General features: G+C 47.7%; 7 protein-coding genes and 1 pseudogene across 11 annotated transcripts; 4 read left to right on the forward strand and 4 right to left on the reverse strand.

Moving 5' to 3' along the window:
- Positions 1–3,649: 3,649 nt before the first annotated feature.
- On the reverse strand, positions 3,650–11,856 carry LOC149336239 (uncharacterized). The gene is made up of 3 exons (XM_089554674.1): positions 11,589–11,856; positions 8,609–8,815; positions 3,650–5,327 (listed from the first exon to the last, which is right to left on the reverse strand). Exons 2-3 carry the CDS (start codon positions 8,712–8,714, stop codon positions 4,855–4,857), a joined length of 579 nt encoding a protein of 192 aa, XP_089410800.1. The 5' UTR covers positions 8,715–8,815; positions 11,589–11,856; the 3' UTR covers positions 3,650–4,854.
- A 4,904-nt stretch (positions 11,857–16,760) lies between these two features.
- LOC149336240 (ubiquitin-conjugating enzyme E2 Z pseudogene) lies at positions 16,761–17,618 on the reverse strand (annotated as a pseudogene).
- A 6,724-nt stretch (positions 17,619–24,342) lies between these two features.
- Positions 24,343–46,309, reverse strand: LOC149336241 (eukaryotic translation initiation factor 4E type 3-like). The gene is made up of 6 exons (XM_089552776.1): positions 46,152–46,309; positions 44,447–44,522; positions 42,593–42,748; positions 40,728–40,794; positions 38,438–38,596; positions 24,343–28,906 (listed from the first exon to the last, which is right to left on the reverse strand). The coding sequence occupies exons 1-6, from the start codon at positions 46,274–46,276 to the stop codon at positions 28,854–28,856; spliced, it is 636 nt and encodes a 211-aa protein (XP_089408902.1). The 5' UTR covers positions 46,277–46,309; the 3' UTR covers positions 24,343–28,853.
- Positions 30,475–31,865, forward strand: LOC149336242 (uncharacterized). Its single transcript, XM_089552774.1, has one exon. It carries the CDS (start codon positions 30,614–30,616, stop codon positions 31,364–31,366), a length of 753 nt encoding a protein of 250 aa, XP_089408900.1. The 5' UTR covers positions 30,475–30,613; the 3' UTR covers positions 31,367–31,865.
- A 685-nt stretch (positions 46,310–46,994) lies between the features above and the next one.
- Nmnat (nicotinamide mononucleotide adenylyltransferase) lies at positions 46,995–69,457 on the forward strand. 3 transcript variants are annotated; one of them, XM_089552777.1, is made up of 9 exons: positions 46,995–47,314; positions 49,821–49,974; positions 51,376–51,524; positions 53,265–53,353; positions 54,329–54,430; positions 56,775–56,833; positions 58,662–58,763; positions 61,573–61,607; positions 66,774–69,457. In XM_089552777.1, the coding sequence occupies exons 1-9, from the start codon at positions 47,236–47,238 to the stop codon at positions 66,890–66,892; spliced, it is 888 nt and encodes a 295-aa protein (XP_089408903.1). In that variant the 5' UTR covers positions 46,995–47,235; the 3' UTR covers positions 66,893–69,457. The 3 variants fall into 3 exon arrangements, with proteins under 3 accessions (XP_089408903.1, XP_089408904.1, XP_089408905.1); XM_089552778.1 differs by lacking the exon at positions 61,573–61,607; XM_089552779.1 differs by lacking the exon at positions 66,774–69,457 and having other exon boundaries at positions 61,485–61,607.
- A 6,812-nt stretch (positions 69,458–76,269) lies between these two features.
- On the forward strand, positions 76,270–80,707 carry LOC149336244 (uncharacterized). The gene is made up of 3 exons (XM_089554101.1): positions 76,270–76,369; positions 76,882–77,014; positions 80,569–80,707. The coding sequence occupies exons 1-3, from the start codon at positions 76,270–76,272 to the stop codon at positions 80,705–80,707; spliced, it is 372 nt and encodes a 123-aa protein (XP_089410227.1).
- An 8,963-nt stretch (positions 80,708–89,670) lies between these two features.
- LOC149336245 (uncharacterized) lies at positions 89,671–102,787 on the reverse strand. Its single transcript, XM_089554676.1, has 4 exons — positions 102,697–102,787; positions 98,474–98,734; positions 96,587–96,692; positions 89,671–90,040 (listed from the first exon to the last, which is right to left on the reverse strand). The coding sequence occupies exons 3-4, from the start codon at positions 96,626–96,628 to the stop codon at positions 89,747–89,749; spliced, it is 336 nt and encodes a 111-aa protein (XP_089410802.1). The 5' UTR covers positions 96,629–96,692; positions 98,474–98,734; positions 102,697–102,787; the 3' UTR covers positions 89,671–89,746.
- An 839-nt stretch (positions 102,788–103,626) lies between these two features.
- Positions 103,627–113,417, forward strand: LOC149336246 (ninjurin-2-like). 3 transcript variants are annotated; one of them, XM_089554677.1, is made up of 4 exons: positions 103,665–103,798; positions 105,447–105,541; positions 110,109–110,327; positions 111,890–113,417. In XM_089554677.1, exons 2-4 carry the CDS (start codon positions 105,449–105,451, stop codon positions 112,121–112,123), a joined length of 546 nt encoding a protein of 181 aa, XP_089410803.1. In that variant the 5' UTR covers positions 103,665–103,798; positions 105,447–105,448; the 3' UTR covers positions 112,124–113,417. The 3 variants fall into 3 exon arrangements, with proteins under 3 accessions (XP_089410805.1, XP_089410803.1, XP_089410804.1); XM_089554678.1 differs by having other exon boundaries at positions 110,112–110,327; XM_089554679.1 differs by lacking the exon at positions 105,447–105,541 and having other exon boundaries at positions 103,627–103,798; positions 110,112–110,327.
- Positions 113,418–122,893: the final 9,476 nt, after the last annotated feature.

Below are 122,893 nucleotides of genomic sequence, written 5' to 3' on the forward strand. Positions count from 1 at the left end.
CCTATTCAAATCGTTCAATATGAACGACGGCGTGAAATCACCCATTCTGCGTGATTCGGGCCGCTTCTGGCGGAGTAACTCCATCCAGAATCCAAACTAAGTTTACTTCGGTTTTGGATTTTGTTTCTTTTTTCCGCTCCTCGCGAATCTTGTCAACGTCTAGCATGGCGTCCAAGGCGGCGCCCTCGTCTCCCTGATCAGCAATGGCGGTGTTCTCTCGATTGCGCAACATCAACGTTTGACTTCGTAAGTGTAACCGACAACTTTCAGGAAAACATGACACCCATTCGTCTGATATTTAGCTGTGACAGAGACGACTGCTCCACTGGCACGCGCTCTCACAAAAAAAGTTTAGACAGTCGATAGAGTGCCTATAGACTTCTGTCTATAAAGTCTATAGACTGTCTATAGACAAATCTTAGAGAATAGGCAATACAAATGCATTAGACAGTCTATAGACAATCTATAGATTTATTGCCAAACACTCTTAGTAGAGTTGTTTCTATAGACAGTCAATAGACAAAAAGCAATGTCTATAGAAAGTCAATAGACACAATAAGAAGTCTATAAACTTGTTTTCGTCGTTGCCGAGGAGATTAGCAGCTAGGGGTGTCTATCTGAAGGTACCGGGAATGCCCTGCACGATTCCGTTCCACCAGCAGTGTAGCGGATCGGGTTTTCTAGTCCCTCTAGGCGGGCGTAGCGTTCAAGCACTAAAGAGTTTGCATAAAGTTGCGAATGAAAGCGTTTTTTACCGGCCTCTATTTGGCGGAAGTGATAGTAAAATATGCTACAGTTATTTCTCTTTACTGTACCATCGAGTTGGAATTTCAAAACGGCGGGCTTCCATTGTTCACCTTGTAGGGACGCCTTCGTCCCCTGCGTTCGCTTTCCCTCAACACACTAGTTCCCTGTGGTTAGCTTCCCCGCAACGCACTCTTCTCGGGTTACTTTAACTAACAGGGGAGGGCGCTCGCGTCGCAGCGACATCACCGCCACGGATGGCGTTTTGCTGCGCGCACGCGGGGGATAGCCGGTTCTCTTCTCCCTGGGACCGGGACAGCGAGCGGACGTTTCGCTCGCGGCTCCGCTCTTCGTCGACGGGCGCCTCTTGGTCGGAACTTGCTCCCGCCAAGCCCGTCCCGTCCGGCCTCGGAGTTTTCCCTCTACCCTACCGTGGGCGAACATTCGCTCGTAACCGTGCTGGTGAGTCGGACATCCTCGATTCCTCAGTGTATTTTGTTGCTAGCTGGCGTTATTGTTGTTATAGCAATAAATGCCTTGTTTGTGTCAGCCAGTGTGTCGTTCCTTTGTTCCCGTAGAGCAAGGCCCGCCGTGGTCGGCGAGAGCTCGGTAGCGCTCGCGACCACGGGGTGGGGTCCGGGCGGTTTTGAACTATGTCAGCCGCGCTTAAACGGGGAGAGCGGATTTATGTCCCCGATTTTAAACCCAACAACCTGTAAAGAATGCACCACTGCGTTTCAATCCGTAGTGTGGCGAAGCTGCCATAAACTATGACTACACCGTGACGCTGGCAGCTTGGCAATCCGTCCTGCAGAAGAATGGCGGTAGCTGGTAAAGAAAGTGATTAAGGTGGAAAAAAAGATTAATAGTTATCAATGCCGCATTAATGTATTTAAGTATTCGTTTTTCCCTAACACAATCGTGGGCTGGAATAAGCTTCCGAATGATGTGGTTTGTGCACCTGATTTCGAAAGTGCTGTTGAAGCGATAGTCTGATGTATTTTTTTTTCCAGGTCTCGTGTGTTTACCAGCACTGTGCCATCACTCATACTAGTTGTAAACTCATTTAGTCTTCTTTTAATATGTTGTGTTATCCTTGCTGACATGTTTTCCAATATCTTCATTGCATGTGTTATTGTATATAGTAATAACCCCCCTACAATAATGCCTTATGGGAGCTGTAGGTACTTTGAATAAATAAATAAATAAATAAATAAATAGATAGCCTCTCAGCGTTTGAGTGGGTCCATGAAAGATCATGGAAGAGAGTGATTCGAGGAATTTTTTTTATTCTGTCTTTTGCTTCCGCCGCAGTGTTCAACCGCTTACTTGAGCGATGAAACGATCCCACGACTCCGATAAATGTTCTTTATGAAAAAACGAAGCGTGTCTTTCATCAGAGCCAGATGACATTGTGCACTGCTTGACGGAGCAGTGCATTGTTATGCACTGCGCCGCAAACGACAATTTTAGTGTCAGTGAGTAATGTCCGCGCTATTTCTTTCAATTTTTTTGGTGTGTGTTTGGAGGGGGGGGGGTTCTTTTTTCGTGGACTGCGGATCCTCATCGGACGCTTTTAAATGTTCGATGTAGTAGTGAAAATATGTGTTTCGTTCTCGAGTGTGAGCTATAAGCATCCACTTCCATTTTGATCGTATCTTTACGTACAGTGCGGACCACACGTAGTGTGGTCCGTACTGCACTTGGGCGCGAGCTTCTCTATGGGCGGCTAGGGCACCTCGCACAAACAGCCAGCCCACACACTCATAGATGCGTCCGCTGTGCGACGTGGCCGCGGGTGGCGCTGCGTCAGCCGCATAAACACTTGCTAAAGTGTTCCCTTTAATTGTGGTCCTCGCTGCAGACTAGCTTTTTACGTTTAACCCTGCTCACAACATCAGTGTAGACCAAGAAAGTTTCTATAATCTCTCACAATCGATTTTCTCCCTCCAACGAATGAAGCGCACCACTTCACATGTACATACAGGTAACGCCTTAACTGCGTCCTTACCGTGGGGAAACAAGCATTCTCAGGGTGGTACGCAGAAAATTGATGTTCATTTTCTCTCTCTTTTGTGCGTCTCGTCCCGAACTATGAGTCTCAGGATGCAACCCAATTATAGAGCCTGCAAAAGCCTCTTAACTCAATCATTCATGCCACATAGGTACGGGTGCTCCCGCATGACGTGAAAGCGTAGAGATGCCATTCTTGTTCTCATGCCCGTCGAGGTGCCAGACACACACATCTCTGGCAGCGTTGTCGTGTTCGCTCGCATCAAAAGCTTCCAGCCCACATTGCACGAGCAGGAATTTGGGTGTCTGCCTGGTGTCCTCTAAGTCACGATGTTGGCGGTAACACGGAACACTCCGACTCGCGCACTATCAGCGCATTCTAACAGGGTCGCGAGAAACCACCCTATATAGACAGCGCGCTCCCGTGTTCCCGCTAACCGTGATTGAGACTGAACACAGAAATGTTTTGCACAGAAAGGAGGAACGACGTCACGACATTTACCGGTCCATCACACCCGAATTCAACGAAGATACTCGCCCAGTGAAATTTTTAACCAAATAAGACGCTGTATAATACACATCGTGCCGCCAACCAGGCATCACCTGTCAGCAGGGTCACATGGCTGGTTTTGACAAATATAGCTCCACCCACCGTGACGTAAGCGAGCTTTTCTCGGGCACATTTAGTTTGACGAGCCTTGCTATCATGTTACATGACCTGCATCATTTTGGTCGTTTTCGAACTTCTTAGCCGAGTACCTTCAGAGCTCCAGGAGAGGTATATATGCACTTTTCCTTCGGTGCTATTTTAACTCCAGCCGTCCAGAATCGGCACAACGCTGCGATGGAGGCGGCGTAGCTTCCCCTGAGCCAATACGAAGAGCGAAAGGAATCAACCTCGAAAATATTTTAATACCTCGGCGCCACGGCGCGTTCTGACCATTCAAATGGTGATACGACACGTCACATGTGTTTTCACGAAGATATTTATGCACATGCTCAAAGGGACAGACTACGTTACGACAATCGGTGATGGCAGTGAGCAAGGCGTGAGCATGGCGGTTGCGTGCTTACTCATCGTCGAAGCCTTCATTTCGTTTGCTTAGATAGCTGGTTAAAACTGACGCAGTCTTAAAACGAATGCCGAGAGCACTCGGTCAATTGGGGCACATATTGTTGCGAAAAAGAGGCTTAGCTTTCGTAGAATGGAAAGTTGGGCGAGTTGGTATACGTTCATTTTGGGTGGTGTGGTTTCCTTCTTCTCTGTCTTCCGTCCCTTTCGCGCTGCTTTTTCTACCCAAAATGAGCTTAGCTTTCGTTTTGATTCACATATATAAAGCAAATTGCATCACGAGTGGTCACCAGAAATGATCCATGGCCATATGCTGAGCCAGCATAGATATCAGCAGCGACGCATGCGAGTTTGAGGCCGACTTGGACAGCTCTCCAAGATATAAAGCGCAGCATTCGTCAAATCTTGACTTTGATAGAGCGCTGGGAGCTTGCTGCTCGTCTCAACACTAAAAGGCTTCTTGCTGTCATTACGTGTAAACGCAAAACTTATCTTGGAGACGAATGGGCTCAAAAATAGATCGAAGAGAGCATGGGCGAAAGTTATCTTAATAAGTCGTCTTCGAAATCGCTGCTGTTTGCAAAATGAAAAAAAAAGAAAGTACCAACCTTGTGGAACATGCACTGACATATTAGCTTTGCCTCATCGTGCCCAAGGTGGTCGAAATTTCCGGAGCCCTCCACTACGGCGTCCCTCATAGCTTGAGCCGTTTTGGGACGTTAAACCCCCCTAACCCATAAACTCATGGCCGTTTCATTAAGGCAAGGCGTTCTAAATTCCTCGAAGGTGACAGGAGCGGTCATCTTTTTAGGTAAACTGCTAGCGCTTCCTTTGCATCTTTTGCTTTTCAAAGCAGAAACACCACTCCTTGCGCGACCTCTGCTCCTGAGTGCCAGGAGCTTTTTAGTCCGCTGAAAATTGTGTCCACGTTTCTTTACAACGTACGCAATCCGCAAGCATCCTGACGTACGCTGCATCAGTCGCCATTCCTTTCCAGAGCTTAGGAAGGCGATGAGAGTCCCGCCTCATGGCCAGCAGCAAACTTGGCAGCTGTCCTGAGGCCCTACGTAATCAGTCCACGCGCCGCCGATCTTCACTGCTATAGCAAGGCAGCCGTCATGGATGAGTTGTTTCTTCTCAATTTGCTTCCAGCTGATCTCCTGTGAGAGTATTCCCCGTTGCGGAACGTATTTCCGGGGCCTTTCTAAGCAAGCGGCTTCCTTCTCTGAACACACCCTCAGGGGCACTGTGATGTCTTTGGCTTCGTCCTCTGCGTGGACGATGCTCAGCGTGACCTGCTTGGCGAACGGCCACTGCACGCAGTCGTCCCCGTCTCCGGCGCACAGGGTGAACAGGAAGGAAACGCTGACGACTTTGGAGCGCTTCGCCTCGAACTTGCACTCCAGGTTGAACGTGTAGCCGTCCGCCGTGCAGGGATGCCTAAGCGGCTTCACGAGCATGGCCTCCCTGCCCTCGTACTTGCAGACCGTCGCCAACCCTGGACAATCAATCAATCAATCAATCAATCAAATCAATCAACCAAATCAATCATTCAAATCAACCAACCAAATCAATCATTCAAATCAATCATTCAAATCAATTATTCAGTCGATCATTCAGTCGATCATTCAAATCGATCATTCAAGTCGATCATTCAAACCAATCATTCAAATCAATCATTCAGTCGATCATTCAGTCGATCATTCAAATCAATCAGTCAGTCGATAAGTGCGTAACGTGGATAACGACCAACTCATAATAATAAAAACAGTTTTCTTATACACATCTGTCAGAAGGACACGGACGTGGGCACTTCTAAGGCATTAGCAGCTTGAAAGCAACGGAAAAGAAAGAACATGCGACGTAGTCGAAGATACTTATGTCACGTGGTAACGACGGCAGTCAGGAAGAGAGCGAGTGAAATCTTCCCAAAAGAAACTCTTTATTCGGCTGACTTGCGCCCAGAGAGAACTGGACAAATCAGCGGCGGCGACAGTGACAAGAGTGCTCGGCGGTCATCGACCAACGGAATCACCGCCGGTGTGGGCCGCTCTCACTTCAAGGCTGGGAGCATCTACGGCAATCTCTAACAACACACGAGCAGTTGCGCGTGGCTGGGGTCATTCGAGAAGAATCTAGTCTCGTCTCACATCCCAAAGTTGTTAAGCCACGTGCCGGCGGCTTTGGGCATAACATTTCCACCACCGCCACCAAACGTAAACAACAAGCATTACAAAGCTTCGCACCATTATCGTAGGGAAGAATCATCATCATCAGCCGAACTATGCCCACGGCAAGACAAAGGCCTCTCCCTCACATACATTCATTTATTAACCGTGATCCTGGCCCACTGTGGCCACCTTATCCCCGCAAATCTTCCAGCCTCAATCACTCGACTCTCTGCAACCCCCTGCCACGTCCCCCTTGTCTTAGAATCCACTCCATTAACATAACGGACTATCCTTTACCTTCTCTTCGCATTGCATGCCCTCCCCATCCCCATTTCTTCTTGATTTCAAATAGGATACCATTAACTCGCATTTGTTCCCTGACGAAATGCGGTCTTACACCTGTCATTTTACTCTGCATAGCTCGCCGCGCTGTTCAACTTAACTTAATTTCAAGCCTTTTTTTACCCTCCAAGTTTCCTTCCCATAAGTGAATACCGGAAAGGTTATTATGTATTCTTGTACTGATGTATTATTTCTTTTGGGGGGATACTGGTAAGGCGATATTTATGACCTAAGAGTGCGGGCCAAACGCACTGCGCCTTACTCTTATTTTCCTAGGTAATTCCAGAGGTGCAGGTGATTCTCTGTCATGGTACAATGTCCGGTAAATACCTACCCAAAGTAGGCAAATTCCCTGATAACTCCCAGTGCTTCACTGCCAATCACAAAATTTTGCGACCTTCCGAGACTATTGAACATACTTTATATTCGTTCCTGTTAAGTTTTAGACCTGCTGTCCTGCTTTACCTAAATCAATCATGCTTTGCAACTCGACCCCTGAGTCACTTAGCAAGTCAATGTCATCAGCGAATGGGACATTGCTATGGTATTCTCCATTAACCTTCATCCAAATTCTTCAAAATCCAGTTTTATGAATACCTCCTGTAAACACGCTTGTGAGTAGTACTGGGGATACCATGTGTCTGTCTGCCACACTTTCTGATTGGGATTTCATCGCTTTCCCTATGAAGTACCATGATGGCTACGCAGCCACTATAGATATTTTCCAGTGTCTTTTCATATGCTTCTTCTACACACTATATTTTAGTTCCGCAATGCCCACATGACTGCTGAGGCTTCAATTGAGTCAAAAAGCTGTCTCGTAATCTATTAAGGCTATATCCCTTTGCATCCTGAATTTTTTTGTGGGCAAGAACAAAAGTTTGTGGTGGTTTTTTCCGTTTTTTTTCCGGTTAAGAAGCTATTGAAAAGCGTGCAAAAAGAATTATGAGGACAGCAAGTACAATGGTTTTGGAGGGAGAACCACGCCCAGTACACTGGACACTGGGATTTCTGGCACTAGGAGTAGCACATTTTTATCCGTACTGGAGGAATTGTCGCTTTTCTTCGCTATGAAGCACAGACTCTGGCTTCAATTTTGTCGCTTCGTCGCCTGAGTCCAAATCGACATCAAGGTCTGCCTCGTCTCCAAACAAAAGTGCCTGGATTTCCTCATCAGTGGGCGTCTTTTCTGCCAATACAACAACCAAATGGTGCTCAGCATCATGTTACTTGCGCGACATATCCACATCAGGATGCTTCTACCACGGTGTTGGCGCCAAAAAATATTGAAAAACAAGCATGACCTCCTTGCACGGAGATTTGAACAATACGCGCTAATTGAATCCTAATTACATGTACAGTGGACATAAAAACTTGAACGCATTGCAAAAAAACTACTCTTAATTAGGGCAAACTTTTATCCAAATTGAGTTTAATTAACTCCCCGAATTTATCTATTTGAACTGCGTGCAGAGAAAACATTGAAAGAGATTACTTTCTTGAGCAGGTTGCGCTCGGCGGTCGTCTCGTGGAGGGCGCATTACTCTGTGCTGCCCTCATAAGGAGATGCGGCCGAAAGAGAAGTTATCATGATCGAGATATACCTATTTTCCGGAAGCCGTGAAAATGGTTTCGGTTTTGATTTTGGCTTTGATTGCTTTTTTTTTTTCATTGCTTTTTGGCTTATGTCCAGTGTACTGGTCGCTGGGTCGGGAAGGGATATATATAGGGGTTGGTAGTATTTTGCACATTTCTGTATCACATGATGCATGGTGTGAATATGGTCTACTGACGTGTAGCCTTTAACAAAAAAGTGGTAGGCGTTTAGTGGAGTTAAACCACGTAGACATGCGAAAGCATGCATTGATTCTTCAGTTGTATAGGACACTTAAGCTCCGTTTTAAAGGTATGACGCAATGGCTTTAACGTTTTAATGCGCATATATACAGAATTGGTAATTCTCTACATTACACTCACAGATACCTGGGAGCACTCATACCCTTACTGGCGCAGTGGTGTAGCGGTTCAGCGACGCGCCACTGTCCTCCTTTGGAAGGTGCTGCCATCGGTCCAAGAAAGCTAGACTTGAATACTTCACGGAAATATGCGCATCTCTCCGTGACTTTAAGTATTGAATACTTCACTGTGCGGCCAGCCAGCTACAGGGGCAGATGCATTCGGGACTGTAGAGGATCATCCAATAAAAGCGCTACTCATGCCCTCTTCTATCATCTGAAATTTCGACATCGTTTAAAAATGCACTCACCCTCTCTTGTGTTGCAGCAAATTGTGCGCCGCGTCCGGTCCATGGCGAGCTGCCGAGGACTTTGTTCACTGGGACTGGCATCCACTCTGCTAGCGTTGTGTCCCATTACGGCGTCAGGCTTGAGACTGTTGAGTACAGAGGCACTCGGCCCCTGACACGTGGTCCTGGTCTAATGCCCCGCTTGAACCGGTCGCAGCAGAACTTGAACTGCTTGCACGAAGCCAGACAAAAAAAAAGCAGTGCAGTTGTCTTTTTTTCCGTTCGATTGTAATTCCAAATTGTGCTTTCACTTCTCTCTAAGTCGCACCCCGTGTATTTTAAGTTATCCTTATTTTGATGTGACAGTGTGAGGATCATCATCGGGTAAAAAAATGTGTCGTTGGTCATAAAGCTGTCCGATTGGCTAGAGCAGGGGTTCTCAAACTTTTTTGCTTGGAGGAACCCCAAAAGCCTTCAATAAGTTCCAGGGAACCCTCCCCCCCCCCCCCCCCCCCCCCCCCCCCCCCCCCCCCCCCCCCGCCCTGATTTCACTTACCAGCAATGTTGTCGAGTGCATTTTTGCAAAGAGAGAGTTGCAAAAGTTAAATGTTTATTGCACAGATTAATACAAATACTAATGTGATGGATGGTACTGCTTCCCTTTTAAGAGCAAGTCAAAGCGTGGCTCAGTAGCACTCTGAGCCAGTCTCATATCAGCTGCCGGGTCAGGGCCGGTGAGGGTTATCGCGGAACACAAGAAGACAGCCCGCGGAACCCCTGTGTTCCGCGGAACCCAGTTTGAGAACCACTGGGCTAGAGGAAAGTGACGTCACCAGACCGGATAATTCCCGTTGGCTAGAGGGAAGTGATGTCAGCAGACCTGAAGTGACGTCACTTCCGGCAAGGGCATAAACAGGTTCTAATGCTATCGCATTGCCAACACAATGTAATTAGGTATCCCTGCGATTTTTTTTTCTTGACTACGTGGCAAGAGTAGCATTCGTTCTTTATGACCTCCCCCCCCCCCCTCCTAGTTGGACATTTAGTTTAAAATTTTTCTTGCTCAACATTTTTGGGCTTTCTCATTTCCTTGGTTCCCGTGCGGCGCAGTTATGAGATCCTGTGCCGGCTCTGTATGAATTTCCAGTTCGAATCACAATTGCGGTTACGCCACAGCGACCAAATATTCTCCACAAGAAAAGATCGTTACAGATTCCTCACTTGCTGTAACAGTCACCCGTGCACAGTATACAGGTAGTGGTCCAGCGCGTCGATTCCCATTACACTTCCAGCGCACTCGGTGCATTCTACCTAGCGTCAAAACGTGCTCCTCGAGTGTAGAAAAATTTCCGTCGAACTTACAGCCGTCGCTCTGAGGCACTTCGCGCGCCCGCCATCCTGCTACGGTACGCTACTGTCTTCACGTCCTCATTGGTGAAGCTGGCTGTATCATGGGACAAAGATGGCCCATACATTCAGCCTGAATCTAGCACAGTTAGCACCAAATGTGCGTGAATGCCGGGCAGCTGTTTGACAACCGACGCTATACGACATCGCCGAGTCCGCACACTCGACCCTTCGCCAGCGAGGTGGAGACATCTTACAGACAGCCAACAAACGAGGTGGTCTGACAAGTTTGATAAATGTCTTTGGAAGGCTGAAACAATTCGTATTGTGACGCCACGGCTGGAAACTGTTCAGTGTAGGTCAGGCCAGATATGAGTGGCCAGAGCAGCTGTATATGGAACAAACGTTAAAGCCACAAACGACAAACGTTGGAAGCGAGCATGCCCGCACTTGCCTGAAAAAAAAAAAAAGATTTCCGTGCAGCAAGATAAAACATTTCTGCTGAACGAAGCAGACGTCCGAAAAAAAAACAACAAAAAACTGCGCTGTACTGCCGGAACTGTAGGCACTTCAACTGATATGCAAATTCCTTTCCCAAGTATTCCACCTGCAAAAGGCTGCGTTCGCAAAGGGTAGCACAATTATCGATTGTCGGCCGAAAGCGCACGCGAAAGAGCATTTCCGAGCAGTGTTAAACAACGCGTAATCACAATTCGCTGGACTTTCTGCGTCAGTTTGTGACATCATTTACAGAGCGAAAGGACGAATTCAAAGGAACACCCTCGGGCAGTAGCCGCGGTGAAAGGACTCCAAAGTAAGCGAATACCACTTGGTCAGCTGGAAGGGCAATGACCACTGTTAGAGCAGCCACGAAGCCACTCTTATCAACTCCTTGCGGAACGGCAAAAACAACAACCGTAACGTCGTTATTCGACTGTTCCAAAAAAGGACCGGCTGGCTGGCTTACAACACTACGCCTTTTCACGAAACCATCGCGCAGAAATGGCCAAATTGCACGTGGCTTCTAAATGGTTCCTCGATCCCCTCCTATTCTCTGCATTTTGTCCAATCTAAAGTAACGCAGGGAACGAATAGCGAAGTATGGTCAATGACGTCGACAGGCAAAACAGAAGTGTAGTTCTAAAGATTAATGGTTCAGCTTAAGTTAAGGACAACGCAGCGTGCTATGGAAAGAAAAATGATAGTTGTAACGAAGCGGGCGGATTGGGTGAGGGAACAAACACGGTTAATGACGTCCTATAGCCGAAACCAAGAAGAAGGGCTTGGGCAGGCCATACAATGCGAAGGCAAGATAACTGCTGGTCCTTAAGGGCAACGGAGTGGATTCCAAGAGAAGGCAAACGTAGCAGGGGTCAGCAGAAAGTTAGGTGGGCGGATGAGATTAAGAAGTTTGTGGAGATAGGGTGGCCGCAACTGACAAGGGACAGGGTTAATTGAAGAAACATGGGAGAGGTCTTTGTCCCTCAGTGGACGCAGTCAGGCTGGTGATGATAATGATAATGGTCACGAACAGGAATACTTGTAGACGTGTCACCGATGTGCTTAGTGTGGAATAAGCGGGACCAGCCCCCCGCTATATGCGTAGAAAGCCGCCGCGGCAAGCGTTTGGCACTCAGCAGTATCGTATACTCACCTACGATGTCCGGAAGGAACGCAGCGAAAAGAATAATGCAGCCCTCGAGAGTGTCTTCAGAAGAACTCGAAATGCAGCTGCCGCGACAAAGACTGACGGTAGCATGCGTGGACAGTAGCGTAGCGTTTTGGATTTGCTCGTAAGTGACCTTAAGTCCGAGACTGAGTCAGCACTCCACACCTATACTGTATGCAGGAGCATTGGAAGCTAGTACACACGCATATGGGCGGAAAACAGCAGACTGGCAAGTGTTTATCTGAAACATGAGCATCAATCGTATGCCTGTAAAGATAGCTTTGCCGGTATTGTCTAGAGAGAGAGGGAGAAACGCGAGAGAAGGTGTAGAGGAAGGCAAGGGTCGATAACGGCAAGATAACTTCAGAAGGCAAGAGGAGCACACAACACCAATGAGCTTATCGAACACTCGATTGTGCGTGCGCGAGATTGTGCCGCACGTCTGGATGTACTGTCATGCAGCAGTGAATTACAGTCGGGCAAAGAGGGACGCTAACGTACTGAAGGATGAAATGTTTTTTTTTGTTGTTGTTGGATAAACTGGCGGCGGCAATATCGATATCTGTGCTCGATAGCCGTCGTGGTCAGAATGCGATCATTCACGGCGCAGCTCTGCCTGAGAATTGATAAGGCGCACAAAGCATTGACGTGCCGCGGTGGCTCAGGGGTCAGGGCACTCGGCTGCTACGCCGCCACCGTTGTCGCCGTTCAGCCCACCATCAGGTAAACAACTTCGCTCTAAAACGCTCGAAGGTTAATGGCTTAAAAATCGGGAAGTAGCCTGAGCATTGGATTCTTGGAGTCAAGCTGAGTATAGCCTGAAGGTCATTGTGATTTTTATTTTCAAGACTTGCTAATTCTTAGATATATTACTAGCTATTAACGTTAATAAATAAAAGAAAGGAAGTAGAGGAGTCATAAACTAAATACAGAGGTCGACGTTGGCCAGAGTTGGTCTCCCCACAGAAGAACTAATCAACCGTTCGTACAGTGCTGACTTGTTTTACCCATTTAAGAGTGTGCCATCTTCACGCTCCTCAGGCTTTGTCGAAAACGTATTGTCAGTGTTCTCAACCTCTCTAAGACGAGAGGAAGTGTCGCCTTTGCCCTTCCGAAGCTTGGGACTTTCAAGGGTACTAGACAGCCTCGCTGAGCTGATCAGGAAATCCCTTGGGCGGTATATTTTTGACGTAGGCTGCACCCAGTGACGGCACCAAGGGGAGGCGTGGGGTGGCTACTCTCAAACTTTGCCGGGCCGCAGAAAGATCTGTCGAGCACTTCGTTGAGACCCTGACGAGGAGGACGTTTCACGATACCGCAGCCAAAATCGGGCCCCCTCTTTATTATATGTAGCCCCCAATCAGTCTAGCATTTTGTTCATTTATTTCATGCAGATCAGCGCCACATATGGGTCATGCCTACACAATATTTAAACTCCAGTCCCTCTTCTTCTGCTCCCCTGCGCCACCTCACTACGGATGTCCTGGCGCCGTCCCTGGCTGCACCGTGAAAGGCGCACTTAAATTGCCTCTTGCTCTGCCGTGTCCAACACTCCTGGACACAAAAATTTGAATATTGGAAATCTGTAAAGTACTGGTATAGAAATTTTGAAGGCAATGGCCCATTCTTCCGATATGTAGCAAAGTCTCTTATAGAGTTTCCATCGCTCCCATCGAGCAGTTAAGACTGCCATAGAAAACCAATGGGAAAGGCTTTTGAAGGAAAAGGCACAGCGCAAAATAGGGCTAAAGAAGTTGACAGACAACGCGCCCGTGTCTGTCCACTTCTTTAGTCCTATTTTGCGCTGTGCCTTTTCTTGCGAGATGTACCGACTAGCCCAGACAAGTACCCTTTTGCAACACTTTTGAGGAGATTAAAAACCTTAATAGCCGCAGAATGCAAGCGAGCTGACGAGATATCTGCGTTTGTATTGATTGCTATAGTGAAATCTTACAATATATATAAAAAACTGAGCTCATAAACTCCTTTCCGTTCAAAAATGCTTTTGTCCATAATTGCTGGGTATGTTCTCTACAGGCTCCCAGCGCTGCACTGACGGTGCAGCGATTACCATTAATTATACCCCGCCAGATGATGTAAGCCGTGACCAGCTCCTTAATTGTTGACCACTGCCGTCACACGAAGGATTTGTAAGAGTCCCCCATGCCTGTGCCTCACAAGCGGACGCTGGCGACTCGATCAAGTGCACGTGATCAATAAAGTTGAAATAGAGGCTAGCTCGTATTCCATGTTTTTTTTACGAAGACACAACTCAACGAACAATATCAAAAGAGAGATGAGCGCTGTTCCTTCAAGTTGACATTCCTTGGGCCTGTCTTCGTGCAGAACTTAGCGCACCTAGTACAATGTTGCTCATTTGGCTGAGTGATACCAGGCTGTTGCCAGTCTGGGGCATGTCGGTGAGATAATTCGGCTCACTGTTTAATTTTCTTACGTCCACCGTGTGGGGACGCCTTCGTCCCCTGCGTTCGCTTTCCCTCAACGCACCCCACTGTTGTTAGCTGCCCCCCCGAAAAGCACTCCTCTCGGTTCGGTTACTGTAACTAACAAGGGAGGGCGCTCGCGTCGCAGCGACACCAGCGCCACGGATGGCGTTTTGCTGCGCGCTCGCGGGGAGCGACGGGGTCTCTTCTCCCTCGGCAACGGGAAGCGAACGGACGTTTCGCTCGCAGCTTCGCTCTTCGTCGACGGGCGCCTCGGTCGGAACTTACTCCCGCCGAGCCCGTCCCGCTCGAACTCGGAGTTCCCTTTGCCCTACCGTGGGCGGACGTTCGCTCGTAGCCGTGCTGGTGAGTCGGACATCCTAGATTCCTCAGTGTATTTTGTTGCTAGCTGGCGTTATTGTTGCTATAGCAATAAATGCCTTGTTTGTGTCAGCCAGTGTGTCGTTCCTTTGTTCCCGCAGAGCAAGGCCCGCCGTGGTCGGCGTGCGCTCAGTAGCGTACGCGACCACGGGGTGGGGTCAGCGCGGTTTTGAACTGAGTCAGCCGTGCTTAAACGGGGAATACGTGTTTATCTCCCCAGTTATAAACCCCATATCTGGCAGCCCAACGTGGGGCCTGCTCTTGGAACATTGGACGACTGTCAGTTCGGTTCGAGGAACGCTCTTTGTCCGGACTTGACAAGTGCTAGGCCTAGAGTGAATTTTGATCGCTAGGACCTGCGGCATGCTTTCTTGAGTGCGAGGTGTATTGCGCTGCAGCATGTTTGAACTTTTCGACATGCTCAGCATGTTTTTTTGTGTGAAGTTTTCTTCCTGGAGTTTCTTCAAGAACCACTTGGTCCGCATCGAGGGAGCGCGAGGCCTAGCGCCCGCGGAGTTGCCGAGCCCGAAGCGAGTGAGTACGGAAGCCGCGTGGGTGGTCCGAGTTTTCTGTATATATTTTCTCGCTGTCTCTTTTTCGACTCTGGGAGTCGCGGCTCTGGGAGCCGGGTGGCCTGGGGCCACGGGTGCAGTTACGAGCTCGCTGGTATTGCAGCTCGGCACCGGGCGTTCCGACACCGTCCGATACGGTGGGCGCCGTTCACTCAGCAGCTGCTTCGTGCAGTGAGCGGGGAGGACCACCCCACAACGCTGATGTCTCCTCGCGGCTGCGCGCACGAAACCCGTTTCGGGTCTTTCTTTTGTTGGGGGTCGTCGACCTTCACAGTGGTAATGAGGCCTAAGGCTATTCATAGCTGCCTGCACCTTGTCAAAAGTGACACGACCACCGGACCGTGGTATTAAGAGGGGGCGCACTTTGCTGGCCCACCCGTTTTTTTTTAACCTCGCATGAACCGAGCATTCTCGTTCAACTCAAGAAAGGGCTTTGTTCACTCGAACTTTGCATTGCACAGCCGCCCGACACGTTTTGCTAGCGAGTTGAGCATTTGAGCCACGAGGCCCTTGTGTACGCCGTTTCCCCTCCCGTGACCTACGTTAAAGGCATGCGGAGTGTGTTTCGGAAATTTTACAGATCTGGAGCCACTGCGGCTTGCTGTCCTGTGCACATCGTCTCGCCGCCGCCTGCTGCGACGGAGCGGCCTGTATCCTGTTCGCCGCATCCATCCGGGGCAGCCGTGGCGAGACCAGACAGCAGCCACCTCCGGCTGCTGCTGCCCTGGCGACTACTGCGGAATCTTGGCCTGCAGTGGTCAACCGGCCCTCCTCTTCGCGGGCCTGCGGGCACATAGCCCGCGGGCCATGCGAGTCGTCCCAGCGGAGACCTTCACGCCGCCTTCGGAATACCGCGGAAGACTGCGTGCACCCTGTCGGCGTGACCTCCGCTGCACGACCTGCCTCAAGTGCATGAAGACCAGGAGACTCCTCCATAGCATGTAACTTGCAGGCGCGTGGGTCTATTTAAGGTTGGGGGGATGTGGGGACGCCTTCGTCCCCTGCGTTCGCTTTCCCTCAACGCACCCCACTGTTGTTAGCTGCCCCCCCGAAAAGCACTCCTCTCGGTTCGGTTACTGTAACTAACAAGGGAGGGCGCTCGCGTCGCAGCGACACCAGCGCCACGGATGGCGTTTTGCTGCGCGCTCGCGGGGAGCGACGGGGTCTCTTCTCCCTCGGCAACGGGAAGCGAACGGACGTTTCGCTCGCAGCTTCGCTCTTCGTCGACGGGCGCCTCGGTCGGAACTTACTCCCGCCGAGCCCGTCCCGCTCGAACTCGGAGTTCCCTTTGCCCTACCGTGGGCGGACGTTCGCTCGTAGCCGTGCTGGTGAGTCGGACATCCTAGATTCCTCAGTGTATTTTGTTGCTAGCTGGCGTTATTGTTGCTATAGCAATAAATGCCTTGTTTGTGTCAGCCAGTGTGTCGTTCCTTTGTTCCCGCAGAGCAAGGCCCGCCGTGGTCGGCGTGCGCTCAGTAGCGTACGCGACCACGGGGTGGGGTCAGCGCGGTTTTGAACTGAGTCAGCCGTGCTTAAACGGGGAATACGTGTTTATCTCCCCAGTTATAAACCCCATAACCGATAGCGCACGAGTAACGGTGCGTGCCCACGGAAAATTACATCGTGAACAGTGGCCAAAACAAACATCCGGAATTTTCACTTTAACACCCATAAGACAAGGCGGCGTACTGTCTTCTTTTGGGAAATTTCATGAGTCCTTGCCGCCGTCTGTCGCCAAGCGCATCACAAGTCGCCGAGAGGCCAGCGTCGGCGAAAATAGTTGTTTAGTGCTGGATGGAGTCGTTGTCATGTGCTGCACTTTGTGCTGCCATTTCTGCAGCAGCTGCTTGGTTCTTTTTCTCCACCTCCTGCCTGAGGCTCTTCAGGCGCGTGATGAGCGCTGCGTACCGGAATATGCCGACCGGGCCATCACTGAAGTCGTCATGCATTCGTGTGCCGGTCATGTGAAGCCGCGACTTCACGATTCTTTCGTACTTGTCGTACGACTCGAGGAAAGAGTCCAGGATGAGCTTCCTGAAGGCAGGCGGGCACCCAGGGTCGTCCTTGAGGGCGGTTTCCACCTGGCCACACACAGTCACCCTCAGCGTTTCGTGGCGAACGAACTCGTCGTACCTGTAGGATTCACCTGGCAATATTTCCATCCCGAATTCGTTGAAGTACGGGTGCTCGCTCATCAGCGACTGCACGCTGACCAACACGCTGGCGAGGCTGTGGGCCGGACTCCAGCCAGGTCCGCGAGCAGTGCCGATGGTGCTCACGCATACCTTACCGTTGCGGTAGAGGTTGACGTTGAAACGGACGCGGCCTGCGCCTGTGGTCACGTGGCGTATGAGGGGCGGGCTGAGCGGATAGTCTGGAGGACAGCGGAGAAGGAACTGGAAGAATCCGCCTTCGTACGGCGTTCCGGCGGGGCCCACCATGAGTACGTGGATTGTAGTGACGTTGCCCTCTTCGGGCCAGATGAAAATCCCCGTCGGTGGGCTGGCGTGGAACTCGGCGATGTCCTTCTGAACCCTCAGCACGGACTGCGGGGACGGGGCCTGGTTGTCTTCCAGTGGGTCCCAGTTCTTTTTTAGTGGTTCCTGTACTTGCCCCATTTTGTCTGAACGGTGTGATCGACGGACGACAGTTCTGAAAAGCTCCGAATGCTAGTACCTCGCGCTGTCGTTGTTGACCTGAGTAAATATGGCAGACCTCTTTTCGTCAGCACGTGCTTCACTGCTCTTCTTTCTCGTCGCCTAAAAAAGCGAATGTGTAGTACTGTTGTCTACTAAACACCAAAGCCTAACGGCGCGTTAAGACAAGTAATCATATTGAACCGCAACTTTTTTTCCGCTGAGTACTTGACCGCACTGCCGGTGTACTCTTGAAAAAACACGTAAAAACACAAAGAAGAGGACTAATCTTACATATACAATCTGCAAGCAGACGAGTGAAACGCAAGACGACGATGAGGAGATATGTCGCACGAAGCCTTTTTCCTTGTTTACTCTTTTGCCGGCGGAGAGCAATTAAGCAGCTTGCTATGGGCGCTAAGTGTGTACATTAGCGTACTGAACTCGACTCATGGCCTCTCGCTGCAAGGACGGTTCTTACTGCATAAGAACATGCTGTCTTTATAACCTCTACAGTCTGGTACTTCTATCATTTGCGTCTTTCTTTGTCTCTTTTTTCGATTTCTTTATATTTTTGCTATCTCACCACTTTTATCATTATCTTTTTTCCTCTCCCCTCTCACCTTGTAGCTTTCCACCTCTTTCTCCTGTGGCGTCAATATAAATTTTGTTGACGGTTTGACTGTTCTATTTCTATATTTTACTTTTCACCTTTCCGTCGCTCTCTCTGCCCTCTTAATGTATGTTCTACAGCACTGCTTTCTGGTTACCTTAGTGTTTCTCTCTGCTAACGTCCTTTACCAGGTAATTATTTTTCCTGCTCGATCCGCTTCTGTGAAATTACCGCTCTGCCTTCAACTTTTACAGTTTTCAGCTGCTACCCCCCGGCCGTCTTGCGCCATCTTCTGGGCCAGCGCCGTACATTGCGAGGGGGGCATTCAGTGGGTGCCGCATAATGGTCCTACGACTGCACGCCAAGCACGGAGGAAATTTGGTACTCGCTTGACTGTGACATCTGTAATTAGCATACTCATAATGACTCATGTAGCTTCCTAACCTTACATAAGGCCTCCTTTCGCGGATGTTCGATGGAGGAAGCCAGTTTACTCTGAAAGCTCCCCTCAAGTAAGGAACGCAAGCCGCGTATCTGGGTTTGAGGGTTCCTTCACATCGGCCAATAGGACGCCGAGTAGGAAGTTACATTCCCGCGGCGACAAACAAGGCGGCGCCCTTCGAAGCTGGACCTCTCGATTCGGTCTGAATTCGTTGCTGTTACGGCATTTTTCAGAGCGTTCTCTGGCCATAAATAGGGCATCGGTCTTTCGCTTCGCCTTATCTTGCCTCTAAGGAAAGTATGAGTGATAAATTTGCCGTTTTTTTTTATTTAGATTGACAATTCTGTCGCTTTTAGGCTTAAGATGACCGTCGGTTTGTTGACAGAAATGGTTTCTGTCCTAACACCTAGATGGCGCCACAAGGCTGATCTGGGCGGAAAACTCTCACACCAGACGCAAAGCGAATAGCCCCATAATCGTCATGCTATTGCATCGCTGTTTGCATAAGATGAACTAAAAGTGGGAATTTGAGAAATGTCGTAACGTCACGTAAAATACGTGCATTTAGCGTGCGTAAGCATGCATACGCTTCTGGTACATAGACAGCGTCGATTTATGCTATTTTCTAACCCTATCTCTGCACGCCACGAGCGGCGACGTGGTGGCCGGGAGGTGTGAACGAGGCAACATTTCGGCGGTGGCGGATTTCGCTCGTTCTCTCCGCCTGTTTCACATGCAAGCGAATATGCTAGCGAATCCTGCCGCCGCGACGGAAAAACCTGTTCTGCGACGAGCGGCGAGGTTCAAGGGCGTCCGCAGAATTTTTTGCAGGGGGGGGCCCCGTTGGTGCCCCGGGGGGGGGGGGGGGGGGGGGTATGTTCGTAGCAGAAAGGCGCTATTTGCGGAGTAAATTTATTTATTTATATATAAATAAAAATTACACAAAATGCACACATGAAAGAAAAATTACAAACAGCAAATTAAAGCGCGGCTAGGAGAGGTACATTGGAGTTTATCAACGAAGAAACAACTAAAATTAATAAAAATGCAAAAAGATGCTATATCACTTCGTGGAGAAGAGTGCTCAGTCTTGCTGCATACGGGTTCTCGACTCACCCGGATTGATGACCAGCACACAGCACAATATGTTCACAAACACGCAACTACAGTCACTCAGTCAGTCTTCCTTGAACAGCAACTGTAGGCGCCTCGGATTTTTCTGGGCGAATTGGATAAATTCACTTCTGTGCTTCATTACACGCTCTCGGTGCACACTCATCATACACATTGATTGGAAAAACTGTTGAACGCGTACGTTGAAAACAAAAGATGACTATATATACAACGAAAACTTATTTACAAGATAAATGCACGCTCGCAGCTTCATACACCTCGCTCCATCTTGCTTGCGCATCCGCACAGTCGAGCAACCGCACACACACTGCTCTCCGCTCGTCGTTTTCTCGTCCGCTGTCTTGGTTGTTCTCAGCTTCGCTGACAACCGGCCACTAAAAACACCCAAGCACAAACACAGAGGCGCGCACACGTGCAAGGGCTTACTTGCCGCAGTATCCCCGAATGCGCACTTTGGGGGTGAAAGGAACGCCGCGCAACTTCCGAGGGGAAGGGACACTCGCCACTCCAGTCGGAAAATTTGTTTTTGTGTTTTTATGGGGTTCAGAGCCACAAAACGACTCAGGCTATGAGGGATGGAGTAGTACAGAGTTCCGGGTAATGTCGACCACCTGGGTCTCTTTACCATGCACTGACACGCACAGTACATGGGCGCTGTTGTGATTTGAGGCCCAGCCAGAGGTGACAGGCGAGCCAGGCAGGCGCCATCGGGCTGCGTTGACCAAAGGCGCTGGTTTTCGCAGAAGACGCAAAGAACGCTGGTGTGGGGGCGCCTCGGGAGACTGCGTCGCCGTGAACAAAAGCAGCTAATCCCCTTTGCCGGAGATTCTGAAAGCGGCGCTTCTACCGAACTGCGCTACCCGTGGATCGGAGGAGACAGCGAGCGGCGGCGGCGCCAACTCATCGCCCGCTTGCCCCTGAGCAGCCCGACAAAGCGGGGGTGGACACGGCTGATTTTACCTTCCCTCCTTAAGAATTCATCGGTGACCGGCGTAACGATAGGCGAAAACAAGATGCCCCGTGCACTGTCTGCCTCCGTGTCGCTATCTCTCTAGAGATCAAAGAAACAGACACCCATCTCAAGGCGGCTCGAAACACATGCTCGCCGGTGCCGCTGTATGTCTGGAACAGGTCGCCCTTCAGTAGAGCTAACGATGGCGTGGTTTGAAAACGGCGGAACGACGCACGCCCGGACGCGGCATTTCGCAGATGTGACCATGCGGGGCTGCTTTTACCCTTTTGACTGAGCGCACCACCGCCTCTGGTGTGCGGCCATCACTCACGGTTCGAGTGAGTGATTTTCCAGGGGGGTGCAGCCGCCCCCCCTTGCCCCCCCCTCCGGACGCCCATGGCGAGGTTCCAACAAGTTGGAAATTTTCGCTGCGACGCGCCGCTCGATCGCTCAGTCGCTTGCATGTGTGATCGCGAGCCGCACCGGTGCGGAATCTGGACGAAATTCTTCCTACGAGTGCACTTCCACTGGATTCACCGCGTCGCGGAGCGACCTAGCTGTCGGAGGATACCGGTACACTTCATCGAATGCATATTCACAAGCACGGTTAAAAAACTGCGTGTAGTCGCCCGCGTAGCGGTCAGTCCACGCTGCCATTTTTTCCCGCCTGCTCAACTGCGCCCACGCCGGGCTCGTGTCCATGCGTCGCGTCTTGCCGCCCGTGCGAGTGTGCGGAGTCACTTGTGGCTGTAGTTAGGTGAAGCGCTCCTCTAGGGCCAGAAGCGACAAAAGGACGCATGAAGGCAGCTAGTGGCTGCCTTAAGATGCACCAAGGACGATTTTGCTTAGAGCTCTTCAGTAACAAAGCTTTCAGATTGGCATGAGGGGGCCTCACTGCAGTAAAGGCTTCGTTACTGAGGTAAGGAAGCTTTCAGAGTTAAGGGGTTAGTATATATCTATAGATACGTTTTTAAAAACTGTGCATTCGCTAGACGCGCCTTTACTCAGCTTCAAACGTCGAAGTGTCGTGGCGGAGTGGCAGCGACCCCGTCTCGCACGCCGGCGGACCGGGTGTAGTGTCACGGCCGCTAGATACAAGCGGCCGTGGTAGTGTACTAGAATAGGCCGGGTTCGATTCCCAACTTTCTTTTCTTATGATTGACAGTTCGAACGGACACCTTTGCGGACAGCCTTAGTCTACAGCTTCCGTCCACGCCACTCATGAGCCGGGTTTTCGCCTTAAAAATGTCAGATATTCGCATCTTCTGCGGCGACGAGAAAAAAAAAACAGCAACAAACAGCATGCAGTTATCTCAGCGATTGCCCCGGTGGCACTCTCGTTTTTCGGCCGTGGAGATTCGGCGAAGGAGCGGGGTAGAGGGTGTTTTGCGGGAGGCTAGAAGACACTTTTTCAAATGCTTCAGTGATCACAAAAATTAGTTTGGCCAAAATTCCACTAAAATTTGAAGTTGTACGTGAAAAGTTGCGCACGTTTGCCGCGTCGGGACCAATCAGCGTGTACGCACTGGCGGTGCGCGGTTCTTTCGTGATCGGCAGCAATTTACAAGCGCCCGTCCACTCTCTGCTTGGCCGGGGGCAAGTTCGCGTGCTTCGCTGGCCTGTTCAAATTCAGTCAGCAATCAAATTCCACTAAGAAAGGGTGTCAGGCAGGGCAACAAAATCTTAACAGTCAATGCTATTCACAGCCTGTTTACAGGAGGTATTGAGAAGTCTGGATTGAGAACAGTTAGGGGTAGGAGTTCATGGAGAATACCGTACGCTCCGTTTCACACACAAGGTGCAATGTTTTCAAAGAAAGCGCTCTTGTTTGCGCTGCCTAAGTCCGCGATCAAAAAGCAGTACGTGCCTTGTGGTACGTCAGCTAAAAGTAATGAATTCTTTGCATGTATGTCTATTACATGATACATTTGCATGAACTTGATTAAATGAGCTGTTATTGCCGACGGAGCACTTTCACTTTCTTGTGCCTTAGACTACTCGGCCACAAAACAAGCGCGAAATAACACGCATCCTTTTATTTTGCTAAGAAGACTGCTTGCATACTTTTCACAGCGTTTCACCTGACGTGTGACATGAAGCATAGTAATGTGTGATTCGCTGATGACAATGGCTCGCTAAGTGATCAATGATAGACAGGCAGAGTAGAATGGTGGGTCCAAAAAGTCGGACTTTTGTGCGGGCTAGTTGGTGTATTGCTAAATCACATAAACCATAGCGCAAGAAACGTGGAGTGTACCCTCCTGTCAACGTTCTTTTGCGCTGTGGTTTATGCAATTTATCTAAAAATTAATATGTAGAAAACTAAGTAATGCTCGACAGTCTTGGAAGGGAACACCAGTTTACAAGTGGCAGCAAGGCACTGGAACTGGTTACGAAATACATATACTTAGGGCAGGTAGTGACCGCAGATCCGGAATGGTACCAATATCCTTCAGAGAAAAGTACATAACAGCTGTATCTTATCGGCACTCACCTATGAGGCAGAAACGTGGAGGCTAACGAAAAGGCAACTTAAATTAAGGACAACGCAGCGAGCTATGGAAATAAAAATGACAGGTGTAGCGTTAAGAGACAGAAATAGGGCAGAGTGGGTCAAGGAGCAAATGTGAGTTGACATCCTAGTCGAAATCAAGAGGAAGAAGTGGGCTTGGGCAGGGAATGCAATGTGAAAAGAAGGCAAGCTTAGCAGGGGGTGCAGAAAGTTAGGAGGGCAAATGAGATTACGAAGTTTGTGAGGATACAGTGGCTGCAGTTGGCACAGGTCAGGGTTATGGTTTATGGGGGTTTAACGTCCCAAAGCGACTCAGGCTACGAGAGACGACGTAGTGAAGGTCTCCGGAAATTTCGAACACCTGGGGCTCTTTAACGTGCATTGACATTGCACAGTACACGGGATTCTAGAATCTTGCCTCCATTGAAATTGAACCGCCTCGGCCGGGATCGAACCCGCGTCTTTCGGGTAAGCAGCCGAGCACCGTAACCACTGAGCCACTGCGGCGGCACAGATCAGGGTTATTTGGAATGATAGAGAGGCCTTTGTTCTGCAGTGGGCAGAGTCAGGATGATGATTACTCTCATGTGTTCGAATTTCCAGAAGCTTTCTCGCATTGAAATACACAACTTTAACACCACCAAGGCGTCAGTTCAAATAAGCTGGAAGTTCAGGTTTACAAGAGTCCCCTAAATCTGCATGTCCAAAGTGAAGAGATAGGGTATTGTTTTGTGCCTGTCCTCCAAGATTTTTCGTTTTTTTTTTACATCTGACAGGATGCTTCAAGTCTGTCTACTCAGGGATATGTTGTGAACCTTCAAGGTGCCTTCCTATCTGCCTTTGTTGTCAAAGGAGGCTACCGGTTTGGAAGCTACAACATGAATCACTTGCTATCTGGCTATGCTCTTATCTTCAGTGTGGCTCTTCCAGACCATAGCTATGGTTGATGCCAGTACAATGGCCTTAATCTGCGCCAGAGGGCACAATTTTTAATGAGGTCATGAAATATTTTAAATTTCATCTATTTCCTAAAATGAGCAACACACAGTACACTTACTTTAAAACATCTTTTATTTATTTTTTTTTCGAGTAAAACATTTCAAAGAACACTATGTGATGTATCACCACCGGTGCAAATGCACTTCAGGTAGCCTATTAAAGCCTGTACAGCAGGTCTTGAAATATGCATGCCTAATCTGGCACCTGCCACATCAAGAAAACTGTTACAGCAGCACTCAAAGAACACTTGCTCCTATATTTACAAACGCTGGCTCCAACCAAACACTTCAGGAAGCAATGAATCATTTCAATCTTTCAAACACTTTGTACTGTCTGTCTAGACACATAGTTCGTGAAACACCAGCCAACATGGCTGATGTGTGCTGAAAACTTGTGTGGCCACCCACCGCAAGCAGGCATTCAAGAGTGATTCACAACAAGCAAAGAGGAACGGCAGACCACCACTCATTACTGCAACTAGCAACACCACGGCTGTTGGCGTGAACACACCTGAAAAATAGATCAGTTAAGAAATCCCTACATTCCAACCTCCCACTGGGTCAGGTATTGACAGCGGGCTGTGTACTGCACCTAAATGTCCACCCCATAAGTGCACCAAGGCCAATGACCTTTACCCGCGACAGAGCTTTTCCCATAACTATTGGCGTAAAAAACCTTGCACATCCACGCACCACACAAATCAACTGCAAATGAGACTCCACTAGCCTTGTATGGCATATTAATACACTGCTTACTGCGCTAATTACAGTATACAGCCAAAAACAATTTGCGAGTTTGCAATAAATGCCCACAAATGTGCACCCAGCAACACATGCATGTACTACCAGAACTAGTGTCTCGCAAGAGCTTTCGAATAAAAATAAAGTAGTTTTTCAAGTTTTATTCAAGGCACTGCAATGACAATGGCAAGATAAGTTACACTCCGCATTTAACTTGCATAGTGCACTGCAAAACATTTGATACTCTACTATCAGAAAGTTCTTATCTCTAGGTCAACGGTTTTCACAAGAGAACAAAGACAGGAGAGTTGTCTCGACTCTACGCCTCCCAATTGGCTCAAATGTAAAGGATGAAACACTACAGAGCTGGGCATACCAGGCACTGCTACTGATAATGCTGTAGATGAAAGAACTGCCAGAAAAGAATGACTTCAATGCCAGAAAAGAACCCCTTGAAACCTAATAAAAGCAAGTTAATAAAACAAAACTAATTTAATGAGCCAGCTCCTTGTGGTTTATTGAACAAAGTCCTTGCCTTTTTTTTTACCAGAACATAACGTTTACAACTCATAGTTATGAAGAATAAAACAACACTGAAAACTGGCAGCAAAGTTCTTGCAAATATTACAGAATTCTGACTGCACTAGCAACTTTTCTAATACCCTGGGTAAATAACTGAGTCTTGAAACAAGAGTACACAAACAAGTCTTTCGGAAAATCTAGCTCTTATAAGACCGCACCTATGGCACTGAATCTTCGTGACCATTAATGGCTGTTACTACTTATATGAGTTTTAACTGCTAACCAATACTTAGCACTGCAGCAAACAAATGAATTATTGCTTTCAGTCAGAAATTACAAATGAAAATTTTGTACATGTACTGGAACATAGTATAACTGCCTATTATTGAGTCAGGGAGGCTAAAGTCATCAAAAATTAGTGACAGAAGCAAGGTATTTATGCATTCGCTCACCATGGATGAACCTTACTGAAGAGGGGTTGCCACATTTATCACGGCCTAAGAACTTGTTTTTTCCACTCATCTCCAGACCTTTCAGATTAAATAAGCCTGTAGCTACCCGCGTGGCCGGCAGCAGTGCAATGCCTAAGAGGGCCAAGTGCCGCTAGCACGCTCTGGAGAACGCTGGGACCTTGGCCTTGGCTGGATGCTGCTGCCGCCGCTCTGCCGCTATCTCTTCACCGGAAGCACTCTAATAAACGTGGCCGCGGTCGCCTACTGGGCGATCTCCACATCGTGTTGACCCGGCGAACTGCCCCTTCTTCCCAACCAACATTCCAGGATGGCGCGCTGGCAGGACCCAGGCTTCGACCTGCCACTGCCGGCGTTCTGGTCCCAAAGCGCTGGCGGGTGGTTCACTCAGTTCGAGGCTGTGCTGTACATGAACAGCATCACTATTTAGCCGTTCAAACACGCAGTCCTCTGCGATATCCTCCCGCCCACCCTTCTGCGCGACTCGCCTGCTTTGCCTTGGGCTGCCGGCCATACAATTAGCTGCACGCGGCCGTCTTGGCGAACTTTGGCACCTGCCATGTCCCGCTGCCGCTCTACAACGCAGTGGACCCGCTTTCGCCGCAGCCTGCCTCTGTCCCTGCACCGGCCTCGCTCACGCCCACGCAACATGCCTCAGCAGCTCCTCGCCGCCACTCCCGCCCAGCGTCTCCGGCCCGGCCGTCCGTCTCGGCAATACACCAGGTGGGCTCAGCATGAGTTTACCCGACATCATGCTCCCACTACTGTCCTCCTCGTGTCTTTGGCCCTGCCTCCTTGCACTTCACCGGCATTGTCGCCAGAGCATCCTGCAGCCAAGGAAGACTGCGGCAGCAGCCGTGTTGAGCCTTCTGGCATCACCATCTCGTCTCCCTCGTCACTACCGCCAACTGCTCCACAGGCCTCCACAGCAACGCCGAAGCCGTGGCCAGCTGATTCTCAAGAGCTCTCGGCCATGACCAAGCCTGCTAGCCACAACCCCAGCCCCTCCAAATATCTGCACTGCACTGAAAGTCCTATGAAGCAGGTTAAGACAGCCAAACCGGTGACAGCAGTCCCAAGCAGGGCTATTGTCACCCGCCCTACATTTCCTACAATGGACCCTGAACCGGAGCCAGCACCGGTCCTCAAGCCAATCCAGGCCACTGATTCGGCCCCTTCTTGCTCCGCACCGGTCTTAGAATCATCAAAGAAGCCTGACACCCCTGGCTCGGCAGCTGCCTGCCGCAACTACGACGGGCATCCACCACCCACAACCTGTTTTCCACAGCATATTCCGATTGCAGACACGCCGCAGCTTCATCAGCCACCGTCTAGAAAGATGCCTCGGCTCCCCCGGCCCGCGGACGTGCCCCCGGTTGTTGCAACGGTGCCGAGGCTGCCTCTGTTTGCCGCTACATTGCCGGCGTCCTCCTTCATGAACGGCTCGGCGCCAGTGGCCAGGGTGCCATGCATGTGGCCGCCCGTCACGTTCAAGCCAATCAGTCCCCGGGTGGCTGTGAGCGTGCACCTGTAGCCCATGCAGTCCACCGCAGCCATTTCCCCACCTCGCACCTCGCTGTGCTTTCCGTAGCTGCCCGCCTGAGTACCGGCCATATCGGACTGGAAACTGTTGCGCTACTCTTGGGACCCCTGACCCGCCTAGCTGTCTCTGCTGCGCTGAACCTCATGCACTACCCGTCAGCTGCCGCACAAGAACCACCGGCACTGGGCCCACTTCGCAGGCTGAACAACATCCGTCACCTGCCACTACGTGCCCCTCGACGGCCACCGAAAGTTCGGCCGCAACGCCACAGCCTCACCTTCGGACTCCGGACAAACTGCACGATTCTTCACATACCGGCTTCATGTGCCGACTAATCGTCTAGTGGGGGGGAGCCCTGTAGCTACCCGCGTGGCCGGCAGCGGCGCAATGCCGAAGAGGACAAAGTGTCGCTAGCACGCTCTGGAGAACGCTAGGACCTTGGCCTCGGCTGGACGCAGCCGCCGCCGCTCTGCCATTACCTCTTCACCGGCAGCACTCTAATAAACGTGGCCACAGTCGCCTCCTGCGCGACCTACACAAGCCCATGACAAGTTCATCCCTTGTGAAGTACAACAAAATTTTGCGGCTCAGCTCAGACCTGCTTCATGTGATAACCTGAAATCACAATCAATCGTCAGTGCGGACACCTCATGGAGCTCTGTCAGGGTGCTTTACCATTTGTGCTTAATAGGAACTGTGCTACAATACAAATCTTTCAACATGGCAGTACAAAGCAATACAATTTTAGCAATAAAAAGATTAAAAGCAAATAAAACATGAACACTGAATGCAATACTACTGCAAGAGGCACATAATGGCTGCTAACATGTATGATGCACTTAGAGTTTAAAAAGCATTCTTTCCTTTTTAAGTTTTAAGTTCAGCTAAAAGAACCTCAAGTGACTTTTGTGACAACACCTGAGGAACTTTCTCGAAACAAACAGGTTTTGGCTGCAGATTAAAAAAATGAAACATTAACACAGTCTATAAAAAATGCTGAAACTCCACTGTGCAACACAGCCTTATTGTTCAGCAGACGCAAGCAAAGTGGAGGCACAAGTCTAGGCAAAACATAGCGCTAGTAAACTGAGGTTCATTCTTGATCATTAAAAGCTAAAACCAAAGGGAAGCAAACATATATGTAGCAGGACTCATAACAGAGCTGAAAACACCAAAGCACCAAGGTCCAGCTGTGCGGTTCTGCTTGATGCTTTGCTGGGCAGCAAGCCAGCGCCGCCACTCGGCAGGGCATTACCATCTGACCCGTGCAGATCGCAGGGGCTGTGCTGACTAGCGGGACATCTTCTTATGGCCGCCCTCGTATGCAAGTCGGGACTGGTGAGCTGGAAAGGTAGGAAAGGGTGAGCAGAATCTCTTTTCTCTCTCTCTCTCTCACACACACACACACACACACACACACACACAAACACACACACACACACCGCAACACACACACACACACACACACACACACACACACACACACACACACACACACACACACACACACACACACACACACACACACACACACCGCAACACAACACAACACAACACAAAGGCTAGAAAGGTCACATATACAGCACAGCACAGGCTGTCAACTGAAGGCTTTATTAAAAGAGGAAGAAGTGTATATATCCTCTCAACTAAAATTGACACCTCTTGCTTGTAGGGATATCTATTGTGTGATGTCATCTTGTTACAAAGGTGTGGTTTTTTGGGTAGCCAGAAATAAGATGTGCAACTTGGGGCCCCAACAATGCAATACCTCAGCTGTAAAACCACCCCCATGGGCCTGTGGCCATAGAACCCCAAGAAAGAAAAAAATGGGAGTAGGGGAGAACATGGTGTGCAGAGGAGCTGTATTAAAAGTAATCAGAATTTGCTCTCAAGATTAATACACCTTTCTAAGTGCAAGCAACAGAGGTATAAAAAAATAGTCATACAGTGATAGTGACAAAATGAGGAAACAAATGCAAAGCCCTGTGCCGAGCAAGCTAGCAGCCCCACGGGGGTCTGGGCACCCCGTGGATTGCGTTTCTTTACGACGAATAACTCTGCACAACGAAAACTGAAGAACTACCAAGTGCAGCTCAAAGAAATTTTCCATACTTAACGAAATATGCGTGATCCACAAACGCACGAATTTGGTCCTGTTTTTTGAATTAGACCAGAATGTAATGAGCCTTTAATATACTTCAATTGCCATTTTTTTACATTTTTCAGAGCACCAGGTCTAAATAACTATCCACTGGAGCCGAAAACCACTCTCCAGTTACCGAGATTAACATTTAATTTAAACGCTACACAAGCAGCCTCCTTCTTGGTGCAGTAGTTTTTCCAAAACACTGCACAGAAGCAGGCAAGTCGAAAAAACGTTTTTTGCTCACTCCACTCGTGTCAATAATAACTGCTATTAACAACGCATATCACTGAAAATAAATACATTTTTCTTTCAAACGACTCAAAACTTTTTTTTTTGTTTGTTTTATCATAAGCGGGAGGGCTATGGCTGCGCCAGCGTGGGACCCCAGCCTTAACAAAAATAAGCTAAGTTTATCAATCACAGAAAACAAAAATTACGATTCGCAAATAAAAATAACAGCAAGCAGAGAAGTATAACATGAAAGTACCAACTTATACTTTTGCTTGAGAACTCACACGAGGGAAGAAAAACAAGAGATACTTCTCTCTGGCGCGATTGTACCCATTTTTGCATCAAGTTTTCAAGCAACAAACAAACCAACTCGACGAAAAAAAAAGTTTTGCGGCAGGAAATCTTGCGAAAGCCAGAAAAAAATAAATAGAAGATACCGCAACAGAAATTTTAGCCAAAAGTGGGAACCGAAACCGAAACAAGAGCTTCTCACGCTAGCAGCGCCACCTATCCCCGGCTGCTTTGCCAGCGGAAACGGAGACACTCGCGAAGGCAGGCCTGGGCAGACGAAGGCGAACGCGTTTTTTCTGCGTCAGTGCGTCGGGACGTCGGTGAATCTCAAATTCTGGGTTTATACTTTGTGTGAGCGCTCGGAAACTTTAACCCAAACACCATGGGCGACGCGGAGAGCGGCGAGCTCGGCGTGGCGACCCCGCAGAAGCCGTCGTCGAAGAAGCCCCGGCCGACGGCCCCCGTAGTGGTGCCCAAGAACGCGTACGACGTTCAGCGCCTCAAGCTCGAGCGGCTCATGGAGCACCCCGAGCGGCCTGTGCTCATACCGGAGCCCGCCAAGCCAAGGGCTCCGCACGAGGCACCCGAGTTCGTGCGCAACGTGATGGGCTCGAGCGCGGGCGCCGGCTCGGGCGAGTTTCACGTGTACCGGCACTTGCGACGCAAGGAGTACGCGCGACAGAAATACATCGACCAGAGCGCCCGCGAGGAGCAGCTCGACGTCGAGTTCCGCGACCGCGTCGAGCGCAACCGTCGCGAAGCCGAGGAGCGCACGGCGAAGAAGCGGGCCAAGCGGCTGCGCAGAAAGCAGAAGCTCAAAGAGCGCAAGACGACGGGCAAGACCGCGGCGTCGTCGCACTCCGAGCGAGACGACGAAACCTCGTCCGACGAAGACGAGGACGACCAAGCGGCTCAGGAAGCGTCGGCAGACGCCGAGGAGACTTCGGCGTTGACGGACGCTGCGCTGACGACAGCGGACGCCGAGGAAAAGACGGGTGACGAGAAGGTTCCCGAGCCCGACGACCCGAAACCTGACGCCGATAACGGCGAGTCCGCACCGACAGACCCCGCTGAGGACGCCGGCCCGAGAGCGGAACAAACAGCGGAGACGGCGGGGGAAAGCACAGAGGATTAGTGCCGCCAGGAAGAGGTTTGCGCGGCGCCGTAGTCACGTTCACGAGACGCCTTGGTTCACATGAAGTGGAACGGAGATGACGGAAATCACGCAATGCCCGAGAACAGCTTCGACGACCGGGTGGCGGTAGCACGCACGATCTGAGAGCGCCAACTTTCCGAGCAAGTTCGACTTCGCTCGTACTGGCCAGACACGTTTGGCCGTGCCTTGACTGTCCGTGCGCGATTGGGCACCGTTCACAACGGTCGCGAAGCGTGAGGAAGTGCGCGTCCCCAGCCGACACACTGCAGTGCTGTGGAAACCGTTTCTGACGACGACTTGGTTGCCTAGCGACGCTGACTGTTACTGCGTCCAAGGGTCATGGCGAGAAATTCGTACTTGGATTGACTTGTGGCGCGTCAGTGATGCGCGTTTTTAGTTTGTTCGCGTGTGCAAGAGACACGCACGGGCAAAACTCTTGTTATAAAGTGGCAGTGGGTTGCTGCACGCTCTTATGAAACAGTGCCTCGTGGTTCATCTGTTGTTGCGCTGCCAAGATGCTGGGCATGCGATGAACTCTGCTTTAAGTCTTGTCTCTTTCGGGCTATGCGTACTAAACTGGGCAGGTTAAATGGGTATAGACATGAAATTTCTAATGTTAACAAAGGATCCTGTTAGTTTCATCAACCTATCAGTATGCCTTCCAGCAAGTTTCTGCAGCAGGCATCAAGTGGGACATAATTTAACATCATTTTCAATACTGGCAGGCAAGCAGCTGTGACATTTTACCGCCATAGCGTTAAGACTCCTGTTCTGCAAAAAATCCAGTGTTGGCGTGGTGAGAAAAAAATTGCTGAGGCTCAGCTTGGCTAAGCCTGGGGAATGCGAAGCATATTAGTGGCTAGGCTTGGTAATACATGACTTTCCTTGGTTGAATACTTGGTCATTTTAATACAACCACTAGAAGCCTTTGTCGTGGGGGAAGACAACGGCATGGCTACAGCGGAACGCCGACTAACCCCGAGACGCGCGTTGGGTGAGCGCCTGGATTGCCACGGAAGCCGCGTCTGCCTGCCCGGTGGAGCGAGCGTTTCACCTACACCGAGTGTGAACGCGCGGGTGTGACGGCTAGGGGTCCCACGGCGACGGCGCGAGGTGGAGGCCGGCTCTCTCATCCGATGTCACGTGGTGTGACGTCACAGTGTCACGTGGGGGTCCCACGGCGACGGCGTGAGCGGTAGCTCTAGCAATATGCTTCGCATAAAAAAATCCCTGGGGAAGCAACCTATAAGGTGCAACACTTGGGTCACATGACCTTGAAGCATCATCAAAACCTGCCCAGTGAATTGCGAGCAAACTAACCTCCCTGGCAGGTGGCAGGTAAATATCAATGGTTGATCGCGAGAGGTTGCTCAGGAAGAGGGATCTGGGTCGTACAAGCCCTACCAGTGGCAGCATCTGCCGTCACAGGGCAGTGGCACATTGCTTAACTGCTGCACCACTGCGCCAGGGCTTACCCCGCCGCGGTGGCTCAGTGGTTAAGGCGCTCGGCTGCTGGCCCGAAAGACGCGGGTTCGATCCCGGCTGCGGCGGCTGAATTTCGATGGAGGCGAAATTCTAGAGGCCCCTGTTCTGTGCTATGTCAGTGCACGTTAAAGAACCCCCGGTGGTCGAAATTTCCGGAGCCCTCCACTACGGCGTCCCTCATAGCCTGAGTCGCTTTGGGACGTTAAACCCCAATAAAACAAAATCAAAACCACTGCGCCAGGAGTGGTATGAGAACCCCCATGGATTTATGAAAGTAAAGCAGAGAATGAGCAATTCCGCATATATGGATATTAACTCATTAACACTATCAAGTCGCACCCTTAAGGCGGAGCTTGAGCGTCCCCTCCAATTTTTCATTTTCACAGCAGCTGCACGCTGGCAGTGACTGAAACTGATGGCAAAAAATGGCTCGTAATGAATTATTCATGCCACACTCCAGCTTTCAGAGTTCAATTTCTAGATTACACACCTGCAGGGGTACTCGAAGGCAAATGCCTACCAGCAAAGCACATAAATGCGAAGGTACACTGCCTTTATAATTCTCAAACATATTACAGAACAGCAGTGATAAATGTAATTGTTCCAATAGGTCACCAGTGCTAACAGTATGGCTGCTTGCAATTCCAGTGAATGTCTCTGGAGACCAATCTGACTTCTGTAGGTATACTGCTGAAGTGCCAAAGATGCAAGCACTTGCTTATCACATCCTTCTGTGATTCAAAATTTGGCTTAGACTGGGAGTCATGACTTTCTTGTGCTTTAGCACTGCTAACTTAACACTTAAGCACCAGAGATCTTAGCAATGTAAAAAATAAGACACTGCCAATGGAGTGACGCAATGATGCCACAGATATGGTATACTGCCACTAGCTAAACTTTATATGCAGCCTACCAGTGAGGTTCCAGGCCGTTTGTGACCCACACATTGAAGAATGACGGAAAGAGGTGATTGTCTAGTGAAAGCATGCCACAAGATAACTGTTGGAGCACAAGCTTTCTCTGAAGCTTCAACTATGCCAAGGACTTGAAAAAAAATGTTCCCGAAGGTCGTGAACATAAATTTCATTGTGGTACACAACAATGTCTGCTTTGCGTTTGGACGTAATAGAGCTATCTTAGTCAAGGAAGTCGAGCATGCTAAAGGAGTTGGAATACAAAACTTTCGACGCCATGCTAAGCCTGTAGTATTGTTCCTGGGAATGCAAGCATTACTTTCATGTTACATCAACTACAGCTGACGCGTAACAGATATCATTAAAATAATGTTTGAAAAATTGAGCAGACCCAACATGCTGTACCTGCCGATACTGACAGCAACACGACATAGATTTACCGACTCAAAAATGTCATTTTGTACTTGACTCCCATAAGGCAAGGAACAACACCATCATCAAGCGAGCTATACTGCATGCAGTTCAATACTAGCAGTTACAAAACTCTGAATCGATATTCGAACAGAACCAGGGCCAGCTTCTATAGAGTAGCGATGCCAGCACTGCTACCTAAGCAATAAGCTGTTCACAGTTTTACAACAGTTCTGAACTGCTTGGCACAGTTTGCCCGAATGCATCCAGTAGCATGAATATCCGCTGACCTCCAAATTTAGATGGCCCTTATGATAGAATGACCAAAGAGCCCTGAATCATTGCAAGCGCTTTGTACGGTCTTCCATGTGCTTCGTCGAGCCTTTGTGCCTGTGTTTGCAAGTTCCCCAAAGCCTCCGAGATTTGAACTGGTCTGTAATGGCAATTTTCACAACCTGGAGGGAGCGCCTCGTTTGATCCACTATGGCAGAATTACGATGGACTGGTCACAGGGTCAGCCCAAGCAGAATGTCACTGGTTTTAAAACTTCACAATTATCTCCCGATAGTGGCAACCTCGTGCAAGCCAAATGGTCTCTCTTCTCAATGACTTAAGAGGAATAAGCGAGAGACAAGAAAAAAATTGCTTCGTGGCATTTGAAAATGGTTAGCATGAAAGTGGAACGGCAAGCATTCAATGAGCACTTTGTAAAGAATTTAAAATGCGACATTGATGATGAAGACTCTTGTACAACGAATGAACAATAAAGCCAGGAGGTCAGGTAAGCAAAACCCAGTGACTGTCAATCTGTCATGATGCATCGCAGGAAGCAAGCTAGGAAAGTTTCCCAGTCACTATCCCTTCGGCACTTGTACAGCTGTGCCCTTATGTGGTTTCGTACAATACATGGGCATCTAGAATTTCGATGGAGGCAAAATTCGAATCTTTAACGAGCACTGACATTGCACAGTACACAGGCTTCCGGAATTTTGTCTCCATTGGAATTCGACCGCCGCGGCCAGGATCGAACCCGCGTCTTTCGGGTCAGCAGCCGAGCACCATAACCACCGAGCCACCGTGGTGGCGTAAAAATGAAGTGCCCTGGCTTGTACCACTGAGTATAAGGGGCTGAAACCAAGATACCTATAATATGCATGAAAGGAAACTCTGTACAGCACTCCTGCATTGCAATCCACAATGCTTCTTTTATTGCAGGCAGAAAAAGAAAGTAGGCCAGCCTCGAAGTCTTCACTGATCTTAACCATACCGTCACCTTTGGTGCCTTCAGGTAATGCTATGCTATGTTCAGTCACTCAAAACCAGCCACCTATTTCCACATCACCAGTGCTCCTAGCATGACTTCAATTTTAAAACAGCCCTATCAATGAGTGGACCACACGTCACTACAGGTGGAAGAATAAGAATGGTGTGGAGAGCATATGGCAGGTTCTCTCAGATCATGAATGGCAGTTTACCAATATCTCTGAAGAGAAAAGTATACAACAGCTGTATCTTACCGGTACTCACCTATGGGGCAGAAACGTGGAGGCTAACAAAGAGGGTTCAGCTTAAGTTAAGGACAACGCAGCGAGCTATGGAAAGAAAAATGGTCGGTGTAACGTTAAGAGATCGGAAGGGGGCGGAGCGGGTGAGGGAACAGACGCGGGTTAATGACATCCTAGTCGAAACCAAGAGGAAGAAATGGGCTTAGGCAGGGCATGTAATGTGAAGGCAAGATTACCGCTGGTCCTTAAGGGTAATGGAGTGGATTCCAAGAGAAGGCAAGCATTGCAGGGGGCGGCAGAAAGTCGGGTGGGCGGATGATATTAAGAAGTTTGCTGGGATGCGGGGGCCGCAGCTGGCAGAGGACAGGGTTAATTGGAGAGACATGGGAGAGGCCTTCGCCCTGCAGTGGGTGTATGTAGTCAGGCTGATGATGATGATGATGACCACAGGTGGTAGCATTGGTAGTGCTGTCTCTAATGCCATTCACTCTTCCAATGCCATTCACGTCACTTGCTTATCAAGGAGATTGTTTTGGACAACGTTTATAGATACTTTTTTAGTTGCATAACTCCTCCTCTGAAAGTGGGCGCTGCTTGTACCCGGGCGGTGAGAGGGCGCTGCAGTCGAGGTTTGCACAGTCGCCGGCGCGCGCGCGGCTCCTCTCCTGCAGTTACTATTTAGCCCGTGCCCGGGTTTGTCGCTACCTTTTTTTGTCCTTTTGTGTTCCTGTGCGCTCTGCCAGCACGTGGTCCCCATCGTGCACTCAGAACAACAAACGCTGCTGGCCGTGAAGCAGCTTTCGAGCGCGACGATGCCAACTTGCTTCGTGCCCGGCTGTACCAGCGGGTACAAGAGCAACCCGGAGAAATGCCATCCAGACGGAAGCAAGAGGAAATATCAAACTCATTCCATCAAATCAAACCGTTGAGTCCTTGCGGGTGACATTGATATCAGTGCTGTCCATTATAGAGTTCCTACACAACAAGGGCGTCAGCTATATTCTCACAGCGAAGTTAAACAAAGACCTGCTTGAGGTAATTAGACTGGCACGTTGAAAAAGCCTAAAAATACTCATATATAATGTTTTTTTTTTTTAAATCCAGAGATTTTTGGCCTAGTGAGGTCATTTGGAGGTGATGAAGACCACCCTACAGTGACGAAGTTTAGCCAATTATTTAAGCTGCTTTCTCTTTACACACCTTTTGAAGTAGCTGTGAAAGGGAACTGTGAGACGGGAACTGATCGTGTCTTAGTTAACGCCTTGAAAAGCATCGGAGAAAAGCGTTGCGACGCCCTCATCCAGAAAAAGGCTAGAATTAGAACAGATCTGGCAGGAGCTGATGGCGATACCTTTCAGGGACCTCTCCAATGCCTCCAACGACCACAGATACAGGGTTCCATCACCAGAAGAAACAGCCCTGTTCTATTTGGCAGGCTATGTGGCTTTCAAAAAGAAAAATAAAGCGAAATATGAACTCTGCAAAGTGGACGTACTTGGCAGGCAGGATTCTCTGCCGCGTGAGGCTATGCTCATCATTGAGCGTGAGTTTGTCAGTGGCAGACTCGCGTACCCTTCCGAAAAGATGTATGCCTGTGTAAGCACGGTAGAGGGAACTATAAAACAGGCTACAAAGGGCGAGTTGTTCGGCGACCTGTTTTGGAACGTGCTGGATTCTCTTGTAAGAAAAGGCACGAATGGTGTTGGTTGTCTAGAGCATGCTGAGGTGTTCACAGCTCAATTCATTTACTTTGATTTAGTGAGGTGCTTGCACTTCTTTATGCGAGCAAAGTGCTTGGAAAATAGTAGCGCCATTAGAGCTCAAAGAGAGCGAAGGAAGGCGAAACTTGTCTCACAAATTAGTTGACAGCAAATTTGTCAACAACCATGTTTAGTGGGTTTGTGAATAAAATTTTTCGATTTAAATACCAAGGGCCTTGAGTTGTTCTTGCATTTCGCCTACACCGGTATCGAACTCGCGGCTTTCGGGAAAGCAGCCGCGGGCCGTAGCCACTGAGACAGCGGCGGGTTTTATTTGCACCAGTATTGCTGTAATAACACGTAAAAGTAATTTTGCGCGAAATGCGAGACACAACAGCCAGTCGCGAAAAACTGGTTCGGCGGATAATCCGAATCTATTGAAGTAGCAAGGTTAGGTTCATCTCACGAGAAGCAGAATCGAAGCATGCATTTCGTCATTACCCGTACAAAACGGCCGCTTGTGACACTGCTCAGAATAGCGCTCTTAGGTTCGCAAACGCGCTATGCACACATATGTTATGATATACATCCGGGCAAGAGCCGGAAACAAAAAATAGCTGTCGCGCAGCGATCATTCCAATGCGAGTGCTCGTGCGAAACGCTGCACGCTGCACGCTAGCAGACGACTCTTGCTCTCCTAGCTCAACCCGCGATTGCAGCGCCGCGGTGGCGGGGACGGCGACAGGCCGCCTGCTCCCTACGGGCGCTGCGAGGAGTTACGGAACTAAAAAAGTATCTATAAACGCTGGTTTTGGATGACTCCGTTACTCTACACATCTCAATGTGGTGCCATTTACGAGGTGCTCATTTCTAAACCACCCAGTCTCCAAGTGAAAGAGAACGTAAATACTTGTTCCATGTCACATCGTATGTCAATGCTTATGAGGTGCTCCCTCTCCTGCTGCAGCTAGGCCAGCTGATCGAAGAGTCAGAAAGGGCGATAGGTGAGGGTCTTAATTTGCTAAAACCACTCACGTTTGTAGAATTCAGCGATGGGGCTGACTCCCTGCGGCAGGAGTGAATGGACACGCGAGAGCACCGATGCACCTTCGCTGAGGCGTGCGTCCGCATTCCACAGCTGCACTATGTCATCCTTCTCCCGAACGCACACCGACACTCCGCATATCTCGTCCCCTGCGTCACAGGTGCATAGCCATCACTCACTGAGATTTTTTCCTTGCCAACAGGCACTGTGCCAGTCAACGATGTGATTAGCAACACTGGTGCTGAACCCCTTTAGCCCAGCAGTGCACATGTCATTTTGCTGCGCGTGTTGACAACCACAGCATCTCGGCAAGAATTTTGAGCAAGCTTCTGCAGCTAGAACTCCTCTCCCAAATGGACACAATAAAACTTGTTGCTGGGCTAGTAGGTGATGCATACAGGTGGGGAGATTTTATTCAAAATGAGCCAAATCCAGACACCGAACTTAAGTGAAATTGAGCTGTAATTTTAAGTTCACCCATAGAACTTTCCTTTGAAGAACTATAAAAATTAAATGGGCCATATACCTGGAATTTTCAAGCACATCATACAACAGCCTTCTATGCATTCTTGTGGATAAAAAAAACTTAGTTTTTTTTTTTTTTTTTCCGGTTTCTGTCAAGATATATCTGGCTCATAAAAAAAAAATACTAAAGTCATGTGAACTAGGATTTCACCTCTAGTATGAAACCTCTCAGTGCATTTTTTCAAGCCTTACCAACTTGTACAGAGTGCACCTCACGAGTTGGAGACCCTAGGCAATGTACTACTGTGAAATCTTGATGAGAGCTGCGAGGTTTGCAGTGAAGTGGCATAAGCCATTTATATGCTAATTCTTGCTGCACTTGCGTGCACCCACCACCTCTCTAACAAAGCAGTAGTTGTACGCTTTGTTTTTCATTTCATGTAGTGTGCTCATGGCACAACCGGACAAACTTGGCACACCCTGTACACAACTAAGCACAGCATTTTTATTACAGTAAAAGCACGGTAATTCAAACCCCGATAATTCGAACAGCAGAAGTGGTCCGGGCCAACGCCCATGCAAGTCTATAATGTTCCACCCTCACTATTTCGGACGCTTACAGGTCTCGCACTGGTTAATTCTAACGGGCTGCTGAAGGGAGGCCACATCCAGGTATGACAAGTGCGGCAAGCGATCGCCTAAACAGCCCAGCTCAAACCTGAATTCCATGCTGCAGAGTTGTTCACGCACCCCTGACATGCTTGCAACAGCAAGCATGACGACGAACGGAAAGCCCCGTCTCCAGGAATAGTCATACTCCATAGTTTTGGTTTTGTAAGCTTCATGCCAGCCCACATCAACCAGCCAACTGAGCACAGCTGCACACTGCTTCGGGCGTTGATTGACATGTCTCAATAGTCTTTTCTATCCCAGTTCCTTTCCTTGCGACTTCGGTGCCGCTGAGCTTTTGGTCCTGGAGTTCAACGTTCCAAAACGAGTCAGGCTATGAGGGATGCCATAGTGGAGGGCTCTGGATAATTTCGGCCATCTGGAGTTGTTTAACAAGCTTTGATATCAGGCAATAAACAAGGCTCTAGCATTTTGTCTCTATCAAAATGCGACCACAACGGCCGGGATCGAATCAGTGTCTTTCGGGTCGGCAGCCTAACACCACAACCACTGAGCCACCTTGGTGGCTTGCTGCAAATTTCTATCCACACGGTTCTACCGTTCTTCCAACGTGCCGAAACTGTGCACTCATCACACACAATTCACAGTTTCTGTGGTGAAGCCTCCTCACAAGTGACACTGCCGCTTGCGAGGTGTGCGACGCAGTGGTGGTGGAGTTCCACCAAAAAATAGTCATTGCCGCACTGTTCTCATCTCAAAAGCAATGAACCATTGCTCAGTCTTTCACCAAATAAAGTTATTGTGATGAAAGCAGTTCCTGATCCGTTTTTTTTTGGGGTAATTCAATAATTTCAACATTTTTTATAGTCCCTTGAGGTATGATTAACAAGAATATTGTTTATAGCTTCTTGATGTACAAGTTAACAAGTTCTCACTGCACACCTAATGCCGACAGGACCAAGGAATTAGTTTGTATACACTGGCAGCTTGAATTCACAAGGTGTCACTGCAGATGCTGTGCAGAAAAAGGAGGCAACAGGACACATACACAAACCAAGCCACTGATCTGTGTGTGGTTAAGAAATTCACATACCCAAGGATGGCTTGGAGTTCGCACAACAACTGCCACATCATCTCATAACACATCACCTCTGAGGAAGAGAAAAGAAAATCCACAATTCTCACCTGGCCGCACATCTTCAGAGAACTGTTCTCCAATGGCAGCCAGCAGAAGCTCCCTCCACACCAATGGCTGTAACAAGCAGAACAAACAACTCACATATAATTGCACTCTTTCATTCACTTGCTCATTAATCCGAAATTAATGGAGCCTCGTTAAGGGGTTAGAGGGGGGGGGGGGGGGAGGACACAGCTACGAAATCCTAAGAAATGATGAAAAAAAATTTGATTTTTTTTAAATTGTTGTATCCGCTTGAATGCCTCGTTTTTTACGCTAGGGTGAAGTTTCATTTGTGGGGACGCCTTCGTCCCCTGCATTCGCTTTCCCGCATTGCACACCCCACTGTTGTTAGCTCCCTCCGAAATGCACTCTTCTCAGTTTTGGTTACTTTAACTAACAGGGGAGGGCACTCGCGCCGTAGCAACACCAGCGCCACGGATGGCGTTTTGCTGCGCGCGCGCGAGGGATAGCTGGCTCTCTTCTCCCTGGGATCGGGAAGTGACCGGACGTTTCGCTCGCAGCTTCGCTCTTCGTCGACGGGCGCCTCTTGGTCGGAACTTGCTCCCGCCGAGCCCGTCCCGCTCGGCCTCGGAGTTTATCCCTTTGCCCTACCATGGGCGAACGTTCGCTCGTAGCCGTGCTGGTGAGTCGGACATCCTCGATTTCTCAGTGTATTTTGTTGCTAGCTGGCGTTATTGTTGTTATAGCAATAAATGCCTTGTTTGTGTCAGCCAGTGTGTCGTTCCTTTGTTCCCGTAGAGCAAGGCCCGCTGTGGTCGGCGTGCGCTCGGTAGCGTACGCAACCACGGGGTGGGGTCCGCGCGGCTTTGAACTATGTCAGCCGCGCTTAAGCGGGGAGAACGGATATATCTCCCCCAATTTTAAACCCCACACATTGCCGGGATAAACTGAGAAAAAAATTTGTTTCGCGAATCGCGGTTACTCTGCATTGCGGCGAAACGCTCAAAACAATTGGCGCTTTTCTCCGTTACAGTTTTCTGCCCAGACACCCACCTTGCGGAGCAAATTTCTTCACGACTGTTTTATCTATTTTGACCCCGTTTGTTTTGTTGCACTCCTAGGACCATACTGCAGGTCCAGTCATCCTTTGTTTTTCAAATTTGTGAATTTTAGGTTTCCTGTATGAAATTTTCTTCTTGCTTTAGATATGTCAGTGGACAGTGAATCGCAAAAATTCAGTGCCAAAATTTGCGCTTTGCAAAAAAAAAAAAAAATGCTAAGAATGTCATAACTCGTAGCATGCAAGTAGGAATGCAATGAATGTTCAACCAGCCTGCTGGCATATTTTATTTGCTCTTTTCACACGGCCACTCTGTGCACGTCTCTACCCCTCGCAGGAAAAGCCATAGCGCAAAATAGACAGGACTAAAGAAGTGGACAGACATAGACACAGTGCCTGTAGTGCCTGTGTCTGTTCACTTCTTTAGACCTGTCTATTTTGCGCTGTGCCTTTTCCTGCGAGACGTACTGACTAGCCCAGACAAGTACCCTTTTGTCTCTACTTCTCCTCCAGCTGCACTGGTCTGAAAACATACTGCCAACTCCTACTGTGTACCCGCAGTTCCTGTTAGCGACAGATGCATGCGACGGATGGTGGCAGCTATCAAGCACACGCATGCCACTTCGCAGGCGTGGTTGGCGCCTCGCCTAACTGGATTACGCCTACACCTCCCGTGCGCATCCGTTTTCAACTAGTAGTACACGAATTTTCGCCAATACCCAGAGGGCGCTGCAACTTGCGAAAAAGTCGGCCTACCACAAGCCGATTACATTCACGGAGGCGATAAAAGGTATAAATACGTCTCGTGCAGGTAAAGTAGCAGCGAGGCAGTGACTCGTTCCTTCTCACCGTGTGCTTCTTGTGGCAGCGTATGCGCCAGGTGCCCCCCCGCTGGTTCTCTGGGTCCTCCCATAGGGGGCGCCTCTGGCCCCGCATCAGGTGGTACGTGTGCCGCAAGCCAAGCTCACACACATCCGGAATGTGATGAAGCACCGCCCAGAATCCCTGAAAGAATGATGTAGCGGCACTGGAATCGACAGCGGCGCTGATGCGAAACCTGAAGCTTGAAGCACGACCTTGCTCACGATAAAAAGAACTTATTCGGCAAATGGCCAGGCCAGTAGCGTTGACAGCCTGTTCCACTGGCTCACACCAGCCGCGGCTACCGGGCTTCCTTCAATAAATGTGGGTCACCTTCCACAACGATTTGATTTTAATGACACTAAAGCAACATGGTCAAAAACACTTTTTTCCCAAGCATTTCAGCCTTGAGAAGCTGAGCACAAGGTGGGGGGGAAAGCTTGTAACCAGTAAAAACCAGTGGGCAATTGCTGGCACTAGGAATTGAACCCCACACCTCCCACATGAGGTGGATGACTGCGGCCAAACTGTGTTTACTGATTTCACGCGTACACAAAAACGAACAGAGAAGTGATGACAGAATGGCTTAGTGGGAATACGAGTCAAGCACTAAGACTGAACTCACTGGTGCGAGACAGCTCATGCAGTTCTTGTTGTGGAACCAAGCACAGCAAAAGCTCATTAATTTGAACCCCTTAATTGGGAAATCTGTATAATTCGAACTGCTGGCGCAGTTCCGGCCAATTGGACCCTCGCTAATCCGGACATTGCGGCTCCCACACTGGTTAATTTCCTGAAGGAAGGCTGCGTCCAGATATGACCGGCACATAAGTAATTATCAAAATGGTCTCACTTATGCTTGAACTGCGTGCTGCAGAGTGCTATCTGGCACCATGTACTTCATGCTGCAAGCTATGGAACATCTGTGTGCACTTTTTTTTATCTACTTGCCTGCCGCTTTCCTCAGCACAGCAAGGTATGCGAATGTTTGATAAAAAAAAGTGTAAAGTGCTCTATGAGAGCCCTTTGAGAGCACACAACAGAGGGACTGCACTCTGCTGCTAGTTGTGCACACTCAGAGCAACAATGGCTGCTGATGCAGCAGACTCGTGCTGCTTCCATCACCGCACTTAGTGAAGGCGACTCAAGCAGCAGGCTGGCAGAGAACAGATAACAGGTGTGTGCATTGCACAGGTTATGCTGCTACTGGGAGTTGGACAATATTGGGGTTGTGGAAGCTGCTTCCATAATAACAGACATAAGCTCACAATGACAAAAGTTACACAAATTGTTTTCTTTTTCTGTCTACGTATATTTGAGGGCATTCGTGAGGTGTAAGCCTGCACTCAATAGTTAAGGGATGCAATACATTAGTGAAAAATTTAATTTAATTGCTGTATTTTTAAACAGCCAGGAACAGATAGCGCAGTTTAATTCTGAGTGTGCCAGTTACACAGTGCAACATCAAATCTAAAGCAATGCGTCCTGGTTGCACAGACATTAGATTTACTTGATCAAAATTGCGTTCTATAAACTTTTGACACTAGGTGTACAACTTAGCTTCAGGCTGTTCTCTCTGCCCTGAGCAAAATTGAACTACTCCATAGAGTCTATCCGGTATATTTGTATATGTAATGAAGTAACTACTACTTCCTCCAGAAAATTCCAACTTTCTGCACGCTGCTTGCAGGCAGTTAGATGAAATAAACGGATTATGATCAAGAAAAGTCTAGTACTGAAACTGTCCCAAGCAGCATCAAAGTAAATGTAAGTGAGAAAAAAAAAAAGAAGATATAAGCGCAGCTCATCACACAGTGTAAGACCAGCCCAAAAATCACACACCTGCACGGTGCTCACGGTGTAAATTTTCTTAAGGGTGGCCGCATACTCCGCTGCCGAGATGCCTCGGCTTTCTGTCCTGAAAAGACACAAAGCAAATGTGCGCATTTAATGCAAGGGGCATTTCCTCATAAATAGTGATGGCTCCACAGTTGAAGAGAGACCATGGACACAAACTGACGGTACCCAAATAACCAACTAATCCCAAATGCACATCAGGATGACATTAGCCTAGCGGACAACACTGCAAGAACTGTACCCTCGGACAAATTTGACTTTAGTGTTGTCATTATGACATCACCAAATCCAATCCCTAGTCTCCACTACCTACACCGCATTAACCCAACATTATATGCAAATACATGTATATCCTGGGTGTGGCGGTATTCCTACATTCCCTTGTATTACATGGACATGCACAGCTACAACCGGTTAAAACTGCCCAACGTGGTGCTGGAGCAGTGGCAGCAGTGCTGTGTGAAGATTTCTCAGAGTGAGGCGATGACAGTGATGTGTTCAGAAGCAGCAGCAAGCAGCAAATGTCAACAGAAATGTTCATAACTTGGAAGTGCTTATCAGAAGAAATATTTACAAAAAAGAAAAAGTCAGGTGAGCTATAAAACAATAAACATCATTTGGCATGCCTTCAACGTCCTGACGGATTATCTAAATAACATAGGATATAGCATGCAAAAGGTGTATGTCCCGGAGAAAATGAGTGTTCAGCTTGCTTACACCCCTCCCTGCAAAGGTCACACGTACTGACAGGCAGTTCAAAAGTGCCCATCCTGCCTAACTTAAAATTCTGTGCAAACGTAACCTATAAATCAACGTTCATAAAATAACCTACACATCTTCCCAATCACTGCATCGATACCGAAACAAGATCACTAAAAATACCGTCACGGAAGCCCACCTTGCTCGAAAAAAAAAAAAAAAAGAACACCTGAGCCCAGCCCTTCACCAGCTCGCTCGACAAAAACAAAACAAAAAAACACCCCAGTCCTGCCCTTCCCTTTACCAGCTATCTAGCTCAAGCCTCCTAACGATAAGTCTATGAACGATGATTTATCACTGCCCACACCGTAACCACATTGAAACCGGAACTACTGAAGCACTTCAAAGGCACGCCTTACACACGAATTCAGCATCAAACTTTGTAAAAAAAAAAAAAAAAAGTGGCCCAATGACAGCACAGACTGCCCGCACGGAGCCTGCACTTGAAACCAAAACAATGATTCATAGCTCAATTAATCCCGGAAATCGAGAATCAACGAGCGCACGAGCGCTGTAATTTTCTGTCCAACGTAGGAGGACATCCTACAACGCAAGAGCGCGCAACAACGTTATTCGTATTATTGCGGCACGCACAACACTGCTTCCTGTCGCTTCGCGAAAACAACCTATGCTCGCGCGCGCGCGCCGAGATGTCAAGGTGACGCCTTCGCTCACTGCACGAAGACAACCGCCGATCAGTTCTCCGTCACCAGTATAGTGGCTGTCGCGTATCGTTCCGGATTTCGTTCCAATCGGCCAATGTCCCAAGTTGTTAGAGCACCAACCTGTTAACCGTCAGACTGCGTCGTAAACAAAGCACTCTTCTGATCGCTGCCAACCCCCTTCCTAAACTGCTGGCTCACGCGCACCCACTCGAGCACCGGCAGTTTTAGACTCAAGGACTTAGTATGCAAACCAGAAGTGCGCTCACTTGTCAAGCCAGAAGGTCCACTCGGTATTCAAGGGTACGCCTTCGGCGCCGTCAACGTCCGCCACTGCCTGCTTGACGTCGCAGTCTTCGTCGGATCGGCAACTCTCAGTCTCGGCGTCTGCCATTTTTTGCGCAGGGCCGCCAATGCAAACGCACGTGACGTGAAGCTCCCACTTGTTCTCCTTAAGAAGAAGGTTCGTTTCGGTTTCGCATCCGTGGCGAGCTATGCGACGCTCAAACTGCACGACGCGAGCGATGTCTAGAGACTGATAAGTTTACTGTAGCAGCGAGTTATATTGGAGCATGTATTGGAGAGGGATATAAATTACAAAAATTACAAAAGGGGTAAGGGCCAATGAGGCAAAGGGAATACATGACGTAAGTCTTGGGACAACCAACACGCTTGGAGTGTTTGCAGTAGCCATGTGACAAAACCAACCGACAACAACACGAGATCAGGTAGCGTCTTGGCAACACAAACACGGGACCACGAAATGCACCGTGTTCCAAACTATAGTGATCCAAACTTTGAAGTGCCTCCACCATAGAGTTTCAGAAGCTCTACCATGACGACGACCATGGAGGAAGAAGTTTTTTTTACCTCCATGACGACGACGAACCGGTGTCACAGAAAGTCAGCGTACCCTTGATGAGAAATAATTTTTGAATTTTGCAAAAATGATTGATGGTTTAAAATATATTTTCTTCTAAAATTTGTTGCAAGCTGCATTTGCAATGAAAGATCCAATACGTCGAAGAAATGCGCGATAACATGCACGATAATGAAACAAGAACACAATGCAGCTACTGGCCATTTTTTGACTTGCATACGGGCGCGAATCCGAATCCATTAGGGAGTCGACCGAGGAGAAGCAGAAGACGGGGTAGACGGGGTATCTGTGGCAGTTGCTGGGCGCTGAGGTGTCTGTGTGGTGTTGTACTCGTTCTGTTACGTTTCGCAGTGGTTTCTCCAGGAGGAGGTGTACAGCGCTAAGCTATTCCTAAAGCTGTCCAAACGCTTAGCGGCCTTTACGGCCGCCGTCGTACAAGCGACCCGCACCGCCGTCATTCAAGCGTCGCGACGATGCCTCCCGCCAAGAAAGTGGTGCTGCTGGCTTGCGGTTCCTTCAATCCCGTCACCAACATGCACCTGAGAATGTTCGGTATGTAGGCACGCAACGTCTTTCCTGTCACGTTGAAGTCGCTATTTAGGAGGCCAGCGAGAATATGTCAGCGACAGTGTTTAGTTCAGAGCGCGAGGAATCCGCACACGCGATCGCTTAGCGGCTTCCAGTGCAGGCAGAGCATTTGAGTAGTGTCTGCGCGATATCACTCAGCTTTTAATTTGTCTGTTTATGTGCCATCTGTCGACTCACAGCTGGTCGCTTGAAGCAGTACAGTGCATGGTATAGGCACGTGAAGCTTGATGAGCGCGCAGTTGTGCCCTTTCTTCAAGTGCGCCTGCCTGTCAATAGATTCGTGGAAGTCGGGAACACGAAACTACCGTTGTCTTGTTGCGTCGCTGTTTTATTTTTCGTTTTGCATCGCTCAGCTCCATTTCGCCGATCGTTGAATGAGCTCTGGTTAGGGCGAAGGGGAGAAGGGGGCTGTGGAGGGCACTGCCGGCGACGATCGTTTCATGCAGCCAGGCCAACATTGTGCAATATGCCCTCCGGACGACGGCCTCACTTAGCGTTTGCTCGTTTTCTTTTTTGTATTTTTTTTCTGGCGGCGTGTGCGCGAAATGCCAAGCGGGCAGGCGCATTGCGGTCGAGTGGTTGCGCGTCGTCAGCTGGCACAGAAATAAACGAACAAACAAAAAGTGAAAGACAGACACCTTCGGGTTTCTTTTCGTCAGCTGTTTTTTGCGAACCCGCTCGCGGATCTAAAGCCCGTTTGCTCTGAGTGACGGAGGGAATTGATAGTGAACAGATATATATCTGCTGGACTTGTGTCCTGTGCCACCAGAAATAAAAGGGACTCCAGAGAAGAAGAAATCATTTTCTTCCTACCTTGTCAGCGTGAGCTGTGCTGTACATTTGTTTACATTGTATTGTACAGGTTTTTTAAAAAAGATTATTGCGATGGGTAATAAACTGACTACCTTGCATGAAGACTCACCCTGTAACACGCAATATATCAAGAGTTGGTGTCTCTTTTTGTTTTTGGGTCTGATTTTTTTTTCCTGGAATTTTTTCCTCCATATATTTTTTGTCAAGCAGTCTATTTAGTTGTTTTGAATTGTTATGTAGCATCTACCACGTCTTTGTAGCTGCTGTTAACATGTTAAAATGTTAGGTTTGCACAGTCTGCGAATGCATGTTGGTTACCTCTTGCACTTATTCTTCAGAAATTCCTTTCGATGCTTCGGGTTTTTAATGGTACTAACTTGGATCAGTGTTTTTGAAAATATGCGCTGGGAAAAAGAAAGAAATGGTTGTTTTAGAGGGCATGATTGGAGTGACTTTATTGCAGCATATGACCAGCCATGTTGGTAGTAAGAGGAATGGAACATAAAACAATGGGTACGCTACTGAAACTAAATGAAAAGCATCTGGGAAGAATCTGCGGATGAGCTCTGAGAGCACTGCGCTTCTTCAGCGAGGCAGAAATTACAGCCAAGTTGCACTTGGAGATAGAGGGTGATCTTGGTCGAGCGGAACAGAAAAATGCAAAACAGCAAACAGGGATGCAGAAGCGGTTATGTAGGAACAGGATATCTCCACTGCTGCCATGGCTGGAGCTTTTGAGCATGCAGGCAAGGCCATGTCAGTGTGATCACTCTGGCAGCCACGAGCAGTTGGATTTGAGGCACAGAATCTGCACATCATCTCCATGTGAGAGAGTGTGTGGAAGAAGAGAAGAACCTGAAAAAGCCCTTTCCATTTTGCGTTCATGTGTGTCATTTAAACTGGCCCGGAACTGTGTGATCAGTTACCCTGACGTGCATTTGCTTGTTTGCCTTTGAGTGTGTGCATTTGATCCTTGTCCTGTGTGGTGCACTGAGTATATTGGGTCTGTGATGCCTCACTGAAGGCTTGTCGCACTGTGGTCCTGAAACTACTGCTCTCCGAGGTGTAAGCTCTTTGACATTTTACTGTGAGATAGGTGTTAAGGGATGTGAAGTTGTGTGGCAGATTGAAGTTTCAGACCACTTCAGAGGTCGGGTGTTTTGATTCTGCTGCTGATTGAGTGCAGATATTCGTTGGGATAACTAATCATAGGCTACTGCTTCATTCTTTACTGTGATGTGCCCACTGTTGTACTGGCAGTGGAACTCTATTGTACTGGCAGTGCTCCTGTATTATCAGTTAGACGTCAGTTAAGGTGATGCGAAGTGTTTTATTACGAGTTTAATCAGCTAAGTACCATCACGGAATGGCATGCCTTTTTGTTGAGTGGAAACATTAAGACAGCTGTTCATTTGAGAGAGGCACTTATACCGGTCTTGACTTGTGAGCGAATGCACTGCGCATGTGAGGTACAGTGTGAAAAGGTTGGCAAGGGGGTAACACAGGCGCAAATTTGCAACCTTAAGCATCGAAAATGAACACCTGTCCTATATTCTTGGCTTCTGTGTCTTAGTTTTATTTTAACACGTTTTGTAATTCTCTTGATGAACTAGCCCTGCGGCAAGTATTGTAGACTGAGGAGCTTGTGTTTGCGCAGAGTTGGCCCGGGACAGCCTCTCCAGCCCCGCGGCGGAAGTGGTGTGTGGCTTGGTTTCCCCCGTGTCTGACGGCTATGGCAAGGTGGGCCTAGTGCCTGCCAACCACCGCTGCCGAATGCTGTCCTTGGCTCTGGCCTCCTCCTCTTGGGTGAGGTGAGTGGGGGATGAGGGCGCTGGTCCGCAATGCCTCGGAGCCTAGTAGTTGCTTCAGTGCTGCCCTCTGATTTGGTGCATTGTTGTTAATAGCCCACACATGCCACAGTGGCTGAGTGGTAGGGCTGGCCATGGTACTTCAGAAAAGTATCTTCGACACAGATACCTGCTATCCTCGAAAATTGTATTTCTGATACGTATACAAGATGCAAAACCGAAATTGATTTCTGATACAGATACTCGATATTGTATTGCTGATGCTTCGGTAAATCACTGAAATTGCGTGGTAATATGATTAGCCAAGTCAAGAACTCTCTGTATGGTTTCTATCATCTTTACCGTATTCAATATAACACACTGCTTTTGGAAGGGTTTAAATGAATCCGGCCGCAAGGATTTCTTTAAGCTCTGCTGTCAGCGCAGCTGGTTTTTTTAGAACTTTAGAAGAATGTGAAACCTCCAGCACTTCCATACAGTGCCAGGGAAACTTTTTCTGATTGCCCCCTGATATGCCTGTGGCAAAGAGAGTGGATGTACATCTGTTCAGTAAGCATCTCCATCCAGTTTCTCAGTGGCTACGCAAAAGTTACTCAGTAAAGGGAACGAAAGCGGGATGTATTTTAATGCGAAGGATAAAAGCACTCGCTTTAAAGGGTCACAGGTATGGGGTAGAGGGAAACACATGCTACAACTCGGTCACTTGCAGAGTCACGAAAATAATTGAGTAACCTGTCTGAGAAATCTGGTAAACTAGAAAGTTAGACTAGTTGGCAAACGTTTATCCTAATTTGCACAAAGCGGCATGTACTAAGGACAGCACACGCACGCGCTCAGATGCATGCATGCATGCTTGGGGGATTCCCCTAAACATTTGACCAACACAGTTCCCACTTCGAGTTATTGATCAATTCGCTCTCGCCCTACCATAAGCTTGCCGTCCTGGTTAGCTCAATTGGTAGAGCGATTGCTCCGGTGAAGCGGTGGTCCTGGGTTCGAACCCCGGACCAGGACGAATTTTTCTTTAACTACGAAGTTTCTGAGAAAGCTGTATAGCTTTCCTTTGTAGCCGTATGACTGCGCTCAGGTGGATGCCAATGAGTAATTACTCCCTTATTACAAATCTACTCCACCTTGGGGGATTCCCCTAAACATTTGACCAACACAGACATGCACTGTGTGTCTGTTATCTCCAGTTCATGTTCTGTAGCAGGTGTCAATGTTGGAGAGCTCAATTTGAGTAACACCAGTACTACAGCTATGCATGCTTCAGGAACTCACTGCATCTCTGCTGCTTGCTCGCCTCTGTTGGCTTGCTGCTTGCATACACCCCTCCTCTTGTATGCCCCTGATAGCAGTGCTTCATCGTGCGGCCTTCCCCCCTTTTGTGGTGCTCTCTGGCAGGCTAGACACGTGGGAGTGCGAGCAGGACAGCTGGACGCGGACACGCTGTGTGCTGGACCACCACCGGCAGAGGCTTGCCGCCGAAGGGCTGCCCACACACTCGGGGGCCAAGCGACGCCGGCGACGCCAGAGCAACGACAACCTGAATGGTGCGTGCCGTGCTGTGCTTACTGCTCACTCTCTGCGCATGCCTAGAGCATTCGTTTTTAAATTTTCAGAGTTGTAGTTAGGTTCAGTAAGACTTGGAATAAGGATGGCTCTGTTCAACGGTACAGCATAACTGGTTTGGTTCAGTTTATGAAGTTTAATGTCCCAAAGTGAGTCAGGCTATGAGGAATGCCATAGTGGAGGGCTCCGGTAATTTCGACCACCTGGAGTACTTTAAAGTACACTGACATCGCACAGTACACACGCCTCTAGCGTTTCGCCTCCATCGAAATGCAAGCGCAGCGGCAAGGATCGAACCCGTGTCTTTTGGGTCAGCAGCCGAGCTCGTACAGCATAACTGTACTTGCTGGCAGACAAAAGGGATTTCTTGAAAGGTTATTTTTCGCTCTTGTTACTGGCAGGGTCAACTCGTGATAAATCAAACTTGAAGAGCCGTCGCAGTGGCTCAGTGGTTATGGTGCTCGGCTGCTGATGTGAAAGACGCGGGTTTGATCCTGGCTGCAGTAGTCGCATTTCGATGGAGGTGAAATGCTAGAGGCCCGTGTACTGTGCAATGTCAGTGCATGTTAAACAACCTTAGGTGGTCGAAATTATCAGGAGCCTTCCACTGCAGTCTCGCATAGCCTGAGTCACTTTGGTATGTTAAACCCCATTAACCACCAATCAAGCTTTGAGAAGCGAGAATCCAATGGGAGGCTTTTGATCGCTCTATGTTTATGGAGACTAAAACATTCGTTCGAATTGACTTCAAATTTAGCAAGCTTAGTAAGATACTAAAATAAAGTAAATAATAATAATAATAATAATAATAATAATAATAATAATAAGATATTAAAATACAAGTCTGCAGTTTGTGTTTACTGTGCTTATGTTAGCTGCATTTTTTTGAGCTTCAAACTATAAATCTGTCTCGTGAAAGGAGCGTTCATGATTTGCTGTAGGGGATATGAGAGACGGAAGTGGCAGTTCAAGCCCAAAGAGCAGAAAGAGAAAACTTTAGCCCAGGGAGAATGAGTACTTGCACGTTTGACTGTCATTTCAAGAAGTCATAATGAAAGCTGTTCATATTTCTTGTCTCAATTATTGTTTGTATTTAAACTGTCTCATTTCCACTTCATTGTTTCACAGTAGTATACAAGCACTACCTGAGTGCCGAGGAGTAGCGTTTTCAAGTGTGATGTTTCGAAGTGGCTGGAGCTGCTTATAGTATGGTGTCATGCAAAGTGCACTGGTAGATCCCAACAGCTTGTCTGTGCTTTATTGTTGCAGAACCTATGCACTCCCGTGACACATGTTGTAACACCTTCTTTATTGGTTCGGTACTAGTCAGCCCATAATGATGTTCCCCAGTTAGATGCCATCTAGTTTAGTGTCACATACGGTGCTTAGTAAATGTCTGGGGATCACTATGAAGTTTGAACCTGAACATCCCTTTTCAATGTCTACTGCCCTAGAGAAAGAATTACATGCTAGAGGGGAAACTCATGTACTATGATGCATTGCAGAGGTAACCACATGCAAAGAAGACAAACTTCTTTGTGCCTCTTCTAGGAAAAGAAGAAATGGCTTGTTACACACGACAATATTTACATACTATTATAGTCATTAGTTCTGTCTAAGTGGCACCACACTGGGTATGCATGCATAAAATTGAAGTTTCGCAGAAATGGCTAAGCACGTTTTTAGTGTAAGTGGTTGTGTGTTCTACTCTTAATTTCCAGAGGCCTTCTCGAATGTGCAGCTGATGTTGCTGTGTGGAGCTGACTTACTGCAGTCATTTCGCGTGCCTGGGCTCTGGTGCGATGAAGACGTGAGTTGTCTAAGCTTTGTGTTATGGTTAACCGTCTGTTGCACGTCGGGATGAGCTAGCTTGGGCTTTGGCTCACTGCTCAGCTTTGACAACGAGTTGACCAGCCTAGCAGGTTCTGCATTTGGTGCGTCGACAGAATCTTTGATAGGCCGGTTATTTAGAAACGCTGTCGTTGATTAAATTATTACGTATAGCATGGATGGACTGGTAATATTCATGCCAAAGAAAAACAGACTGCCATCCGTTTCCTATTCTAAAGAACCAGAATGCTCACTCGTACATCAAACTATGCAGGTAGGCAGGTGGTGCGGGCAGTAAATTCTTTGAGCAGTCACCGTGAATAGGATTGGAGAAACAAAGGGCCAGAGATAGGAGTCAGCAGCTTGGAATTGATTTCAAGGCTGGCTGTGCGTTTTGCAAAAACGAATCGCCCTTCAGTTCTAGACAAGTGAACACATGCAGCGATCTGTAGATGCATCAGTCGCAGTGTCTTGGTCATTGGTGATTAATTGACAGTGCAGCTACTTGTTACTTTCGAAGAGTTATCACACATTGCAAGCAGTACATAGCTCCCTTTTATAGCCTGAATCCTACTGCTCTTTGGTTTGAATTTCAATTATTCTTTGTTATGGTTTTTTTTCCCCATGACAGTATGCAGTCATTGTCCAATGTGTGCAGGCAAGCATGCACATTGCTAGATTGTATATGTTTATGTATATAGATAGATAAATGCGTATAGATTGAGAGAACATTCCTGTAGACTTCGCAGAGCCTTTGGGCATCAGGATCACTGAAAGCACCTTATTGTAGCGCGTCCCAGTGGCGACTTTGCTGATGTGCATGGCTGCCTGAACACTTGTGGCAAGAATGTGTACATGTGTGTGTGTGTGGTGTTTGCCGCAGTGAGGTTGATGTGTTCCCTCTCTTCCATTTTGCGGTGTCCCCTGGTGTTCCGGCTACCGCTTTGTCATAAAGATAGAGCACATCCTGACCCAATATGGCCTGGTGGTCGTGACACGTTCTGGCTACGACGTGGCACGCACCATCTATGAGCTGGACATCCTGTACAGGCATCGGGTGAGTGCAGTTTGGGAGGAGGTGACTCTGAATTGGGGAAGCTCGCATGTGCCCCTCTTTCGTCTCCTGAAGCCGTGCTTCTTAATTGTCTCTTTTGGTATTTTCTTACTGGTCGTGAAACTCCAGTGTAATTCTATGGGAGAGCTGTATGTACTGCCTAGAGTGGGCATGCTGTGGTGTAGTGTCAATTGAATGGCACAGCTGTTCATTTAGAAGGGAGATTGTCACCATTAAATCCGCAGTCTCAGAGTTCACCTCATCCTTGCTGTCTAATGGAACATATGGAAAAGAATTCTATGAATGTAAATCTTGTGTCTAAATAACAGCTTTCTGTGCGAAAATTAAGTGAGTAAACTGTGCTATCTAAGCACATTACACTCTGTACTAGATCTTTTCAAACTAATGCTTTCTTCAAGACATTCCTAATATGGCAATCTGTCTTTGTGCACAAGGATTCATACATGCTATGGTTTTGGCAGTAGCCGTCCTCCTAATCGTTTCTGGCATTTCTCATAGTGGTTGGTCCTGTTCTTACAGGAAACGCTGAGGGAAATTTTATGACCTGTAAAACTATTAAAAGACTTTCGTGGAGTTTCTTAACAGTTCAGTGTCTTTACCTTCTGTTGCTGATAAAGAGTTGGCAGCTTGATTCTTGGCAATGGAGGCCACAGTTTGATTGTTGACACTGTACATTAAAGCACCCCAGGTGGTCAAAATCAAACAGGCTCAGGAAAATGTAGGAAGCTTTACCCATTGAGCATTTACACTGTATGTCAGCAATTTCTATTGAAAACAGTAATTGAATAGAGTTGTTCCAAGTTTCCCTTTAAGTTTATTGAATGGCTCATCAGTTTGATCTACCAGTGTGCTCTGAGTCCAGCTGCAGTTATGTGACACTTCCATGTATAAAATCAGTCAGTCACCAAAGGTACGGAGCAACTTTTTACTCAAAACAAGCACTTCCTTATGACAGCCAAGTTTTCCTGTTTGCTTGGTTGCCTTCATTTTATCGTGCAACTAAAAGGGGCTGCCACCTGCAGATAAATCTTCCAGCAGAATAATAAACTTTCCCTTTTTTTGTACGGTAGAATTAAATGGGAACCATTTACCAGCCTGCCAGGTGATGCCGTTTTGAGCATGGATTATGGAAGGATCTAGAACGGGGGCATCTGTAGAGCAGAAACAAAGTGCAAAAAATGGGACTAGAGGTTGGCATTGCACAGTGCTACAGGTAGTCAACTTCTAATCCTGTCTTCTGCCCTGCCTTTTCCACTTGTGAGACGCACCAACTTGCCCAAGTCTGTGCCTTAAGGGGGGACACTGGTCTTAGACCTATTTTCCTTATTTTTAGTCCAATCCTAGCGAAACTGTACCACTTTGCTCAGTTTTTTTATACTGTTTTCAACAATGAAATTACCTTTCTCATAAATCAGTCAGTTCCCAAGGTAATTAATTTTATTTAGTCATTCATTAGTACCTCGGAGCAGAAAAAACTGCTCAATAAAAAATCATTTTTAATCCATGACTACATAGTATGGTGAGTAAAGAGTCCAATAATGAAAACCATTTTTCCATTTTACCCTCATTAGTAATTTTACAGCACTTGGAATATCAATGTTCAAGGTGTGAATGTAATGCATCGGCAAACGTTGCAAAGTCATAAATTTTTGAAGTGCGATTGAAAGAATCTGCTTCTATTATTGCACACACTGTGCCTTGAGCTTCCCTTAGCAAAGAATGTGACATCGCTACCTGTCCTAGATGTTGAGATATCAACATACTGAGACAGCCAGATGTCTAGAATTTTCATCCCATTAAATTATCTGCTCCTGCATAAATTCAGCCCACACGATGATCTGAATTTCATATTATGGCCAAAGTGTTGATTTCTTGAAGGAAAAAATTGGTACAGTTGGAAAATAACAGCTGTAGATTTCACAAATGTCATTTTTTTTTTAATCAATTTTTTGCTCATATTTTGGTCTCAAAGACCAGCGTCTCCCCTTAACATCTGCCTAACATGGTTCATGCTCACATGATACCGGTTTTCTATATTGGCCATATCAGGTGTGTCTAGTTGTGCTGTATTACACATGTTTTGTGGTGAAAGTCAAGTGCTATGATATTTTGTGTCTTGTGCCGCATGCTAACACCATTATAACTGCTTGAAAAGAACCGGCTACTGGTTATGTTGATATTTGCTCTTAGACATAGCTTGCTTCAACCTCAGGTGAAATGCGTGGAAAGACCTGACACGGCACTGCTGCCTGCGTTGTGTAGATTCCTCTCTGAATTAATTGAAATTTGTATTTATGTCTGTGAAATTCCAAATTTTCTTTTGCAGAGTCACATTCACATGGTCACAGAGTGGATTCCAAATGAGATTAGCTCCACAGCAATCAGGTGAGCCCCACATTTCCTACTGGCTTGTGCGGTGTGGTGGTCCGCTATCTTTTAACAGCTACACAACCTTATTCTTCCAAATCCTAGCACCACAGGCTCAGATAATAAAATAAAGCACAAGGAAAACTTCGAGCTATGTTGCGATAAAACAGCATCAGTATGTGCAGTAAAACCTTGTTAATTTGAAGCCATTGGGACAGCAAATTATTCTAATTAGCTGACCATAGCAAAGAAGTGGGACCCAGGCAAAAAATTTCGCTGCAGGAATGCGCTACCTCTGTTGGATGAACTTTGCGATTACCGTATATTGCCGCGTATGAGTTAACTTCGAATACAAGTGGACCCTAGCCAGAAAAGTTGACTCCAAATGTAAGCCAATGCATATCCCCCCCCACTGTCATCCCAGCACCGCACTCTGCTGTGTAGTTTCCTGTGGAATGGCATCCTGGTGCACTACACAAAGCAATCAACACGTAATGATGAGATCACAAGGCCAGCAGGTGGAAACACATGGAGATCAAAAGCTAGAATACAGCGCCCCACCCTGCCTTCTACACTCGCGTGGTGGCCTGATTGACTAGTGGCAAACCGAGCTGCAAACGGTCCTGTAGCTTCAGATTCTGGGACGCACGCCCAGAGGAAATTTGCTTTCACGCTGCCTACCACTTGTTCAAGGAAGTGACCGCCAGTGTGAGCAAGCCTGGTAAACAGTATGCAAGTTAATTTTTTTTAACGCATGAAGCCCCATGCATCCTGCTGAGAACTGGTGTGGGCAGGGGACGTGCACTAACCGCCGCTCATTCAAGACTGTGGCAAGTTGGGCTAGTTGGATGTAGTTCATCTTGAAAACAAAATTCAGTGCACACAGACGAAGGACACAGGTAGAGTAGACACCAGTGTCTACTCTTTCATTGTATATGTGTATGTACAGTATTTAGTCTTTGCCAAAAGTAACCAGTCTGTACAGTTGTGCTTCTCAGTCGTATATTAAAGCTATTATGCCAGCCCTCAAGCGCTAAATCTCTGTATGGTAAGAAGAACCCCTGTCCTCACCTTCAAAGAACTTTTTGATCTTTAGAAAAGATGTGAGGGGCCTACTGTACGAATAAGAAGCAAACCATGCAACCTGGCTACTTTTGACAAAGACTGTACATGTTCGTAAGGTCTCAGACTCCCCTCTTCTCACGTCTTAATCATGGTCAAGTTACTTATATTGATGTTTCTATATTTGTTTCTAGTTTTGTAAGTAAATCTTTAGAAACCATGTCACTGACCATTTTGATGACTTTTCACTGCAGTATAATTAATGAGTGTAATTAGGAAGCTTGCTGGAGTGATCACACCAAACATGGGACAAGGTCAGTTGGAGGTCGGTGGGGAGGCCTTTTGTCCTGCAGTGGACAAAGTTGGACTGATGATGGTTAAATGATTAAGTTGTGCACTGCTAGTTTAATTAATTTAATTTGTTTGTTAATGTGGTATCAGCTGCCATCAGAAATCGGTGCTTTTTCTCACGGTGAGAAAAAAGAAAACAAAATGGATCTGCAATATGCATACCTTCTGCATTACTTCATCTGCTGTAGTAGCTTCTGTAATATAGTTATAATTATATCTTTATCGTCTGCCTCGTCAAAGTGGCTGAGTGCATCGGAAATGGGGCATGTCTTAAGTATCTCTTGTCCACTGCGTAGCTGTGATGTTCTTTTTGCCTGTTTGTCCCGACTTTCTGTTGGATCGTCGGGCTCGTGAGCTCGTGATGCTGAGCGTGGTCATAGCTTCTCATCCTTGAGTCAAAAAAAAAAACAGTAACTGTGGCATTTGCTTTCAGGCGAGCGCTGAAGCGTGGAGAGAGTGTAAAGTACCTTATTCAGGACTCTGTAATCGACTACATCCAACAGCATGGACTCTACACACAGTCACGCATTGAGGAGTGAGTCTCTGGCACTTCGCATGCTTTTCATACCTTGCCTGCATGTCCCGCCAATGCCTTTGAGGTGTCACGAGCTTTTCGTGACATGCAGCTGCTGTTTTGGCGTGTGTGTGTGCAATATTAGTGACTGATTTTCCTCCTGGCACTGATAGGGTTGCACTCATCTTCACTACACTCTACAATCACTCTCACTCTCTCTCGGGTTTCATACATAACTTATTGACTGGCAGGAGGTTCTATTTCACCGCTGCAGTGGACTAGGGGTTTTAGCATCCGCCTCATATATGGGAGGTTCAGGGTTCAATCCCCAGGGCTGCCACGTATCCACCGGTTGTCCAGTGAGTGCAAGCTTTCCCTGGGCCTGATGGTCAGCTTCTCTGTGATGAAATGCTTGGAAAATGGGTCTTTGACCTCACCGCGAGTAGGCAAAAGTACCGTGCACCATGGTGCCCTATGGCTAAAGCTGTCCTTGTGCCATAAAATATGAAATGTCGTTATCAGGAGGTTCTATCTCCACCTGTCATGGTAAAGATTGGCACTGCAGTTAATGCTTTGAGTTCTAAGCTGCTGATTTGTGCACGTATATACCCGGGAAGGTGGAGGGAAAGGCAACCTCTGGTATTGTAATTTGATTGGTTGAACGCTGCTTGTGATGGGCGGGGGTGATGGCTTTCTTTGCCCCGCTATGCTGTGTTGTCTTCTTTCTTTCTTTGATTTAGTATACTTTCACCCTAAACCTTTGTTAACCCTGAAGGATGAGCTGCAGAAAACGATTCACTTGCTTTGTATGATATCATTCTCTTTTGGTCTCTTTTTTTTTTTTCGCTTTAGAAAAGCACCTCTCATGTTAACAATACGTAAAGTATGAAAATATGCTTTCTGTAATAACCAAAGCATAGCGACGGGCTCTAAGCAAAGCAGTTAGACAAAAAAAAAAAAACACTTGAAAAAGTGACTGTGTATATTTCTTTGTGTGTATATTTCTTTGTAGGAGACTAACAGTATCACATCTCAAGTGGGACTTGCAGTTGTTGAAGCCTAGTGTGCATTAACTTTGCAGTGAACTCTCATGGCACACGCTTTGATTGTCACTAAAAACGAGCTACTTTTATCTCAAACCAAAACAGCTTGGATGGACTGTAGTGTGCTTAATTTACGACTACATATGCATAATCACTATTTTAGTCACTGCAATTAGCTATAGTACGAAGAGTTCGTGTGGTTGCTACCCTCTTCTTGATTGGTGTTTACTGCAAAATTGTGCCTTAACCCTTTCAGGCGCCATTTTTTGTTTTATTGAAATCTGTTAATTTTTCCACCTAAGTAGTATATTCAGGCCTGAAGAAAGAAAATTTGTTAGCTTTTGAGTGTGAAAGACCAGCGGGTAAGTGTTTACAACGATGTGGAGAATTCTGTACAAAGTGTCAGATTTGTTAGAAATAGTAACATTGAAGTGTTCTCATCTGTCAGGTAAGCACCCTAGGAATCGTGGAATCACATTGTGTTTCAAAGATGCACATTACGCCAGAAATTGAACAAAAACAATCAATTTTTTCACATGCGACAAAATCCATCTGCACAAAAATGGTGCACAAAGTGCTACCTAGCTCACTGTTGAGTGAAATATTATTTACTACGTTCGCTACCTGTCATAAAAGACCAACTTTTTTGCGACAAGAAGGGCGCTCAATTTGACTGAAACAATGCAGTCACTTGCTAGGTGCACCAGTCTCTCAGAAAAAGCTGGGAGTTTGCTGTGTACAGTCGGGCCCACTTATAACAATACTGGTTATAACAATATATTGGATATAACAATGGTCAGTCGTGGCACCGTCAGCTTTAACATGTGTTCTATGGTAAAATACACTGCTTATAACAATGCTGTCAAAACACATTATTGGTTATAACAATTAAATCTGGTAATTTAGTGTCAACCATTATAGAAAAAAGAATACAAGGAAATGCTACAACCACACCAGCAAAACCACACTTACAACACAAAAGCGTGCGCGTGTTGTAAGCGTGTTTTCCTCTTGTCAGCTGTCACCGCACCCTTGGTTCTGCACGCTTCTTGAATTTCCCATAAGAATCACTTCCAGAAAGCCGGCTTGATCCCTGTGACGTGGAGGTGCGCGAAGCTCCCTCCGGTGCATGCAGTGATGGCGGTGCTTTGGTCATCGGTGAATGGTGAACATTTTTCCGGACCCCTTAAGTTCGAATTAACGAGCTTTTACAGGCATTAGAACAATCAAACCCCTCTGGTTATTTACTGTCAATAAGTGCTATGAAGTTTGTCATCTTTTCTTTTTTTCAGCACAACCCTGTTATAACAAATAACAGTGGTATTTCCATGGCACTTGAATATTGTTATAAGTGGGCTTGACTGTACACAAATGTGTACAAAGTGCCTGAAAGGGATATTTTCCACCGCTTGCATTTGCTATGAGATACAAATCTTGCTAATGACTGTGAAATCAGTGAGCATGTATGCATAAAAGCATTCTCTAGCCTTCTTTTGGATTGAGTCAATGCTGACGGATGCATTCAGTACCGAGCCTGGAAATGTCCCAGCTAGCTGTTTTCTTTCACACTTTGCTTAGAGTTACTCCTCACGTACTTGTACGTTTTTCCAGAGTCTCAGGCTATATAAAGCCGACTCAGAGGTGCTAAATATTCCAGGCCCCACTAACGTGTGACATTCCGCTCTAATGTTGCTCTCAGACTGCTGTGCTTTTGACTCTTCTTCTAACTTCTTCATCGAATGGCGTTCCTGTTTGCCCTAATGTCGTGCCTTCGGTGGTGACTGCAGGCGTGGTGGAGTGAGCAGTTCCCGCAAAATGCAAGGTAAAACAGGCTTCGCAAAATACCTGCACCATTGTAGAGGGACACCACAGTGGGCGTTTTTGGTGAAGCCTCATGTTTTGCTGTCAGTAGTGACAGTACTGGGCTTATTTTTGTGCACGAAAACAGACGAGTGCCACCACACCATCCTTTCATGTTCGCGTGGAAAAGTGCACAAGCTATAGTTTAAAGTGAAAGAAAACCATTGATGCCAACTGGAGCTCTAAAAAAAGTTTGCTTTATTTACAGCCATGCATTGTGAGAGGTGTATTCAATTGTTTACGCTCACGAGTGGACATTGCACCTTTTCTTTCTAGGCCTCGTGCTTAGGCCACAGAAATTCTTGGTTTTAGTGCAGCTTGCATGCTGTGTAAATTTTTGTGCCTAACACCGCAAATTGCTAGAATTCTCAACTACAGTGACGTCTGCTACACTTACTGCTCTGTTATGAAACACTGTTGTTTACTCGCAACACTGCCTTTGTGACAGGGGCATTCAGAAAAGGGGAGCACAGGCTGCGAATCGCTTGCGCTTCTTACGTTGTCACTTATAACTTTGGCAGCTGTTGTTGTTAGTTTTGGCTTTTTAGGAGTGTTATGTAATTAGCACTGAACTGAAAGCCACCACTAGGCATGTTGACAGTGTCTCGTAGAGCAGCTTCACACTGTACTCAACCGTGATCGAAAATTCCTGTTGTGGTGGTCCTTTAAGCCCCATAGTTGAAGGCAGAGAGACCAGTAGTAGCCCATGCGGGGGCAGCCTATGCAAGTGCACCATTGTACAGGGCAGAGCTTTGGCTCCTTTCATTTTTTATTTTTGCGCCATTCTTTGAGCTGTGCAACAAGCCTGCTGGATGTTTTTTAGCCTGCACTTAGAAGCAAAGGAGTTTGCTCTGGCACCTCACTGTTTTCTTTAAAGTAGTGAGCACCAACTCGTGTCCTTTACATTTGATTACCCATTTCTTACTGCCTTATTTTTATTTATTTTTTGGGGTTTGTTTTTTCTGACACGCATCTCTTTCATTATTTGAGCGTAAACTTACTGCTACTTAGTTACAAACTATCGTAGTTGGATGCTTATGTGCACCAACTAGAAGCAGCGAAGAATAGATAAACCAGAGGTAATTACGAAATAACGAGCAGAGTCTATGCGACTGCACACCCCTATGAACCACAGTGGAGGACACTGATGCACAGAGTTATTCTCTTAGAATAATGAGCATGTAAACAGCATTGTGCTCTGCTTTGCGTACATTGCATGTAAAATTTTTGTACTTGGAACGTTTCTAAAAGAATACAATGTTGTGGACATTGTACTCTTTTAACAATGTTCAGAAGTGTGGCCAAAACACTAGAATAGAGTCACAGAACAGTTTTTTGTCCAGGACAGTCTTATTCCTACGCTTCTGTAAGTAGCTGTTGGAAAAGCAATCGGAACACCCTCAGAGGCCTAAGATGAACAGGAATTCTTGCATCTCTATAGTCTGAAGGTTTAGTCTAGAAGTTGTAGTCTGCATAAGTCTGAAGGTTTGTGTGAGAATTAATTAAAATACTTCCCAATTAGAGCTTCACATTGTTAAAATAAATTTTTTGTCCCTATGGAGCTCCAATTAGTAAGGTTCTAGTGTACAAACGTCTTGGCATTGGGGCTTCATTGAGCATAAGTAATGGTGGAAAAGTTCAGTTGTTAATAGTGGTGTGCTCAAAGTTTCCATCACAGCAATCTGTGCGCTATGTGAAATGGGTGGTGGGGTCATGCAAAAAAGAAAAAAAAAAAAAGGCTGATGTTTTACGAGGAAAAGAAAAGTGATGTAACTGTCACATTGGTAGCGGTAGTGGGTTAAAAAACTTGTGTGTCTCTCCCACTTCCCTCCTCTTTATTTCTGCACCCTTTGTTCTAATATTTGTAGGCTTTTTTCTTTTCATTGGGACAGCATAACGAAACTTGAGTAATTGCCTTGTTGACCGAATGTGGGAGATCATAAAGCACCTGTGTGTCTGTCTGCCTTCCTTGTTGTATACACATATTACAAGAGGGACAGTGCAGAGGCTTCTCAGCACTTCCTGAATTTCTGAATGTCTCTTGGTTTCCCAAAGACTGACTGCGAATTACTGTTCCACAGGAAGCTGTATAGAGCAATCAGATTGTGTGATTGCCCTTTCAGTTGTTTTTGACTGAAGCTCTTTGGAAGCCAGTTTTACCTTGCAGCCAAAGCCACTGATATTCTGTTGACTTTTAGAGCACAGCCCTTTGAAGCGCCCGTTCATGAGTTGAGCTGCATCACTGCCCTTGGTGTAAGCGAGCCAGCAATAAATAAATAAATAAAAACAAGCATTGCCATGGCTGGGATTCAAACCCACAGCGCCGCAAACAAATCAGCTTTGCTGGCCACTGTGAAAGACCACTAGGCTATCGCCGCAGCCGATCATGCCTCGTCCTAAACTGCAACACACTCTTGCGCTGTGCGTTGCACATCGTCATTGTCGTCTTCTACTAATACTGCTATTGGACTAATATATACGTTCTCATGCACTGTTCATTGCACATCGTGTGGTTCATCAACAGTTACTACTATCAAACTAATATCGTCACCAGACGTGCCGACAACCCAGCAAAGCAAAACAGTGAGCCTACAGAGCCTGACACTCTGACAAATTGTCTGTGTTTCATTTTCATTTCACATTTTCTAGTGTGTTAGAGGCATGGAACATGCCTCGATTTTTCACTTCTAATTGCGGAAATCTGGAATTAATTACGGCATTCTGGTTGCTTGACTACGAAAAATAGAAGTAACACCATCCTGAGTTCATCTCTGTACCTTTCATAGATGTAAACATAGGAATTCAGGTGCCAGAAAAGGGTGCCATAGACTTCTTATAACATGGACACAAAAAGGCCCTGTAGATTTGCTACGCTGAGGAGTTGTGCAAACAGAGGTTGCAGAGATATTGGAGTGTGTGGAAGCACATAGTATAGTTGTTATGGGAAAAACCGTGAATGAGATACGTAGGAGGAGTTCGTAACAGGCATTCTGAATGAAAGATGTTTTTACAACCCTCATGCAGGACTGTGCATTGCATTTGGATTGCGTTATACCGTGGTTATTGCAACCGGAAAATGGACAATATGACACTTCATCCTTATTTGTCTCAAAAAAAAAAAAAAAAGGCATTCTCTGCCTGTGTCTTCAACTTGTTACCTTTGATAGTGGCTGGGTAAATCCTGTCTGGACAGGACGTGTGGAAATGATTTCATACTTGCCTGTCGTCTTGCTGTCTGCTGTCAGTTGGCGGTGTTGATCTTTCTCATGTTACCTGAAGCATAAGCTTTGTTTATGCCATGGGACAAAAAGTCAATTCGGACATGATTTCAAAGCTTGGATTTCATAATTGGGCTGATCTTGGGATAATTATCCTCATTAGTGTGCTTTGACCAGGAGAACCTTGTGTATCCATCATCATTTATCTACATGCATGCATGTAACCATGGTACTAGTTTGCCACAGCTGTAAAATGAGGGGGTAGAATCTTTGTCGACATGCTGTTCTAGCTTCCTGATTTTAAATAAATTGGTACACATTATAGCTTGACATTTTCTGCATAGCTCTGCTTTGGTGGCTGTTAGTGGCACCGGCAATTTTATAAACTTAGTGTTTGCAAGTCGGCATGTTAACGTTTTAGGGGGAACTTCAGTGCATAGGGCAAAATAGTGAATTTGCTGTCCTGAAATGCTTAACCTGAATCCAGGCTACATGTCATGACAGTCACTAAGTAACAAGGATATCAAGAGGGCCAAATTACACTGTAGCTCTAGAAAAGCAGTATACCTGTCTTTCAGTGGAAGAAGAAAGAAATGTAAAGCATTTTCATGAAAATGTTGCATTGGCAGATGGTACTTGCAACACTTAGATATTTAGTGGTGATATTTAGTAATGAGCGGCATTTTTGGCTTTTTCTCTATTTAAATTTACAAAAAGATTTCAAGCCAAAAGCAAAATACAAGAATTAGTTTTTCCGTAAATGCTTGCAAGCTGCTCGGGTCATGCTACCAAAATGGGGTGTGTCTGTGAATTAGGCATCTTCAACCCATAGTTCAGTTTGCGCTAAGCAACTGCATTTCTTCGTGAGGAAAAAACACTTTTATGCAATACTATCATTTGGTAGATCGCATTCTTTCTTTGAATTTAGAAAACAGATTCGTGTTGTCATTGACCATCTAGGGCCATTCAGTACCTCTTGGAGAATATCTAGCGCCTATCTGACCGCCAGGAATTGGTTGTTTTACATTTTATTTTAACACATGCTACAATGAAAGGCATTTACATAGTGGGCGATGCTTGCAGATATGAACAAAATTTGTTACCAGTACGCTGGAATTATGTGCAGATCTTCAACGTAGTGTGATCATTTTCTTCATGCATTAGAAAGAAAGAAATGAACAGAGGTAATGTGCATTAAATCACATTCTTTGTTTGATCACTGCTGCACTGGTAGATCATGAATTAGTACTTTCAACTGTTAATGCAAAAGTTGATATCCTTACTACTTCAGCAGATGCCAGATAGACGAAGTTTCTCATCATTTGTTTCTAAAATGAGGACTGTTGCTGAAGAACTGTGTCATCAAAGACTTGCACAGATTGCAGTGTGCTTTGTGCATGCTTCAGCCTTGTGAGGTACCCTCTTCGGTGCATCAGCAGTGTCGTTAGCTTGAAAGTGCACTTCATTGAATGGCATGGCCATCATTTGTTGAAAGTGCACTTCATTGAATGGCACGGCCATCATTTGTACACGCTGGCAGCAGCTTTCAGATGCATTCTCTAGCAGGTTTACGGGATGTTGGGGAAGAGACCTGATGGGCTCAAAAACTCCCCCCAAGAAATAAAACAACTGCAAAAAAAAAAAAATCAACTGACTAGGCAGTATTTATTTTTAAGTGTACAGAGGATAGGAGCCATGATTCAATAATTTTTTACTTGTGTTGGTCATTTGATAAATTTTATTTCTCTTCTTGCTGTTCCTTCAGCTTCAGAGTTTCTTGTGGGACCTGTCTGTGGGACGATTTACATTCGGGGGTGGGGGGGGGGGTGACGTTGTGTGTAGCTAATGGCTGCTGTGTTAGCTAACGTTGAAGCTAAGCTCATTTAATTGAGTTGTTGTCATTGGTGCAGTGTCAACTCAAACCACACGGAGACAGACGAAGGCCAGGAGACGGCCGTGTGACAATGGCCCTCAGCGCTCGGGCAGCCCCAGTTCTGGCTGCCCAGTAGCGCTGCCGCTGTCGTCATAACCCAACAAGCTAGGGCCGCACGAGACTCGATCCTCCTCCGGGCGGCAACAACCACTCCGAGCGTCCAGCCGGGCATGCCACACTCCGCGATCGACACAAGCGTCCAGCTCCTGCAAAGCGGCGGAACAACTGGCGCGTGCATTTCGTGCGCAACACTCGGGAACTCTGCCTTGGCACCTTTCGTTTCCTGCTGGCTCCAGAAGGAAAAGTGTGAGCACGTGAGCCTGTCGTCGACCGACATTGTCTCGGTGTAAGGACATGTGGAATCGGTAGCAGTGATCGGTGCTCAGCTGGTATCTCTTCACCCCTGAATCTGGACATGTAGCAGTGTACACTTGGTTGGTGGGTGTTTCAACCTCAGCTGGCATCAGACACAGCTGTGTGCCATTTCTTATGAGCACTTGCTGACGGAGTTGTTTGTTCCCACTCCACTGAAATGCACGTGGTGTTGCCGAGCATGGTACGTTCTGTACACATGCTCATTGCTAATACCTGTTGGGAAATTCGATTGCAACTTGAGGTATGTTGGCGGTAGTGTGTAAGGAACTACACACTACAGCAAAAATGTCTTTTGCTGTAGGCTCCATTTTGAGGTACGATTTTAGCCATGGACCGAAGAATCCAAGCTTCTATTACACTGGGAGAATGCCTAGTTACCACAGTAGCAGAGTGTGCAATGGGACAGCACTGGTTACAGGTGCGTACACCTGGTGCAAGGTAGGTAGGTGTAAGATGCTGCTTTCTGCAGAAATGGCTGCAGTCAGTGTAAACTTCTCAAATATTAGCAGGTAGTGTGAAGGCAGCCACTGCAGGACTAACCTTTCTGGCTAGGACTAACTGCGATGCTAACGGGATCTTCCTTATCATGAAATTTAGCTCCTTGCACTCAGTGCGGATTACCTCCCACTTTAAATGTCTTTTAAAAATAAAAACGAATTCTCACCTGCATCAGTAATAGTGCGATGTATGAACTGCTATTCATATTACTATTCCTAGGCGTAGGCAGTTCAGTTAGTGGTCGCAACTGTGTTAGTGCCTGTGATTTCAGTGCTTTCTCGTCTTTCATTAATTGCACTAGTAGTGGCATTGTACCAGTCTATTCAGGACTACAGGATTGGGCTGTGATGTCTTGAATGATTTTTCATGCAGTTTTGATGCGTGCTGTTTTTATCTAGGACGAAAGGCATCGCATAAACAGCTACGCCATGAACAAGAGCAGCGATGATCTTTGGCTTGGGAAGGAATTTTAGGCTCAGTAGGAAAATGAAGGGTGTTTAGCATCTGCCTAAAGTAAATGTTTTGCTGTGATATGGTTAGACAGACCTCACCCGGCCAAGCATTGTCATTGCCTGCGTTACTACACAGCTGTTCTAGTCTCAACTTAGCCAGCACTTAGCTGCAAGAATTCAGTCTGTGGTGCAGTCAGAGGCTGGTGATCGCTGAATGTGAGCACATGATTACAGCTGTGCTTAAATCTTATTCGATAGGCGGCAACTTGCTGGACAGTTATACTTGTAGATTTTTCTGTGTGCAATCTTATGTGCTTGTTACCCTTCTCTCTCAGTAGGGAGGCATATTACTAGATGATCACTTGTTTGTTGTAGCACATAAAAGTTGGGACTTTCTAACGTGTAGTACAACACTTTTAGCATAGTCAGCTTAGTCGTGATGTTCTCAGCAGCCGTACAGTGAACATGTAGACGCCATTGAAGGCACAGTATAGCTATGTTTAGACCTGTAGATTCCTTTTTGAGGGTGTAATTCTTATTTACCTGGTTTCTCCGTGGCAATGTGCTGCTCATATACCTTGCCTACTGTTCATTCGCATGGGCCCATTGCTAGGAGCCTGTGTTTGTGTTCTTGTGCACTGCAACATAAGTAAAGTACCACATGACGCAATATTTTTGTCGGGGTTTCTAGGTTTGATCTTTATCTATCTCTCTATTTTATGAAATGCATCGTGTCACATTTGCAAGTTTTTATCCTTGACCTTTCTCTCATTTGCCAAATGTGCTCTGTCTGATATTTATTGTAATGCATGAAGCATAAATGTGTAAAGTGAGTTTTGAGGGAAAGCGTTTTCATTTACACCTTTAGTTTTATGGAATGGAGATCGTGTCTGCTAGACGGCAGAACATGTGACTTTGTTATGCTGCCTCTCTGTTGGTGCTCTGTGAAGTTTTGCATCTACTACAGCAATGTGTTTAGACCTGAGGGTGCTTGAACTTTTGTGTGGCATTTCCTTCTTTGCTGTGTAGCACTCACCTGGAAGTAGGGTTTTGCATTGTGTTTTCACCAGACAAGCCTGGTTCTGACAGTTGTCATGTGAGGCTGTGTTTCAAAGGCTGAACAAGAACTCTGTGTGGTCTTGTTGGTTTTGCACGCTTTTTAATGCAGGATTACACGCAGATTTTTTTAAAGAACTTCACTGTTTGGTAAATTTTTCAGGTACAGTGATCATGCCGGTTCCATGCGAGGATGTGAAAACTGTACGGCAGTGTAATGCTTGAGGTCGATTAAATAAAGTGTCTTGTGCGTAACTGCACATCTGCATTTGCAAACAGACCTGGGTGATCTGTATGGCTAAGCTGAATCTCATGTTAGTGGCTGTTTGATGCTGTAGCAAGTAATCATTGCTATCGGACGCGAGGACATACCATCTATGCGGTGTGCCTACCAGCACGTGCTTGCGCATACCATGCATAAAGAGCATGACCGGCCGCTGGAACCCCATCGTCGAAATCAGTTACTGGGTGCACTCTCTTCGGACTGACATCCAGCACTATACTCAATAAATTGAAACGACCCAAAAGCACCCCTACACTAGGCACGCGACTCGCCCACGTCTGGGCGGCCTTCCACAGCCTCATAGAGAGGTGGAAATGGCGTGAGCATAGCATAATACCCAAAAAACGCTTAGCCGCTATACAATCCCAAATCCAACAACATTTGGAGAAGCTCTGCCGCTCCAATTGGTGGACACAATCTGTCCTCCAAACGGGCTTGGTGGCTCCTCCGACACCTCATTGATCAGTCACAAGTAAGAACCACCACTCGGCACCACCTCACCTGGCTCATGCAAGCACACATTAATAATCCCGATGCTGTCTTGGATACACTCTGCGACACCTACACTTCGCCCGCCATGCCAACTTCTCTCTCCCCATACACAGGACAGCCGAACCCTGATCTCGACGCCACCATAGCCGAGGTGGAGGTCATAGCAGCCCTTATAGCAGCCCAATGTCAACAGGTCACCAACACAATACTTCGTAATCTAGAAATTCTAGATAATCAATTGATCATCCACATTATCGAGTACTTTAACCAGTGCTGGAAGGATGGCACCCTTCCCTAGTACTGGCGCCACGTTAAGGTAATCTTCATCCCTAAATCATTCCACCAATATTACAGCTTCGATCAGGATGCCGTATCGGGCGATGAAGTGGTTGCTGCTGTTGTCGATCACTCTCTCCCCCATTGGTACACACACACTCCCGAGAGATGCCTCTCCCTGCTATGCTGCTAAAGTGTTCTATCCCTGCCTGTCCCGAAGCTGCAGAGGAAGCTGCCATTGCCCTCGCCATTGTCAGCACAAAAGCCCGGTATGTTTTATCAGATTTAAAAACTGCAATCCTAAATTTCACACTAAGACGAATCCATGTCCCTACTTTTTGCATACTGGAATCTGCTGGTGCACCCCTGCCCCGTCATGTGGTGCTGATCTGGGTGCCCGCACACTCCTAAAATCCTGAAAACAATCCTGGATTTACCAAGGAGCGCGAGCACACTTTCAGCGAGCTGACGCAGGCCTCCCAATCCTCCTCAGCAATCAAGAGGCAACCCTTTGGTGCAAATTACACATATACACACTCTCTCCACTCTCACTCTTTCTCACTATTCCTCCTTTTCCTCAGCCGCCGCGGTGGCTCAGTGGTTATGGTGCTCGGCTGCTGACCCGAAAGACGCGGGTTCGATCCCGGCCGCGGCGGCTGGAATTTCTTTGGAGGACAAATTCTAGAGGCCCGTGTACTGTGCGATGTCAGTGCACGTTAAAGAACCCCAGGTGGTCGAAATTTCCGGAGCCCTCCACTACGGCGTCTCTCATAGCCTCAGTCGCTTTGGGACGTTAAACCCCATAAACCGAAACCTTCTGTACCCTCTGTCCCGAACCTGTTATCCCATCCCGGGATATGGGACACGCAAATAGAGTGCCGAAGCGAGTGCAGCTAAAGTTTATATAGATTTTTTTGCTTGAATTATGCATATTAACCTACGGGTGTAATCCAGTTGCACTGCAGCGGTCACATTAGGCTGTTATAGTTAAATTGCAGGGAGGCAGCTGAAGACAAGAGAGGTTCGGGTATGGTTCGGGTGTCCAACAAGTAGTGCTACCAACCCTAGGGATTTTCCCTAGATTTAGAGAATTTGGATGTTGTTTAGGGGAAAAGAGATTTTTTGAAATTTCATTTGATCGGAGATTTTTTTTTCTCTCTCTCAATTGGGGAAGACAATGCAAGCTTTCTGTTGTTTTTTTTTTACGACTGGCGGAGGTCCGCACAACACTGCCGCGCGCTCGAGTAAAGCCTGTTTCACATGCAAGTGAAAACGCTTGGTTGCTGCGGCGCAAAAGCTGTTTAGAGCCATTGCGGCGGCTCTAGCAGTCAGAGCGGCGATCCTTCCAGCAAGTTACAAATTTTTCGCAGCAATGCGCTGCTCAATCTTCAATCGCTTGCATGCGAACCAGCCTTTACACGGACGTAATCGGACGTTTATAGCCCCTGACGTGGCCAGTGGCATCCGCTGCTGTTATCTGGCATGCCACCACCTTTACCCCGCGACGTCACGAAGATGCGGTGGCGCTGATGTCAGTAGCGACGTTCGCGCCAACGTTGTTCGCGCGGTAGGCAAAACAAGTTCCGCCTGCCCGTGCCTACCGCAGCTACCGCAGCTAGAGGCGGCTGCATCATGCTTGCGCACTGCAGAAGCAGCATGTACTGACCAGCTTCGTCAGTGTTCGATCCATGCAGTATCATAAAACGGAAAATTAGATTAGCCTTAACAGGTTTCTCGCAAATAAATAGTGCATTAGGAAATGGGCCGCGGTAGTAAAAGCGCGAAGTCTGGGTGTCGACCGGCGCTGCCAGTCAACGTACTTTATAGCAGGGAAGTTGCTGCGCTCAGTCACCTGAACGAAAGCATGGTACGCTTAAAATTGCGCAAGAAAAGCATGTATGTAGCTGCGCACGCATTTATTACCCTGAGCTGCTGTGCACGGGCGCCGGCAGGGTCACACACCACCAAGGAGTGCGTTATTTTGTTGATAGCACAGCATATTTTAACGTGCGTAGAAGTTATACGAACGTATAATGGCGCGTTTTAGAGCATTTAATATATACTTGAAACTATTTCTTAACATGGCCCTAATAATTATTTTATGCGAGTAAAAAGAAGTCTCGTATATAAGTTGTGACTATCTTGCGCGGTCACGTTGACATGCTTCTAGCAGCGCACTTTAAGAGTGCTAAAAGCTACATGTTTTTCCTTGCATCATACTTGTGTCATAAGCTGCTTAATGAAGTAGTACATGATTGCGAAGCCTGTTTGGAAGGAAGCAACCGCAGGCGGGCTACCAACAAAGTCATGTAGCGAGATTGACAGGGGATGAGGCAATGAAAAGTGTTTTCTTTATTGATGCATGAGATGGAACCAAATTTGGTGCGAACATGAAATTCCTCTGCTAGTTTAAGAAATGCGTTTTATTTTCAGGTATGCCTGGTACAGTTCTTGGATAACTATAATTAACACCCTCGTCAGGTCACCCATGGTCTTGAATAATTAAGTAGAAAGGGCGGAAATTTTTTATGCCAGCATGTTCCCAAAGTCCTGTTCTCTTGATGGCTGTATTATTTCTTTTTTTTTTAGATTCTCAGCACCTATGCGTGCATAGTCACATGAAAACCTTTCTTATAAAAATAACTAACAACACTACTGCTCCTGTGGGGAAAAATCGAGAGATTTATTGCACTCCTCAACGTCTCTGGAATCGTGCGCGACAAATAGAATCATTTCCATTCGTTCCAAATTTACGAAGTGGTGAGTGATGCCAACCGCAGGAAATGTGGTAGATCACAAAACAAACCTTTAAGTTTATTCCCTCGCTTATGGCCTCTTCGCTTTCGCTTTGGCCAAAGAAATGCGGCACTGAAATCAATGAAACCTCTGATCCCTCTTTTTTCTAGTGATGCTACCATTGTGGTGCTCGGTCGCCGGAAACCCGCAGAGTTCGACACGTGCCAGGACCATCAGAAACCCCATTACCTCACGATTTTTGACAACGACGGATATTAAAACCGTAAATTTATGAATAATTTCAGGAGTCCATACTTTTCACCAAATCGACCAGTTTAAGAAGGGGAGAAGTCGGCCTGGCTGGTGCCTGATCTGACGGCTAAAAACAGTGGTTACGCGAGACAGATGAGATCGGGACACGATCGACGCTGTCCCCACTTTTCGCACTGCGGGACACGTGTGTCAACAGACGATGAGCGCACGTCCGCTCTGCCGAAAAAACGCCAGTGCTTCCCTTACTACTGTTTCGAGGTAAAATCATCCTGGCCAGTGCAGAGTGTCAAAAACTTATTCTTTTATTCAATGCCTACGGTAGAAACCAACTACAGAAACGCTTTCCAGCAATAATGTAATACACTGTGGCGAAATACGCCGTAGATGGCCAACGCCAGCCCGTGTACTTCGAGGAATACAAAGTTGAAAGCGTCAACCATTGCTATGATTCTCAGAAACTCAAAACGCGCCTACAAGCCTTGAAAACCGGCGATGCACCCCCTCAACTCGACGCCACTCCCTGGCCTCTTGCCTACCGCGAGCCCATTAGCGACTGCAGCGCCACCTCGCTTGTTTGCAAACATGGAGGAGGTCTATACACGCGCGCCCCATTCTCACGCTGTATTTGGAGCTCGCTGCACGTCGGAAATTCCTATTTAGTAAGCATATCTGCATGTTTATTTTGATAACTAGGAAAGAACAAGGGCGTCATTTTTGTTTGAGAAAGGAGCGCCTTGGTGGAAACCTTAGCTAGCCTAACTAGGGGAACAATTCCCAGTTCTGTTGCCGCGGTGGCTCAGTGGTTTTGGCGCTCGGCTGCTGACCCGAAATACGCGGGTTCGATCCCGGGAGCACTGCGGCTTACTGGCCGCGGCCATGGCAGCTGCCTGACGTCTGAAAGAATGTAACCAATAGACATCTCTGACGCAGGAGCGTGCGTCGGAGGAGGGTGCGAACATGAAAATGTCTCCGGGAAGGGCATAGAGTTAATATTCTGGGTAAGGGCTTGTCAACTTTTGCGCGCAATTTTGGGTTCTCTGCTGTGTGTAAAAGTGCATTATTTGGTTTATGGTTTATGGGGATCAACGTCCCAAGGCGACTCAGGCTATGAGGGACGCCGTAGTGGAGGGCTCCGGAAATTTCGACCACCTGGGGTCTTTAACGTGCACTGACATCGAACAGTACGAGGGCCTCCGGAATTTCGCCTCCATCGAAATTCGACCGGCGCGGCCGGGATGGAACCCGCGTATTTCGGGTCAGCACCCGAGCGCCATAACCCCTTAGCCACCGCGGCGGCAAATTATTTGGGTCAGGTGTTCATCGCATTATTGAGTGAGTTGATGTGCTCTTCAGGGCCCCTATAACCAAGTACTTATCTTGAGAAGAGAGCTTAAGCAATGCTTTACAGAGCTTGCGCAACCCCAGATGGGGACACAGGAGCTTTGAGACCAACTAAGTGTAAGTGCTAAATGTTCGAGAACGAAAATTTGAATTCACTGTCGAGGGCTGCGCAAGATATTGAAGTGTCAGTGTCGTACAACTAGCCTGCGTCCAAGCATTGTAAGCCAAGGGTAACAAGGGAATATCTGCTCATTAGCATCCACCCAAGCGAAGCCATACAAAAGCTATGCTGGTCCGGGGATTGACCCCCCCCCCCCCCACCCCTTCAACTTAGCTAACCAATTGAGCTAAGTCGCTCTACATACTAAACTAACAGAAGCGGACAGCAAGTATATCACAGGGCGAGACCGAATTGGTCAACACCTCGAAGCGGAAAAAGAAATTCTTGCTTGAGGATATTCGTGAAGTGGCGTCCTTTAACATATGCCAGGCATACCGCAACTTTACGGCAGTCCCTTTCAGAGCCCCTTTAAGCTCCGTGAGACATGACCAAGGCGGATTCAAGCAGCTCGCGATGCGCGTTCAGCCCAGTCTCCTGCCTTTCGCTTCGCAAAGGACAGGGTTAATTGTAGAGACGTGGGAGAGGCCTTTGCCCCGCGGTGGGCATAGTCAGGTTGATGATGATGATGGCGCGTAAGAAAGAAAAAGGCTGAAACTCCTTTCCTATCATTTTTCCTATAATTTTTTCCTATCCTTTTTCCTATCATTTTTCATTTAATTTTATTTCAGCACCTGTCAGTCGTCTTTTGTGTCTTGGCCAATCCCCCCCCCCCCCCCCCAACAGCAATCACTGTTTCCTCTATTGTGAGGATTGTGAGGATCACGCAATTTTAAGACGATAAGCTTGTGCCTGTATACGGCCACTCCACGACAAGTAATTCTTCACGCTTGCTTGATGGCTGTAAAGAAGAAGAAATGATGCTTGTCGCTTCATGTTTCCAGCTCAACAACAATATAAACGCTTCTATTTCCAGCAGTTCACCGCCTGTGTCTTGGCCACTCCCCCGTAGTGGGTATGTGCCATTTTATTTGAGGCCAGCCAACCAACCAACTACGGGGTCTTGTCCGTCTTCATACATTTGTGAGTCTCAGTTCAACTTTTTCACTCCCTTCTGAGCACAGAACTGCCAACCGCAATGTAGCGGCAACCGTTGCCCTACAAGATCCTGTTGAGCAATTACTTTGGACGCCACGATTAGACGACTGTAGACAATTGCGTTCTTTCATTTCTTGAAGGACGCTTCGTTAACGGCTTCTGGAGGACGATTATTCAGACCGTCTGCACACTATTTGTTCAGCACTTCGAGCTTTCTTGGCAAGAAATTATTGCTGTGGAAGGGCAGAGAATCTAACGCACTATAACGAGACGGAAGAATACATTACGCACAACTTTGAAACCGCGAGTCTCATTGCATTGTGTTCATTCTGATATGACAGGCAGTGATTTCTTCGTCGCTTGATACAATGAGGAATCTACAATGCATCGGCGTGCTTTCATTTACTCTGTTCCAGGCTATTTATTTAGATCACCTCATCAAATTGGCTTCCGCATTACTTTCGTTCCATTTCCTTGTCTTAAATGTTGGCCAGAGTGTTCTCTTCTCATTCCAGCTGTTCCGCATTCAACTTAAATGCTACCACCCCACACCTTCGGCCTAGTTCTCACGCTAGCAACCGTCTACGCAAGCTCTCACGAAACAAGTGGTGCCGTACCCGTAACTGTGGAGGCAGGTAAGTGAAGCTTTCAAACAAAAAATTGCTGTGGTTTAGCTTTGGTTAAACCTGGAGTGACGCGATAGCTGGAGTGGTTCCCTCTCCCCTTCTCCACCCCCTCCCCCCCACTAGGCTCGGCGCATGCGCACAGCTGTTGCAGCTGCCGGCGGCAGCAGCAGCTGCTCCTCACCACGTGACCAGCCCACGTGACCAACGACGCCGCCACGGAGTTCAAGAGGCGCCACGCTGAAGGCTCGGAGAGCTGGCGTAGTGTAGCTCTCGCTGCGAAACGTTCAAGCAGAGCTTGGCTCATCAAACGCGATATGATCTGTCAAGCTATGTAGCGCACGCATTAACTAGTTCTTCATGAACCTCGGTTCTAAACAAAAGCTGAACTTTAAGTTTTATTGTATGAAATTGCCTTGATATAGCTTAGCCATTGCGACCTTTCTAGTCGAGTAATGTTTGCTGGAAGCTTCTTTTTTTTTAGAAAAATGGTGTGCATCATTTTAATTCTTTCTTTTTGGAAGGATACTGTGTACTCAAGGCAGAGGCGGATGGCGGCAAAGTTGTGAAGATCAAGGACAAGGAAGTCTTCAACAGCACCGATCCCTGCATGTCATACACGTGTTTGGCCGACGAAGAAATGGTTATCGCTGAAGGGTGAGCATAGAGTGGTGGGATAAATTGACCGCGCATTGTTGTTCTATTTCGCGCAGGAGAAGGCGTGGTGGTAGGAAAGCACCGCTGACGCTTCTGTTGGGCCTTGAGCTGCTTCGACGGTGTTCAAACCCAAGAGGGCGAGGAAACGAGCCAAGAGTCGATCTAATGCTAAAGGCAGGCTGGGCTCGCGAAAGAGCAAGCGGCAGACTAGAAAAATGTACCGAAGCTCGCGCAGCTATCCAACATATATAGCTGTGAACCAGACAAACAGACCAGACGACAGAGATTCGTCGGTGCTCTGAAATCTAACCGTATGAATAGCCTCTGGTATGAATTTCTCTTGGTCCAGAGCGTATTTCTTGAGACATAATGGCGCGATATGTAGTCCGCGTACTCATAGTTAGGCTGCATTTGTATTATTCCAGGGTGCAAGCAGCAGTGGTGATGGGTCAAATGTTTAGGGGATTCCCCCTGAGTCACCTTGGGGGATTCCCCTTGACATTGCACCAGCACCGTTCGCTCTTTGAGTTGTTGGTCAGCTTGCTCTCGCAATGTCGTCTGCTAGCCGTTCTAGTTATCTCAGTTGGTAGACTGACTACTCCAGGCAGACGGTGGTCCCGGGTTCGATCTCAAGACAAGGACGACCTTTTCTTCAAGTACGAAATTTTTTTGGATGAGTTGTTGGTCAGTTTGTTCTCGCAATGTCGTCTGCTAGCCGTCCTGGTTATCTCAGTTGGTAGACTGACTACTCCAGGCAGACGGCGGTCCTGGGTTCGAACCCAGGATCAGGATGACCTTTTATTCAACTACGAAATTTCTGTGGAAGCTCTATACATTCCGTTCTAGGCATATGGCTGCTCTTGCGTGGGTGCTTATGAGCAATTACTCCCGTATCACAGCAGTAATGATTAAATTATGTTTTCTTTGTTGAAAATCCTTTCCACAAACTTTCTTTAGTGCGGGTGTACAGGTGTGGAGAAAATTGAACAGAGCACGTTACTGTCTATTAACATTTCCCACGCGTTGCCAAATTGAATTTTCCAGCCTGGTATGGGTGTGTTGGTAGTGGACGCTATGGCGTTTTCTCATATACGAAAAAGGTTCCTTAATTTCGGACAGGGAAGACATGATTGCACTTAGAACGGAATACCTTGCTCTGTGTCCGCACCTGTACCAACACTTTCCCGTACACGCCTTATACAAAGGTATAAAACAGGTTTGGGAACATAGAGAGCAAAGCGAGTTTACAAAGCTTGCGGAGATATATTAGTATGTTCGGGCGCTATGATCAGGACAGACAAGACAGGGTGAACCCATCCATTTTGTCCTTTTGGCTGCCTAGTTATAGTCTGTGTTAACTACCACATTATGGCTTCTCTGGCCCAGTTAACAACTATGCATCTTGTAACAGTTCGGCCCTGTGTCGGATGCAACTAAGCTCGCACCTGGTGAGGTGCCGGAAGAGGTCGGGGAGGAATGGTGTGGAAAGCTATGGGAGAGACGTAGTTAGCTAAGTTTACGGTCTGTGTGTTCCTGGTGCACTGCTTGCACGCATTGGCTTTGTTGTCTTCCGGGAAAGAGAGTTTGTTGCTCAGGGAACGTGTTGCGAGCGAGGACATAAGCATGCTCGTATTCCTCGATGCTCCGGAGGCCAAAGGCCGGTTCCAGAAGGACGTGCAGTTGAGGGCGTTGGTGGAGGTGTGTGTTCAGCTGTCTGTAGATATACATGGTCTGTTCTGAAAGTAGTAGGACTCATTTTTTTAAATAAAACTTTTTCAAGAGAATAGTACAAACGATTAGAATTTTTCATAGTAGCACCCTTCCGCACCTACACGCTGCTGACAATGAGTTTTCCAGTTTTCGTACGCCTCCAGGAACGCCTGGACCGGAATGCTGTTTAGCTCCCTCGTCACGGCCGGGAATAAAATAAAGTCTGGTGGGGCAAAGTCGGGGCTGTAGGGGGCCTGAGGCAGCGTTGCCGCCTTGTTCTCGGCCAAAAATCGGGGTCCTCATTCACATGATGAAGATCCTGGCAGATCACTTCCCGGTTGGCCTTTTGCTCCTCTGACAACAGTCCCGGCACCAACTTCACGCACACTTTCCTCATGGCTAAGTTTTCTGTCACGATCTCAAAAACTTGGGTCCGAGGAATGCTCAAGTCATCAACAATCATTCTGATACTCATCCTACAATCACTATTCAGTAAATGGTTCACTCGCTACACATTTTCATTGGGCTTGCTGGCCGAAGGGCGTCCGGAGCGGTCGTCGTCTTCCACTCTTTCCTGACCTTTTCGGAACAGCTTGTGCCACTCAAAAAACACCTGATCTACCCATGGCAGCGTCACTGTAGGCCTCTCTAATAATGTCGCCTCTTTGCCCGTTTTACTAAGATTTACACAAAATTTGATCGCGTATCACTGATCCAGTTAATGCTCTATGATTCTGCGTGACGAGACGTTTCGACAGGGGTACACAGTACAAGCGACCTGCTCGCTTCAACGGCCGAGAGCCGACTGCCGATTTTCTCCAGTATTCCCTCTTGTCCGCCCGTTAGCCCCCCAAAAAAAAACCAGTCCTACTACTTTCAGAACAGACCCTGTACATACCTGGAGCGCACTAGAGGCCAAGCCACGGAGGGCGCCAACTATGGTCGTTTATGCGTAGTGTGAAGAATCTGAAGTTTTATTGAGTGTCGTTTGCCACCGTATTGTTACGAGGGTCATGCATACAAGCATGGTTAAAAACAGAAAATGCCACTTATGCACTTGCTAGTTTTATTCAGTGCAAAAGCCTACCTTCTAGCCTCGCGAATATCATTGGGCTAGTCTTAAAGAACTAACCTGAGCGTTACTTGAGCTGATACTTGAGAGCTGGCGGCTTGAAGGCTGATGATAGGCGTCTTTCTTATCAGTGTGTGTACGGTAGTATTGTGGGCACGCTGCAGGTAACCATGTGGGTAATAGGTTGAGACGAATGAGAGAGAAAGAAAGAAACTTTATTATTAAGAAGGAATTCGGGACACGCCCGTGGGTACCCGCACGACCCCACTCAGATTGTATGATTCAGGCGAAGATAGATGTCTGTTTGGCTGTTCAAAACGAGTGATTCGGAGGTCGTGGGTTCGAATCCCACTGACGCTGTGTGGTTGTATTTTGTTCTGATTTTCTCATCAGTTATGTTCCTAAAAAATAATTGCCCTGTTCATCTCCCGTTTATAAACATCACAAATTTAAAAAAATCCCCTATGCTCCTTGGTATCGTTGACTGTTGGCTTCTGTCCTGGATGGAGGAAAACAGTTATTACTATTGTTGCTCATTTACCGCATGATACTGGCTACAGGTGGGTACGAAAGAGAGAAGGCGGCTGCAAAGCTTTGACCTACGCCTTTTCTGATAGGGATCAGCACCAAAGTGTGGCATATGGTGCCGAAAGAACTGACTCAGGCTTACGCTCATGATGTGGTACCGCTTCCTGTGTTTAATACACGGTGTTATCTTGTGTCCCACGCCTACAAGCTGGCATACTCTGATCTACGAAAGTGTGCTCCGCAGGTGTGTTCCGCTTGAGGTTCGAGGGCCACAATGTAAAGTGGAGCGCGGAAGTGGAGATCCGTTTCCGGCCTGTTGTCCCTCACCTTCCTGCGACTATGAGTTGGGACACAAGGACCCTACCACGGAGAACGGTGTCTGAGGACTCTTCACACTTGCGCAGGGCGCCTAAGTGAAGACATTGCATCCTATACGCACGCAATGTTCAGAACAAATGAGCAAAACGAACAGCATCTGATGCGGATTAACGCTTTGCCCGGTCCATCTTGCACGCAGTGGATACCAGTGGCACGGCGATATACCCAACGAGGGTTGAATATGCAATCTATAGGCATGTTTACTTCATTAAAAATAGTTTCAGGTGTGCGAGAAGTTTGTGTTGTCCGCGATTTTTTTTTCCTGTTGCGTTGGTGTAGCACCTAGCACCGCGCTGAATGAAAGCATGTATCACCAACTATATATCCAAGCCGTTTTCAGTTGCGTTCGACAATTCGCGCTTTAAATCTTCTGAACAACGGCTGAAAAGCGACCTCTATCTTTTTTCTGTTGTTGTATGTGGGTGGCTGTCCACTGTTTTTCTTTAACATGAGCGGCGCATCGTCAAGAACTATAAGAATGATATTATGGTGCACTTGGGAGTCGGCGCTAATTTGAGGGAAATGAGGTTTTGTGACATAGCTATCGCTATCACTTTGTCGACTCTTGGGGACGAAGAAAACTCTACACAATGATGGTGATGAGGATGATGACCACAACCCTCACAATGGGTGGGCACCTGACAGGATGGTTCCCAGCCGGTACACGTTAGAAATAAAAATTTCGCACGGACGCCTAATTACCTTATGTGTTGCAATGCGATAGCATCAGAAAATGTTGACGCCTTTACCGATAGTTTCGTTCTGATTGCGTCACTTCCTCTAGCCAATGGAAATTATCTGATCTGGGGACGTCATTTTCCTCTAAGAAGTGGGAATCTGGTCTGGTTGCCACCAGAGTCGCAAATCCCAGCGTAACATGTGCATCGACACGGTATTAAAGGGAAACAGCATAGGTTTTAGAAATCAACGAGCTTAAGAGGGTCGAATGTGTGAAACCTGCACGTAAAGCATGCGAAGTCTTTTTGGGCTTGCACTTGAAATAGTGAAGTAATCGCCGATTAAAATCCGGACGCCCTTCAAGCTTCTCCGCAGCGCACAACGCCAAGTGGGGGGGCGCATGATGACGTCATCGAAGGTATCGGTACATTTCCAACACACAAACGCCTGCTTTAAAGGAAAAAAACCAACGCCACCGAAGGTGAACCCTGCCGAGAGTTGTTTGGCAGCGTCTAACGAGTCAGGGCAGAGTGTGGCTGACGACAGCGGTAATTTGAAATCATACCTTTCGTGACGTCACGCTGAGTTTCCATGCAGTCCTCTGTTGCATTGAGGAGAAGCGCAAGAGTCAATCGTCGATTACGTCACTATTTTAAATGCTAGTGCGAAAACACTTGGCATACTTTACCTACAACCAATATAGATTTGAATCCTTGAATATCACGAAATTCTCAAAAAAGTGCTGCAGTTGCCCTTTAAGCATGAAATGCTTTTAGCTCCCGTTGTCGGCAGCGACGTCACGCCGAGACCGAAAGCCAACCTCCGGGCACTGAATTCCACTCATCCGGGCACTGAAACGAGAACATCCGGGCACCGTACGAGATTTAACGAGACTCTCTAAGCCCTCCTACAGGACCGGCATACAAGCGCCGGTAGCTTCGCGCCGAACGGGTGGTGGCGTTCCTCCCTTCCTGTACGGTGCGGTTGAGTGTCCACCGAGTTGACAGAATTACTGCGCCATTTGGTTTGGTTTATTGGGGTCTAACGTCCCAAAGCGACTGAGGCTATGAGAGACGCCGTAGTGAAGGGCTCCGGAAATTTCGACCACCTGGGGTTCTTTAACGTGCACTGACATCGCACAGCACACTGCGTCATTTCCTTTCCTCAAAAAGCGTCGCGTTCAAAGGGCAAGGCATCGCACCGAACGCGTGGTGGCGTCCCTCCCTTCCTCTAGGGTGCGGTTCGGGTGTCCACCGAGATGACAGAGAATTGCTGCGCCATTTCCTTTCCTCAAAAAGCGTCGCGTTCAAAGGGCAAGGCATCGCGCCGAACGGGTAACGTTCCGTGGACTGCCTGGCAGCGTTACAACACACTGTCGCGTTCCACTCTTAAAGGCGAAGCTTAAGCGTCATTAATTAGCAGTTAATTAGTATTTAGTCAATAATCAGCAATTAGTCACTAATTAGTAATTTGTCATTACTTCGTAATCAGTTATGTGTGACGTAATCCAGTGGTGACTTCAGCAGTGTCACATAGGCAAAGTGGTGCGGAAAACGCTTTCGCCTATAGACAGTTTCGAACGCGCTACATACACATTCTTGTGAGGCCTGCGTCTCGTCGTGTCCACGTACGCTTCTGCATCGTCCTGCATTTCGGAGCGCGGAGTGATCGGACGCGTGGTGCATCGGCTCCGTCGATTTCTCGGCTGGAACCGCGGTAACCTGATGTAACGCCTATCAAACCTGTGCGACTGATACCGTGAAGTCAGCAGGATCCTGGAGAACCCGATCACACCCAGGTACGCTGAATTTTCGGCCATTTCGAGCAATCCTCCGCATCACCACGTAGCGGTCGAGCTAAGCCTAACGGCTCCGGCTCCTCCGCCGCTGGCTGCGGAGACGCCTGCCGGCCAACCTCTCAACATGGCTCTACCTGAACAACGCGGATACGACCCCACGACTCTGTCGTGGTCATCTGTCCCTGTAAGCCAGCCAGAGGACGGCCCATCCACCATTTCGGCGCAGCAAGCTGCCCTTTTCCAAGTCGTTGAGAGCCGGCGCCGCCGCCGGCAGAACGCACGAGGAGCGGCAACACCCAAGACTCCTCTCAACAATTCAGCAACGGGAGACGCTCGCGCTCCGTCTTCTGCACCTCCACAGAAGACTTCTTCACCAGTCTCGAAGTGGACTCCCAAGCCAACGGTCAGGATGGACCCTGACGACTACGTGGTCGTGCTGCAGCCACGCAGTACGGTCTCCCTCAAGACGGCCTTCCAGCAAGGTGAGCTCGGCGCTGCCATTTCGCAACTCATCGGTAGGCAGCACATGAACACCATCACCATTTCACCAAATTGGGAACAGAACATCATCGTCTGTGGCACGCAGAACCCAGAAGTGGTTAAAAAGCTCCTCACGGACATTCAACTTAACACCAGCAGAGGATCGCTCGCATTTCACGGCCACCTCAAGCTCACCGGTGATGTGTGTCGCGGTGTGATATCTGTTCACAACTTAGAAACCAGTGAGTCACTAAAAGATAATGTGCAGTGGCGCGGTGGTGAACTAGTTCATGTGCGCAAGCTGGGACAATCAAACGTAGCTGTGCTGACTTTCGAGGGACGCACTGTTCCGCGTTACGTCCACTATAACGCAGAACTGACTCCCGTCAAGGAGTACAAAAAAACAGTGCCAGCGTGCTACCGTTGCGGCACACTGGGGCACCGGGTGGACAACTGTCCCACCCCGGTCAAGGAAAGATGCGGCCTTTGTGGCCAAAACGTGGGGCTTGGTACTGAGGGGATGGCCCCCCACGTCTGCAATCCTATCTGTTTAATCTGCGGGGGCCCGCACCTCACCAGCTCCCGCGAATGCACCGCGAAATTCATCAAGTTGCCGCAGCCAGGGCCCAGGACGCCACCCAAGGGAGCCAATGCCGGCGCTACACGGGGAGGGCGGCAGCGAAACAACCAGAAGACGCCACGGCGTGGCGTGATGCCTCCCCCTGGCAAGACAGCAACAGTAACGCCACCACCCGGAGCAGCGGAGTTCCCAGCTCTCAGCGCTTCATCTGGCGGCGCCGCCTGCAACCAACCCAAGGTAGGCAGCTGGGCGAGGGTCGCCTCCTCTCCTTCCCCTCCTCCCTCCTCCCCCACCAGCACCGCCGAGACACAGGAACTCAAGCGCGAGCTCGCCCTCTTGCGAGCTCAAAACGAAAAACTAGCCAGCGAGCGTCGAGCGACGAGGCAGAAAACATAACAGACAGGGAGATCCCTCCTCCTGTGGAGAGTCGCGCAGCGGCCCTGGAGACCCGGGTGACCGCAATTGAAACACAATTGGCTGACCTCCCCAAAATTATCCATGACACCATCGCGCGTCAGGTGGAGAGTGTCATCGCACAGGTGACACAAGCCGTAACGCACATTATCCAAAAATGGATAAAAGATAATCCGCGCGTCCTTAAACGCGTAGGACCCATCAGGGACGCTAACCGCCCCTCAAAATTCAATAGAGCTATTCCCGATGAGTTTGACTTTTCGGAAGACTCCTGCACGTCTGCGCCGGGCACTAGCGGACTGGGGAGTCTTAACAACGTGACCCCACCCTCCGCCTCCGACCATGGCCCCCAACCCTAAGTCGCGAGCAAGAACAACTCAGCCGCTTACACTAACGCAGTGGAACTGCCGAGGTCTCAAGGACCACAAGAAGCGGACTCATCTCCGCCTCTATCTTGAGACCTTTGAGTTCCTCGTCGCCGTGGTTGCCCTTCAGGAACCCGGCGCCGGTGCCAAACTAACAAACTACACTACATTTCAACACAACCCGCAGACATGTATACTTGTTCACAAGCGATACACTGCGCAGGAGGTCACACTTCCCACAACACCGTCTTTCCCATACACGATGGTTTCAGTGCTGCCCCTAAAGCGGTCTGACCCACCTGTACACATTCTAAATATTTACTGCCCACCGAAACTTAACAACGTCACGTTCAATGAAATTTTCACTCAAGCTATGCAGGTGGCGGGTAGGGATCCCCTCCTAATCGTCGGCGATTTCAACGCCCCGAGCAGGCTATGGGGATACCCCCGGGAGGACAGGCGTGGGAGGAAGCTTGCGGAACTTCTTTCCACACTTGGACTCACCCTGCACACTGACCCCGCCAACCCAACACGTGTCGGCAATTCCATTCAACGAGATACTTGCCCGGACCTCACATTTACACGCAACATACGACATGCCGACTGGCTGAATACAGAGGACACTCTAGGTAGTGATCACTGTATAATCAACACAACCATTTACATGCGTCCCCTGAAACGCCCACTAAAACAAGCTCGTATCCCTGACTGGACGACTTTCCGCACCTCTCTACCTATTGTAGACCCCCTCCAGTCGGGATACGACGCCTGGTCCAGATCGCTCACTTCTACACTTACACAACACGAACAGCAGATACAGCTTACAGAAACACAAACAGACGTGGACAACCACCTTCTCCACCTTTGGGAGGCCCGTCGCAGCCTCACGAAGCGATGGAAGAAACAGAAACATAACAGACGCCTAAAGAACCGCATCCTGGAACTCACACAACAGGCAGCGGAATATGCCACTCAGCTAGCCGACACTAACTGGGTGGACCGGTGCAACGCGGCTGCTCGCCAGATGTCTGGCCGCAACACGTGGCGCCTGTTCCGCGCTCTCATCGATCCAATACAAACACGCACGGAAACCCAACGCCAATTACATAGGGCCTTGCACAACTTTACAGGAACGACAAAACAACTAGCGCACACGCTCAGGGATCGCTACCTGTGCACCACTAAGGACCCCCGGCAGGCGGCGTACTCGTATGCAGGCGAAGAGAACACGGAGCTGGACAAGCCGTTCCAGCTCCACGACCTCCGGGCGGCCTTGAGCAAAATGAAGCGGGGTACTGCACCCGGGCGCGACAAGGTTACGGTCAAGCTCTTGGCCAACCTTCCCGACGCAGCCTACGCCGCGCTCCTCAAATACATCAATAGCATTTGGGACGGAGAGACTCCTCTCCCTCTCGATTGGAAATCGGCTCTCGTGACCTTTATTCCGAAAGCCGGCAAACCTATTGATGTGGAGAACCTTCGCCCCATCTCCCTCACGTCTTGTGTCGGCAAGCTGATGGAGACGATGGTGCGCGACAGACTCTCCGATTTTCTAGAAACACAGCACACTTTCGCGGACACCATGTTCGGTTTTCGCCCTCACAAGTCTGCACAGGATATACTTCTGCAGCTTCACCACGACATCTTAGATCCTGTCGAATGTCCCCACAACGACAAGGTGGTCCTGGCCTTGGATCTTAAAGGCGCATTCGACAACGTCAAACACGAAGTAATCCTGGACCACCTCAGTAACACCAACTGTGGCCATAAAACATTCAACTACATAAAACAATTTCTTACAGACCGTCAAGCCTACATACGCATACAAGATGCGGAACACGGGCCATACACCATCGGCTCGAGGGGAACACCTCAAGGCGCGGTCCTGTCTCCCCTCCTCTTCAATTTGGCAATGCTTCATCTTCCCTCCAAATTGTCCTCTTTGCCCGGGATACATCACGCTCTTTATGCGGATGACATTACAATCTGGGCCACGCAAGGTAACCTGGGCCACATGGAATCCTGCCTGCAAGCAGCGGCGACCCTAGTCGACGACTACGCGGCCTACTGCGGACTCCAGTGCGCCCCGTCGAAATCAGAATTTGTGCACATACGTCCCTCCCCTCGGGACACAACCCCGCTTTGCATCAGTCTCCCCTCGGGACCGATCCGGGAGTCCAAGGAGATCCGCGTCCTTGGTCTCTTCATACACCACCAACGCAGAGTCGACACCACCCTAGCCAAACTTCGCACGGTGGGAGACCAGGTGGGCCGCATGGTCCGCCGGGTCTCCAACAAGCGGGGCGGATTACGAAGCAAGGATGCACTGCGGCTTGCCCATGCTTTCGTAACGAGTAGAATCCTCTACTCAACCCCCTACTTGCACCTGCGCAAACATGATGATGACCAACTGGAGGTCATCCACCGGAAAGTCATCAAGCGGGCTCTCGACCTCCCGGTCACCACGTCCAACCAGCGACTTCTGGCCTTGGGCGTGGTGAACACATTTCGGGAGCTTCGAGAGGCCCACTTAGTCAACCAATACACGCGTCTTGCACAGACCACGTCCGGTCGCCGCCTCTTGGACCGGCTACACATCAAACATGACTACCATATTGAGGAAAGGGAGAGAGTGCCAGCACCCTGGAGACGCGCCCTCCGGGTCCGACCCCTTCCCCGCAACATGTCCAGAGAAGACCATAGCGGTCGTCGCCAGGCGCGCGCGGAAGCGTTGGCGCGATACTATGGTAACCAACAACATGTGTATTACGTGGACGTTGCCGGCCCACACCACGGGGTGTGGTACACGGCCGCAGTCGTACACAACACAAACACAGTCAACGGGCTCACTTTCAAAGCCTACAGCGCAACACACGCGGAGGAGATTGCCATTGCTCTTGCTCTCACTACTCCCAAGTCGAAACACATCATCACCGACTCGCGAGGGGCCTGTCGGAACTACGAGTTGGGCTGGGCTCCCCCGCTTGCCTGGCGCATACTGGAATATAGCTGTCGATCTGAAGATCCAACTCCACGCAACCTGATTTGGGCCCCCGGTCACCAGGGACTCCAGGGAAACGAACAGGCCGATCAGGCCGCCCGCGCACTCTCTCCCCGGGCTATCTCCCTGTCCTTGGAAGGGTACTCCCAATCAGACAATCTGGCCATTACATTCAAACAAATCACCGATTACTACAAGGAGGAGCACCGGCGCTACCCGGCCCCTTGTAAGGGTCTGGATCGCGCTGACGAGCGCCTCCTCATCAAAATTCTTACTAACACTGTACTGTGCCCGGCGGTGCTTAAACATTTCAATACATCCTTTGATGGCGCGTGCCAGTTCTGTGGGGAGGTGGCTGACACCTTCCACATGGTTTGGGCGTGTCAGTCAAACCCATCTATCCCCCCCAACCCCACCAGAGAGGACTGGGAGGCGGCCCTGCTCGGCTGTCAGGACCTAAAGACCCAAAAGGCCTTGGTTCACCGGACGCGGGCGGCGTTGCTTGCCAATGGGGCCCCGGAATAGGGGCTCCACCTAGTATTGTTAGGGGAAAGGGCCAATAGGGCCTACCCCAATCACCTCTCTGTAAATATAAATATTTATTGTATTATAAATGTTTTTTACCACCATCCTGCATTTCATGCTTACTCTACTCTCGGTTACGGGGGAGGCAGAGATTTTTTTCAAACTGGAAACCACGTGCATGAAATTTCATGCCGTGAGACGCATTTCTTCCACCACAAACTCGACACATCATTAAGTGCTTTCCTGCCCATCATAAGTGCCTGCTCTGTGCTCTACACACATCAGACGTTTTAGCGGTTCGGTCCGCACGCTGCCGATCTTTATCACATCGCCTCAGACAGGGCTATTTGCTATGTGTGAAGGGTTTTAGCCTTAAAATGACACTGAGCGCGAATTGAAGGCGACCTGTAATGAACGTACTGCGTTTATGCCAAAGATGGCAATTCCACTGCAAACGGAGCCTTTATGAGGTCGAAAATATCAAGGAAAAAAAATGCGCGTTTCGCCACCACTGGCGCTTTTCGCAAGCAAACTGCGGTGACGTCATGGCAGTTTTTTTTTTCCCTACACTGACGTTCACTTCCAGGATGCTGATCTAGGAGCGCTTTTCGGTCTTGAGGTCACGAGTTTGAATGGAGCGGCGGGAGGAAGAAAAGCATGCTGTAATTATACATCCAATTTTGTCTGCAATAAATACGTTTTCTGCTGCCGAAAAAACACCAACATAGCCAGGAAGAGTCTAAAATTGATTCTCACTAAGAATAAAAAATTGGCTGCGGCTTAGCTCTGGTTAAACCTGGAGTGACGCGAGAGCTTCGCCGAGCCGCCTACTTAAAAACTGCGACACCTCTCCCCCTCTCCACTTCACTCCAACCCCCCCCCCCCCCCTCCCTCGGCACCGGGCATGCGCACAACTCTTGCAGCTCGCTTTTGGGAGCGCTGCGCCGCCGGCAGCAGCAGCTGCTCCTCACCACGTGAATAACCGGCTCAAGGCCACGGCGCCGCCACGGAGCTCAAGAGGCGCCACGCTGAAGGCTCGAAGAGCTGGCGTAGTGTAGCTCTCGCTACAAAAATTGGATTCTTCAAACTCCCCTCAAGTCTCCTACTGTTTGCCACGTTATATTCGCAAACTGCAGCGATAACCGGAATCGTTTACTGAGTCACATCGGTGAGAGCGCGCTGCCTCCTTCGGAGGAGGGAGGGTCACCGACGGCCGCCGCTCGCGGCAGCAGTGGCGGCGGCGGAAAACGTGGCGGCGGTCGAGGCGGCTCGTGTCACGTGTCGCATCTTGTCCCTGGGGTAAAGGTAGAGCCAGAAGAGGGCCACCGACGCGAAGATGGTGCCGAACCAGAGCACCAGGATGATGAAGAGGGCCACGCGGGGCACCAGTGCTCCCGGCGGGGGCCTCGCGGGCTCCTCGAGGTAGAACACGATCTTGCGGCCGCCGCCTGCCGACTGGGGCTCGCCGGGGGACACCAACAACCGGGCGCCGTACATCTGCGACGTCGAAGACGAGAGAGCGCGTTAGCAGTGCTCGCAAAGATAAATGCACGTGGGACTTTCTCTAAACGACGTAGCTGTTGCTGTACTGGCGTAATTCGAAAACACTTGCGTTCAGGTACTGAAAAAAGAATTGTAAATCTTTGGGTCGGGCTTTGAGGGTGCCATAGTGAATGGCTATGGAATAATTGAGGCCATCTGGGGTTCTTTACAGCACGCAGGTACCTTTTGAGCTTCGCCTCCCTTGAAACGCGGCCGCGGTGGCAGCTACTGTCAACGCGATTGTTTTGTAGGTAGGCTTCGCAGTGGCCATCCTCTACAGGTCATCGTATCTATGTGATAAGGGTAGCTAATTGGAGAAGTTGGCTGTTCATTATTAAGACTGCAGCGCATGTCCGCGTATCCAAGCGCCGAAGTGTTCGCAAGTATCTATGCGAACCTCGAACTAGCAGCGGAGGACGTCCATTTTATTTGTTTCTGTACGTACGCACGCGGGTTAGCCCTACATAGGATATGGAGAGAAGTCACAGAAAACATAGCGTGCATGCATTATCAAACTAGGAGAAAATGTTTACCCACTCGCGTTTTGCCAGCATATTAGCTCTTACTTACTGAAAGTTTGGTTTTGGTTTTGTGGGGTTTAACGTCCCAAAGCGACTAAGGCTATGAGGGACGCCGTAGTGAAGGGCTCCGGAAATTTCGACCACCTGGGGTTCTTTAACGTGCACTGACATCGCACAGTACACGGGCCTCTAGAATTTCTCCTCCAAAGAAATTCTAGCCGCCGCGGCCGGGATCGAACCCACGTCTTTTGGTTCAGCAGCCGAGCACCATAGCCACTGAGCCACCGCGGCGGCTACTTACTGAAAGTGTAATCTCGAAAAGCCTCATTTGAGCGTATTATATTGGGAACGAGGAGACACACACAGTACACAGGCGTATGGTACACATGCTGAAAAATTATATGGCATGAAGAGATCTGGCAGAAAACAATCAATAAGAAATAATGACAGCCAGAAACATTAAACAAGAGCAGCGAAAATGGACATGAGCATAGAATGCCAGCACAGCAGAAAACTAGCAATGAATCGCAATAAAACGGCAACAAACGTCGAGATGTACAGAGGGCAAAACATATGCCTAGAACAACCAAACTGTGTGTTCCGCCGCTCCCAAAGCCGCTGCGACCAAAAAGGCAAAAAATGACGATGAAATTCTGAGTTTAACTGCACATGTTTACATCCAGACCATTTTTAACCAAATCTTATGGCAAGTTATCACGTGTTAAGCCCGAAACACGCTCAGGACGTGTTCTAGACATCGTTTTGCCCTCTACAAAAGCCAGGCATACATACCCGGTGTTTCAGCGAACACTTACAAAAATTCCTGAAAACATTGGGTTGAATATGGCAAAAAAATAGGTGTAGGATCGCACTGTCTGCCCCGGAGGACACAATGGGTGCGTTCCAATTCTCTAGACGTCCGACAAGACGTCTAGTGTGACGTCTAGGAAGCCGTCTACATGTCTACATATTGGAACGTGTCTACTTCACGCGCCGCCTTGCGCATATAAACTGAACTAACATTTGCGAATAGTTGCACTCCTATGTTCTTAAAAATTCTTAATAAAACAAGTTAAAAACGCGCTCTTAGTAGTTTGCTAGTTTTTTTTTTTCTGCAATAATGGTGCGTTCATCGCTACCGCCTCAGCAGACGATCTCACCCGCACGATTTCCTCTCGCGCGATTCACAAATATAATCGTAGGTCCACAAAGACGGCTTTATTTGCCGCCAGTTCTTATAAAAATCTACTTAACGGAATGACTGACTCATGAAAGATGGTGCGTCTCCGGGCTCCAGTGCCCGCCAAGAGCACGGCTCACTCAGCTCTGACTGCACCAACTGCTCCGCCATCTTTAGACAGGAAGTTAGCCTGCATCGATGTGGACTTCGGCGAAGCAGTCTGCTTAGACAGCTTCGTGAAAAATGGAACGCGTCTCAAAATGGCGGCTGTCTGGCAAGACGTCTAAGTAGACGTCTACTCGGGAGTATTGGAACGCACCCAATATGCTGCAAAACCCCTCTAATTAGGCAGGTAATTAACAAAACCCCACTAATTAACTTTAAAATTATCGCAGCTGGTTGGTTAGTTCCAATTGGGAGTTCCATGCCATGAACAAGACGATGTCGCATCAGTTTTTGAAACGACGAAAAACTCAATTTCTAGTGCCCTGCAGCGCGAAGAAATCCGATGCTTTTTCCCGCACGCGACCGAAACTGAGCGCACGAGGAGCGCCTGAAGTATGGCGTAAGCGAAGCGTCCGCTGGCGATGTGTCGTAATGAATGCAGCGCCCTATTCAAAACGCGTGTGCTAACTTTCCTCGCTAGAGAACCTCGGCGCGCTTAGCTTAGACCGCGGCCGGCGTTATCGACTGCTTCGTAGCTCGGAGTAAGGAAAACCATAGTCATCGTCAGTTACGGGAACGTCGATTTTGAGAGCCCTCATGGACGTATCTGCAGGCGTTTTTGTGTGTATGTGTGTGTTCGTGTGTGTGCGTGTGTGCGTGTGTGCGTGTGTGTGTGTGCGTGTGTGTGCGTGTGCGTGCGCGTGCCACTTCTGGTATGGCTGCTCGACGGGCTCGATTTTGTGCGTCATGATGAGTTGATTTACTGATTAGGTTTGTCATCTGTTTTCGCTGCGCACCAGGAACCACGTCCGAGAAAGAAAAGCTTTGTCAGCGTGGCAAGGAGAGCTTGCGCGGCAGTGGCTGTGTGCTATCGGGCAGTTGTTCTTGCGGTTGTGGTCGCTTGTGTTAGCTTCAGTTCCCCAATAGAGCGCAGTCGTTTGCATTTCAGGTGCTTGTCTTGGAGGTGCGCGTGGACAAGGCCATTGCAGTGCCAGTGTTTCAAATTACTTGAATGTGTGGAAGTGCCGCCTAGGATTGAAACGACACGCCGCATTGTGTGAATTGTGGAAATGTCCGCACCAGCGCAACCCAAATACTCCACTGCCGAGAAGGTAGACACTGTGATCGCGTATGTGAGCGCGCAAATGGACGCGGAGCTGGCATCCAGACTCTATGCTGCCCAACATCCTGGTCGTCGTGTGCCGACTCGTCGCACGTTCGTATCGATATTTAATCGATTTAAGCCGACTGGATCAGTTCATGTTCAGAAAAGGAAGAGACCAGGGAGCGCAGCCGACGATTTTAACATTGATGTCCTCGCGAACGTTTCTGTCAGGCCAGAAGCAAGTGCCAGGGAAATCGCCAACGCGTACGGAGCCAGCCCGGCACCAGTTTGGAGGTCACTATCAAGACACAGCTACCACCCCTATCATGTGTGTCTTCACCAGGAACTGACACCGAATGACTTTCAGAAACAGCTCGATTTTTGCAACCCATGCCTGATTAAATGTGATGAAGACCGAGGATTCCTGTACAAAGTGCTTTGGACAGACGAGGCCCAATTTTGCAGGGATTCCAATGTCAACTCATACAATGCGCATTATTGGTGCGACAAGAACCCACATTGGCTACACCAAGTAAGATGGTCAGCAAATGTTTGGTGTGGCATTTATGACGGCCATATCGTCGGTCCCCACTTCATCGACAGAAAGGCCCCGCCGCGGTGGCTCAGTGGTTACGGCGCTCGGCTGCTGACCTGAAAGACGCGGGTTCGATCCCGGCCGCGGCGGCTGAATTTCTTGAAGGCGAAATTCTAGAGGCCCGTGTGCTGTGCGATGTCAGTGCACGTTAAAGAACCCCAGGTGGTCGAAATTCCTGGAGCCCTTCACTACGGCGTCTCTCATAGCCTCAGTCGCTTTGGGACGTTAAACCCCAATAAACCAAACCAAACCAATCATCGACAGAAACCTCACTGGGAAAAAGCAGTCTGCGTCCTAAAAGGCGCCGCCTCTGAATTTGCTTCCGAGCTATACCACTGGCCGGGTTGGAAAAAATGTGGTTTGTTCGGCGGTGGAATTCCTGGACAGCAGCTTTCTCAACCAATGGATTAGGCGGGTGGGGAGACAGCGTAGCCTCCAAGATCGCCCGATTTGTCAACACTGGATACATTCCTTTGGATATACATTAAGAACGAAGTTTTCAATACGGAGCCAGCAAAACTCGAAGACCTGAAGGAGAGTATCAAGATATCAGTGGAAAAAGATTCAGGGAGAGATGCTCATTTCTGCTGTGAATTTCATCAAAGACCGCATTCTACTGTGCATTGCAATGGATGGAAAGTATTTTGAACACGTGATGTGAAAACGGCTTCTTTTCATCCCATATGCTAGTTCTTTCCTGGACTGTCCAAGTGGGGCTGCAACCAACTAAATCTGTAAAAGGTACAAATTTCATTCATTCCTGCTTGTTATACAAGTAGAAAGTGCTAAACACCTGCGGACAAGGTTTCCTAATTAAGTACTACCACTTTTTACAGCACGGGACATGTCTGATCCAGCACACGGCAACCGTATTGAGCCACCCGTACTGAGCCTTAGTGCTAAAATTGCAGTGTTTTCAGTTAGAATCTTTTCATCTACGAAGTAATTCTCATTTATTGTAGCAGTCAAGCTGATACCGCATAAAAGAAATAGACGCTTGACAGAAATAATACAATGCATGTCGATGTGCCGGCACTGCTTAACGTTAAACAGTAATCTGCACACTGTCAGACAAGAGTACCTTTATTTCTTTCAGGAAGCTAGTGACAAAAATAAAAATAAGATTAAAAGAAAACCGGCAGAGCGCCAGGCGTGCTTATCAGTGTTCCCAAGAGCGACGGCCGCGTAGCAGACGATGACTACAATTTTCCTTGCTCCCAGCGACGAAGCAGTCGATAACGCAGGCCGCAGACTAAGCTGAGCGCCGAGGTTCTCTAGCGAGGAAAGTTAGCACACGCGTTTCGAATCGGGCGCTGCATTCATTACAAGACACGTCACCAGCGGACGCTTCGCTTACGCCATACTTCGGCGCTCCTCGTGCGCTCAGTTTCGGTCGCGTGCGGGAAAAAGCGTCGGATTTCTTCGCGCTGCAGGGCTCTACAAATCGAGTTTTCTTTGTTTGAAAAATTGATAGGAAATCGTCTTGTTCACGGCACCAAACTCCCAGTTGGGACTAACCACCCAGCTACGATGATTTAATAGTAAATTAGTGGGGTTTTGTAAATTACCTGGATAATTAGAGGGGTTTTGCAGCATACTGTGTTCGCCGGGGCAGGTAGTGCGATCCTACACCTATTTTGTTCTGCTATGTTGAACCCAATATTTTCAGGAATTTTGTAAAGTGTTCGTTGAAACACGCGGTGCGTGAGCGTACAAATTATTAAAAAAGATAAGATGCTGTGAATGTAAAAATACCTCGAATTTATCGTCTGCTTCAAATATTAGTCGCACCAATTGGTCTGCACTTTTTGTCCCTCTCTCGCACCACCACGGGTTCTCATGGAGGACCTCCGGATGCACACGTTTGATGAACGACGAAATGGCGCCGTCAAAAACGTGCCCTTCGTTGCATAATGAGAGGTCTACCGTTTCCTGTCCAACAACTCTATAGACACGTTCACGGACCTAGATATCCTGGAACCTGAGCTCTATGTATTCGCATACTCCGGTCATCATAACGATCAGAACATGTATATCAGCAGCGCCGACTACCTGTGAAATAATGTTTAACCAAGCCATGGATCAGAATCGTTATTTCGGCGCGCACTGAATCGAATGCTTTTCACCGCAGACGGTGCTACTAACCTCATTACGATTGTTCGCTCAGCGTCGAGCCCGCGTGCGCGTTGCATGCGACAATTCAATCATACTTCGCTGTCCGCGCGGCCCTTGTATAAAACAGTAAATAGTAAATACTCTTCGCTGTCCTTCCTAACTATTCTTCCTGTCTTTATGTCGTACTACCTATATCCCACAATATCCCTTTATTTCCGCTGGTTGCAGATGAGGGGCACAAAAACAACCACAAGTTTTTGTGGCAGGCAAATACTTTTATGCCTCTTCGTTTAGACAATTAATTTTAATTTTTTTAATAGACCACTAACACTACTTCCTCCACATTTTGGCAATGCACAACCGCCAAGCTAGCGCCTGTTGTACACAGCTGCAACTAGCTGTCTACATACTAGCATGACAGCATGCGAAAACGGCTCTTCATGAACGTAAATAACGCATTATATCATCTGCCGAGCTAAAGCTGTCTGTTATTCGTCAGAAGTAGAACCCTGAGGTGGGCTGCTTTCTTATGACTGCTCGACTCTTGAGCTGGCCAATTAGGCAGAGGGAAAGTGCGCAGTGTGTGCCATTTCGCGGGATAGGGATAATCCTTTTACTGGGCGGTTAAGGGCGCCCAACTGCCGAAGGACTTGGCACAGCCGTAAATGGTGGAAACGTTCGTGTTATATTTGTAGATAGCAGGGAAAACACACTTGTTGTATCCGGTGATAGCCATCTCCGCCTTTTTTTACTGCTGCGATACAAATTACAACCCAGCGCTCGACCGCTGCTAAAGGGCCTGTATGGCCTCGTGTCTTACCTCTGGGCTTAGGAACCCTTCGCCTCGAGCCACCGTGTTCATCTTCAGTTCCCTCGCGATGGACCTCTTGGAAGTGAAAGGTGCGTCGAAGTATCAACCCTGAAAGCTTGACGCACCAAAAAGTTTGAATCATAACTGCTTATCTCACGAATTCAAGCTGCCTCGACCTGCAGCAACAACAACAATACTCGCTTAACTTGATGACCTCAGAAACGGTTAGTAAATTGCAGATAGAATATGCAAAGGGTAAGCCCACACAAGGCAACCACAGTTTTAAAATAAACAAGAACAAAACAAAACGTGTTGAGTGCCAGTGGGCGTTGTGTGAAAGAAGCATTTACGTCTTAATTTGTGATCAGCTCATTTCACAGCAGTCCCCTAAAGTGTTCGCCATTTTGAAAGGGGACGACACAGATGCTGGCTGCGATATCGGTCGCGATGCTGAGGGGACAGAGTTGGTTGAAAAAGTGTGCAGAGGGGTCATCATGCTCGAAAGTGTTCTCCAACTCTGATACATTTTCGGTCTTCTCCAAGCCTTAATCAGCCCGGGAAACACTATATAAGTGAGCAACATCTTAGACCGTCTGTAATTCCTTGCAACAATTTGGCAATGGTTAACAGCATCCTTCGTAAGAGAAGGCCGCTACATCAATGTTAAAAAGGAATGAAATGATGCTCACGTCAAGCTACCATAACGAAATGTTTCTATTTTTTTGTGCGTGTTCCTACTGTTTTTTTTTCAAGCTGTAGACAGAAGACCTTAACAACAGAAAAGAGCAAGAAAGAAAATAAGTAAGTAAAGAAATAAACGTTACACAAGGCTGCCATGAGGAAATATAGCCGTCACGCATTTTTAACTACTACAGCAGACCCATGTGGTGATGCAATAAACAGTAATGAACTTGACGATAACTCATAAAATAACACACTGCCTAATCCCTTCACTAGTGGTACTTCGGCTCCGCCAGTGACATCCTGTCTTGCAGATGCGCGTACGGTTCATCAGTCGGTTGTGAAGAAAGACTCGTTACATTGTGGACTCAATATAAATTGCATTAGAGGAGATTTAAATGGTGATTGAAGAAGTACCCATGGCATTAACGGCATAGGTCTTCTTTCACAAGAAGGGTTTCTGTTTGGCCCGAGTCTTGGTTATCGTCTCAATGGCCGCCTCGGTCGGGCTGCGCACATGGGCGTGGTGAACCGAAACTATGGAAGTACAAAGGATGCTCCTGAGAGTAGGTGCGAAAGTACAACCGTCGGAAATCCGCATCTGGGGTTACAGCGACCAGAGGCACCGCTCACACGGTGTCTTTCTTCCAGACGCCGTAGACATCTGGCGTTTGCTGAAAGTAAGATTTTGCATCACGGCAGGGGGTCCGAGCTGGATATCGTCGCTATCAAATGCATCAGCTTCTGCATAATCATAATCATATAATGGGTAACTGTAGTCATGCTACAGTTATAACAGCCTACATGCAGTGTAAATTCTGCTTGTTGTTTACTTTGTGCACCTACTGGCAGCTAAATTTATTTGATAAAGTTAACCGATAATGCCTCGCAACCTTTAGGAGAGAAGTGTAAGAAGGTGTCCAACCCAATCGCAGTTAACAAATTGGGACACTGAGAAAATGCCACGCTCTATAAAATGAACGTCGGCAAGATAAGCAAGGGGAGATAACTGTTTGGGTTCGTTCAGCCCGATCGACAAATGCAAACAGAGTCCATGTGGGTCTACGCTCTGTGAGCTGAGGCGGTTTTCGCTTCGCAGAAAAAAGTTTAAAGAGCGTGAGATGTTTAGAGAACCGCATGCCTTCTTCTAGAGCATTGCACATAAAAAAGTGAAGCAAAGAGTAATTATTAAAAGGTATTTCGAGACGACAGTACCTTCTGGTGCAGATCTTGCCCGTGTGTCCTGCTGGTGGCAATAGTCATGGGCTGTCGCTTCGACGTTATGAAAGCGTGTTGACATAACCTTTTTTTTTTAGCATTTGCCACATGGCATGACATGAATTCTTTCTTGACGTTGTTACTGTAACAGCATGCGCTGGTTTGATCGCCTTTTCATGTTTTCACTGCAACGTTGAACATTTCCACTGTAAACGCTGAAGCCTTAGTTGACTTTAGCCATTGGTCCCACGCGGGTTCCTGTGAGTAGTGAGAAAGAAGAGGACGTTGTTCGCTTACGACAGGCGGATGAAAATAGAGAGAAAGGTGTACTTGAGCAAAGGTAGAAAGGTCACTCTGGAAAATCACTGTCTAGCCTGCTAATCTACACTGGTTACGGGGAACAGAAGAAAGAGGGTTTTGATGGGCGATGATGAAGACAGAAAAGATATGGGAGAGGCTTTTGTCCTGCAGTGGGCGTGGTCAGGCTCATGATGATGACGACACGTACGCAAGCACATCATGTGTGCGCCTAGTCAAAACCGCGAGTCGAGGCTACAGCGCTGCTGAAGAAACGAAGGAGCGTCCGCGTTGCCTGGAGAGTTTCTGATGTTTCCGATACAGTGTCCAAGGCAAGGTTTTCCGAGAGAGGCCTGCTCTCCGAACGCACCAACGAAGTGGCCGACAACAGCCTTTCATCCGCACTTACAAGGCATATCGTGACTGCATGGTCTACAGTTCCAGTGATGTGACAAGAAGAGAAGTCGGAAGAGTGTTTAAATGCACGCGCCACTTCGTAAAATCAATACCCAATCTCTGTCTATGCAGGATTCAAGGAGAGGGCTTGCCAGGATGCTTGCCTACCTGCGCTCTACCCCACATCGTTATCATAATCATCATCAGCCTGACTATGCCCACTGCAGGGCAAAGGCCTCTCCCATGTCTCTCCAATTAACTCTGTCCTTCGCCAGTTGCGGCCCCCGTATCCCCGCAAACTTCTTAATCTCATCCGCTCACCTAACTTTCTGCCGTCCCCTGCTACGCTTGCCTTCTCTTGGAATCCACTCCGTTACCCTTAAGGACCAGCGGTTATCCTGCCTTCGCATTATTTGCCCTGCCCGAGCCCATTTCTTCCTCCTGATTTCGACTAGGATGTCATTAACCCTCGTTTGTTCCCTCACCCACTCCGCCCTCTTCCGATCTCTTAACGTTACACCTATCATTTTTCTTTCCATAGCTCGAAGCGTTATCCCTAACTTAAGCTGCACCCCACGAAGTACTGTAAATGTCATGGTCGCAGCCGGTCTCTGAAGACGCCTATGTCGAGTGTCTGGTTGTGCCCAGTGTCCGGTTGGTTCAGTGGTCATAAAAACTGGAAAGAAGGCAGGTGGCGTCCGGCATCGAAATGGTCGGTACTGTACAGAGGCTATTTTTAGAGGCGCTCTCTGCTTCTACGTCAGCATGCTAATTTCCGATCAGCCTGCAGTGTCCCAGGATAGGCTGAAACACGATACGATTACTTTTTTTTTTAGTGCAGAGGAATGATGCTCAGCGACATCCAATGCCAAATAATGGTAGGAGCCTTGGTAAAGTTTTAGGCGCAGTTTTGGAATTAGAAAATATGTACCAAGCTTGAGGAGACGGCCCACAGATGTGAAGAATGACTTCTCAAATTACCACAAATTTGGCAGCGGTTGATGTCGTATATTGTGGTCTGAAGTGTAGCAGAGAATCGTTTACCGAGCGGTTATAACAGTATTTGCTGTTGATATGATTGGCGTTAAAGCTCCACCGGTATAAACGTGGAGAGCGTTCCTATGTTCTGACCAGATGTACGCGAAAGTAAGCTGCTTTAATCCAGCAACAACTAATCCTATCAATTTTTTAGTACATTACGAATGGACAAAAAGGGTTTAGCTTAAGTTAAGGACAAAGCAGCGAGCTATGGAAGGAAAAGGTGTAACGTTAAGAGACTGCAAGTGGGCAGAGTGAGTGAGGGAACAAACGCGGATTAATGACATCCTAGTCGAAATCAAGCGGAAGAAATGGGCTTAGGCAGGGCATATGTAATGCGAAGGCAAGATAACCGGTGGTCCTTAAGGGTAACGGAGTGGATTCCAAGAGAAGGCAAGCGTAGCAGGCGGCGGCAGAAAGTTAGGTGGGCGGATGAGATTAAGAAGTTTGCAGGGATACGGTGGCCGCAACTGGCCAAGGACAGGGTTAATTGGAGAGGCATGGGAGTGTCCTATGCCGTGTAGTGGGCGTAGTCAGGCTGATGATGGTGATGATGAAGCTTCCTGAAGGTTTAGCCTTCACCCGCGATGGTTTGATGGGAGAGCGGTGGGAGTGTAAAACATGATGCTATGTGCGCTACATGGCGCTTGGCAGTCTTTAAAAAACTGCTGCCCGTCCGATTGTCGGAAGCATATACTGTCGTTGATAGCGGTGACGGCTCAGCAGTTGTTAATGCCCTCGAATCTGCACGTGTGGTGAATAAACGGATACCGGGCAGGCGTTAGCTTCTTCAGTTGTGCCTTGGGAAGAGGTGCGTCACGGCAATACTGGTCGTATCTTTGGAATCTGTCTGCGCTTGGTCGCTTTTTAACCTGTGCGAGCAGGAGGTGCTCATACGAGACAATACCGGGAGGCTGTACCGTATGCTGCCAAAAAAAAAAAAAGAGCCTGACGTAAGGAGTGGTCGGAGAAACCCGTTCGTACGGCTGAAAAGTATCGAAGAGCTTGGCGAAAATGAACTTCTCTTTAACCTACTGACCTACTTTGACGACGTCAGACCGTGCTTTTAATGGCTCAGTCTCAGCCCACCAACTTGAACCAGCGAGCCGGACCTTGTACGCTGAGATGCTGAGTGTGGTAGGAGAGAGTTTTCTCACTCACCCTCCTATCCCGCCCACCCTGAAGTCTGGCCGCTGCGGCAGAGCACCGGATATCCTTAAGCTATCCACTCCTATCGTACCGTATCCGTTTGTTTGCAAAGCAGTCTGGTAACGACCAATAAAACGATTTGGCAGTCGTTACAAGTAAACAACGCGCGAAAAATAAACCAAAACAGAAACGAAGAAATGAGCACTTCCTGTGCTCAGCGTACTGTTCGAAATTATTGCCGATAAAAAGCTGGACAGGCTTGGTTTATTACAGTATGAAACTTCAAACTGTGGTTTCACGCGGTTGCTGTAGGCAATCCATCCACGCATCCACTTTACTTTCGTGCAACTATTCAGAGCGGTTTTTCTCGACCGGTTGATTGCGTAAGCTTAGGGTTGCGTCTGTTTCGGAACCTTTCGTATCAAAATAAAAATGACAGAAGCCTTGAAAAGTGAATAATGAATACTTCACGGTGAATGTAAGACGAGTACTTCGACGGGAAGCACACAAAAAGGCAGAGTGCTAATATAAAAGACATACTGACAGCATAATATTATCCGTATTGAAACGCTACGTCTTTTAAAGTGCCGTCCCCACAGTGCATGCCAAGCTACTCGTGTACAAATCACTAGTCAGTTAAAAATAAAATGCGCGTTTCGCATCTGATTCTGCACTAAGCATACTTCCCTAGTACACCTGAAGCAACCAAAAAGAGCGACCTGATTTATTAATTGTTTCCTATGATGTAAGTCTGTCATCATTAACATGGCAGTCAACCTACCACGCCTTTAAGACACCATGCCGCAAAGCTATAGTGTATGTTTGTTTCATAAATCCTCCTATTCTGAGCTACAGGAACCTTAGATTTGTGCGACCTCAGCACACATTTCTCTTCGCATCGGCCATATAGTAGCATGTAGATGACCACACGCCCGCACGGCTGCCTTTTCTACCTTATTCTTCCCCTTGAAATGTTAGTCGCCGTAATGGTTTTACCCGTGAGACTGTTGCCGTCAGCTTCCCAACATTGTTTCTCGACCGCATAGCACGGTGTTTTACAATCAAAACCTTCTCATACATACAACTAGTGGAAACGAGCGAATAGTGTTCACAGACAGGACGGAAGAGAAGAACACAGATATCGTCAACATGCACGAACCAGCTCGACAAAGCCCTCTTCTTGAGTTCATACGTACAACGCGCCTAAAAATGACCCCGCCTTCATTTCCTTCTGCGCTGTTATGCACCCCATACCTTATGCGATGGCCTCTGCAGAGACCAGAGTGTTGAGGGTAATAAAGTGAAGTGAAATACAAAATGTTTTCATATCTCTGACTTACTGTTCGCAAGAAAGGCATGAAGGAGGCAGGATCGTGGAGTCTTCTTATACAAGAAATGCTCGGTACTTTATACTACGATACGTGAGTTAGGACTGGAGGTACAGCCGTTTTCTGTGACTACAGCACTACGGGAGAAGCATTTGCGCAGTTTACTGAGGTTAGAAAAAGCTCACTGGTGATTGGTATTGCGTCACTCGTCACCGTACCCCACAATTTTTAAGCAAGCTACATTAACACCGAAGATATCGGTGATCAAAAATGATGCGTCTCCTCGCCCCATGAACTCAGATACCTACGCACCAGAGAAAAAAATAAAGAAAACAGGTCGGGGCTGCACCCCTACGCACCCAATCTAGTCCCATCCCCACGCCACCTGGGCTCGCCCAATGAAAAGGGTCGCCCAGATTGCTCACTGACGTCACCGGGTAAGGGCCGCTAAGAACGCGCGACGGTGAGGTGTCGCACTAATCGGCTGCGGGCCACTGCGAGCAGTAATTTTAAAAATAATGTATAAATTATAAGGTCCACGAAAAGCTTTTAACTTAACTTTGACTCAAATACTCGCAGGAAACTCCTCTAAAGAACTGTTGTGCTAGAATGAGTCGATCAAAATCATTTCAGGGTCCATGTTATGCGAACTCGCTGAGGGTACAGACCTATCAAAATACGCGGCCATTTTGTGAAAGGAAAGCCTTCTTTTCATGTTATTTGCTTTTTCCGTTTGATAACCCAAAAGAAAGAGCGCGAGAGAGCAAGAGAGCGAGAAAGAAAGACAGCGAGAGAGAGAGAAAGAGAACTTTTATTTTCCTATCCCGGTCCGAGCTGTGGCGGGTATGCGGCTGATAGGCCGGAACTGAGCTAAAGCACGGCATTCTGCACTTGCATGCCGCGTCGGCCAAAAGCAAAGCAGAGTTGTCCAAGCTCTGCTCATATATCGAGACCCCGAACTGCTATATCTGCTCCGGATACTCTCTAATCCCTCGGGATCAAAGAGGTCCTTCCACTATCGCCAGTTATTGCCCGGCGACTGCTTGGAATTTCCTCTCGGCCTCGCAAAATGGACAGCCAGCCCATCGTTTCGGTCTCGTCTGCGTCTGAAGACGTGAGTACAGAACATTTTTCGCTGCCCTTAAAAGCCTTTTGTTCAAAAAAAATAGCGATATTTAAGCTTAGAACACTATCCGCAAGCATGGTTAACATATTTGCAGGGGTCGAAATTTCCGCATACATGTTTTGTCATGCCTTGAAAATGGAAGGACAAAGAGAACGTGTCCTTTGCATTCACTCAATGTGTATTCGTATTCGAAAAACAGAATGCTGATATGCATGCGAGATAGTGCGTTCAACAAGAACCGGTAAAAAATACCAGAAATGTTTCTTAGCATGCTATCATCACCAATGCAAATAGAATACTGCCGGCCTTCAGCGATTACCCAAACAAAAGGAGCACATAACAAGAATTTAAGACAGACCATGTATTTTCCTGACCGGGCTCCAAGAGTAATCTCGACAGCACACGACCGCATGACGACAGAGGCCCTACTTCCCACGGTAATCATGATTTCGTGCGCGCGTAGCACATCGATGTTAAAAAAAGAAAAAAATCGCGCGAAATAGTTGACATTACGTAAGGTTCAGCGCTTGCCCTGACTTCCTTCAACACGCGCATGAGTCCCCGTCCTCATAACTGGTGCTTTCTGACGTAACCGCGCCTGTAAAATCAATATAAACATGGAGTAATATAACTGAGGGGCGAGGCCGCGAAGTGAAGAAGACTATGCAGAAAAGGAAAATATTGCTACAGAAAACAGTACGCTCGATGCCGACTGTGCGCATTGTATAGTATCGGTCATGCCGGCGCACGAGCAGCAACATCGAGAGAAAGAATCCGATCGTTAAAACAAAATAGCCGGACAAATAAATGCCCAGCCCGGTTTGCCCGATATACGTTCGATACGTGTTCGAGTGCGCGGATGATAAGAAATTGTCGCCTCCTCTGCTTCTCAGCCGACAGTCAGACGATAATGCCTGTCGCGGGTGAGACAATGCAAGCAACACTCACCGTGATGCCATCAAGCAATACATAACGGAAACACTTTATTAATATACGCAAACAACAAATGTATTCCAGGTACAGATCTCAAGCATATCTTTTTCCCTCTAACTTTTTTTTTATTGTCTGGAAGCGTCACCGTTTTGTTGCGTTTCAAGTGCGGTGCAGAAGTAAATCTGGTTCATCGATGCAAACCTAAGTGTTCCCTTTCACTCTTCTCTCATTTGACCTCTCGCAGGCATTTTCGTGTCGTGAGCATCCTCCACTGAGTTAGGTTTTTAGCGGCCGGTACACGATAAAGGGCTACAGACGCAACGTTTTTGATAGTCCGTTTGTTTTTTGTGCCTCGAAAGAGGCATATAGGCCTAGTAACCATGACAATGAGTTCAAATAACCAGTTGCGAAAAGTGAATTATTGACTACAAGCGATTTTGTACAGGCAGTTAAGGTCTCGGTTAATTGTCGCCAGCGCCGGAGGGCTCCATGACGTCATGGTCAGCCGGCTGTCACGTTCGTGGTGGCGTAGGTCGAGGGAAATGACGGGAGAAGTTCGTCTGCTCGAGCCTTTGGCGCATGCGTTATCGGTCCAACAAGGGAGTGCATGTAATCGCTGTCTTCTGCCACGTCATTAAGAGTCAGGTGATGAATTTTGGTCCCACTCTGCTGCTCCGTCAGCAGTACCGAATCATAATTTCAGATATGATCCAGTGCAGAGCAATAGCGACTTACAGGACGCCTCCGCGGCCAGCAGCAGGAGCGACGATGCTGAGAATATCAGCAGCGGCAACTTTGGTTGGTAACGCTACTTGCATTGACTGTTTTGAGGGGAAAATTTCGAAGCCACAGCGCTGGTCCTATGCTGGCATTAGCGATTGCGGTCCAAATGGGTCGCAGATGGAAGATTGCCTGTAAACTCGGTTTCTCTGTCCGCACCGTCCTTACAAAATATTTTTAGACAGTCTATACTAGGCCTCTGTCCATAGGCCTCTGTCTATAAAGTCCATAGACTCTCTATAGACACATCCTAGAGAACAGTCTTTAGGCAATACAAATGCTATAGACAGTCTATAGACAATCTATAGATTTATGGCCGTAAACTTTTTATAGACTATAGGTAGCATATAGACTATGAATAGACAAAAAGAAATTTCTATAGAAAGGCTAATTGGTTTGTTCATAGAAGGTTGTGGCCAAGTACTACACCAGGGTGGCCAAATCCTGTTCTGGTGAGGTTAGTGCGTTGTCGGTTCTGGTCACCGAGATCAGGCCGCACTCCAGGCCTGGTTATGCAATTCCATCGACACGCGTTTTTTTTTTTTTTAACCAGGTTGAGTATTGCGGGGCACCGGGATTCGAACCCTTCCAAGAGGCTTCCAAGAGAAGGCAAACGTAGCAGGGAGAGGCAGAAAGTTAGGTGGGCGGATGAGATTAAGAAGCTTGCCGGGATGCGGTGGCTGCAACTGGCCAAGGACAGGTTTATAACTGGAGAGACATAAGAAAGGCCTTTGCCCTGCAGTGGGCGTAATCAGGCTGATGATGATGATGATAGGAAGGCAACAGAGTCTATAAGAAGTTTATAGACTGTCTGTAGACTATTTTTATAAGGGTCGTGACAATAGCCGTCGCCGTTCACTTAGACAACCGCTCCGAGCGACTGCTACGGCTGATAGCTGTTTATTTCGAAATCTACTGCTCGCTTTTTTTTTAGTGCGATAGCGTTAAGGCTCCATTTCTGCAGAAAATCCGGCGTCGGATTTTTAGTGCTAAAGCTCTCATACGCTCACCAACTCCGACCGTGAACCTTGTCAACCGATCTTTCAGTCTTTAGCCGTTGCGTGAAATAATGAATAAATAATAAATACCGCCGCGATTGGGATTCGAACACGTGGTGGCAAGAGCAGATCATCTTCGCTGGCCACTGCACGAGAGCACCATGCTGTCGCCGCAGCCGATCACGCTTCGTGTTAAACTGCAACACAGGTGATTATGATGATGATGATGATGTCCTTAGGCCTCGAGTTGTGCATTGCACATCGCCGTCTTCATCAACTTCCATCTGCGGCGCGAAGAGATCAGATCAGCTTAGTTAGTTAGTTAGTTTATTGGGGTTTAACGTCCCAAAGCAACTCAGGCTATGAGAGACGCCGTAGTGAAGGGCTCCGGAAATTTCGACCGCCAGGGGTTCTTTAACGTGCACTGACATCGCACAGCACACGGGCCTCTAGAATTTCGCCTCCATCGAAATTCAGCCGCCGCGGCCGGGATCGAACCCGCGTCTTTCGGGTCAGCAGCCGAGCGCCGTAACCACTGAGCCACCGCGGCGGGGCAGATCAGCTTAGCCTAGATCAGAGCTTGACCCGAGTCTAATATCGTCGCCAGAGGTGCCGACGACCCAGGAAAGCAAAACTATGAGCAAACCAAGCTAAACACACGCTTTCGCACGTTTACCCAGTTTAGCTATGTGAAAGCCTTACCATTTTTATTAAAAACAGCAGCAGGTGGCTGTTTCAGTGACAGCGAAGTCTTTTTTTCTCTTTAATTATTATTGTTTTTGCCAGTGAAAATGCGCTATTTTTGGTCACGTGATTCAGGTGCGTAATCTGTGTGGGCTCAGCAGTGGGCTCCATTCTGTAGGTATCTACATCTATATACCTTTCTGTTATTCATCCCTCGGGAGGGCGACAAAGCTCGTTGAATTTTCTGGTACCTGTTTCGAACTTGCAAGCGGATCGCAGTGCGCGCACTCTCTTCACGAAGGTTCTTTTTGACATGAATGTACTATCGGGGACAAAAGTTGGCGGGACCCGAGTACTTGGAAGAACGTTTGTGGCAGCTCCCCCCTCGCTACGCAGTCGCCTTATACTGTATGAAGGTATTAAAGGCCTAAATGCTCCTACCTCTGGTAACAATATCAGGCGAGTGAGCAGTGAGGTGGAGCTACAATAAACGTTTTTCCAAGAACTCGAGTCCCGTAAACTTTTGTCCCCGATAGTACGTACACGCGAAACTCAAGTAGGGTTACAAATTCTAGAGGGCCAACCAAGCTTTCGCATCAAATTTTAAAGTTTGAAGAATTAATTTGTGAGAAGCCATATCTATTTATTTATTTTATACAGAGAGTTCCGTTTTTATCTGGGGGATTTCAAACATTCTTGTGAGCAAACTACTGGCCTAATCGAGAGCGAACTTCGCTCACGGGGCAGAATATTATGGTCTACGTTCTTTGAGACGTAATTAAACGTCGGTACTTGCCTGCATTTCCTGAAATTAAGAAAAAACTGCTGTCAACTGCGAGTAAAGCTGTCGCAGACGCGAGCCGAGCAGCTGGCTTGACAGGGCGCGCCATCTGCCGGCAGATGGCGCGCCCTGTCTAAGGGAGGCGTAGCGCGAAAAAAAGACAGGGACGAGAGACACACACGACACAGGACCAGCGCTAACTTACAACTGAAAAATATGAAGCGAATTCCTGAGCTCGAGGAACCAAACGCGCATGCCCAGCAACAACTGATTAGATGAAGCGAAAAGATAAACCTGACCTAGCACGACCCTAATCACCATGACGAGAGCTGGACAGCCCCGTGCCAAACCTACGAGCGGTAACGCGAAGGCGACTACTTAAAATTTAGAAAGATGGATTCCTTTCGAAGCAGAACTACCGACGTTTCACTGATGTACAGTCTTTGTCAAAAGTTTAGAGCCCAGGGGGTTTGCTTCTTAGCCTTGCAGTGGGACTCCTGAAGCATTCTGGGAAGTCCTACCCATTGCAGGAGGCAGAACCAGAATTCTTCTTACCCAGAGGGAATTTGGAGCGCTGGAGTTGCATCACGAACCACAGAGTGAGACTCAGAAGCAAACCCCCTGGGCTCCAAACTTTTGACAAAGGCTGTACTTATCTCTTCCCAGCTTATGAATGAATGAAGCCTCAAGAACCTCCCTTGCTAGCTGTTCTTTAAAGCGACCAAGAACTTTAGTTTTCCCTAAAAGCGGATGACAACCGCAACTGCTGTCAAGCCAGCTGCTCGGCTCGCGTCTGCGACAGCTTTACTCTCAGTTGACAGCAGTTTTGTCTTAATTTCAGGAAATGCAGGCAAGTACCGACGTTTAATTACGTCTCAAAGAACGTAGACCGTAATATGCTACCCCGTGAGCGAAGTTTGCTCTCGATTAGGCCAGCAGTTTGCTCACAGGATTTTTTTTTTTAAATCCCCCATATAAAAACGGAATTCTCTGTACATATACAATGCAATCCCACATTCTGGGGGTTTTAGCAGTGTGGGAGAAAAACAAACTATAAAACAATGCAATGCCAAAGCACAAGCAGTGGCAGATTGAAGCAGTATAAGTAACAACAGAAAACATTAGTATCAAAAAACATTAACGAAGGAGGGAAGTAAATGATGTCAGGGATGACTGGATAACTTCAGTGTCACTAAGGTTTTTCCAGTCGTTTGCGGTTCTGGGGGAAAAAGAATACTAATAACAGCTCTTGGGCGGCTGAAATGGAGTTATTGTTAAGGATTTCTTTGCCTTGTAGCATATTCGGTTGACAAGGAAATTATTTCGAAAAGGTCGGTTTTCTATCGCCATTTAATTATTTAAAATAAGAACTCACAGCGGCTGAGACGATTTATTTGACTTATTGATGACAAGGTAGCTCTTGTTGATAAGCCAGTAACTGATGCTTGCTTAAAGTTGTTATAAATAAACCTTACCGCCTTTCTCTGTAGCTTTTCTAATTTATTAATGTTAGTTTGTTGTAGGTGCCTCAGGTAATAGATGCATAATCGAGACTAAGAAGTACAATTGATATATAGACACGAACTGAAGGGGTAGGCAGCTTTAGAGCGCGCCTAAGGAAAAACAGCTTAAAGTTTGCACTATTAGTTGTACTGTATTAGTTGTACGCGCCCGAAGGTGTAAAACCTGGTGGCTGATGAAAAGCCTATAAATCAAATCGTGAACTGGTAGCGAGCTACGGAAAGGAAAATACAAGAGCTAAGCTAAGAGGGAGAGGGAAAGCAGCATGTACAAGAGATCGGAATCGCGTTAAAGGTATCTCAGCGGAAATAAGAGGAGGAAATGGACTTTGGCGTTGGAAAGTAATAAGGAGAATAGATCACCAAACTAAAAGCGCAAAGGAGAGGATTCCAGGGAAAGGGAAGCGCAGAGCAGTGGAGGTAAGGAAATGGAATGAAGAAATTTTGCAGTGCTAGCCTGGACACGGCTGGTATAGAGCAGGGCTATTTGGAGATCTCTGGGCGAGGTCTCATCCTTACAGCAGGCGTGACCAGAGATTGTGATGATTATGGTCGTGTTCCCCAGGCTTGCTCTCGTCACAATCTCATCCTTCCCTCGTAAGCAGGCGGACCCGTCGAACAGTATCGGGGCCGAGGGCGACGAGGGAGACGACGTGGACGCCAACGTGTACGCCACCAAGAAGACGGTGGCGCAGGGCTTCCTGGACGTGGCCCTGCTGACGCTGAACTCGGCGCAGCTGAAGCACACCCTGGAGCAGGGCAGCCGCCACCCCTTCTACACGCTCGTGGTCGTGTTGGCCAGCATCTCCATCTCGCTGCAGGTGAGCGGGAAGGGAACCGCCCACTGGTCGGGCCTTGCAAGGTCACTTCGCTCTTAAAGCACATCTGAGTGATATTTGCTGCCGAAAAGTATGCACCTCGTAGCAGCGCGTTCTCTAAAGGATTTCCGCAAGAGCACACCTTTATAAAAATGGTCTATAGGTAGTCTGTAAATTTCTTATTGACAGTGTATTGCCTTCTTATAGATAGCTTTATTTTTTGTCTGTTCTGATCTATATAGACTGCCCCAAGACGAAAATCTACTAAAAGTGTGTGGCCATAAATCTAAAGATTATCTTTAGACTGATTTGTATTGCCTATAGACAATTCTCTAGGATTTGTCTATAGACAGTCTATAGACTTTATAGACAACAGTCTATGGTCAGTCTGTAGCCTGTCTAAAGAAATTTTTCTAAGGGCAAACCTAACTCTGGACCGGACAAGCAGCTTGAGCCCAATGAAGTTTTCTGCTAGAGGCCCTCTTAAAAGTACATTTGAAGCATTGTGAAGGAACGCACATACTGTATTAGTGCTTATCTTCAATGAGAGTCTCCAGTCATTTTTACAAAGCAACAGCCCCTGATGTCATGGCTAGCATATTCTGAGCAGTCGTCCCGTTTTTTTCTTTTCAATGCGGTACCATTAGAGTTGTCGTACCAAAACCCCGCCGAGGTCGTAGACGAAATTCTCTAATTGAACGAGAGAGGTCACGTGGCCTTGTGAAGTCATCACAAATTGCCCTCGGTGGCATTTGGAAACCGGCCCAATGGAAGGTGGCTTGATCTTGTGATGTCATCGCAACCTGCCCACCATGGCAGGTGGCGACCGGCCCATCGGATTGAGAGGGACGTGCCCAGCGTGATAGGGGGATGAAATTGATTATTGGTCCAAAGAGGTCACGTGACTTTGTGGCGTGATCACAAAGTGGCATATGACGACCGGGCTACCGGACTGAGAGGTCACGCCACCCTTGTGACCTTCTCTGCTGAATCAGCTGTGTGATCGAAGTAGACCGGTTGAGTGCTGACGAGAATACGACAAACAATCCCGACACGCATAAGAATTGACATAGAAATACCAAACAAGCAAAAATGGGGATCCCTAGTGATATTGCATTCCACTCCTAAGGTTCACTGAATGCCCCCGAGTTCGTTTTCGTCCCCCGTACCAGTTCTGAGATTCTCTGGAGCCGCCCAGTTATCGCTCAGTACACAGCCAGACACAACACATGTGTGGAACAAAAGCTGGGGTGGCAATATGCCGTGCTTTGAAATCCTGCACCTCTGCAATCTTTCTGGCGCTAATTAAGCCAAAGTTGCGTTTGCATTTATTCCAGAGCTCCTACAAAACCACCCTTAAAGTTGGCTGTCTTGCACAAAAGACCCATTACTAATGACAATAAAGGAAGACATTAAAATACAATTTGTAAACATGAAGTTTCCAGGGTCCAGCAGAGCTCTTTAAAAACGTCAGTAAAGTTGCAAATCAAGGCATTATTTTAAAACTGCTTTTAAGTTATCTCACTGTATGGTGGACGTCCCTTTCTTCTCGCTTCTGCCCCAAGGTTGTCGTTGGCGTCCTGCTGATCATTCTCGGGTGCCTCGACCTCCGCAAGCCATGCCATCGGCGCCCTGCGGACATCATCAACAACCTGGCTACCGTCCTCGTAGTGGTGGTGACCATCCTCAGCATCTTCAGCACGTCGTTTGATCTGAGCCACCACGACGACGAACATCCAGCCCCAGACCATTTTCCTGCGATAGAAGATCGCCAGGAACATACAACCTATGCTCTTTGATGCGTCCTGATTGGTCGAAATTTTTATCTTCCACCAACGTGCTAGAACTACTCGAATGAAAGCACACCTTCCGAGTTCCTTAGTGCTCCAGGCAAAGAAATGGAGTGCATCCTGTTTCAAAAGTAAAGACCCCAAGGAGCTCGCTTGTGGTCTTTACCTTTGTGAGGCTCATATCAATGTGAGGACGAGAGTTACTCTCACATTCAAGGGATTTCGAACGCGGGCGATGCAGAACGAGTCATGCAACATGACCGGGAAGCAAGCCGCCTTGGGCTCGGCAGTTGTGACAAAGGTTGTGCGTTCAAGTTTATTGCCACTGTCGCATTGAAATCATTTTTAGTAGAGAACGAAGGGGCGCTACACCCGCTGCAAACCCTCCTCAATCTAACCTTCGCCTTCAGCAAAAAGGAACTGGGGAACTGGCTACAGTCTCGCGTGTCAAATGGAAATTACTAGTTTGCAATAGTATTGAATACGGGAGCTTCCTTGGTGGTTTTGGTAAAAAGCATGAAGTGAATGCATTTTTGCACTCACCGCTGCCTTAAGGGCGAGCCATTACAAGCGAGATCGCAAGAAGTGAGGCGGGTACCTTGTTTTAGTTAATGAACAAGGTGCAGGCACCACGGTTTATGAGCTGTTGAACTAGGCTGCTCAGTGTACAGAGGCTGATGGGGCTTTTGTTCCTTTGCATTACGGGTCATGCCTACCTTGCTCACGCCCTCGCTAATTTTCGACCAGACGGCATTAATTGCACTGTTGTTGTAGCGGGCAGTACGCAAGAACAGGCAGCTAGTGTCACCCAACAAGCGCTGAAACTCCACTGGACGTCCGCAGGACGTCCCACACATCTCCAGGACATCCAAGGAAGCTTCAATGCCCATTGGTAGGCTGTGTTTCATATGGAATGCAGAGGCGTTGGTAGAGAAAGCACTCTAGCGGAAACTAACACAACGTTATCTACGCAGTTGAATTTGTGGTTCGAAAACAACCGTTTGCTCTTGCCAGTTTAACTTGTTGGCCTCTTGTTGGCCTACACTTCAAAAAGACGCAAAAGCCTTGAAAGCTCGCTACAACATGTCATGCGTAACGGCGCAGCGGTTTAGTATGTGCAGTGGTTTGGAACAGGCTCTTCCTTGGTGCAGAAAAGCGTGTGTATATATGATTGTATGCACTTCTACACGAAAAAGCACAGGAAAACTAAAACAATGGACTGCGAACCCCACGAACAATGTTGCTGTTGTTTTTTTTTACTCGCCCTGCCGATACATGAATAAAATTTATGCATTTATGCCGAGCCCTCGGCTATTCATGCTGCACCTCTCGTACGCAACAACGAAATGTGCGTCTCGGGAAATATCAGCTGCGCCAAATACTTTGCATAGCTGCGTGATCCAGTGCCGGAAAGGGAAGTGCTACAGAACTGAAACAGCTGCTTTGTTCTAAAGAGAATGACAAGGTATTCAGCTTCTCGTGAGCTCGCACGGAGGTGCGAGACGGTAGCAGTTACCTCTTCTGGAACACGCAGTATACATTACTCCTACGCACTAAATAAAGCAAATTTTCCCTTGGTTTCCCCTTGACACACATGCATTTTTTCCCTTCCAAATGCTTTTGTTTCCAAAGAGGCTTTGTAGATACTGGCGTTCGCAACAAAGTAAAATTTATTTTTAGATATTTGTTTTACAGTAGACACAAAGGACGCCCTGAACGTGACAGTGTTTGCGGATGCTAGCTGACGTCATAATCACCCTTTCATGGCTGGACATCACGGTAAAGGTAATATAGTCTTAGGAGGTTTAACGTCCCAAAGCGACTGAGGCTATGTGGGGCGCCGTGGTGAAGGGCTCCGGAATTTTCGACCACCTGGGGTTCTTTAACGTGCACTGACATAGCGCAGTACATGGGCCTCTAGAATTGCGCCTCCATCGAAATTCGACCGACGCTGCTCGCATCGAACCCGCGTCTTTCGGGTCAGCAGCCGAGCGTCCACTGCGCCACCGCGGCGGCGGTAAAGGTGATATTGTTTTAGATCTGTGATATTGTTTTAGATCTGTGATATTGTTTTAGATCTGATGTTTTCTTTAAACCTTAAGCAAGCTGTTCGTGAATACACCAGACAGACATCTGTGCTAGACCTATTCTTTGTTAGCCAAACCTTTTTTGATGGAGTGCTTGACGTTGAACCGGGAATATCAGATCATTGTCTTTTATACTTTTGTTGTGCTTCGCCTGGTGCTTCGGGGGTGCGTCCAGCTAAAATGATAAAGGACTTCGTTCGTGCTGATGATAATGCTGTCATCGACGCCTTACAGATGCTGTTAAGCAGCTCTCCCGGGAATGACGTTCATAGTTTGTGGCATCACTTTAAGAATGCAGTGCAGTACTGTACCGAACATTTTATTCCACTTATAAAAGTTCATATCAACCGTCGCAATCCTTGGATAAGTCGAGAAATTCTTCAACTGAAACGCAAAGTGAAGCTACTTAGGAAGAAAAAGATATCTTCATTACAACAGTTCCAACTACTCAAACAGAAACTTGTCTTAAAGTTAAAATCAGCAAAGTTTCATTATTTTAACATGACGCTCCCCGAATTCATCAGAAGCAATCCCCAAAAGTTTAGGAATTTTTTAGGTCGAAAGAATGAGCAGTTGAGTAAGGTTCGAATTAATGACGACATTGTGACCGACTGCACAGTGCTTGCAGAAGGTTTTGAACTCTTACTTTCAAAGCGTATTTCTGACGGAGAGGGCAACCACAGCTAGAATTCGAGGTGAAGATCTTGGTAACGTACCGGCTATTTCTGTGAATGGTGTTCTGTCGATGCTGCGTAAACTTGATGATAAGAAATGTTCTGGTCCTGATGGGCTTGCAAATGCTTTTCTTAAACGTTTTGCAACACAATTATCCGAGTTTTTAACACAGATATTTCAAGTATCTTTAATTTCTGGTGATGTGCCGGAGGACTGGAAAATGGCCCGCGTTGTACCAATCCATAAAAAAGGAGATAAGCTAAGTATTTCTAACTACAGACCGATTTCAATTACTTCTTCTTGCTGTAAGTTAATAGAACACATAGTCTCTGGGTACCTTAATTCGTTTCTAGCTGAAAATAACATTTTATCCGCTTTGCAACACGGCTTCAGAAAGGGTATGTCCACCGTGACGCAGTTGGTTTCTACGGTTAATGAATTCCAAGTTGTTCTTGATAAATCCGGGCAGGTTGATGTTCTCTTTTTAGACTGCCGCAAAGCTTTTGACACTGTTTCTCATGGAAAACTCATTTCTAAATTAGATAGTATTGGCGTCCCTACTTATCTTGTCAACTGGATTCATGCTTATCTTAAACATAGAAAACAATACGTAGACGTTAATGGCTGCAGATCTAACGATCTTCCAGTTACTTCAGGTGTACCTCAAGGCAGCGTCTTAGGGCCACTGCTTTTCCTAATCTATATAAACGATCTGTCTGCTTCCATCCCCGGAAATGTCTCTTTAAAGCTTTTTGCAGATGATTGCATATTTTTAAGACCATAAATAACCAGAACGATCACTACACGTTGCAAAATGCGCTTCTAGGTGTTCATCAGTGGTGCGTAAAATGGGATATGCAACTAAACCTTGATAAAACTGTTCTCTTACGCATTTCGCGCAAAAAACATTTTAGTTCTTTCTCTTACACCCTGCAAAATCATGTAATCCACTAGGTTACGCAATATAAATATTTAGGGGTAACGTTAACTCATGACTTAACATGGACTTCACACATTGCAGACATTTGCTCCTCGTCCTTTTCCAAGCTTTGCTACTTAAGGCGGAAGCTTAAAGATGTCCCAAGTAAAGTTAAACTCCTTGCATAGTCAACATTCATTAGGTCCAGATTAGAGTACGCTTCGGTATTATGGGATCCATTCATAAAGAAAGACATATGCAAGATAGAGATGGTGCAAAGGAAAGCGGTTAGGTTTATTTATAACAAATACAGGAGGTTAGACTCAGCTACAACGCTAATGAAAACCAACCATATTCTATTACTTGAAGTACGCAGAAAAATTTCCCGTCTGTTGTTTATGCATAACCTTTTAACACATAAGCTAAACATACCCCGCCCTGTAATTCTCAAACAATTGTCGCGCCGAACACACCATTCACGAATTCATTTGCTGGAACCTATTTTTGCAAAGACTGACTCATTCAAACACAGTTTTTTTCCGCGGACTGTTTCCGACTGGAACTCTCTTCCCGAGGCCATTTTCCAGTCCTCAAATTTTAGTAAAGCTCTTGAGAAGCTTTTTCTCGAGTGAATGAGCGTTGTATTTTGTTATTCTGCTCATTGTTTGTAACCCCATGTATTTTCTTTGTATTTGTCATTTTCAATGCCTTGTATAGCCCCTCCTGCATGGGCCAATCTATTGGCCTGCAGTATTATGAAATAAATAAATAAAGTAAAGTAATTCCAAAACAAAAGCTACAGGTGGCTCCCCGACACGAAAAGGCGGCGTAGCCCAAAAGAGCGGTGTAGTTACAAAGCTCAGGATTGTTCGAGATGGTGTGACGTCATCAAAGACGGAAAATACGGAATGATGGCCAGTAACAGTCAGTACTAGTTCTCACAACTGCACCAACTACAAAGGAGTAGAATAGAATTGAAATAGAAATGGAACAGAATTCAAACAACATTTCAATAGAATTGGAGTGGAATTAGAATTAATTTGGAATGGAATTATGATAGAACTGCAATGATTTCGTATTACTCGCACGTAAGTCCTTTGAGTGCCCCTGATAGTTATATTGCGATTCCATTCTATTTGTTTTCTTGGCCCTTCGCCACGCTAAGCTACAAATGACTTTACGGCCCTGCAATCACCGGGATCTGGCAATCGGTGCGGGCGGCGATAAAAGCGAAACATTATAAAAAAAAGTGCCATTAGGCGGCGCCGACGCAAAAATGACGCAAAAATGAAAACAGGGTGCAAAGGGCTGTTAGCTGTTTGTCAACCTAAGTTTCAAGAGACTCCTCTGCTTGATAACACCATGGAATGCAAACTTTCCAAGAATATAGCAGATCTAGTGGCGGCTCTTTAAAAGCCCTTTAGCTTCACTAAGCTTCGTAGTCGCCCTCACATCTTCCTCGCTACAACGGTGTGGTAGGGGTGGGGGTGCTGTATAGTGTTCTCCGTCGGATATAATGGCCGCTCGTTACCGAGGCTTTTTCCACAAGTTCTCCTCCTCTCCGGATGTCACCCTATGTTGCGACCTTGAGACACGGGGCAGGACAAATCTTGCTGCAAAACAGAAGACGGCTCTTCAAGTACTCTTGCACCTCGTTTATTTCGAACGAATTGGTTGTTGCTGCGATGCACGGGCGGGCCCAGAAATGCGCCTTAGAAGTGTAAACTACCCTGGGGGGTGTTTTGCACATGTCTACAACATGAACCTAGAAGTAAGCTGAACCTAGTAAGACGAGCGAAAGCTCTGTTAAGGTAAGCAGACGAAGGTAAGCACACACTACAAGCTTTTATGCAGCGGACGGCGAGTCACGCGATTTTCGACCGTTGCGAGAGTGCCGTCGGCTCTGCATACACAGCTGTGGAGAGGCGCAGCGAGTCACGTGGCTTGACGTCAGAGTCAAGCCTCCGCTCTTCCTGGTTTGAAGGTCAAATTTCATAGCCACACAACTTCAGCCTTGTACGGGGGGAGTAGAGCTTTCGCTGCAAAATAATTCGCGGAGTCAGATGCAAGGTAGAACGAAGGACAATCCAGGCAGTATAAGTCAAGAAAACCGGAGGAGTCAATCGCACTGCGTAACAAAGAATTAGCATTCGCGAATAATACGAGCCGTGAACGACATTTTTTAGTGCGTTAGTACTTACAGTGGGCATTCCCCGCATTTAGCCGTTGCTTGTTCGTCTGTCTGTCTGTCTCTCCCTGTCTGTGTTTGTATGTCTGTCTGTGTCTGTCTGTGTCTGTCTGTCTCTGTTTGTCCGTCTGTCTGTCTCTGTCTGTCTGTCTGTCCCTGTCTGTGTCTGTCTGTGTCTGTCTGTCTCTGTCTGTGTTTGTCCGTCTGTCTGTGTCTGTCTGTGTTTGTCCGTCTGTCTGTCCGTCTTTCTCTGTCTCTCTCTACATTGTCTGCCTCTGTCTGTCTCTGTCTGTCTGTCTCTGTCTGTCTCTGTCTGTATGTGTCTCTGGCTCTGTCTGTCTGTCTCTGTCTGTCTCTGTCTGTCTCTGTCTGTCTCTGTCTATCTCTGTCTGTCTGTCTCTGTCTGTCTCTGTCTGTCTCTGTCTGTCTGTCTGTCTGTCTCTGTCTGTCTGAAGCCTGACTGTGGCAGGCGGCTCACCTCTGTCTATCTCTGTCTGTCTGTCTCTGTCTGTCTGAAGCCTGCTTTGTGGCAGGCTGCTCACATGCCCACCGAGTTTATTGTCGGAAATCTGCCCAGGTGTGTGCGCGCGTAATTATATATACACCTAGCACGCTACCCACCGTGGCATGTAGCAGTTCAGTTAACCATGGGAGGTTGCTCGGGAGGAGCAACCTGGGTCTCAATCCAATCCAGTCCAAGCAACCTAAGTCCCCCGGTGGCATCACCTGCTATAGCAGGGCAGTGACACATAGCTTAACCGCTGCACCACAGCGCCAGGAGTGGTATGATGACTCCCAGGGGATCTGTGAATATTAATTCTGCATATATAGGCAATGACCCATTATCTCATTCTCGCTATCCGAACGACTCATTCTGTAAGCATTGAACTGAACACTGGAACCGTAGTTAAAACTGAAGAGCTAGCGCAACTAATTCGCATTTGACCTTACTACGTAAATCGATCATCACTTTGTTTTTGCGTTTGCTTGCCGTCTAGCGCGCCAAGGTGTTTTCGGGCTGTCTGATTAATCTAGATGGGTTTGAAAGTATGAGACGGTAACCCACTTTAACTGAATCAGCAGTGACGATATCTCGTATAGATCAGGGTTGCAAGAAAAGTCCATCGCAGTACCCTGTTAGTGCCGTTCCTCCTTCATCTGTACGGCTACCGCTTCTCAACCCTCCTGCAGTAATTGTATCGAACTCCTTGCTACCCTCGAACACTAGTTTCCCGGCCTGTAACCCTTCAACCCATCTGCTTCACCATGCGCCTCCGCCCACGCGCAGCCCTTATCCTGACCTCGACCGGCTGGAGGACCGGCTGGCCTTGTAAGCCAAGCCCAAGACATCGTCATTGACGCTTATTGAGGTGCTGTAAATGAAGTTGTTTTTCGTCTATGTAGATAGCCATCTCTGGTGGTATCTCTTCTGTTTACTCCTGTTGTGACTATCTATATTTAACTGCTTTTACACCATTTTGACAGGAACAACTACCGAGCGCCAAAACCACAGCGATTACGGCGCAGTCCTTCGCCTTGCGTGCAGAAGCGTTGGCTCTACAACGTTAACGGAGGTGCGACGTTAGAAAGCTACGAAGTGGCGACGGGCGATGCCAAGGTCGTTGATGGAAACATTTTTTCCCGCCGACAGGAAACGGAAGGTCGGCGCGCAACGGGAGATTACGAGAGCATCTTTTGGCGGGAAACCGGATGCGGCGGCGGTTAGGCGAGGTGCGTTCAGGAAGCGACCTGCCCTCGATGTTCTTTGTAGCTTGCTAAGCGTCACTTCCGTCGCGCCGTGGCCTGCTTGAGACGAAACGCAGCGTCCGAAGGAAAAATGAACGCTGCGATTGACACAAATGCCAACCTAGCTCCGCGTCGCTGCCTCGGTCGTCTGCATGCGCGTGCAACGATGAGCTTGGCTATCGACGTCGTTGCCATCTCAATATTCGGAGCAGTCAGCTTGAGGCGCTGTTCCCGGGTAACTCCGCGGTACCTTAACAATAAGCAGACTCTCTACTTCGGTCAAGGTACCCCGGAGTTGTGCGGTCTTTTTCTGGTAAATTATACAAGTTTTGAAGATGACACTGGTCAACCTAGACGAACAGGGAAAGACAATGAGGGAAGAAAAAGGCGAATGTGATGTGGAAAATCTATTTAAGACTGAACTCGGCTGCTGACCCCAAAGACGCGGGTTCGATCCCGGCCGCGGCGGCTAGAAATTCCTTGGAGGAGAAATTTGAGGCCCGTGTACTGTGCGATGTCAGTGCAAGTTGAAGAACCCCAGGTGGTCGAAATTTCCGGAGCCCTCCACTACGGCGTCTCTCATAGCCTTAGTCGCTTTGGGACGTTAAACCCCATAAACCTAACCTATTTAAGACTGAAGAGCGGAAAGTAGAAAGGAGAAAACACAACGAAGAAGTTGTTGTAGTTGTTGCTTTTGAAGCAATGACACTTAAAACGTTGACGGATTGGCCAGAGTTTGGTGCAGGTCCAAACGGGAGAAAAATTCATGCAGACTTATCTCAAACGGTTACTGAATATCTTTGGTTATAGGCGCGAAAAAAGACAGAACACAAGACAGAAATACGGGACGAAGCGCCACTCACAACTGATTTATTCGAAGGCAACATGCACAAATGTATGCCGTCTTACATGCAAGGAATACTATCATCTTCACAGGTGATATGATAGCGAACGGGTCAAAAAATTGTTCTAAGCCTTGTACAAAGATATGGATTTGTCTATGACGCACGTGATTCCTTTTTTTGCGATAAAAAAAGCTTCGATTAGTTCCCCAGCTTTTGTATGTTTGCTTCTTGACAGAATTCGTGCACCGGAAAAACATGGCTCACAAGAGCGTGACGGGCAGGACCTTATATGCTTAGGCATATTTGGGCCTTCTTTATTTTGCTCAACGTTTCTTTCGTGTTCCCTGATTCGCTCGTTAACGCACCGCCCAGTTTGCCCTATATAGGAGCGGCCGCACGGGAGGGGAATCTCATACACAACTCCTTCGGCGCACTTCATGAACGATCGCCTGTGTTTCGTGTCACACCCTCTCTCTTCTTTTTGTCCTCTTTCAATACGAGAGCAAAGGCTTCCGAGCTTTTCAGGGACTGAAAAAACAAGCGGCACACCATGCCTGCTCGCGACCTTTTTCAAATTGTGGGCTAACTTGTGCACGTAGGGCACCACCACAGGTCGCACCACCTCTTCTCGAGGGACATCTTTCCTAGCTCTCACAGCCTTATCTTCATCTTCTGCAGCCGACTTTCAGCGACAGCCGTTACGAGCGAACGAGGGAACCCAGCTGTAGACAGCCTGGCCAATTGGTTTTGAAAACTTAGATGCATCTTGTGAGCGCATGATTTTCCGAGTGCGGATTCGAGGCAAAGTGAAGCATTCCCCCTTTTTATTATAGTTACCAACTTGCCCAGAAAGTCGTTCTTTTAAGGTTCCTGAATAAAAGCGAGGAGTCTGGGAAAGCGAATAACAAATTTTTAGAGATTATCGGGAGATTGGAATGAAAATGGAAGAAACAAAAAGGTGAGGGTTAAAATAAATAACTTAAAGAGTAATAACTATAAATACATAAATTTTAAGAGAAAAGTAAAGGAAAAGAAGTGCTAATACAAAAATCGCCCAGCATCTATAACATCCCTGTGAAGAAGCTCACACACCAGTGAAGGAGAGAATTGCGGGAATAGTAAATGGCAGACCAAATCCAGCGAGAGGGATTTGCAAATACTCAATTCTGTGCCGTCCAAACCGCCGGCAAGTGAGAATGAAATGATCTAAGGGTTCAGTGTCCCCGCATGATGCACAACGATTCGATGGCGGGAACCCAGAACGGCGGGAACGTGATGAGGGATAGTAGGCGCGCATTCTTCTTGCTTTACCTACGCCTTTTTTTTTCGCAAAAGTTTTCACCGTTGTGAGGCAAGTCAACTACAGTGCTTCGTTCACTTGGGAGAAGAACACTATGCTCTTAGAGGGCTGTGTATAAACCTGCATGAAAAAATACAAAATGATTGGCTTGTGTTTTTTGTTAACCTATTTAACTGAGTTTGGAAAAGATATGATCAGCGAACATGAAAGGGGCACCTGCGCAGTGTGCATGAAAGAAAAACGATCTATTTCAATTAACTGCATATAATCTAAGCGCAGAGCAAGCATTTTAGCCTGGGTAAAGTGGAGAAGCGCACCCATCTTCTCTTAAGTTTCTGAGGTTGCAGAGCAGCACGAAGACAGCGGAGCCCCAAGGAACGTCCCACACAGTGGGGCGCTGTGTTTGTGTCTCAAATGCAGATAACTTGTACGAACTAATCCAATTAGATGTCTTAATATTATAAGTTCCCTAAAGTGGAGCCATAGCTCTGTACTACACGAAACTCTTTGGTAGCGCGAAGCACCAGCAACCAAAACGCCTCAACTTGTCACCGGGTCACTTCCTGACCAACGAAAGAGACCCAAACCACTGCTCCACGAACCTTTCACTACGCTCTCCTTTCCTTTTCGCGATCCGAAATGAGCTATACAACGGGCAGCCCAAATGGACAAGCGCTTGCTGTGCCCGAGAGCGCCTCTGACAAGAGCAGCGCCATCTGTGCAGAGTATCTCGGCACCACACGGTGCGACACAGCGTGCCAAATGGTCTTTATTACCCTCCCTAAACATCAACAATCGCTCATTACTGTGAAAACTGAACTGCTTCCCCAAATGACCGTTAAGGACTTCTATTGACCCACTTACGGCCATGCATAACAAGCATCCTCCGAAACAAAATATTGCTGCGGACCTTGAGTGGACGACGAAGTGTTTCGGAACGAAGACGACGTTGAGGTGCGCGCTTGTGTGCTGTGCGACTATCCCAAGCCGTCGATCCTGTGCCTAGCAGATTACCTCTG

This window comes from Amblyomma mixtum, chromosome 7, assembly GCF_055824585.1.
Source record: "Amblyomma mixtum isolate Tamu chromosome 7, ASM5582458v1, whole genome shotgun sequence".
Lineage (NCBI taxonomy): Eukaryota > Metazoa > Arthropoda > Arachnida > Ixodida > Ixodidae > Amblyomma > Amblyomma mixtum.

Excerpts from the sequence above, each read along its gene's own strand:
- LOC149336239 (XM_089554674.1), bottom strand. The coding sequence starts at position 8,714 with ATGGGACACAACGCTAGCAGAGTGGATGCCAGTCCCAGTGAACAAAGT. Across the intron at positions 5,328-8,608 it reads TTGCTGCAACACAAGAGAGG|GGTTGGCGACGGTCTGCAAG; the intron begins GTGAGTGCATTT and ends TTGATTGTCCAG.
- LOC149336242 (XM_089552774.1), top strand. The coding sequence starts at position 30,614 with ATGGGCGACGCGGAGAGCGGCGAGCTCGGCGTGGCGACCCCGCAGAAG.
- LOC149336241 (XM_089552776.1), bottom strand. The coding sequence starts at position 46,276 with ATGGCAGACGCCGAGACTGAGAGTTGCCGATCCGACGAAGACTGCGAC. Across the intron at positions 44,523-46,151 it reads TGGACCTTCTGGCTTGACAA|GACAGAAAGCCGAGGCATCT; the intron begins GTGAGCGCACTT and ends GTGTCTTTTCAG. Across the intron at positions 40,795-42,592 it reads GCTGCCACAAGAAGCACACG|CCATTGGTGTGGAGGGAGCT; the intron begins GTGAGAAGGAAC and ends TGCTTGTTACAG.
- Nmnat (XM_089552777.1), top strand. The coding sequence starts at position 47,236 with ATGCCTCCCGCCAAGAAAGTGGTGCTGCTGGCTTGCGGTTCCTTCAAT. Across the intron at positions 56,834-58,661 it reads ATTAGCTCCACAGCAATCAG|GCGAGCGCTGAAGCGTGGAG; the intron begins GTGAGCCCCACA and ends ATTTGCTTTCAG. Across the intron at positions 58,764-61,572 it reads ACACAGTCACGCATTGAGGA|GCGTGGTGGAGTGAGCAGTT; the intron begins GTGAGTCTCTGG and ends TGGTGACTGCAG.
- LOC149336244 (XM_089554101.1), top strand. The coding sequence starts at position 76,270 with ATGCTACCACCCCACACCTTCGGCCTAGTTCTCACGCTAGCAACCGTC. Across the intron at positions 76,370-76,881 it reads ACCCGTAACTGTGGAGGCAG|GATACTGTGTACTCAAGGCA; the intron begins GTAAGTGAAGCT and ends TCTTTTTGGAAG. Across the intron at positions 77,015-80,568 it reads GAAATGGTTATCGCTGAAGG|GTGTGTTCCGCTTGAGGTTC; the intron begins GTGAGCATAGAG and ends TGTGCTCCGCAG.
- LOC149336245 (XM_089554676.1), bottom strand. The coding sequence starts at position 96,628 with ATGAACACGGTGGCTCGAGGCGAAGGGTTCCTAAGCCCAGAG. Across the intron at positions 90,041-96,586 it reads AAGGGTTCCTAAGCCCAGAG|ATGTACGGCGCCCGGTTGTT; the intron begins GTAAGACACGAG and ends TCGACGTCGCAG.
- LOC149336246 (XM_089554677.1), top strand. The coding sequence starts at position 105,449 with ATGATCCAGTGCAGAGCAATAGCGACTTACAGGACGCCTCCGCGGCCA. Across the intron at positions 105,542-110,108 it reads TATCAGCAGCGGCAACTTTG|CAGGCGGACCCGTCGAACAG; the intron begins GTTGGTAACGCT and ends TTCCCTCGTAAG. Across the intron at positions 110,328-111,889 it reads GCATCTCCATCTCGCTGCAG|GTTGTCGTTGGCGTCCTGCT; the intron begins GTGAGCGGGAAG and ends TTCTGCCCCAAG.